General features: G+C 45.3%; 7 protein-coding genes across 7 annotated transcripts; 3 read left to right on the forward strand and 4 right to left on the reverse strand.

Moving 5' to 3' along the window:
- Positions 1–7,908: 7,908 nt before the first annotated feature.
- Positions 7,909–70,974, forward strand: LOC128303035 (AT-rich interactive domain-containing protein 1B). The gene is made up of 5 exons (XM_053039890.1): positions 7,909–8,016; positions 26,084–26,129; positions 27,974–28,100; positions 69,452–69,567; positions 69,665–70,974. Coding segments are annotated over exons 1-5 (1,386 nt in total). The 5' UTR covers positions 7,909–8,014; the 3' UTR covers positions 70,760–70,974.
- A 36,833-nt stretch (positions 70,975–107,807) lies between these two features.
- LOC128303280 (1-phosphatidylinositol 4,5-bisphosphate phosphodiesterase gamma-1) lies at positions 107,808–112,899 on the reverse strand. Its single transcript, XM_053040184.1, has 10 exons — positions 112,600–112,899; positions 112,298–112,499; positions 111,717–112,231; positions 110,953–111,656; positions 110,241–110,631; positions 109,988–110,169; positions 109,735–109,918; positions 109,369–109,669; positions 108,519–109,286; positions 107,808–108,439 (listed from the first exon to the last, which is right to left on the reverse strand). Exons 1-10 carry the CDS (start codon positions 112,759–112,761, stop codon positions 108,168–108,170), a joined length of 3,681 nt encoding a protein of 1,226 aa, XP_052896144.1. The 5' UTR covers positions 112,762–112,899; the 3' UTR covers positions 107,808–108,167.
- Positions 112,900–113,342: 443 nt separating this feature from the next.
- Positions 113,343–114,594, forward strand: LOC128309779 (grpE protein homolog, mitochondrial). Its single transcript, XM_053046247.1, has 4 exons — positions 113,343–113,512; positions 113,630–113,852; positions 113,943–114,104; positions 114,184–114,594. The coding sequence occupies exons 1-4, from the start codon at positions 113,430–113,432 to the stop codon at positions 114,445–114,447; spliced, it is 732 nt and encodes a 243-aa protein (XP_052902207.1). The 5' UTR covers positions 113,343–113,429; the 3' UTR covers positions 114,448–114,594.
- On the reverse strand, positions 114,594–118,185 carry LOC128309778 (putative pre-mRNA-splicing factor ATP-dependent RNA helicase PRP1). Its single transcript, XM_053046246.1, has 7 exons — positions 117,745–118,185; positions 116,320–117,632; positions 115,984–116,247; positions 115,788–115,910; positions 115,378–115,568; positions 115,145–115,307; positions 114,594–115,049 (listed from the first exon to the last, which is right to left on the reverse strand). Exons 1-7 carry the CDS (start codon positions 117,792–117,794, stop codon positions 114,922–114,924), a joined length of 2,232 nt encoding a protein of 743 aa, XP_052902206.1. The 5' UTR covers positions 117,795–118,185; the 3' UTR covers positions 114,594–114,921.
- Positions 118,186–118,479: 294 nt separating this feature from the next.
- LOC128309949 (39S ribosomal protein L14, mitochondrial) lies at positions 118,480–119,057 on the forward strand. The gene has a single exon (XM_053046462.1). The coding sequence runs from the start codon at positions 118,555–118,557 to the stop codon at positions 119,008–119,010; it is 456 nt and encodes a 151-aa protein (XP_052902422.1). The 5' UTR covers positions 118,480–118,554; the 3' UTR covers positions 119,011–119,057.
- Positions 118,989–121,243, reverse strand: LOC128309948 (probable ATP-dependent RNA helicase DDX56). The gene is made up of 6 exons (XM_053046461.1): positions 121,152–121,243; positions 120,335–121,083; positions 120,004–120,103; positions 119,591–119,931; positions 119,387–119,528; positions 118,989–119,311 (listed from the first exon to the last, which is right to left on the reverse strand). Exons 1-6 carry the CDS (start codon positions 121,212–121,214, stop codon positions 119,048–119,050), a joined length of 1,659 nt encoding a protein of 552 aa, XP_052902421.1. The 5' UTR covers positions 121,215–121,243; the 3' UTR covers positions 118,989–119,047.
- A 2,413-nt stretch (positions 121,244–123,656) lies between these two features.
- On the reverse strand, positions 123,657–126,922 carry LOC128298483 (uncharacterized). The gene is made up of 4 exons (XM_053034232.1): positions 126,912–126,922; positions 124,862–125,015; positions 123,913–124,049; positions 123,657–123,840 (listed from the first exon to the last, which is right to left on the reverse strand). The coding sequence occupies exons 1-4, from the start codon at positions 126,920–126,922 to the stop codon at positions 123,657–123,659; spliced, it is 486 nt and encodes a 161-aa protein (XP_052890192.1).
- Between the last annotated feature and the right edge of the window lie 16,949 nt (positions 126,923–143,871).

The raw sequence follows: 143,871 nt of genomic DNA on the forward strand, positions 1-143,871 counted from the left end.
TGGGAAAAGGGAGGATTGAGCATCCTGTTTCCCGATGCGTGTGCGGTGCGCGAAGACGAGCGAAAGCGTAGCGCAGCAGTGCTTGCACCGAAAGTTTGTGGCGTGGTTCTTTCGCATAAAAAAAGGTAGCAAACCGCGCATAGAAGATGCTGTTTATTTGTTTATGATACTTCGGCAGAAGTGTTGCGGTTTTGCTTTGCAGATGGAACGCAATATGTGCGACACAACAGCAGCAACAAAAAAAAAACACCCCGTAAAGAAAACAAACCAAACAACGACGCACCAAAATGCATTGTGTGTGTGTGGTTGGGGAAGTCCTGGAAACTGGAACTGAACGTGCACCCGGGAAGGGTGAATATTGACGCCAAAGATGGTGTTCCTGTTTTTCCACCGCGAAGAATTGGGAAGAAAGGTTGTGTAGAAATGCTTCTGAGTGAGATCTGTCTCTGTCTTTCTCTCTCGATCTCGCTCTCGCTCTCGTTCTTGCTTTTGTAATGTTCCGCAAATGGTTTGGCGGAAACCTCAGGAAAAGCAGCAGTAGGCTGTGGGTGGCTGGGACGTTACGTTTACGTAGTACGTTTAGTTTTGCTTTCACCCGCCCGTCTCGTACGTTTTCTTCCTTGCAGTTGGGGGTGGGGGGTGGTTTTTTTTTGCATAATTTGATGTCGCATCATATTTCTTCCGTTGGCGGTTTTGGTGCCGTTGTCGCCTGGTCGCCACACCATGCGAGCGGCTTCGTTGCGAAAATAAACCCCCACAGCCGATACTGAAACTCTGTCCCGAAGGCTTCGGAGCCTTCGCCCACAGCACAACAAAGTCAGCTCGAGCTTCGAGCGTCGTTTTGGCACAACGGCACGAACCGTGCTGGGGAGGGGGAGGGTTAGAACTTGAAGAAAGTGGCGAAAAAAGAAGGGGGAAAAAATAAACCAGACTCCGTTTCACCAGCAAATATCGCGGTACGGTACACCAAATATATAAAAGTGAATTGAAATAACAAGGCAACCCGCCGTTCTCGCCATAAGCGCAACGGATGCTTATGATGTATGGAGCATTCTCCTAATGCAATTCCATTCAATGAATTTCGCCCAAGAATGTTCTGTCCCAACAACTCCCCCGCCTCGTCCTCGAACCTCCAGGGAGGTTGCGGGGGAGGCCATCGGGTGGGGAGGTTGCGGGTGTTCTTGTCGTCCAGACTTTCTGGCGGACAATGCCGTTGGCGTTGGGATGTGTGTACGTGCGTGGCTTTTTGGTTGAGGTTGAAATTTTTTTCGTGCAAAACAAAAAAAAGGAAGGAATTCCGCACATTCCGAAACATACTTGATGCCTGCCTCCCCGGTAACCGTAACTGAAGCTCATTGCCGCGACCTACTTGCTGCTTGCTAGATGTGTCTCGCCGTAAGGACAGATGTCCCCATCTTGAGCTGCCCCGGTGTCAATGGGTGGAACATTTTGGCAAATTGAAACACTCACTTCAGTTCCGACGCCCTCCCAACGGGACCATAAACTATCTCGTGAAGGATAAATAAATAAAACACCGGAGCCTTGGGGCACGGGGAGGAAGGGGTGGTATCATCCTTCCCGAGGCCATCATCATCGACCATCGTTGGTGGCCCAACTCGGTATCGGTTCTAAGCACCGCCAACCAAACGGCCGATGGCAAATAGATGAACTGCAAGTAAATGGGACGAGCCCATCACGAGTGCTCCAGCGTACTTGAGTGCGCCCGGCCCGGATGCCGTCATGGCAATAATTGTGAATGACCGTCGGTGCGAATCAAACTCCCATCCCGTGGACGTGATTTCATTGATTTGTTCACAGTTTCGGCACACGATTTGCGTGTCCGGGATGGCTTGCAAGTGAGATCATGCACGTTGTGGCGGCACTCAGGCTGCCCGCGAATACCTGACCCTGTACTAATTGCCCGGCAATCGCGGTTGTCCTTTTGCTCCGGTACGCCTCTGTTTACTGTGAATCATTGTTGACCGAATCCATTATATTTAATAATTTCTGTCCTGCGCCGCTGCTACGCTTTGAAGCTCTAGTGTCGGAAACCGAATGTTTGCACGTGTGCGAAGTACGAAATTGATTGCCATGAACTCCCGGATTTTCGGTGCATCATTATCAAGCGTTAAGCCAACAGGATTTCCTTCAAACAGGGTGTGTCGTTTTGTTTTGGTTTTTTTCTCATTCAATTCAAATATTTACTGTTTACTGTACTGTAGTTACCACCAAAGGCGCGTGGAATCGTATCATTTTCTGTCTTGTCCAGTATGTTAATGAGAGGTAGTGGTGGTTGCTCATTACAGGGTGTTCAAAAAATTAAAAAAAACATTCAAAATACGATTAAAAAATGGAGATTTTTTTAATGATTTGATATTGGAAGATATGTTAATAAAGAACTTATACAACATATCAGAATAAGTCCGTGCGTTGCACTACTTTACGAACTTCATACACTGCTCGAGTTTTGGACTTAGGAAGATTTAGAGAATTATCGCCCTGAACTAGTCCAAATCGGTGACGTTGCATTCGTTGAGAATCGGCCTCATACTGCACCAACCAACAAGTGAACAGCATTCAAAACAGGGAAGCAGGCAATCCACAAACTTTTGCTCCAGGAAGTTGGTTAAATCGTTCCAAAATCAGGTTTGAACCAGACTGAATGGTACATCGTCCTTCTGGAGCACGAAGTGCTTAACTTCGCGGAACTTTCAATGGATAGAGGCAACAACCGACACCAAAAACTAGGTGTTAAATTTTATTGTTGCCTTTTTAAAGAACACCAATTAGAGTTTCCAGTTTTTTTGATACCGGTCCGTGAACTCATCTCGGACGATGCATTTCGGGAGCGTGGGATGTTTATATATGATACAGGAATACTGTTCCATGTTGGACTCATGGCACTTGGTCATGTTGCACATCATGAGGTTTGCTGCAGCACGAGCCGTTTTCTTGTTTAAACTTGCAACAGTAAATGAAAAAAAATGTATATAATAAAGTAAAAATGTTGTCTTCGACATCTTGTCACTTATGTTAATTGCTAATGGTGTCATTAAAATGCAGTTTTACTGTCATCTATTTTTTCCATTTTATCTTATCATTTTTCTTTGTTTTGTTTCTTTATTAGTTATTTTCAATGAAATAATATGGTTTTTATAACCATAATGAAAAACTTAGAGTTTTTTTGTACTAATTTATAACAACCAGGCAACGTATTGCAAATTTATTGAGTGATTTATGTAATGGTTGTTGAAGTATAAAAAGCGCATCTGTAAAATGCTCAGTGGGATTCTTATTATTCCCTTAACCTCCAATAATGCGTTGTAAGTCTAATAATATATGCATTGTGTTGTGTTCAATATTTTATTAAAAACGGTTTAATTAATTACACTTCAATAACTGTACGTTATCCTTTTGGTGATGAAACACAACCCAGTGGTTCGATTTGCTGGGAAAGTTGCGTCTATTTTGTGCGACACTGTGCAAGGGGGTGCAAATCTGTACGAAGTTGCTTCGTATCGGCTTCGGAACTGATGGAGCAGGAACGCTGAACGATGCAACATAGATGCATCTCACTCCTACTGCCGGACTGCTTTACTGCGCGGTGTGACAGCTTGAACATTGTGCGCACTCTTCGCTCCAACAGCAACATCCTTGGACAGGGGTGAGAAACTTTACATAATATACATCCTCCAATTACTAAATTTTACGAAATCCTTATTTCGTATCCATATTTCGTTGGTAATAATAAATTTAGGGAAAAAGTATTCAGCATGAAGTACGAACAAAATCTTAAAAATCATTTCAGGACGTCCGATAGGGATATATCGAATCGCAAAGGATATTTTACACTCTTATTATGCAAAGAAAGTTGATATTTTTGCACGTTCATTAAGTTATTCTTTCGAAATTCCATGATTTCACAGTTTAAGCTCATTGCTAATTATAAAATTATAGCAACATTCACTCCAACGCGTTCCGTAGCTTGCCTATCTCTGCATCTGTCAACTTCGGGCGTTCGTGCGCTTCGGGTGCGGCGTCTCGCTCGCACACTGTCTCGCTTTCCTTCGCACCACGCCGTTCTCCGGTGTGTGGCCATGGCATGTTTGCCGTGCGTTTCAAATCGCGTTCAAATCTTCCGACCGACGGTTTGTGCTGGTTCCGCCGCTGCGCTCGGTAGGGTGACGGTGTTTTTCCGCGATCGCGCAATCCATTGCCTCGCAAAGAGCAAGGACGCATTTACCAAGAACGCGTGCCCGTGCGTGTGGTTTTTTTTATCGTTGTTTTTTTTTTGGAAACGGAAAGGATGTGTTGTGCTACCCGTGGCAGGTTAGCCGTGTGAAGCGTGTGCCAATCGGCGAAGCACAAGTGGTGGGCAAACTGCAGTGTAAGGAATCTCGCTGGTTTTGCCGAAAACCTCCCCAACTGGAAGTGGTAGCTTGAACGTACAAGCAAAGAGACAAACCCCGTACAGCGATGCGGTCGCGTACGAGGGTGAAAATTAATAAGAGGCCGGTTTTGGTGGTACTTCTAGCATATCCAGCAAAGTGTATCCGTGCGTATGCGGTGGTGTTTTTCAAGAAATTAAAACTAAAAATAGAGTTTAGAGCAATTTGAACCTTCGGAAAAAAAGGAAATACTTCCCATCAAAGCAATCCTTCGCCTAACCACAGCGAAAAGGAAATTGCCTCCTTGGATGACTTGCGTACCGGTAGTACAGAGTCGGAAGAGTTTACAATACGCACTATTCCTCGGTGCCGACGCTGGCGAGGACATCACGCCGACGTCTTCCTTGAAATATTTTTTCCCCCTTTAAAGACGTACCAGAGGGGGAATCCAGTGTGTGTGTGTGCTCGTTTAAGCATCTTCAAATCCTTCTCATGTTCGAATGCTACCAGGAACGTTTTTTTTCGCGCTGCTCCAGGATATATGTGCGGTATAACCAAACTCCACCAAGCCGCCGGGGTCGGAATGCTTTTTGGACGGTTTTCTTGCGTGATTTGTGGGGCAGAAGGGGGGGAGGTTGGCAATACACACACACACACAATCCATCCCACAGTAAGCAACCCTTGGCGACAGCATGAGAAGAAGAAATGTTATAGAAGTGCCCAGTGTGAATAACCGAGAGAAAGGAGGAAAGTATTGAAGACGAACGCGAATGCGAAATATACCAAAAAAAAAACAAAAACGCAGCAACGCATGTTATTTTGTGTGTGCACGTGTGTGTGTGCGCGTTTTGCTCGACTTTTTACCTGGAATTTCGCGGCATCGCGGCGTGGTGGCACATTCTTTTTTGCCTACCCCCGTCTAGTTTGTTTGTTTGTTGCTTTTGAAAGGGGTGTTGTGTGTGTGTGTGTGTGAGTGTGTGGTTTTTTTTTTGGTTTTATGTGTTGCACTTTTGTGGCCGGTGGATGTGGGGGGATGCCCCAAAATCGATTTGCGAGACACACTCTAGGGGTTGCTGTGTGTGTCCGGTGTTTTATGATGATTGGCCGTCTTCCGTTTTGCGTTGCACTCGCGTTGATTGACCGTTTTTTTTGTTTTGGATGTTGATGAGTGTTTAGTTTAACGATTTTTGTGCCGTTGTGAAGTCCGTTTTTTTTTCTTCCCTGCATTGGCAATTGGTGAGGATCGGAATAGAGTTTTTCAGTGTGGAATGCTCTTTTTAATAGGTCGTGTCATGTGTTGCTGTGATGCAATTTTGTTTTTTTTTGGTGAAATGTTGTTGACGTTTACGTTCTGCTTGTGTTGGTGTGCTTGCACTTTTCACGTGAAGAAAACAATTGCATCCTTAGCGTTAACAAATCGAACGTTTAATGCACGTTTCCAGCTCATAGTGCACAAAGCGACGGTTAAGCGGCGACACGACGAGCTGCACCGGGACACACGGCCAAGGGCCGGAATCCTGTTTGTTCGTCGTTCTATGACCCCTTTTTTACCGTCCTGTACAAACAAGGATGCTGGGAACGGGCACAGTTGACGGCGATGACAGCTCGTACAGTTCACACATACACACACAGACACACACAGGTGTGTGAGGTGAGTCCTCGCACGGTGGGATCGGATGTTCCCCCGAGTTTAATGCGCCGTTCGCAGTTTGATGTACTGGCCCCGGTACTCTGGTGGTGGGTTCAGGGTTCAGCAAACCTCCCGGCCCCGAAAAGGACACACGAACCACACACACATTCGAACGCGGATCCAATAGAACAGGAAGCTCCTCCGCGTGGAATGACCCCTTTTTTTCCACGTACCCATATGATTGCTGTTTTTTTCTCGTGCTGTTGCCCTTTTCTTTCCGCTGCCGACGCAAAGGAAAGCGTTAAGAAAAATATAATCAGAAAAAGGGGAAATCAAACGAGCTCGAGATGTAAATTCAGGAGAGAAATGCTGGTGCCGAATCCTTGGCTTACACCGAACCGAGCCAGGATTAAGGAAGGGAACAAAAGTACGACATTTGCGAGCAAGTGTGCGTGCGTCTGGTGATGCTGGTTTATATAACCGTTGGTGCATACAGTCGCTACACGAAAAAAAAGGACACCCGTGTATGTACGCAAATGCCACGTGTGAAAGTATCCTGATTGTGTGAGTGTCTCCCTCTCTCATTATCCCCTTTTCTCTGGCTCGCTCTCTCTCTCGTTCTCTGTGCGATTGTGTCATGTGTTTGTTTTTTGTCTTGTTCCGTTCGTGCCGTTTCTAAATAGTGGAGCCGAGATTTTGGTTTCCCCCAAAAAAAACCCCGCTTTCCACGCGTGACAGACAGAGTATTTCCCGCGCGTACCAACACCAACTGCCCCATCAAAACCGCCACCAAATCAATCCTCGTCCCGGGCTCTTGTAGCTCGTTATGCCAGCGCGGATTGAATTATACAACAACTGCAATTGATTTATCGATTTGTGGCTGTGTGGCTTGTGTGTGTATGTTGCCTGTTATTTATTTCGTATTGCTCCATTTCCAATTTCGTTTTCCTTGTGCAGTTACGTCAGCCTTTGTTTTTTTTCGCCTGCCCGGCGGGAGAGGGGAACGGGAATTATTAGGCAAAAGGATTCAATTTGCCGGTTAAAAATTTAAAAACATACTTTTACCAAAACCACCGAACGAGTGAGTGTGTGTATAGTGATCAGTGGTTGTTTTTTAAGTAAAAAGAAAGAGTTAAAAAAAAAACGGTGTGAAAAGTGAAAATTGGTGTATGCAAGATTGATAAAATTCAGCGCAAAGAAAAATAGTGTTGCCGAAAGGATGCAAATAAAAAGGCAAACGTGAAAAAAACAACACCGCCCAAGGCGAGCAAAAAGAAATGTTCCAAATTGTGTGAAGCAGTGTTATGAAAATGTGCTCAACTTGACAAAATTGTGCCCCCCAGCGATAAGAATCGTTGTGGCTGAGTCCGCCGTGACCCAAATTAAATAGTCCCGAGTGTCCTTTCCGGCCCGTGTGTGTGTGTGTGACCATCAAACGCCCGTGAGGGCGCAAACAAAGTGAAGAGGCAAAACACGCCCGAGTGTCCTTTTCCATTCTGCCCCGTGTGGTGGGGTATCAACTCATTCATGACGGTGTGCGCCTGTTGCTTGACATAAAACACGGGCGGTGTGTGTGTTACGGTAGTGTTTGTGAGTGGAAGTGTGTTTGTGTGTGCGTTTAGAATATATCCGTTTTTTTTTCGGTCTCAAAATCCAACGACTCCCCGATGCTGATGATATCCACGTGTTAATGTAATCCTGCGCCCGTGTGTGCGCGTGCCCGCGTGTGTCACCGTGCCCACCAGCGGGAAAGCGGTGGGGGTGGGTGGTGTTCCGTGTGCAATGTGGTGTGGCAGGTGTAACGCGATTTCACAATCGAACGAGGATCGCGGACGCTTGCCGTCTACACGGTCTGCTACAGTGCGTTCCTCGCCCGCGGTCCTATGCAACGGCCTGACGAATGCAACCTGCGCGCCCCGCCACCCAGTATTGCACTATTGAAGAAACAAACACAAAACCCACAAGAAAAAAAGTACAATGAGGCCAAATAAATACGATGTAAGTATTTCACAGAGAGAAAAAAAACCTCCCACCCCACATGTCTGGTGGAAGGGTTCAAACGAAAAAAAAATGTGTGTTGAGGTTTGCCTATATCTTTGTATGTGTGGGAACGGTGTTTAAACCCCGTAGTACAACCAATTATATACGTCCATAAGAAGCATAATCGACGGGAGCATTGGTGATTTGTAACACTCGTCACGCGTCACTGCGGATTCACTTCAGATGTGATGCATTTCTAGCATTCTTCTATGCAGCTCGGAGAATTGTTTTATCACTACTGCTTGGAGGATGGAAATGCATCACATACGATCACGTTTTCATGCCACCTCTATTTGTCATCGTTTGATCGAGCTAGAAGTGTAGCTAAACCGGACAAAAGATGAATAAACATCTAAGAGCGCTCAGAACGATCAAGCCATCTTGCTTTAGATCTAGTATTTAATTTGGGAGACACTTCCTTTTCTGAAACGTGAGAAGACTCCTGAAAGGTTCGAGTTGCTATTTGGCTCTCCGTCGTCCAAGAGAAAGAGGGAGAGAGTTTCTCAATCTAGCGAAAGTCCTAGCCCTAGTTGTCGTCGAAGTCTGGATCCGACAGATATGTGATAAAGAAACGATATTTATCTATTGATATTTGGTAGGATCCGTTGACATAGACATTAGGATCTTCAATTCTGGTACTTATTACTCTGATCTGAGATGTTGGAATTGACGAGATCTAATTCTTGTAGTACTGAATATATACTTCAGGAGCGTTAGAGATTCGAGACGTCTGACAGTCTCGTTTTGCTATATGTCATTCCGTAATATAGGAGAGAAGTCCGAAGGACTGTGTCGCAGTTGACGTCGATGTTTGAATCTCATAGATGCGATACTCGTCTATTACTCTATTAGTGGCCGTTTACAGATACTTTAGAATTTACTGATCTGGAACGCAATGTCATAATCCCAGGAATTAAGACTCTTTTAAACTACTGAATGTATCAAAGGGCCTTAGAAAGTTACGAATTGCTAACTGAACCAGTATTTACCATAGAATCTTTTAAGCTGATGTGATATTAATTTATATGAGAGCTGTGGATCAGTTTTGTACGTACACTTCAATGTGTACACTTTTTCGAATGATTTGTATCTCAAAAGATTTCAAAGATATGATCTTTCTCTTCTCGAATTAATAATGTTCGAAATAGGACTTCCAGAATCGGGCAATCACTTGCATCCAACATCGGGGGTCTCATGAAGCCTCATACTCCATGTGGGATCATAGAAGATCCAAATCGTGGAATCCGATGCCATATTCACATACCTATTAGTTCATGTGTCCTTGAATGCTATATATGTTTCGTAAAATGTTAAATTATTAGAATTCCATCCTCCATCCTAAGACTTCTCCAGATATCTTCATAATCAAAACCTCAAAGCTCCTAAAACGCAAAGCTTCAAGACTGAAGAAATCTTGAGGAGCGTCTGGTCGTGAAGAATTTCCCGAGCTCATCCGTGTCCCACATACTCTGCCATTAAGATTGTAATTAACGGGTGTAAAAAAAACACATCATTCTATAGAAAATGTCGTCATCACCTGTCCTTTTGCCACCGTGTACCATTGCTAACCTTCAGGCATGAAGGCTATATTTGTTCGTCATGTGGTTTTGATTCTATCAATATACGCAAACGTTTATTTTTGGCCACACATTCAAGAATAAATCGTTCGCCGCGAGACATTTTTATTTTTGCTAACGACATTTGCAAATTGCAACTGACATACCGTGCTTGCGGGCCACCGTCCTATCTCTCGCTCAAGATTGATCGAATTGTTGTGGTACTAGCGCACCGCTTGTGGAGCGTGTTTAATTCCGCCCCAAATGGCAGCCAAATTCGGCGCTAAGTGGTCCACCACGGGAAAGCCACCGGATTGTTCAAACCATCAAGCACACCGAGTGGACCCCTATGGGGGGGTGTAGGCGAGAAAATGTCACCGATTATACCGACCACAGACACACGATAATCGTTCCGGTCTGCAAGGAAGGGCACTGCGGCAAGCACTCTCCCAGGGTGGTCTATTTGTCTATGACCATTTCTTCGCCTCCCTCTCCAAGACCTTTTTGGCATTTGCGCTATTCTTGCCCTGGGAGGCCTCCCAAGGCGTTCTCGCACATCGACGGACGTGTAGGTTTGCCCTTCATATTTATTGCATTTGGATTTTATTGGACAGATGCTTTTATTATTATTTGATGATGATCATCACATCACAAGGCGCTGGTTGATTCCATTTGCCTTCTGTTTTTTTTTTTTCGTTGTTGCTGTCGTTGTCTTTGCTGTGGTCGATGTGGTTGGCGAGGAGAAGGAGCGGTGTGGTAGCGAAAAGAAAATCAAATACAGACAAATTTATGTTGCTGTGCCAGCTCGCTCGATCTCGCAGCACGGCAACATCTTGCCCACCCCGCGTGGTGCCATATCGACCCTTATTGTTTGCCGTCATAGCACCGTGGCAGCGGGACAGTGCTGCGATTGATTGATTTGATTTATTCGAGACATTATAACCTCTAGCATTGATATCCATTTGCTCTCCACTCTTTGCTCGTACCCGCGTCCCCCGCGACCGCGACCGCAAACGATGTTTCAAGGAGGTTGCGAAAAGGCAAAATCTGTGGCAAGGAAAGGAACAATTGTTCGATGTTATTACCAAGTTAAAATATTTCGACATACGATATCATCGCAGCCGAAACTGCTGCTGCTGATTTGTGTTTTCTTTTGAAGGTTTTTTTAGTCCGTAAGTCACCGACCGTATGGGGTTTTGTAGATCGCAAATGGAGGAATAGAATAAATCACAACCGCGTTCAACATTACCACCGGAAAGCGTTAACGTTTAACGCCAGTGAAGGCCATCGCGCCGTGAGTTACGAGCCCGATCTAGCGTTCTAGCGGTCATTTGACCTCATTTTGCCACCAATTCTGTGCGGCAATAAATGTCTAACGAAAGTAAGGGAGGGAGCGGAAGTCAGAAATCTGTTAAAATCGGGTTATTGGACAGAAATCATGTTTATGGTGAGGAAATAGAAATTCTGGTTCACTTCCTGTCAACCGCTTGGCTCAATGGTTGTGAGCAGCGTTACGAATTTAGTTTTTGACGTATGGATTTAACTCACAATCAATGATTTTTTGGAAGTCCCACCAAAATTAGAGTTGTGCAACAAGAACTATTTCAGTATCGCAAAATTACCGATAAAATTCAAAGTTTTTACGTAAATTCAATAACTGTGAGTTTATGTGATCATTAAAATAAAAAGCAGTACATTTCGCTAAATATTGTGTACAAATACAACTGTATGAATGAACGACAACAAATCGTGACTTAGAGACAAAAATTGATGCCTACTGTTAAAAATTGGTGATCACGAGACAAAAATTGATACTCACTGTCAAAAAATTGGTGATCACGAGACAAAAATTGATACTCACTGTCAAAAAACGGTGATCACGAGACAAAAAATGATACTCACTGTCAAAAATTGGTGACTACGAGACTAAAAATTAGCGACAACGACTGTAAGTGAACGAATGAACTTCGTTCGTCAAATTATGTTGCTGCAGTTCGCGACTAATCCTTAGGTTGAACTAATTTTATAGAAGGACCAGAATTCACCTGGAATTGTGAGTTAAATATAAAAGCACGCACGTTAAGCGACTTGAAACTGCCCGTAACGCAGGTTGAACGACAAATTACGCAGGTTGAACGGAATGTAACGTAGATGGAGCGATCAGGAACGGCAGGTTAAAGAACTACCCGTCGAATGTAGAAGCATTTGAGGACCATCCAGAAACGATAGATTGAGCGAACTATATGAACGAGTTGAAGTATTAGAGACAGAGACAAAAGAGCGAATGAACTGTACCGTTCGTTCAGTTCTTTACAAAGAGCGATCCATTCCTACACAGAGTGCACAGTAGGGTCCTTCTATGTCTAGCTTTTAGACTACAATTATTGGGATTATTTCAGTTCTCTTCAGTATATGTACTCAGATCTTCTCGAGATCCCTACCGATCATCCTACCAACAGTGAATTTCGTTCCCCTCAACCCAATATTCTTCTATTTCTTAACTCTGCGAGGTAATCCTCCGGTGTGACTGAGGAATCCAGCTTCCTCCTGGGCCTTTCCTAGTTACTCCGCAGTTTTGAGCAGACTCAAACTATCTCTTATTTACAATAGGCCCGCCAGATAATGGCCCGATATGCCCTCTCAACCCCACATTGACTACCGTTTTTGCGACACATTGAGGTCCATCGAAGGTTTACTTATTTCGTCTTAAATTACGTTCTCGTCTACGCCCGCATGTAGTGCGCAGAAAAAAACCACCACCCGCGACAAGTAATTACAGCACGGCGTGTTCCGCAAACCGTGTGCCCAGCGGTTACACTCACTCTTTGCCGTTCCAAAGTGCGTAAAATGATTGGCACTAATAGATAATTTGAAGCCCAGAGCAGAGCAGACGTCCCATCAACCGTCCCGGCGTCCAGCAGTTGGTTCCGGTTGTAATTTTATGCTTTTACGCCCTTTTGTTATACGAGCTCTTCCCTGAGCTAGATAAGGAAATCTAACGCGGGAACACGCGGGAAAGTGCGTAGCCCGTAGTTGTTGTTGGGCAGGTGGTGGTTCCGTGGAGCCGTAAAGCTTGTGGCGCTAGTGTTGTGGCCGCGAGGTGGGTGAGGCGGCACCCGTCCGTTCCTCGAGTGGCGTTTCGGTGGATAAGAGTGCGCGCTGCCAGATAAGATCGTCATCGTAATGAGGCGCGTCTAAATCGAACCAACCAACCAAGTCCCGCACACGCGGTTGTAATCTGATTTACTTTGTCGTAGCAGTGAGAAGCTTTCAATCCAGCATTATCCAGCACACATTTGTTTGCAAAATCTCCGTACCACGTCAAACCTTCCGGGTTGTTCCTTGGCGGAGGTTCAGCAAACAAACAATCGTCCACGTCCGTCCATTTGAAATGCTGCGCCACAACCCATTCATCACCACGAGCACGAGATTTGATGAACAAACGCGCGCGTGGCCACCTTCACCCTCTAAATCTCGGCTCCCGTTCACAAAACTTCGTTGCGCCTCTCCAACCTCCAACCCTGGCCCTTTGCCCTTTTTGGCCCCCAGTTTTTTTTGTGTCTGCGTCCGTAAATCAACTTCCTCTTCCGGTGCAGCATAACGACGACGGGCCTCGACCTCGTCTCGCGTCCATAGGTGTGAGTGCAGTGTCCGGTCGGGGTCCCCCTCCGGGGACCACCACACGGGGATGAGACGTAACAATTGCAGTATTCTAGTTGGCCCGTCAGAGCAGCTCAGTTTCTATGCTCTTTTTTATCGTACACTCTCAATCAGCCGTGCCGCAATTGTTCAACTCCCGTGCCGTGCATTTTTCCATCATCACCATCATCATCTGTCCGTCCGTCCGTGCATCAATCCTTAACCTTTCCAAACAACTGCTCGAGCGCTCACTGTGACATTGATTGTTTGAAGCTTTTGCTTACCTTTCCCCGTCCCGATGTTGCACCCGATGATCGAGAATTCACACTCAGGCGGCCATCTTGTGGAATTATGTGGGCCACACGATGGTAACTCGTTGCCCCCACTCCACTGCGCCTGAGTTAGCAGCTGCGTCTTTCGGCTGGGTCCCCGTGCGTGACTCATCCGGACGCGTTGCAGAAGAAAAATTGCATTGTGTTTAGCGTGCGCGCGAGAGTGCGTTCGCCACGATCGCGCGGCGTCAATCGGCGCCATTCGGCGATCGGATTCCTTTTTGTTTGAGGCCGTTTGGCGACACGACGGATTGTGAACGGCTTCCGATGGGTTTTCCTTTCCCCACCCGTGTGGAGATGAACATGCATGAACATGAGCTCCTAACCATCACCCCCCCCCTCTCCCCTCCCTCACCTCTTCCCCTCTGGGTTGGTGGTTTCCGACTTTTGCGGCCAAACATAGGAAGTTAGTAGCGTTTTGGCAAGTCAACCGCAATGTTGCGGCGTTTGTGGGCTGCGTTGTTGTGCTTTATCGCGTGAAGAGTGTGCAGAGTGTGTGTCCTCGCCCCGGTGTTGCTGGTGGAGCGTGGACGATGGAGCTGCGGTTGGACGTCCTAACCGATCGTGCCGATGATCGATCTGGCAATGGGCGACCGCGTTCGACTTCCCGAAGGTACGTTGTTGGGTTCTGGCAGTTCCTCGTGGCATAATGTTCTGTTCAAACTGGTGGCCACATTGTCAAATTGCTCTCCCTTTCACTTTGCCACCCCCTTTTGGATTTATGGGTTCCAGTAGCGCATGCCAGGCTGGGGCACCACCACCGGGTATTACGTCGGGACGCAGACGTGAGCAGAACGTAAACAACTGTTGGCCACTACTACTCCTCCCGGAGCACTCGTAATGAAGCAGCTCTGCGGTTGTTGTGTTGTGCCGTGGTGCCCAAAGGGTTCGCGAGTTCTCGAGTGGCTGACACTACCAACGAACGCACCGGAATGCTTCTTGAGTGGGTGCAACAACCGTTGCGCGCCGTGTGTGTCCTAATTTTGGGGTTTGATAGGGCCCCTGGGGTGTGTGTATTTTTTTTTATCAGGAAAGGCACACACTATTCTTACGACAGAGTGTGTGCGTTTTGGAGTATCTGCTGCACACAGTGGAGTCGCGGGGCCAGTTCTCTCTCGCTGCGCCGCAAAACGGGCGGGGAGGGTTTCTTCTTATCGACACGATTTGTCACACGGGCGTGCAGCGTGTGCAGGTGTTGGTGGGATTTGTGTGTTGTGTATTGATTGTTTTTACTTCACATCTTACCCCCCTCTCCCCCCCTTTCCCCCACACCTTCTGGGTGTGTTTGGATGGTGAAGTGTGTGCCGCCTGCGATGGTTGAGATAAGAAGCTGGGTGGTGAACTAATTCGTCTCGATGGGGGTAAGTTGTAAAGCGAAAAGAAAAGAGAAAAGAAAAAACCGACCCCGGGGTTGTTGTTGATTCTTGCAACAGTTTAAGGGGGGGAGGGAGTCAAGTCAAACAAAACACGCGCGGACGCGTGTTAAGTGAAACCTTACAAAAATTGCTCTGCCTGCTCCAAACTATTAGAAATTATTTTACGAACACAAAAAGAAAACCATCTTGGGCGAGACCTTTCGATTTGGCGCTTGGAGGAGACGTGCGCCAGCAGTTGCCACGGACCGGTCAGTTGTCAACCGGACTGATATTGCGCCTCGAATTGATCTTTTTACGATCACATTCTTGTGCCACCACTATCATCGGCCGAGTATAAAGCAGTGCGTTTGTTGTCAAGAATGGAAACGTGTGGGAAATTTTCTATTGCACTAATTTATCTACTTACTTGCAATATATTTGCTGTGGGACAGCACTCGTTTTCCGCAAACGAGCTGTATTGGTTTAGTGTCAACTAATAATAGCTCCCTCCCTTGTGGGTTCTAACGCAAAAACATCTTTAACGTGTATTAGTCCTCTCAATCGTGCCGGTTTTAAACCGGAGGAATGTTGGGCAATAATACTGCTTTTTTTTCTACTACTTCGTCTGCTTTTTTGTTTCGTTGCAATGTGCAAAATTGCAGTTTGAGTGAATGCCACGGGAGACAGGAGTTCTTCCCTGCCGAGACCGATGTCGCGCCAGTAGGCACAAAATCCACTGACCAGCCAACGAACCGGAACAATCGTGTGTTGCTCCCCCCCCGAGGAGATTGAGGGTGAATGCAAAAAAAAAAAAATAACAACGGCATCATGAAACAACGAAACTGATGCACACGCGGACAGTCACTGTTCATCGAGTGAGGCGCCTTGGTGTTAATTTATTGATATGTGAATAATTTACTAATACATTCCATCGACTGGCGCGGCATGGGCGCGCGCACGAGTGATGGGGGGGGGGGGGGGGGGGGGGGTTTAGGAACGAAAGGCGACGATGCTGATGATGATGGACACTAAACGTCTCGGGCTCTTAAAAGCCCTGAGATATGTGACGCCTCGGCAGGCACGGCACGGTAAAACGGAGAACGGGATTTAATGATGAACTTCTAGTAGCTTTGGTGACTCAGCGGCCAATTGCGGCACGTATGAAATTCCTTGCATCCCTTTTCATGACGTCACCGGTTAGAGGATTTTTTGTTTCGATTATTTCCATCCTCTTTCACAGATGGCGTAGATGAAATATATTATTTTTGTTTACATTAAATGTGCCACTACATTAACATTATTGACAATGCATTTTCTGGTATTATCTTGAGAGCACTGGGTTGGTTTATGTCGTTAACAATTTAAAATGGGAAGTCTTGAGTTTAAAGCTACACTAAAGTTCCCAATTATACAATATTCGAACCCGGACGGCTACGCTACAAAGTAACGAAATCAGCGTGCTAAAAAAAACGTTTTCTTATTAGAACGAGCCTTAAAAATCCATGAATATTCATCCATTGAAGATGTGCTACAAAAACAAACAAACAATGTGATAGTGTGGGGCTTGCTTTTTTCCGTTCGCTTTTCATTTTCACGCGCGCAAACCAGCAGATCCAGCACGAAGAAGAAGGTGATCCATAACCGAGCGCACAGTTCATCAAGCGAGATAATCAGTTTGTTTATAGCGGAGTGTTTTTTGTTACACTTAACCTCCTCTTATAACCTGTCTGCTGGTGGGGTGGAACACCTTTTTGCCTTACTACTACGGCAAGGAAGTGATTTCACACGCCCGTTTGTGCCTTATCAGATTTTCACCCCCCAACCCCCACCATCCCTTCCTTTTCCTTCTTGTGACTGATGTTAATTGGTTTGTGCTTTGAGATGTATCAAGATCAAACGTAGAAATATGTGTTTCAGATGTACAAACAAAACTGGACGTGTTGGATGAAAAAAAGGATCGAAATGTGAATATGTTTACGAAACAAACAAAAAAGAAACAATCGGCTTAGAGGCTTTGTTTTACAAACATCCTAGTGGGGGGCTGGGTCTGCAGCAGCATCGTGGAATAGGACTCTTATCCGAAGGATAGTATAGGAGATCGAACATCCGGTGAATAAGGTTTCGATCTATGGCTAATATATTGCCCAATGAGAAGTGAGAAGTAGCAATTCTTTGGATTCTTCTATGGTGTAGATTGTGGTCGACGTTGCGCGCCTTGAATATTTCAAGATTAACCATTTGTATTAAATTAACCCTCAAAAGGTTCATGGAGCTCTGGAGATTTATTAATTTCTGACTTTCCCAGAGAATCTTGAGAGCTCCGTCCGTCTTACTAGATATTCGGAGGTATTCAGAGTCAGAACAACATGAGAGTCTATTGAATCTATTGAAGTCTATTCATCGAACTCTCAACAACATTCAAGAACTTCTGAGGATACAAAAAATTCTAACGAATTCCTCAGTAATATCATGTAATAGTAAGAAATTCGCGTATCTTCCTATTAGAAATTAAGAGTTTGAAGAATGCAAGAGTCTATCAAAGTGTAAATCAACTCTCAAAAAAAAAAATCCCCTAAATCTTGGAAGATGCATAATTTTGTTTATTTCCAAAAGTTTATCAATAATATGCGTGTAACGTTGACATATTCGCGATTCTTCGTATTAGGCATTCAAAGGTATTTCGAGTTATCAAAAAACACAATAGTTTTTTTTTGTTTGCATCCAAAAGGATCCAAAAGGATAGCGATTAATTTGCATGTCGATTAAAAGTAGCTCCCGAGTTCCGTCCTGTTTAAGATATACTTAAGCACACATACAGCATTCCAAAGGTGCGTCCGTTGTCTGCTGTTGTCATGTGAAACGTTGCAGATTCTGACGACGTAAAATTTGTGCACACGTCTAAAAGTATCATTGCATCGCGGCAACATTTGCATAGCAGCAGCTAGTTGGAAAGAAAAAAGCCAAATCGAAGCATTTACCGGCGGGGAAGAAATGGCTAGACGATATACACATAAATGGACGCAACGCGAGATAAGCAAATTGTGGAGCTAATTTACGAAATAAAAACCGGACGACGCTTTTGATTTCAGTTTCCGTCAGCTGGTCGAGGCACAATGTTGGTTTTTTTTCTTCCTGGCGGCGTTTTCGCAAACTCATCAAATCATTAGATAAGCGGGATGCGCTAATGAGCGTTTGATATCGTAAATTTCGGAACGGACGGGAAGCAGACGGGATGTTAAATGTGCGATTGTAATGGTGGGACAAAGAATGGAATATTTTTCCCAAGAGGAAAGAATTGATTCATACCAAAAGGAATATATACAAACTTGAAGCAAGTAATATATTGAAGAAACTTATAATAATGTTTAATGTCTACTCAAACGTCTATATTTGTTGTCTTTCCGCAATTGAGGTACGATTGACAAACAATAATGTTGCCTAAAGTAGAGATTACTTATTGTGACTTATTGAGGTTTGGATAGTATTCTATTGAATATCGCATCAATATTGTTGTTTAAAATATAATTTAATTAAAGGTTATGTTAGAAAGAGTATTTTAAGAGTGAAATATCATCCAATAAAGTAATAGATCCAGATTTGCCGATTATTACGCGGTAATTATGCGACCGTTTTCGACATTAGTGCATTAGCATACCTATCAAGACCAGAATATCAAATTGTGGCGTTATTCGGGATGGAACCTTTTTTTCCTCCTTTCCCATGCTCTCTTTGCCAAAAACCACTGACCACACGTTCGAGGTGTTATTGTGTAAGAAAAAAAAGAAGAAGAAGGAAAACTAAAAGCATAAGCGAGATCTACTTAAAGAGCGTAAAAAGCTGATATTGAAGGCATAAACCCCATCGGGACAAATCTCCAGTGACGCTTTTTTTTTTGCTACGCGTGGTGAAATATTTGCATACCACCCGCACGACGAAGTGCGCTCGTAGGGGGGTGTAAAGCCTGTTGGAATTTGATCGCAGTGAGCGAGCGCAGAAAAATAAACACAAACGCAACCTGTGCCCCGGTGGTGTATCTCGTTGCGTGCGCATGATCGGGGGTGAGCCCAAGCGTTGCGGCGATCGACATTGAGACATTAGGCCGAGAAGGTGACAGATAATCGTAGGGGTGGCTGTTGGGGGGTGGCGATGGAATCTGAGGGGGAGCTGGGGGAGAGTCGTTCGCGGTTTCTCCCTGCTGCTGCCGATCGTGTTGCAACCGGCCGGTAGGTAGCACGGACCACCAACCGTGTCGTTGATTAGTCGCCGAGTTTTAATGCACCCACTAAGGCTCCATCGACACCCCCCGGGGGCAGCAGCTCGAACGATGGGGATGTGTGGGGTATAGGACAGTGGCACGTACCGAAATTGTTTGTTTTGACAGGCTTTATGATTTGCCGAACATTTGCATCAATATGGATGGGTTGGGGTAACAAGCTGGAGCGCTAACCTTTCAGAAGCTGCATGAGATCGTCCATGATCACACGATCTCACGCGTCTTCCGCGAGCGACTCGTCGAACGTCAGCTTTTATTGAAATCGTTTCTTAATGTTGTGCCTCTGCACGACACGCTGGCTGATGTGTAGCTTCAAGCGAGACCTGCTGATATGTCTGCTATATCAGCAAATATTTTTCAACATTAATTCCGATATTGGAACGTCGTGATTGCAGGGAAAAAACTTTAAAACGATAATTGGGGACAGTCATTCAATTAATTCAGTTCTGGTTATATTAGAGAATGATAATAAAAATACTTAAAATAAACAACTTGAAGAATATTTGAAGTTCATCGGAGCTAACTACTCTAGTACTCCTATACGTCTTACAGCAGACCCAAGATATCCACGAGGAATTCCCCTGTGTAATGAAAACTATCGTCAGAATATTTGAAGCCCACCTGAGCTTATTTAAATAATGAACTTCTCTAGTACTTCTATTCGTATGACAGCAGACCCAAGATATCCACGAGACCCAAGAATTCCCCCTTGTATTGAAAACTATTGTCAGAATATTTGAAACTCACCTGAGCTAATTTAAATGCTGAACTTCTCTAATACCCTTATACCCTGCTACAGTAGTAGACCCAAGAATTCCCCCTTGTATTGAAAACTATTGTCAGAATATTTGAAACTCACCTGAGCTAATTTAAATGCTGAACTTCTCTAATACCCTTATACCCTGCTACAGTAGTAATCTACCAAGATATCAATGAGGAATTCTCCTGTGTAATGAGGTTTGTAACGCGTCATTGCCAGTGCTTTACACTTGAGATTAGAACCGAAGCATTTTGCCAGCGGCGTAGATTGGAGGCAATGTTCTAATGGGGGAGGCAAACAACCCGTAAGTGTTTTATGCTTCGCGGGCTTATTTTTAAACGAGCCTGGATAAGGGTTCACCTCAAGGGTAGAAGGGAAGATATAGCGACGCAATGGCAATGTTCTGCGTTAAAGCGTTTAGTGTGGTAAACAGCGGGTGGAAATAGGATCATAACTCCTCAACATTTCCGATACACACTGATAAAATAGTGCTGATAAAAAGAGTACAACAGAGAGGGTACAAAAAAAATAGCAACAGCAACTAAAGTCAACGCCACCGCTCGCTCGTTGAGGCATTAGGTTGAGGTTGAGGTCCCCGTACCCAGACGGGCACCACCGGGCACTCGCCACAGAACGCTTGGTTGCGTGCAAAATCCATTTCGGTCGTACGATGGCACGATACCAACGCGCCTACCGGGTTTTGTACACCACCGATAAGGCTCCTTTAAGTGGAGAAATAAAAAAAACACCATCCGACCTGTGGCAAAGGAACGCATCGAATTGCTCGCCCGCGTGTCCCGATTGTACGAACGCTCGCTCGCGCGTACAACCTTGCGCACCCCAAAGGGGGTGGTGCTAAAGCAATTGCCTATCCACGGTAAACACCATCAGATATTAATAATTGGAAGTTCCCCACCCTGGCGATACCAGGGTTGCCTGGCACACATCCTGGCACACTGGTCGTCACCCAGTGTCCTGTTGGTGGGTGGGGAGAGGGGCAAGGGTAAGGGAGGAGGGATAATCAGAAGCGGAGGGGGTACTGATTCGAGCGCCAGCAATTGAAGCACACCCGGTAGCCTCATCAGTCGATGATGATGATGATGATGGTGATGGTGATGATCACGGATGACGGGGACCGACTGTTGGGTGATGCTGTGGAATTGGAAGTGACTTCAGCCCAGGGAGAAGGTTTTTGCCCCGCCACTGTCGACGGGTGGTCCTGCTCGTTTGGGGCGGAAATTAACTTGCGCTTTTGAGCGGTAGCACCAGCACAGGCGAACAAGCAAAACGAAATAAGCGACTATACCACACGTACTTACCGGTGATGCCCGTTCGCCACTCGCCACTTTGCGCACACAAACACACATGGCGCATGTTGTAGCACCTTGGGAGCACGCAGGAGTCACCCATCCCACAGGGTGCCCTCTCGACGGGGGTTTAATTAACGGCGGCAGTGTAAACGATAAGTGCACAGTACGGGCGGCTCCTGGCACCGTGGCCCAGTCTCCCCTTTCCCCACCCAGCCACCGGCCACGATGGGGCCCCGTTTCCCGGTTGGAATGGATGGCGTGGACACAACAACACGACATTGTAAACTGACTTTTATCAGTAGTAAATTAATAATTTTCCAGCGAAAACGATTGGGCATTACTACTACTACCACTACTACCACCACTGGGCCATTACACTATTAGTGTGGCTACTATCGCTGACGCCGTGCTTAGTCGCAAACAACTTTGGTCAGCGCGCAAGCGTTTAACAGTGCCCTACCGGCTATAATCAGCAGATTAGAAAGTTCTTTTGCCGGTTATCTGTACATGAGTGGTGTTTGTTTGTGTCTAAGATATCTCGGAGGTTTTACACTCACACACACCGGTTGTAAAGTAATTTGAAATTAACCATTTAGAGCAAATTTTATTATTATTGCGATTAAAATAATTTTTTTAAAAATGAATTTGAGTTATTTTTGGTACCGAAATAGGCAAATTATTTCTACCAAAATAGGCAAATAAATTATTGTCCTCAATTGTAGGAATCGAGAGCTCATTCGTTTACACTTTTCCGTGAGTGAACAGTCAGGCCGGATTATACTTCCAAGTTACAGATTCGATTCCCATATTGTAATGTATTCAACCCTCATTCCCTTATCGTAATGTATTCAGCTTGAATTTTATGCCCATAAACTTGTTGAGTTTATAGCAAAAACCCCGTGGCATTTTCCTGATGGGGCTATTCACATATTTCAGCTTAATCCATTTCCAGCATTGGGGGGATGATTATCATTCGTTCGCGCCTTCCTTAAATTTATTCTCGCTTAAACGACCAGGCTAATTAATTAATTGGTTAATAAGCAAACAAACGAATAAACAATAGCTTTCGTACTTATCGTTTGCAGGGTTTTAAGACCATTTTTACTTCCACAGTTTAAGGGTCTCTGGATGAACTTGAAAGTCGTTTTGAATATTAAAATTAAGCTGTTTATAGCTGGCTTTTTTACTGTTTTACTCTGGTTGTTTCTGTGGTTGTGTTTTAATCGCTTCATTAGCGTTTATTTTATTTTCGTCTAATAGGTCATTTAAATGTGAAGTTGTACAGTTCATTTTGGGATTTAAGAGCCTATGAATGTAATATTTCTGTTAAATACTGATGCTTCCCGTCACAAAATCCGTTCAGCACTGTGTGCACGCTCCACTTGAACGATTGCTCGGTTTGAATCGGTTCGGTTCGGTTTGATTTAGCCTGCCTAGATGCAAACGGTGCAAGCGGCTACCTGTTGTTCCCACCACCGCGGCAGTCGACACATACTCAACGAGTGTCCGTGCAGGCTCGCCACCATACCGGATTGATTGGTCGCAACCGTCAACCGATCAACTTGACTTCCATTTAAGCCCCCCAACTCAACCGTTGGCGGGACGGCGGGGAAGAGTGCGCCGGTATCCACTTTTTTCAACCTGACACCCGGGCATTCTCCACACACCGCCCGCACATGGTGGCATGGTGCCGACATTCTTGAGTGACTCCGACCGGTGACAATCGGGTTTTGCTCGGCACGGTATGGCACGGTGTGCGGTGAATTGGGTCTGTTTTACGACAGACGGTTTGGAGATGCGGAATTGTCACGGGATGGAACATTCTTCTGCGGATCAGGCAGCAGCTGCAGTAGCCGCTTCTTATCTATACGCTCATGGGAGACGCACGGTGGAGTGTTATGGAGCTTTAGTTATATCATCCTGAAAATGGGCATAAACCCATCGAACCGGGACGCGTTGCTTCCTGTACTCCGTTATCGCGTGTTTGTCAACGCTTTTTTCTTTCCCCCTCTCTCTCCTCCTTTCTTCAAGGACTCCCCCCTTGACAGGGACCTTGGAAGGCCGCCCGGGCGGTACGATTCCGAAGTACCGAGGCAATGCTAATTTAATTAAACTTTAGCCACAGTGATGCACATGCGTTCACGATCTCATCTCAAAAAGGGCCAACGCCACACGTCGGGGCGATACCACGGGTCAATTGGCTTCCCGCTGGTGTTATGGCAAATGTTTACTGTTCAAAGCGAAGGATCTACCTGGGCCCCCACCAAATGGCCCAACCAGTCCGCTCGTTTGCCATTTGTGGCGAGTGACAGTCGTTTGTTCCCGCTGCCCTTTTTCGGCAGTCGGCCACCGGACAGGCTTGACTGCAACCGAGCTGACTGCCTGCGTGTTGTCGCAGCCGCCCCGGGGACGCGTGCAATCACAATCAGCAATGATTGGCCTGCGGAAGAAGGGATCGTTCGCTTTGCTTCTTACACTCTCGGTTGTTGTGCGGCTGTTTTTTATTTTTTACAACTCAATTAATCCGGCTCCGAGACCGCGGGACAGCTGTGCACAACAGCACTGCACGGTGAACTGATTTGCGTGCCGTTGCCAGCTAATAAACGTAGCGGATTGATACTTTCATGGACTGTACCCGATTATGATGGAGCGACTGGGGAGTTTAATTAAGCGAACAGAGAAGGAAAATAATAAAGTGATTTTTTTCCATATTCATAAGATCGAGTTGTATAAAAGCTTTTAATTACTTGTTATTTTACACTCTAAAACCCATGCACCAGTTGCTTATCAATCCACATCTCGCTCTCCCTGAAGACCAGCATACGTTCGATATCGGTACCAATTATGGTACGCAAGCATTACCGATGATGGACCCGTTAGCAGTGGTCCGTTTTTCAGGTCATGCGAACGATCGTGCAGTGAGGATATGACACTTTGGCGAGGGTGCGAGTTCAATTAATTATCTCGTAACGAGTGCATTCTGCCAGTTGACGCTGGTCTCAGGGCGATGATGCTGCTGCGTGTGTATCTTTGCCATGCATCGTTTTCGTTAACATTATTGGGTGGGCGGGAATAAAAGAAATGCTAATTAGTTTCGCATATTTTGGCAATGTTTAATCAATACCGAAAACGAAAGCCCCCAAGGCGTGGGAATTGAATTGGTACATGTCCACTGGTACGATGCGAAAAAAATTGGCAAGATTGTCCCGCGGTGTTAACGTGAGCGAGGAAAAATAATTTACAAATGCTAATCAAGACATTAATGCTCGCTGCAATGTTTTGTTGTTGTCGTTCTTTTTACCCTTTCTGTTAGTGATGGGAAATGAGGAACGAACCTGGTGGAACGGTTTCGCACCTTACCTTCTAATTATCGCTCCTTAGAACGACTCTTGAAATATCGCTCCTTGTAATGACGCTCCAAATATCGCTTCTTAGATCGACTCTCCAAATATCGCTCCTTGGAACGATTTTCCAAATATCGCTCCTTTTAACGACTTTTGAAATATCGCTCCTTGGAACGACGATCCAAATATCGCTCTTTGGAACGACGCTCTAAATATCGCTCCTTGGAATGACTCTCCAAATATCGCTCCTGTGAACGACACTCCAAATATCGCTCCTTGGATCTAATCTCCAAATCTCGCTCCTTGGAACGACTCTCCAAACATCGCTCCTTAGAACGAGTCTTGAAATATCGCTCCTTGGAATGACGCTCCAAATATCGCTTCTTAGATCGACTCTCCAAATATCGCTCCTTGGAACGATTTTCCAAATATCGCTCCTTTTAACGACTTTTGAAATATCGCTCCTTGGAACGACGATCCAAATATCGCTCTTTGGAACGACGCTCTAAATATCGCTCCTTGGAATGACTCTCCAAATATCGCTCCTGTGAACGACACTCCAAATATCGCTCCTTGGATCTAATCTCCAAATATCGCTCCTTGGATCGACTCTCCAAACATCGCTCCTTGGAACGACGTTCCAAAAATCATTCCTTGGAATGGCGCTCTAAATATCGCTCCTTGGAACGACTCTCCAAAAATCATTCCTTGGAATGGCGCTCTAAATATCGCTCCTTGGAACGACTCTCCAAATATCGCTCCTTGGAATGATTCTCCACATATCGCTCCTTGGAATGACTCTCCAAATACAACTCCTTGGAACGACTCTCCAAATATCGCTCCTTGGAATGACTCTCCAAACATCGCTCCTTGGAACGACGTTCCAAAAATCATTCCTTGGAACGACGCTCTAAATATCGCTCCTTGGAACGACTCTCCAAACATCGCTCCTTTGAACGACGTTCCAAATATCGCTCCTTGGAACAACGCTCCAAATATCGCTCTTTGGAACGACTTTCCAAATATTGCTCCCTGGATCGACTCTCGAAATATCGCTCCTTGGAACATTCATAATATTTCTCAACGCTTGTGGGGGGAAATTATTTTCGTGTGCCTAACTCGCTGTACGGCAAAAAAAACCTGTTGGAACAGGTCCGCTCCTTTAAAGGAGTGAACGGATTCGAACCGCTCCGTTTTTTTTCGGAACATATCACATCACTACTTTCAACTACTTTACGTCTTATGACCCAAACAATCATTTTCCGAGTCTCAATCTCTTCACTCCGCGCTACCCCGAAACGTCCTTCGTGTCCAATTCCGTGGCAGGACATCAAGGCGGCGACCATTTTTAAGTGGTGTTGTGCGGCTGCGATTATAATGGAAAAGTGAGCATCATTATACTAATTTCAGATCTTTTTTTCCTTTCTTTTTCTTCCCTTCTCTTCTACAACGGCAGGGTATCACAGCTAACCGTCTATGCCAAGATTTTGTGCCTCCTGATGGTAAGTAATGCATGACGAAGAAACGAACTACAACAATGCAATCGAGAGGAAAACTGATAGCGAAATTAAAATACCTCTTCAACCGGGCGGGGGACCCTCGTCGTGCGGCCTGACTGACTGACTGACTGACTGACGCCTGCTTCTCCTTAATCGCCCTACATTGTGACACACATTAAGCACAGCACCGAAATGACCAATCAACGTGCCACCGGTGTGCCACCTGTGTAAGCCATCGGGAAAAGCCTTCCGCGACCTTTTCCAACCTTGATGGGAGGAGGTTGGTTTTTTTCTTCTCTCTCCTCATGTCAGAATGGCAGATTGAAGCGCTGCATTAGTCCTCTGCGCCTCCGTTTAAACAACCTTCTGGTGGAATGTGTATCGGAAACAATCACACCTTCTTCACCTGTCGTTGGCGTCGCGGCACCATAATAAGGCGTCGTCATCCTGTCTCATTCAATATTGCCATTCAGCACGTTTGGACAGTTTGGAGGCTTGCATGGAGGCACAGCACACAATGTGTGTCTCCCCGCTTGACAGAGTGTCACTCGCCGTTCCGACAAGATGCTTTTTGTGTGTTGTTCGCTGTTTTTGTCGCCGTAATTTGGGCGTAATTTGGCGTGTTGTGGCGTGCGGACCTGGGAGCTCTATCTTCGCATTGCACCAACACCACGCACCACCGGGTTGGGCAAACAATACACTCCACCTACGCGTGTCCATCGCGCATCGTGCATTGGTAACGCTGTTCCGATCGCCACTGCTGTGAACCTGCTCCGCGCCTGAACTGATAACAAACGTTCACAATCAGAGCTTTGGGAGCGCGTGCTACATTAGTGGAAGAAAAGCGGCTGGGGGCATAATGGGAAAGAGCTATCAGCTCTCCACTCCACCGTCCGGTACCACGGTTCGCTTTCCATCCATCGGGATTGATTGCTGATGTTGATCGAACGTCTATCTATCGACCTAACCTAACCTATTTCCTTTCGTCACTCGACTCCATTTACTGAAATAGATACCTACGATAGCTACTGACGCTAGACTTCTAACCATTCTACACACAAGGGGTCTCGAGGGGTTTGTTTGTTTCCCAATTTCACCCAGTCCCAAGCACGGTGTAAACCAGCCTGAACCGATTATGGTAGCAGCGTTGTGTGATGAACTGTCAACTGAGCTAAAGAACGAGCTGCCTACTTGGTTGTTGTCGAAGGTTTTTTGATGTGCTGTTTTCATTACGTCTGAGAATTTCCACCTCTCCCAGACAAGTTCCCGATCGCGTCCATCCTCGTCTCACTATTTGCTGCTTTCATCATCCAACTATCTGAACGTCTGACACTGGACGATCAAACACTCGTTAGAGCAGCCGTGTAGTATACTTGCCCCGATTTTTTCCCCTCTGATACACCCTGTAACGTGTGACACAGGTGTTGACACACGCAAACCGTGACAGATAGTCAATTGTCATTGCATGGTAATTGATCGAAGGGCATTGGTGTTATTTTCAATGTTCAAACCTTTTGAAGCTATTCTTGCCAGTGTTTGTCGTCCATTAGCTCTAAACGCTAGTTGCACGATCGAAGTACGAAGTTTAGGTGATTATTGGATCCAAATAGTTTGAATGTAAGTTTAATTTTTCATCACCTACCCAGACATCAGTGACAGGACGGCATCACGGCGACATACACTCGGTGAAAGCAATTAAGAAATGCGGTTCTTTCGCCGTGTTCGTTTTCCAATAAACTGACAAAAGCTGACAGCCGACCAGCCGTTAGTCTGTTTTGGCCATTGTCAAACAATTTGGACGAGTGCTGCTCCAGTGCTAATAACATTCTTCTTTCGCCCTTTTGCAGACATTATTCAGTGCAGGAGCATCAACCGGGAACGACATCTATCTGCAATCAGCGTGCAATTACAAGTTTCTACGTGCCAAAAACGGTTCCGTGTTTGCCGACGACAACTTGGAGAATGGTCTACCACGTAAGTTACAAAATTTGATTGTTGTTGCTGGGGGGAATGTTGGTTGAAAGAATGGGATTTGTTTTGAAGTTTTATATCAAACACAGCTTAATCTTATATTGAATTAATTAACCTAATGCCCTGATGTATTGCCAGATAAATCTTATCATGTTGCCAACTTCGGAACTCCTTCGCATTTCTCCGATTCTTTGTCATTAGCTACTCTCCTTGTTGCGAATTCTTCAAAGTAAATCGCAGGAAATGAAAACCAAAATCAAAAATCTTAAATCAGAGCTCTCCGCGAGCATAAAACTTAACGAAACCAAAAATTTATTGCTCGCAAACCAACCCCCCTTCCTCTCCCGTTCGTGGTGTATTTTATGGCCGCGCTGTAAAACCACGAAAATCATCACGAATTGATCACCCATTGAAATCTCGCACAATATTGGGGCGCTGTTTGCAACCCTGAGCACAGCTGATTCTGGTACCGAAGACCCACAGAGATATTCGTTCAAACTTACCGCTCGTAAAGAACTGCGCCACTCGTAAAACAGCGAGGTTGCAACCCATGGCTGACGGGCAGAGAAATTCCAGGGATTTCCAATTTTGTACCGATCGCCGTGCTTTTGGATTTCCACTTTGAAGTCCTTCCAACCGCTGGTTGGTTGCTTTTAATTATCCCCGGTGATGTGTAACTGGTACGTGCTGTTTTTACGCTCTTGCTTTATATCGTGCCGTCGTGGGACGTAATTGAGTGAAAAAAAGAAACAGGGCGAAATTATAATCTCACGCGTCAGGATCGTCAGACATTTTGGAAACAGATCTTACCAGAGCTGGGCTGCTTGGGGTGAAGAGCCTTACTGCTTGGTGAAGGTGAAAGAATGAAGCCAAGCAACGAAGAACCATTTTAAAAAAGCGCTATTTTGGATGATGTTTTCCACCTTTCTCACCTCTCCGTGGCAGCTATATCCTGGAATTAGCACATGTCTGTCGTGTGGTGCCGTGCGTGCACAGATCCATTTCCTCCCGACTCCGGGGCTCCGGCTGTTTGTTTGTGTTGTCCTGATTGCGCATTTTGGTGCAGCAATCGGCGCAGCGGTCGGCCTTACGATATCGGTGCTATTATTATCGAAAATTGATTTCTGTTCCGAGCGTGGCTGGTTGAGAGATTATAGGCGTTCGCCCTTTGGGGCTGTGATTTCGTGCCCATTTATTCATCATCTCCGGCGGTCCCCGATACCCCTGGGCCCCGGAACCTCGTGCGGAGATACGGGAACACGCGATTAGGATGTTTAGCGCAAGGACGCAGAGGGAAATGGTGCGTTCGCGCTAATGCCGGAACGGAAGAAAATCCATCAAATTTGATCTTCTTTTTTTGTAGCTTTTTGATGATGTCCACCACCAAAAACCCGTGCCCGAATAGAGTCTTTCTTTTTCCCCCTCGTCGAAAAGATTGGTGTTGTGGGGGGGTCGTTGGGCAGATAGAAGTAAAGCGATTAACACACCTCAAATCCCCCGCATATGGTCTCATCCTTCCGGATCCGTTCCTTCGTTTTTTTCTTTCTCCCCGTTGGTGGCGGCTTCCACCACACGGTGTCGTCCCGCATTATGAACCTTTTGTGCCCTTTTCGGGGCACCGTACAGCGTGTGGCGGGCAATAGGATTTCCTTTGAAAGCGGGTAATATCGTGGCATTAGGGAAGGCTTTGAGTGAGCTTTTCGCTCCGTTCCGGGTTGTTCGGGTTTTTCCCTATTTGATGCGGTGACACTTTGCACAGTTGTCACACCTTTTCAAACGGCCATCCGATGGGCACACAGCCTCTATTCCACCCACCATGCATTACAGACATGCATTGAGTTGTTTCTAAGCCGTCTTTTATTGGCAGTCATTGGCGATTAGTGCGGAGGATTTTTGTATGAGAAGCTTAGCCGATTGTTGGGCTGACCACAAAGAGCGCTCCTTGGGCAGAGGAAAGTATTAAATGCCTATTTGGCCATCATTCAATGGTGGAAAGGTTTTTCTTTCGGCTAAATATCCCACGAAAGACGAAGAGGTGACTTGAGGGTTTGATTGGATGTCAGTTAGGGGTTTTGTTTTTTTTGGTGCAGGGTTTTGCGTGGTGAGTCACAAATTATGCTGTGAGTGAGCGGATATTTAATGTCAAAGCTTGAATACTACTGTCTGATAAATAAAAATGTGTAATTATTACAACAAATTCTTCATGAGTGAAACCCTTTGATGAAGATGATTGCTCAATGACGGATGATGTGATACGGTTTGAGAAAGGTTAGGAAATTCCTGGCAATTAGTGAAGAATGCCGATACAATAGTTGAGGTGTACGAACCGAGAATAAATGAGGAATGTTATGATGTTGTCCACAAAACGATACACCCAAGTGGTAGCGGCAGTGTCTGTTGTTGTTGTTGTTATTGAATGGCAATAAAAATAAGCAAAATACGCGCGGTCCCCTTGAACAAAAAAAAAACACATAAAAACGAAGGTGGAAAAGTTAATAGCGAAAAACGGCACGTTCAATAAAAACAAAACCGAGAACAACCCGATAGAAAGAAGGGAAAGGGAAGAAAGAATGCATATTGCCCAGAAAACACAAGGAAAAAAAAGCGTGCTAGAGCTTAAAAGAGGCAGAACGGAAAAGATTAAAAGCTAAACGGAGCACACACGATAAAAAGGAAGCCGATAAGACGGGAAAACTATCGTGAAAGAGAAGCAAAAACAAAAAAAAACGATGGAAGAGCAGAGAAAGAACACAACGAAAACTGCTTACAAAACAAAAGTGGGAAAAATGCGCAAGTGCACAAGTGACGGACGTGTAAGAAAAGCGAAAAAAAGAGAGAAAGAGAGAGAAAGAGAAAAAACACGATACCAAAACGAGAGAAGAAAAAAAGGGGAAGCAAATGCTGAAAAATGGTGAAACCACCGCGTGGAAGTGGGAAAAGTGGCCAAGCATGGGAAATGGGAAATGGGTAGCGGAGGGCCAATTTCTTGCCAGTCGGTTTTTTTTTCTTGCCGCGCCACCCCGTAGGTGTGCGCGATGCCGGTGTTAAAAAGAATTAAGTTATTTTGGGCCCCTCTTGTGCTGTTGTTGATGCTTCCTTTACTTTTAAAGTGAGGAAAATAACACCCATAAACATTTAACGATTGCTTTTTATTTTCGCCTTATTGTTGCGCTTGTTCTCCGGTGCGCTCGGGTCACGGGCATACACAGAGATACAGGTATATTGGCATCTATCTCTCGGGGCGGGTGCTTTTCAATCTGCTCTCGAGCGCTCGGGAGCTTTTTCCCTCCCAGGGTGGTGAAGGAGCTTGATCCTTGATGGGAAGAAGAGGGGGAAGGAGGGGAGTGTAGTGGTGGTAGTAGTGGAGGGGAGTGTAGAAGCTGAAGCTGAAGAGGAGCTGCATCGATGGGTGGTGTGCTTGTCTTTGGAGCGGTGCATTGTTGCGATTGTGTTGTTGTGCCTCTTGACATTGGGTGTACCGTTCGTGCGGTGGTTGAAGCATATATTGGTCTCTGAAGTGCCTCCTTCGGGCGCGGCAGGAAAACCAATCATACAACATAAGATGCAGCTCGCACTACGATGACGCGTACTCCTCCGGTGCGTGCAGGATTGCGTGTTTTTGTGTTCCTGCACGTGGTAAGTTCCGTTTCGGTGTGTGTTTGTGTGTGTTCCCTGTGCCCATTGCATTTGTTGCGTGTACAAATGAAGGCAGCTCAAGGCGACCACACACTCCATCCTCCGTTCTTTTTTTTCGTTGGGGGATGCATTTAATTAAAAAAAAACACATACAATAATAATAAACGCTTCCCGTGTGGATTTTGCCACAAAACACGCACATACACACGGCACGCATTGCTTTTCTTTCGCCTGCGCTGAATGTCCTTTACCGCGCCCTTTACCACCCGCTACCAAAGGGGTGGTCTCTTTCCCACGGTGAGCTGTCTTCATTGACGCGTTGATTAGTTTTGGGCAATTTGGAGGCAAAGAAAAGCAAAAGACCTCCCCGTACCACGGAGGTGTCTTGCTTCCTGTGGACGGCTCGAGTTCTAGATTGACGTAGGGTTTTTTTACGCTGCAGCCCATCATGCCCATCATGGGGATGACTTTATTAGATGCAGTTTTTAAGAGGGCTTCAAGCACAGCCTAGCGCATTGTTCCTGTGCCACTCGTCTTGTGGGGTTGCATGCAATTTACGCGCTACAACTTAACGGCTCAATTCAGTGGGTCATCGAGTCACTATCGAGTGTTAGCAATTATAAAGCTTAAAAAATAATTAAATTCTTCTGCGTACGGCTGCTGTGCATTGTTCTGAAGGATGCTGTATAAGGGTACGTTAAGGGGGAGAGGAATCCTTACACGCAGAAGGAGCGTTAAAACCTTCCAAACAAAAAGGAAATAAGCGATGGAATATATGGCGTTGGTCGCACAGTTCCACTTAACGCTCGTGAGGTGATTCTGTGGCTTTAAAGAAGCGAGCCAAACCTAATACCCGGCGTGTTCTTAAATTTAAAGCTCAGGCTCGCGTCAGCCAGGAACAGTATGGTAAGCTCTTGCATGGTCCGAAAAGTGGAAAGCAACAGACCCAGACCAAACACCGATCCCAGAGATGATCCCAGTTTACGATCGTATGGCGCCAAATGAAATACGAAACCCAATCATAAACTGCCGATCGAAAAATTGGATAACCGATCGATCGAATCTGGCGGTGAGGAAGAAGAACAAAAAACAAGCGCGAGGGTAGAGCGAGGCGATACATGCAGTTAGGAATATGGAAGTTCCGAAGCCCGGCCAGACGTACCAAGTGGGAACATATTTTCGATTTCAGGGGCACGATCATCAAAAAGAGCAAGATCGGAATGATATTTTATCACTGATCCATTTATCATGGGCGACCTTTTACATGCAATGCTATTAGTTATTCCACATTACATCGGTGCGGTTTTTTTTCTGCTTTTTCGGTGTGTTTTGTGTGTGAACGGTGAGCTTTTTTTGAGGAGGTCTTCGATTGTAATACATTATTTTTTTCATGAAGAAAGTTTAAGTTAATCATTGTTTTTTTGATATTTTACTTAATAATATTTAAATGTTGATTGTTTAATGTATTCCAGCACACATAACTGGAGGATTTATATAACAGACACTCATTTAAGATCTAAAATGATCTGCAATTATCGGTTTGAACCTGAGAACAAGGAATAGTTTAGTGATTTCTTAATGACTGGTAGTAATAAGTGTAAAATTATTATATACTTATAGCACCGTCGAAATGAGACCCTTAGTGTGATAAAAATTATAGCACTTTCGAAAGCATTAAAATATAGTTTATGGCATGGTAAAACAGTTTATGGGATAATTGCCAGGGCTGACAGGGCAGAACATTAATTTAAACGATTTTATTGATACTTTATTAGTATAGCGTTACCAAACCAATGCTAAATAATATTTGCTCGTTAATGGTGTCCAACATGTCCTTGTCGCGTTGGGCGAATAAAATGATCTAATGATGCCCCCCCAAAATATGTCCACCATTTCCGGCATATTTAGCAAACGTGCCTGCCACGGCATTCAAACCGATCGCACGTTTGCTGGTCGTGTGTGAATTTATTGAAATGCATGAATTATAGTGGCTCCTCCATTCGGCGGTATTAATATCAACTTCATTGAAGACGACAACACCATTTAAGGGGAGGCGCAGAGAGAGAGAGAGAGAGAGATAGATAGAGTGAGAAAGCAACACACATTTATAGCACGATCACTCATCGTCCTGGGTATGTCGTGTTTTTTTCCTTCTTCAAAGGACGTATCAGATAACATGTTCGTCTGTCGGCATAATTGCGTGTTGTAGAACCATCCCCTGCACCCTCAGCGAAGTGGCAGAGGCTGGAGCGGTAGACCGAGAGAGAGCCCGCACATCAATGAATGATTTTTATGTTTCCATCTGTGCCAATTAGCTTAAGCTAATACTTTACACCACACAGCGCTCCCTGACACACTTTGCGTTGCTTTTTTTTTGCTCGCAATCTGTATGCTTTTTTTCCCCCGCGTGGCTGTCATCAGCAGCAGCCTTTTGTCTTACGCCTTTTTACTGCTTTTATGTTGTCACGATGCCGTGATCGTGGTCAATGGTCATCCTTCGTGCCGGTCATTCGTTGGAAGTGCGTTTTTTGTTGTTGCTTTCCTTGTCTCCTGCCGCCACCTTCCTGGTAGCTGTTTCACGAAGCGAGCTGGGCGGTTTTTGGCATTTGCGTCTGTTCAAATTAATTAATCGAGTCTTCAAGGAAAACGTTTACAGAAGCAAAAAAAAAATGACACGCATACTTGATTGTCACTTCGGCGCTGCTGCTACCGTAGCCGGAGAGGCCCTTGTACTTGTCACGGTGGGTGTCTGTTCGGGGCCTGTACGTGCTTTGAATTGTTAATTTCATTTAGTTTTCGGCAGCTTCTTGTGTGCGCTTGGGGAATGAGGTTATGTTCAGGGAGAGGAGGGCGAGTCCACATCATCGTTGTCAAATTCGTTTGTTGCGGGTTCGTCACTTTGTGCGCTGGCTTTATTTATTTTCCACTGGTTTAGCTTACCCGTAAATATATCTCTATGCACGATACGGTGTTTTCCTTTGACCACCCTTCCCACCACCGTGGCAGGATGAAAAATGGCGGCAACTGGTTTGCTGTCATGTTAAACACATGTAGATGCGCAGTTGTGTACTACTATCTCGCGATCGGTTGTTTGCCACCGTAAAACCCACCGATGGTTCGCTACCGAAAAATTAACGTAATAAAAACACACATCCAGCGCCAAAGCGAAACGAGTTGAATAACAAAACAAAAAAAAGTTTACGTCAATTGTGGCATCGATGTCCCTCCAAAAACGAAGGGGGAGCGATTCCTGGCGCGGAGTGTGGCAAAAGCGATAAGTCAATATTTTACCTCGCGAGACACTACGCGTGGTAACGTGAGACGCGCGGTGCCGGCCGGGATGCTTAAGCACACGGATTTCGTTGTGCATTTCGCGCTTGCAGAGATGAATGGTTATGGGCCCGTTATTGGCTGGTGGCATCAAATTCCCGAAACCCCCTCGGGGGGGAGGGTTGCTGCGACTGCCGCAAAAGCAAATCAAAAATGCCTTCATCAAGCTCTCCTACCTGATGTCAAAATAACTTCAAGATTTTCATATATTTTAAAGGCCTTTTTTGCTGCTGCTGCTGCTGCTGCTTCAGGAACGCTGGTGACAAGTGTCTGGTTAAGGGGTTCTTTTTTTTTGTTGTGCGTAGGTTGTCTCTCTGATCCTGTCGTCTCAATGTCCCAACATTTCAATATCAGTGAATGTGAGTGAACGAGCGAGACACCCGAAAACAAAAGCAAGAGCAAAAACTCCCCAAAAAAAACCTGAAGAATTCTTCACATCCCGATACGTGACGGCAGCGAAGAACATCGATACATCAAATTCTATAAATTCCAGTAGAACATTCCTGACCCACCGCGTTGCGCTTCATGCGCCAACTCTCGTGCTTGATTTCATTCGCTGACGGCAGCCCCCGGAAAGTGCTTTGCGATGCGAATTCTTCCCCTGTCTGGCTGCCACAATATTTTTGGTGAATAATAAATAATGATCACCATCAGTTGGCGCGGACGACTTCGTCAATGATCGTGCTGCTGATCGTGGATACGTGACGGCAGCAGCAGGTATGCAGGGCGCAACAATGTAGGTATTGCGTCAGTTATGTGCCAGCACGCGGTACGAGTAGGGTGGTCTATACGAGCGTTAGGTAGCTGGAACTCCGGGCCAGCTGGATGAGACATCAGCTGCTCCGGGAACACTGGACATTTCGCAATATAAACTGCAACAATAAGGCTTGATCTTTGATTTGTAGCTTCAGACTCTGCCACCGAGCTCACGTGGAGATAGTTTTTCCGTTTTTACTTTCTCCAAGGATTTCCTTTTTACAATACGTTACCATAATTTCTTTCTACTTTCTACGCACGCGCCCATTGTGGCCATCTTCCTTTCGAACGTACCTCTGGTCCAGATGACACTTTCCATTATTTCTCTCCTCACACGTCAGCTAATAATGTGGAAACAGCGCCCAGGAGAAAAGGGCTTCACAAGGTTACGGGCGGGTTCGACATTGATTGCCTCACCTGGTAGAGGCCGTGCTGGGTCGGAACTTAAAAGCGACGCTCGGGACATCGTTTCCGTTAGCCTTCGGGGCGAGTGAGACAATGTCCCAAAAGCAAAAGGTGGAAAATCAATCGCATCAGGGGACGACGGGAATGGAAAATAAGTTCGACACAATGTCTTAGAACAATAACGATCGCTCCGTCTGTCCGTTCACCGCGGCCAATCGGTGCGGTGTGACACGCAACCTCTCTCTGCCACGGGGGGTAGAATGCGGTTGCCTGGGGGGGGGGGGGGGGGGGAGGTGGAGATCCGTGTATAGGCGGACGGACAAAGAACAGTTACGGTGAAGAATAATCTACAGCAATGCCCACTCAGAACGCAACTTTAATAGGAACCTGACCCAAAGATCAGCAGGAGACAATGTTTCGTCCAATTCTACCAATTACCGATGTCCAGGGTCCACCTTTCCTGAAGGGTCCGTTGCAGCCAGAGCAGCCAGCACACACATCCATTGATCGGGGCAGGGATGGAGATGGATGCACATGCATTCCTGGTGTGCTTTCTCCTTCCCCGTTACACCCTGCCCCCTGCGTGTGGGGGTTTTGTTTTTGCTCTCTTCCGCACCTGCTTCTCCGGCACCGGTCCAATGGGCCGTCGGTATGTGCGCACCGGGAGAAAGTTGTCAACCGCCAGGCCAAGCAGATCAATGCGTGAAGGTGTTTTTTCGGGGCTGTTCGTTCATGGTTACAACTTTGAAATGCATCCACAGAAGAAGAAAAAAAACGGTTCCCAGGTACGAGGGCCTCGGCCTGCATGTCCAGCAAAGGGCGTTTATCCCAAAAAAAATAAAATCAATGTGTGGGCGAACGAGATGACACATGCATGAGATGGGAGTGTAAGCTGCGAAGGGAAAGATGAGTGAAAGGCAAACCGAGTAGGTGTGCACATTGTTTCCGTATTAGTGAGTTGTGTTTTAGCCACACTTCCAGGCCAGCAGCTCGGCTGTTCCGCTGGCGGCTCGCGAGCAACAAACGTATAATGCCCTTACGGACGACGGAAACAACGTGTACGAAGATCCGAAATGCACTCTCCCAAGGGGATTTCCGCATCAAGGCTGTTGTGTGTATACTCCGGGGTCCCGGGACTGAGATAAACACCGATGTTTATAGTGCCCTAGCGAGGACATGCCAGCTAGAAATTCAACCGACCCCATCCAAACCATCGCCGCCGCGGCAAATGTCAAAGAAGATGTCAGCGTCATCGTCGGGAAAGGGAGGATGGTTTCTTTTTTATTTTTGCGGAGATTAATGCCCGATGATAAATTGATGGCAAATTGACTTTCAAAGTCTGACAAACGGGAGGCAGTCGAAGAAGCAGTCGGAGAAGAAGGAGTCCGATTTGTACCTACCTGGAGTGAATCCGACTCCGGCAACTAATCCGACGTGTCGAAGGGCATCCAGAAGCGAGCCGGTGCGTGTGCAAGAACGCAGTGGAATAGGTTCCTCGCCCCGGGTAAATGGATTAAGATGCCGACTGGATGTAATGAGGGCTGCCGCGCTATCTGCAAGTGCCGCTGTCAGGTTTTTATGTTGGAACATCGAGATATCACCCGCGTTGGGCATGAGCATTGACTTAACAACAAAAAAAAAATACAGATCGTGCATCGTAGTTGAAGTGCAGTTTTACCGATGTTTGCTACCGGCTTTGCGATGACTAAAGGATAGCACTGCTTCAAGTACGTGAGAGTTGTTTATAGCAGCAGCGTGTACGGATGAAGAACACGTTCTTGCTGAGGAGTTTTGATCGGTTGGATTTGAGTTGGACAGAATGTTGTGCTGCATAACTTGTTGCATGTTTTGCATGATGAATGCACGATAACAACAATTAATGAATACAAATATTTTTTATTTGCCAAAGAGCTTATTTCTTGAGGAAACTTTCTTGGGGGGAAGATATACGGCTGGCAACTCCAACAGGGTCATGATTTTTCTGAGCAAAACAACTTCAAAACTTGGATTGTGAGAGGTCTGATAAAAAAATATGTCTAAATTGTAAAAAAGTAATATGTGATGAAAGAAGATATTAAAACCTGGTGCTTGAGTACAACTTCAAAGGCTACTAGGTCTGCCCAGCAGTAGTTGTCAGTATTCAACCAAAGAGAATAAGCTTATTTCAAGTATTAATTAATAGGCGCAGGGCCACGAGAGCTGACAAAATGCTGACAAATTTATGAAAACGTCACTTTCTGTGAGCTTTCCTCAAATGTCATTTTGTAGAAAATCCACGACAAAAAGTTGACATAATGCTGACGAAGTTTTTCGCCGCTTGCTAATTAAGGCATTATGTTAATATTATTTTTTATCGGAAAATTATAGTTTATTTTGCATTTAATGTACATAAGCTTGATTTTTGAATGAACTATAAGTTATATTTTATCATTAATCCTCAAATCTCTTAATATTTACTAAAAAATAAAAATATGAAATCAGTTATTTTTTTGGTAACAACTGTCGAAAGCTGCTTAGATCATCTGAATATTCTTGTCAATTTGCTTTGTCAAAGAGTACAATTGTGTGCGCGGCAACGATATAGTGATTTTTTGCAATTGACAAGCTGATTTTGTTACTTGACAAATTTGTCAGCATTTTGTGAACTTTCGTGGCCCTGCACCTAAAGGAGTGAAGAACACCTATGGAAAAGCCTGTAAGTTCACGGTGTTTTGAGGAATTCTGATGTCCAGGATTGAGTAACTTCGTTGTCTGTTGCTTAATTAATTAAAAAAAATAGATCAAATATTCTTAAGACACTGAGCTTTAAGATACTGGAAAAAAGCATCACGCACTGTCTGTATCTCCTCAAATAGCGAATCATTTAAACCAACAAACCTTAAGCACCTTTTACGATTCTTAATCAATATCACTTAACAGATCGACTCGAATGACTGGGAACTGTATGAAAAATTATCCTCACTTGATGTTGACGTGCGGTTCCACTGTGCCGCTGCCAGTGTGAGCGTACCTTTCCGTGCGTACAGTGATCGATCTTGCAAAAGGTTCAAAACCTCACGACCAACCTTGAAGCACATCCCCGGTGCAGATAGAGTACTATCTAGTGCACCAGCATCAACACCAGCAGCAGCAGCAGCAGCAGCAGCCAGGACATTAAAAGGTCCGGGAATACGGCACAGAGCACACATATCCCATTCATTCTCCTAATGAGCTCACCAGTGGGAAGCCAATTTGTTGTTTGCCCGTGTTCTTCCGCCCGCGTGCTGCTGCCGCCGAGAAAATCGTTGGAAAACCCAATGTCCTGGTCCAATGGAACAAGAACGTAAAAAAAAGGGTCGTCGCTCAATTCTCGCCGCCACCGAACAGCGGTGGCCATCGGCGGTTCGACAATTTGTGCACTGCCACGAGGGGTTTTGTCCCACCGGGATCTGCATCAGTTTTTCGGTGTTTCAGGGGCTTATCTATACACTACGCTAAAATTCCTCGAATATGTGAGGAAAAACAACACAACACAATAAGAACAAAAGCACATTTTCCTTCATTAGGGCCCAAATCATTAACACATGGTCGTCGTCCCTTCACTTTTGTGCCGTTGGGATATTCGTGTGTGTGTGTGTGTTTGTATGCTTTTACCTTTTGCTCTTCCATCCCCTATCGGTGTGCGTCGGACCGAACACGCACTATCATCACCACCCGTTGACGGAAGCGGATTTCGAAACGGATTTCACCTTCCAACGCCAGCAGCTGCCAATTGTGGGGGATGATGACAATTGTGCTGCAATTAGTACCGGCGCAGGGAATGATGTATTGTTTTATTTATCGGGGCTTCCATGAAATGCCGCCGGTGCTGCCGCTGTGGCAGGGTTTGTATGGGTTTGGGCAGTTGCCTCATTCCCGGGCAGGGTGTTCTGGAAGATTTATTTCCATCTTTGATCATCGATTGCGATACGGCGCTTCGATCGGTGTCCGATTGCGTTCGGTTTATAATTAAGTCAAGGATGATTATGGAAACATATGTTTGGCCACCAATAAATTACCCATTGTTCGTGGTAGACAAACAGAGCACCCGATTATCGGAGATAGTTTTCCCGAACGTGTGGAACGAAGCTATTATATCATCGTATGACATTGCTTACAACACGGGACGACTCATGTCGAATATTGTATTTTATATTATAATTTATTCACAACCTACCTGCTTAATATTGTATGGTTTAATTAAAAAGAAAGGGTTCGCCAAACAGCAAGGGAAATTCAGTTGCTAATTAAATTTGGATATAAATTTTCATTAAACTTTAAAAACACTTTTCTTCTTTTCCCTCCTTTCTTTACCCCGGTTTTAACAGAGAAAACCTGTTTTGAAGGTTCTATGCGTAAGGATATGTGACCATTGTTTAAATTTTCAACCTCTAACAAATGTTGTTTTTTCACTTCAAATATGGCTAAACTGACGTCATTTTAAGGAAAAATATTAAAGTATTGCGCAATACAAGGGAGCTTCAGGGAATATTTACCACCCGCCCCCTCACAAAAAAAGCAAACATCAGATCTAGTTTATCGTATGCAAATTGGATTTTAAACGCCACCCAAGCGGTTGCACCAATGTTTTCCCACCTACTCGCTTTCCCTTTCACACGCCCTTCCGGTCCGGTGTCCCGCTGGGTGTTTGGGTGGAAAATTTGATGTACAGTGACGAAAGCCGGTGTTGTTGGGTTTTTTTTTGTTTGCTTCTCCCCCCCCCCCCATTCCACCCCAAAAATGTTAGAAACATCGCACATGGTCCCGGTACCGGGCGGAAATTACGTTTCCCGTTCCGGGAAATGAGTGAAAATATCAAACTAACGGTTTGCAGCGATTGCGCTTCTCGCTTTCTCGTCAACGGTTCATTTGTTTGCTCACCGGATGGGGGCACAGGGTGGGTGTGCGTGTGTATCTGTAAGCGACAAAGCGCTTATCACGATTGGGAAGTGTTTTTTTTTGGTGTTGTGCCGATTTGAAACGGTCAGCTTTTTCCGGTTTTTCCTTCCCATTTTCCCTCCGGTCGGGGAACACAGGCGCTAACGCTAGGTGAGCCATAATGCCCATGCCGATATACTGGCAACTTGGTTGCAAAATAAAGCTGTTGCGGTAATCGCGTCCCACAGGAAGATGGGACAATTTGCAAAAATTGAAAAATAATCACCCCGCGATCGCTGGTCGAATACGGCGCCGTTCCCTGGGCACGTGCACGCGCACACGAAGGCAAAAAGGCAGCGTTTAAAGAGGCGTTACTGTCCAGCCAACGGTCAGTGATTTTAATTAACAGTACCGTCCATTCGTGCCGGGGGTGAAAAAATAAAATAAATATATTTAATGCAACCATAACCGGAGAATCCCCAGGTCAGGTCATCATTTCTCTGCTGGTGCAGCAAATTGTGCGAAGAGAAAGTGAAATAAAGTAGCAAAATCCGTACGGCACAACTGCCGCCTTTAGCATATGGGATGGAAGCGCAAACCGAGCGTCGCAAGATCTCGCCCGGTGACATGTTCCAGTAAATGATGTCTACGTCGGGTGAGAGGTGCTAATGGGGGTCGCAATGGGGGTTCTTTTTAGTGTGTGGTGGATGGGTAACATTTCAAAAAAGGTCAAACCCCGCAAGGGTTAGAAGTTTAATGGTTCTTTAACTGGGGTGCTAATAAAATTTTATTCGTTACTGATTTTAGATATTTGTCTTTGCCTTGTTTTGTTATGGTCTCGAGTCTTTTTGCCTTGAATTAGGACGTACCCAATTATACAGGGTTTGCAAATGGAAGTGCTATAATCCCATTCATTTCTAGATTATTTTCAAATTGAACTTGAATATTTTGAGTTAGATGAGGAACAATTTCTAATTTCTGGAAATTGTTTAAAATGAAGTCTTTAGATGCTGAAGATAGAAGGCTATCGATATAAGAATATACAGACAGTCCCTGATATGCGCTATAATAGCGAACCGCTATAAACCAGAAAAAAACCGTGTAAGTCGTATCTTGGTGCAATTTCGTTTATACTTCAATGTGACAGTCAACACAAAGGTTTCATGTGACACCGACACATTTGGTTTTAATATCCTAATCATTTAATTTAAACCTTTTTGTCTGCTTTTATGTTAACAGGCCTTACTGCATTAATTTCTTGGAGAATTTTCATGAAAATGACATCTGTTTTGTTTTATTTTATTTTATACCAAAAATTTAGAAAGTTTTAATAGAGAATCCAGAGAATTCAGAAATTATCCTTTTGAACACAAAAATCCTGTATTTGATCTAAATGTTTATATGGTTATATGTAAGTCTCCAAACGTCAAAATGTGCGCTAAAAAACTGATTGACGGTATCATAGACCCCAATGTCGGAAAGCTTGTTAAGTGTGTGATTAAAGAAAGCTTTATAGAAAGGTCCAAAAGTTGGTCCAAATGCAGTACATCAACATCAATAAAGTCTTCTCCTGTTTGAAAACAATCTAAAATGACTAATCCTTTGCCACTTAAACTCAAAAACCTTTCAACATACAATCTTTTCGAGAATTAAGCTACGATAAGCTGCCGCAAAAAAACCCATGGGGCCATAATCTTTCCATCTGCCGTTCCAATCTCTACGTAACGGTATGAACTTTCGCCTTGGTTATGTTGACATTGCCATTCAAAAACTGCATGCCATAATGTCATGTCCCGCAATGTGGGTTACTGCATTTCAATACAGGCCCCCTCATTATATCACAAGAATAACTGCTGAAATGCTTATCAACAGACCGACTGGAACCAGCTTGCTTTTCTTTACTGCGCATCACATACTTAAGCGCATGTTTTCAAGCTCTGGCGCGACAGAGTGTACAAATTCAATTTACACCGCACAGTGGCTACCGTTCGCAATTAAAATGGAGGGTAGAGAGTAACAACAGAAAAAAAATCGCCACCATTCCATCGAACGGGCACACTGCCTGTGGTGGAGCAAGGCAGGCGGGGCGCACTGTTTGCATTGGGATTTTGTGTCAATTTCATTGAGGAAAAATTGACACCACTTAAAACCGAAATGTGACCTCGCACGCCAAAGCAACGTGGCCGTACGTAAGGGGAGGAATGTGCAAAGCGTTCCAAGGCTGGTGGAACCTGACGCGCGTTGCGAGTGGCGGTAGGGCCGGTGTTGGCAGTGAAATAAACTCAAATGACTTTCTAGTCGTCGCGACGCCCATTACCGCGTTGCAATGATGATCGAACGTTCGTAAATACCGCCCCATTGGAGTGTGATGTACCCGGGGAGCGCTTGCAGAAACGCGCCAGCGTTGCATTTTTTTTAGCGCACGAGCGCGAGCAGCGTTTAACGCCCGAGAGGAGCAAATGTCAAATTGCTATTGATCTTTTAGCATCTTTGCCTTTCCAAGTGTACGAACAACAGGTGTGCGCACAAAGACGGTTACTGTACGGCGGGCTTTTCGCCCCCCCCGGGGCAAAGGAAACACTACACTCACGCGGGTTTGCACACCACACACCACCTAATGACTTATTTCCACGCAGAAGCGTGCGATGGGTGGAAAGTGTTTTGTTTGTATCTGTTCTGTTAGTTTTCTCATGGCATAAACACAACCAACAAAGTGTCGTCGAGTACTGAGCAGGAAATGCACGGGGCTGTTAGATTTTCGCATTCCGAGATGCTATAAAATAAGTGTTTCTGCTAATTTATAGTATAGTATGCACCGCAGTTATTAGTGTTATTTGTTGGCCATAAGGTCAATGTCGTTTGAGTGATCTAGAAATAGTACAGGCAGTCCCCGAGATATGCGGATTTGGAGATACGCGATTTTTTGGAAATTTGACAGATAAGCTTTTTTATAGCACAAAAATTAATCAAAAAGGTAAAAACTTCGCCGAAAATATCTTTTTTGTCATATGAAACATATGTTTTTAACTTATTTTAATGTAATCTTTCTAAAAATCGCCTGATTCGCTAATAAATCAATTGCAAAGCAGGTAGTCGACCCGCTGACTTTGAAGTATAAACGAAATTGCACCAGGACTCGACTTACGCGGATTTTTCCCGGATTATAGCGATCCGCTATAATAGCGCTTGTACTGCCTGTACACAAAAAATAAAATTAACGTATAAACTTTTCACACAAAGGCCTTTCTATATGATCCTTTTTTGCGCAGGCAATCACACAGAATGAATTATAGCAACAAATGAACTGTATTTATTATAGGATGGATTAGTACATCGTGCAATCAAACTAATGATCACATTCATTCTAAATACCCCGAGGAAAGGAAGCTTCGCATACACCGTCTTTAAACCGTAATGGAACAATACTTATGTCACGTTTAATATCTATTAACTTATCAATCACTCCCGTTTGCTGGACGGGAGCGTTAAAAGCGTGCATTCTTTACACGGTGCATTTAGTGTTTTCCCCTTTCGCGATCACCACCATCACCATCGATCAACGGAGCCCCTGTTGCACACTCGGTTTCTCCATTGGACGACGGTGCCACCTAATGAGCGGGCACAGGTTGAAACGCTGTGCGGCCATACGGGTTGCTGTGTGCGCCCGGTCGAGGTGAGCACCGTGCTATTTAGCAATGTCTAAATTTCAACCACCCGTTCATTCGGAACGCCGATCGGTGTGGCGAAAAATCAATTTTGTTTTACTTTTTAACGGTCGCCGTAAAGTGCGCGGAATCATTGACAGTACGCGCGAGATAGGCACTCGCGGTGCACGATGAGGAGTGAGGAGAGTGCAGGAGGCGCATTTGCTAATGTTAGTTTGAAGGTTTTTTTCTTCCCCCTTCTGCGAGTGACGAATGTGAATGGGGTGTGAATGTTGACAGTAATTATTAATTTCATTAAATAGGCATAAAATTAACGAGGAGGGACATTTCTCAATCCAAACGCTTTTTTTTGTTAGAGGGCATCGCGTTTGGTGATTGCAAACATCTTAGCGTTCCCTGTGCGTCGCAGACCAATTAATTCGAGTGTGAGTTTTTCGAGATGAAGACATTGGAAAATGTACACCGTAAACAAAACGGCAAAACTAATTAAGTGCATTAGAGTCGCGTGAAGTTGAAGTTGCTACCCGGTTCGGAACTCGTATCGAATGCGAGGTCCGAGGTCACAGATATCATAATGCAAGACGTAAACACAAGTGATGAAATGCTTGCTGTGTGCCTGTGATTCGAAAGGAAAGCCTCAACTCGAACGCCAACCCTGCGAGCAGCAGCTCCAGATAAAGAGGTTTAAAATGTTTTGCGGGAAAATGGAGCCTCAGTAGGAGAAGAAGAGGAAAAAAGGAAGAAGTACGCATAACAAAACAAAAGCAGGAGGAATGGGCCTAGAAACGTGCGCGTTGGCAGAGGCAGCAGCAAATGGCGACCGCATCATCAACATCCTCATCATCATCGTCGTCGTCGTCAGCAGCATAAAAGAAGCGTTTGAAGCTCCACGGCAGCAGCAGCAGCAGCAACCACAGCAGCCAGCGCAGCAACAACAACTGCACAAAGAATGTGAAATGTAAATAACACCATATCGCACACAGGGTGCCGTCGTGGTGGTGGTGGTGGTGGTGGTGGTGAACAAAACAACGCGAAGCGCAACGATTGGAAGAAGCGAGAGAGCCGCGGTGAAAACGCCAACATTTTAGTGGTGCTGTTTTTTTGAAGGCTCGAGTGAAGGAAGGCCCCGCCGTCTATTGAACAGTCTTTAGTCTACACGTCCACAAGATGTCCCGGCCGTGTCGTCCCCTTGTCGGTGCAGGTCTTCTTCAGTTGCATTGCTGTTGGGTTTTGGGTTTAGCGTCAGCATATTTCAGGCCCTGCCGTAACATGAGCCGCGGATAGAAAAAACGGTTCAAAGCAATGTTCAATTCGCGTACCATTGCCCTTGATTCCTTGCTTTGGATACTTCCGAGGTGATATCATTACAATTGCGTCCGATGGAACTACCCTCAACTTCCTGTTCTAGCAAATTCTCAGCAAGTGCTCAGCAAGTGCTCAGGAACTCCAGGGCGATCCATTAGCGGAACGTTCATCGTCTCAAAGCTTTGCTTTATTTCTTCACTCCCGTGTGTTGGGGTCTGTTCTCGGCGTCTCGGCCTTATTAACACTTGAACCACCGCAAGCCCAACATGCGGTTGGGTGGCTTCATCATCTTGCTGCAGCCGCTTGCACATTTAATAGCCCAGAGTCCGAGAGTCCGAGACAACAAAATGTGCCCAGCATTGGTAGGAAGAAGGCGCTTTCATGATGCCACCTTGCTATGTTTGCATGCTGCTTCTTCTACAAGGAACCCCACACACAGACTTCGCTATTAGTGCCATTACATCTCGAGCAGAGGAAAGTTTTGATGTCTGCTGGCACTCACTTGAAAGTTACACAGCGCGCCCTTTTGTGTTCTTCAGCCACCCCAAGCCCTGCCGGTGTTTGATTTTCTCTTTCTGTACCGTGCTGCCTGTACCATTGCGTGTGACTCTTGCGGTGTTAGTTGCCTAGTGCCGTCCGTGTTTGTGTCCTTTAACCTTTTTACCACCCCGTTTCCCAGCTGCCCGCCCCTAAAGCGTCTCTTGCGCCCTTTTGCAGTGCAGTTGTACCTAGTGATGTGATCCTCTTGATGTGTTTTAGCATTCCGAACGTTATTCTTCGAACTTCTTCGGGGCTGGGAAAGTTAAGATAAGGTTGTTGGTGTGCTTTTTTTTTGCATTGCTACTCATACTCATTGCATACAGAAAACTACCTCCAACTGAGACATCAGCCGGTGCTTCTGACGTGTGTCCTTGCGCTCCTCGTCTGCAGAAAAGGGCAGAAAAATGGCCGGGGACCATCATTTATTTGTCTTCCTTTAAGTGTTACAACCGTGCTCCGTATCACTGCGCCGTTCTCCTTAGCGTCCTTTGTTTTTTTTCTTCTTCTGCTGCTGCTGACCGAATGCCCTTCGAGAGTTGCCTTTTGCTCCGACAGTCTTGAGAAATGAGAGTCTTGCATTTTAAACATTTCTGTACGTGTTGTTTTTGTTGTGTGCTCCGGGGCCGTACCTTTTGTCTATTGACGTTTGAGCACAAAATCTAACCAAATTACGCCTTAGGTATCTTTCGGGTCTCTCGGAAGTGCTGTGCATGTGTGGCCCCGTTCTTTTTTTTGGTTTTTGGGTTTTGCCTTTCCACCAGCAGCCTACACACGCAACGGGAGTGTGAATTTTTCGCCTGCCAGCCCTACATTTCGCCCGGTTACGTTTGGCTTCTCAGCGAAGGAGGGAGGCTCCCGGTGTGTAGGAGTGTGTAAACACATATTTGGCACTTGTCCCGAAGTGCCTAGACCCAGCGTCCGTCGGCGCAACCCTCGATAATGATGTATTGCCGCGTTGTTTTTTTTTCCTTCCCCCTCGGAGCCGTTGGGTAAAAAATGTCTGCGTTACGTCGATCGGTCGTCGGCTCACCCACAACCCTGTGTGGGGTTTTTGGGATGTTCGTTCGTTCGTTAGGGGTCTTCCAAAGATAATATTTACCTACGGTAAATGACGCTGATGGAATCCTCGTTGGAAGTTACCGTGGTCCCGGGTCGCAAGCATTCCGCGTACCTTCCGAGGTGTTGTTTTTGGGTTTTTGCCGTCAAATCTCACTCTCCTCCTCGAGCCAGTGTTCCGAGAAGGAGTGCGCAAAAATCCTTACACGGTCTAGTGAGGAGTGCTATAAAACCAAACACGAGACAAAGCAGAGGAGAGCAAAAACAAAAAAAGAAACAAAAGGGAAATCAAATGCAGCCAAATAGCAAGTCGAGGCTAAGGCTCACAATGGCTGAAGGTGTGCGCAAGGGCGTCATCTTCCGACCTGGCGTAACAAATAGGGCGGAAGAGTAAGGTGTCTCGCCGCGCGCTCATTAGGATCGCTTTCGACGCATGAAGGGAATGCGTTGTGTGACGTGTTTCTTTCCGCACAATGTGCTGTATTTGCCATCAATTATGACGGTGGATAAAATTGTTTGTCCAAGCATATCCGGGGGAGGGTAATGGCGAATATTTGGATCTAATTTGGCGATGTTTAATGCTGATCAAACATGTTTAACGATAATTTAAAACATGTTCACGATCTTCCGAGCTTGCCATCCAGCTCCAAATGAATTTCTTTCCACCTTTGTCTGACATCCGCTTGCAGAAACACACCCTCCATTGACGCATCGTAAGCATTCGTCGTGGGTTGTTCGAAAGCGCTAAACAGCAGTTGCGTCTCGCTGCACACCACGGTATCATTACCATTCTCCCGCACAAATCCTCCGCTTGTTGGCCGGTCGGCATATCGGGATAAGTCACAAAGTGTGCCAAAAAATAAGGGCGAAGAAGTAAGCCTGAAAAGCCTCCCTTCTTAACGGTGGGAATCTCCTCGTCCTCCAAATCCGGGCCATGTAACCTTCCCTATTTGATCCGTTTGCTGTGCCACAGATTTGCGTCACGACATATGAATTTTCCCGCTTATAATCGAAATATGAACTTCCCAACACTTCGAGCTCGGGAGGTTGGACGGGATCGTACAGAGACAGCGCCATGGACGGTTGGTGTGTAAAATACGAATGCGGATTATTACGATTGAATATGCCTTCCAGGTGTGTTAACGTGTGTTACGCTAGCGATTACCGTGTGGAGAATTGGGCATGGAAAGGTTGGGTGTGAGTGTTATAAAAAAGGCGCGAGGTTGAATAAAGCGAGATCAATAACAGCGGGGCGAGAAAAGGGCCCAGAGAGAATCCCATTCAGAATGTGTTCTTCCCGTTAAAGGCGAAAGGTGCACGTCGCGGGGTCGCGTCAGTAGCATGTCAAGAAGCGCAAGATGTTTGACTCTGCTGGACTCTTTCTCTCCCTTCCTTTGGTGCCCTTGGTCCCTTCAAGTGGAGTATATTATTGCGCTGCCTTTTTTATTATTATTAATCTCCCTGTTACGTCCCGCACTTTCTTCCCCATCGCCCTGGAGTCTGGATCTTTGCCTCGGCACTGGAAAGAATTGTTAGCTGGCCCTTGCCAACCGGCCCCCTTTTGATAACGATCGCTTCGGTCGTACTTCCGCCTACGATTTCTCACACTCCCGCGGTGTGAGCGAGGTGTTACGTGCAGCTCTGTTTAAGAAAAAAAAAGAGTTCTCACCTCTTTTCAAGCCCTATCCGCGTGTCCAAAATGGTAGTTCCCGCCCCACGACCCGTGTGATGCATGTAAATCGCCGCCACCTCCTTGATGCCGTGCGTTCGGAATGCACACCCCCGAACCTCGAACATCCCCGGCACTACACCGTGTCCGTGTATGGTTGCAGGTGCCAATCATTGGAAATTGAAAATTAAAGAAACAATCCGCTGTTGATGCTCAAACGATGTTGGGTAGCGTTCGTGTGCGCGCACGACCTCAGCGGTGGGCTGCGGCCATCGCTGCTGCGATCGATCAGGATTTCGTGCAGTTGGTAGTGGAAGTGAGATCATGTTACACTCCGGCGTAGTGAGGGGGGGGAGGGGAGGACACCGTGAGCTCGTTTGTGATCATGAAATGAATAATAATAAAATGTTTCAATGTAGGGGTGTGTATGCAGAGCGGTATATCGTATCAAAGTGGTTAGCAATTGAATTAATTACCATCGAACTTTACTACTGGCACAGTCTTTAGTTTATGCTTCCAAGTTCATTTAGTAAATCTTTAGTACATGTCCTTAATATTCTAATTTATACCATTTAGCATGGCCGATTATCCGGTTTGTTGATAGTATCTGCTATAATTTCTGCTATAAAAAATGTGTTGCTAAATACAGGAAGTCCCCAAGGTACGCGGTTCCTCTTATACGCGGATTCGGAGATCCGCGGTTTTTGGAAATTTGACAGATGAGCTAGTTTATAGCACAAAACCTAATCAAAAAGGTGAAAATTGGTCGAAAATATCTTTTATGGCATATAAAACATTTCTTTCTAACTTATTTAAATTTGATCATTCTAAAAATCGCCTGTTTCGCTGAATAAATTAAGTACAGAGAAGGAAGTCGACCCGCTGACTTTGAAGTATAAACGCTTACGCCTTACGCGGATTTTTCCCAGTTTATAGTGGTCCGCTATAATAGCGCATCTCGGGGACTGCCTGTAAATGTCCCTAATACTCTAATTGATACCATTTAGCATTTCCGATTATTCGGTTTGTTGATAGTATCTGCTATAATTTCTGCTATAAAATCAAAATGTGTTGCTAAATACTCCTTAAACAGCCTTCGTTACTATAAAGGCACGATCAGTTATGGTTCACCTGTGTGTTTCTTTAAATTAAATAACAACAAGAAGCAATTACTGCATAAGCACCAAGGGGGGGGGGGGGGGGGGGTGAAAAAATAAAACCCTATTTCTAATCACCATCACGATTTATTCTGATTGAGCAATCTGAAACGGGGTACAACAAACATTCGATACGGTCACCGCTTGCAACACTGCACTGCACTGCCACGGTGCGTTAAGTGTATCCGGATCTTTAGCTGATAAGAGGGGCGTATCGTGGCGCTCGTGCACCCTCCACGGGGTTTGGGCCGGGGCTTTTTTTTTCTCACCCAAATGCGTCCAAGTACCCACACACACACACACACACACACATACACACGTGTGTGAACGGGTGTATAGAAGATTCCATCGAAATCTTCAGCGCGGTACCGGCGCGGTTAACGCCTATTCGGTGCAACTACTGCGCAGGCTTGCATCGTACAGTTTCGACTCCACTTAGAGGTTCTCTATGGCTTCATGGGGTCGCACCAGGGTAACGTATGATTAATTTTGCCCCGGGTGGATCGGCGTCCAGTGGTCGCACGAGACACCCCCTTCCGTCCCCTCTCCACCCCTCGGGGTCCCTCTTCCCGGAGCTCCCGGGCCAGGAGGGAGCAACGCAAACGTGTGGAAAGGTAGACAAGAACTCTATCCGACTCGAATCTCCTGACCCGAAAGTCCGACCGGTCCGACGGTTATTGATCCAAGCGGCACGAGGGTAGGAGAGCACCCTTTTCGGGGGGAGGGGTTCGGCAGTGATCGGTCTTCAGCAGCAGCAGCAGCAGCAGCAGACCGGTGTGTCTCGATGCCGGAATGCGTGTGTTGTCCGACCCCGAGACACTTGTGAGGCGTTTTCGAACGGTTTTCCAACAATTCCGGCCTCTTCGGCACACTTGGTCCCCGCGCACTCCTCGTTGCTTTCTCTCTCTCTCTCTCTTTCTCTCTCTCCAGGTTCTCCTGAGGCGCGTATTACTGTTCTTTACGTTTTTTCCCTTTTTTCCCCCTTTTAGGCTTCCTCTGTTTGTTCTTCCACATATATTATGATGCGTGGAGGGAAACTGGCAGCAGTTGAAGTAGATTTGGATGTTGGTCCGAAGGCGAGAAGGAGGAGAATATTGAATGGGTGGAGGGGAAGGGGGGGAAGGGTACGTGTTGTGTCCGATCAGCTCTGAAGGGGTGTGTGAAGGTGGTGGACGGGTGATGGTGTGTTTGGCCGGGAGCTCCATCCCAAACAGGTGATAATGAAATTACCACACAAAAACCTGAGCGCGGACAGGCGCTGCCAGGACAGGGGCCCGCGGGTGCCTGATCGTAGAGAGTAGTCGCCGCCGCCGTCGTACAGCGCACACAAGATCGATGACGGGACGATGGGCGAAGTATGGCGCACACCGTCGGATATTCGGGGCGTCGGTCGGTCACACGGTGTCCGGTCACACGTAAATACCATCGATTTATAAATACATATACACAGAGATAGAGAACGAAAGAGAAAGAGAGAGAGAGATAGACCGGTACATGCACATATATGAGCCACATCAAACACACGGCCACATCAGAGCGCTCGTGTGCTACCCTATCCGAGAGCTATACAGGGATGGCATCGATTTGGGCGACCACGATCTGGTGGGATCTTTGAAATTCCTGAAATATCTCTGAAACTGAAATGGTCATCTTTCATACAGAACCAGCAACAACTTACTTACTTATTTGCGTTTTGCTAGCGGAGGGAGCGAAAAGCTGGAAGTGTGTTGGGCCAATTGGTTGGTGCCACAGAGTTGAATGGTGCTGGGAAGAACGCTGTGCTGCGCCCCCGGAGGAGAGAGAGAACTATGGCCAATGCGTGTGTGGTGACCCAACCGGACCGGTTTTATTACATTTCGACCGCCCGTTCAACCTGCTGCTGGCCGATAGCTGGGATATCAGCGTCTGCTCTTCTATTTCCATTTATCACACCTCCTGGCCCCTAGCGCAGGTGGGTAGTTCTGCTGGTTCTTCGGACGGCAACATCGTCTAACCAAGCATCCAACCTGCGGGACTTGCCTGCGACACACACCGGTGCTACTGGCTGGCAGACCTCTAGTGGACGAACTCCATTATCCGACTGCTAGAACTCCATCGAGCCACCTGCCGGCTGAGTGGTTGTGCTAGGGTCGCCTAAACGGGTGGCTGTATGCAGTCGGACCGTTTTGTGTTAATCAAGTCCACGATGGACTTGTGGACCTCAATTTGGGAATTCTACGCCATCCAACTCCCCAGACCGCACTCGGAAGTTATGCGTGGCTGTCATAAACCATTTTGGCAGTTTGTTATTTGGGATGCAGCAATATACTACGGTTTGATCATTAATGGGGATAGATTTGTCTTTCGTTTAGCTGCCGTTGATTGTTTCCTCCCCACTTGTTTGCCTTCCAAAGGGTTGTCATCGCGTTTAACAAATTAACAATGCAATTATCGAGAGTTCGTTCCGAAAGCGCTCTTCCAGCTCAAGTCATCGGTCGCATCGGATGATCGAATCGACAAATTAGTCATAATCATCGGCTCATTTAGCGGGCAGATATGCCGGGACGGGGGTTGAAAAACAACGACCAAGGATGGTTCCGTGTTGTGGCCAACGTTCTCACACATAAGCCGGCCGGCCGGCCGGGGGAAACACGAATATTGTGTGAAAATTCACAGACAATAAATGATTGACGAGTGGAGCTTTTTTATTATTACTATTATATCCTACTTACTAGGTTGCGTCCATCTCTCGGGGTTTGGTGTTGGTGGTTTACGAGGGGGGGTGAGTTTACCACTGCGCGATCTTCGTCCGGTGCGACACACCCCGGTTTGTTTTCGTTGTTTCATATGCGCACGGAATGGAATTTAGTGCCACGGCGGGTGTGAAGTATGCGAGATATTTATGATCATTTAACCAGCTAACGAACATATTTGCCCCCTATTACAATGTAGAATGAAAGAATCCCTTTTTCTCACACACACACAGAGAGAGATCCCTTCAACAAGCACACATCACGTGTGTTTGGAGTGTTTTGGGATCGTTAAACCAGGCCGAAAAATACCGACACGGATCAGGATTAGGGGCATCTCTCCAGGGAAGGTGTTTCCAACTTCAACTGCCCACTCGATCACGTGCATCCGTGCAAAAGGCGACGAAACGGCCACAAAGGACACCTTTTTTGGTTGTTGTTGTTTTGGCACATCGACCGTGTTCAATGGGTGCGCAGGAAGGATTAGCATCGCCGCCGCCGCTCGTGAAAGTGTCGTTAAGCCATTCGGTCGGCCTTTTCGAGATCGAACCAAACAACAAACGTGGTCCCTTTTTTTTTTGTGTAAGCAAATCAGCTTGGAAAGGATCGCATTTTGGGTATCCTTGTTTTATGCTTCCCAACCGGAAAGAGACCTCCCCGGAGGTTGGGATTGTGCTATAATAGTTGTCGCATTGATTGTCCCCTCGGGGAGAGCGTAATTTGGTCGGGATCATTCTTCCCATTCATTGACTCAATGGGATTTATTTTAATACAAATTGTCAACGATAGAGGAAGAAAAAGGGCCATTTAACTTCCTCCCATCGTACGGAGCAGTGGAGGATCGTAAAAGTGTCATATACGGCTAGGATTTAATTTTTTTTTGCTTCACCCGTTTTGATAAATTCATTTCTTCATATTGTCCCTGGTAGAACACAACAAAAGACCATCTAAATCATCAGTGTTTCAGCAGCAGCAGCCAACAGTGCTCTATTGTTCGAGTTCCCTCCTGACAGTTGGAGTTTCGTCGCTATTTTATGGCCTCACGTCCATGCGAGCAGTGATGGAGTGGTCTCGTCTTGCAGTTGCGGGCTAGTTGAGCGGACACAAATTATGGAAAACTCATAAACACCCGCCCAGCAGACGGATCGTGTGCCAGAAATGCAAAGAAAAGCATAAATTCCCCCACCGATGCACTCGGCATCATCCTTGGGGCTTCTGGTAATATTTTGCCCTTTTTTTTTGTTGGTACTGTCGCTACCACAAATAGCTTATCCCCATTTGAATGAAAAATAGTAATAATACAAAAAAAACATTCCATTACCTTGGAGGGTAGTCAGGACTTGAGGGGGGACACTCATGGTCGCAGACAGACGGAAATGAGAGAATCACCGCTGGTGGTCACTTCGACAACCGTTTCCATGATTTATGCTGCAGTCCAACACACAAACACAAACACAGAGAGAGAATTTCGCACTACTCGCTAGAAACAACGGATGGCCCATTTGGGCTGCCAGCTTTTGTTCTTCGGCGATTCGATCCGATTATTTACAAACCATTGACCGTCGGCGGCGGGGCGGTGACGCTGACCCGCGCCCGGAATGATTCATTCCGGCGTTTGCTTTTTGCTGGGGAGGATTTTTCTTTCCCGTGACAGATCGGCCGTGTGCTTTTTTTTGCCTCCCCTCTTGTTGCCCCATCCTAGAGTGTCGTGAAGGGGGACAACACACTGACCATCGCCACCGTCTATGAGAAGTCCTTGGCAGTGGTGCCCGTGGACTGGAGACTTGGGACCTCAAAGTGTGCGCAATAAATAAAAACACTTCCCTCTTCTCCACGGCTCGACGTACTTTAGGGGGTTATTTTAGCCGTTTTAAATATGTCTGTGGTGGTGGTGTCCTTCGGGGAGCGTCTCGGGCACAGTTTGTTAAATGCGAAGCGAACAGAATTCCCAACCCATGTGCTGGCGCATAAATATGATCGAAGGTTTTCGTTTTCTGCTAGCAGCGCTAGTTGTTATTCTCCTCCATTGAGCTGGTGGTGTGGATCGCGTGTTTTTCGTTGCTTTTGGTAGGAGGGCATAAGGGATTAAGGGAAGCAAACATTTGCTCTGGTAATGGTTTCGGTGTGATTTGGCTGTTTTGAAGGACATTCGCTCTCTGTGTGTATGTTATTATGTGTCCCAGACGCATCCCCATCGCGCTAAAGTATGTTTCTTGTTCATCCATAAACATTTTGCAAAGCACATGAAATATGTATGATCTGTTGTTTCGGTTCCATTCCGCCCGGTTCCATTCGCCCTCCGGAGCAGGCGGATTTCTTTTATGTGTGTGTGTCATTCAACTATGAACTCTCTTGGTGAGTTCCCGTGTGGTCCCTTGGCTTCGGTTCGATATGCTTTCGGAAAACAATTTTCTTCGCCATAAAATGAATTCGATCACTGTGTTCAGCACCATCGTTTTAACAATTTTCCAGCCCCGGCCACATCTACGGGGGTGGCCAAAAAAGAAAGAAAGAAAAAGGATTCTAGGCGTTACACACGGACAATCACAAACCCACCGGAGAAGATCCCTTTGGAGTTCGAACACAGTTTTATGGGTTCTTTTGGGGCCATTCTTTCTCCAGCACAACTCCATCCGAATGGCGGACCGAATGGCACGGAGCGGTGCCCCATTCGCTGCGAATCTTCACGATGAATTGAGCCACGCTGGGCGTTCCAGACGGTGCGATGTGTTAGGGAAGTTTAGCATTCGATTAAAAGTCCATTGGTTTCGCTAATTTGACATGCTTTTACAGTCACACTTTGGTCGGTTGGAGATACCAAAGAGATACCCGGGCCCTCCCCCCCCCTGGAATCGATAAACGATTCTGAAAGGCGCTTCGGCAAGCTGGCTGGATTGGAAAGTACCGCCGTGTGCAAGAACGGCTGGATTCCGTTGCCAAATGGAAGGGATGGAGAAAAAGAACGGGAGGCACACCACCGCCCGTATCGATCTGTACACATTGTGCGGCAGATCGTCTGAAGTGTGTACCATAAAGTAAAACAAATTATATTCTGCCTCATAAACGGCATCAATTTTCCGACACGCCTTCGACACTGCACACGCACGCACGTACGCCATACAAAACGCAATAAGCGACATGAATTATTATGTCGCAAAGTGTGCGCTGTCCTCTCGGTTTCGTTGCTGTTTTGTTGCACATCTTCGCTTATCCGTTTAGTTTTATCGGCTGTTATTTTTGTTTTTGTTGTGCTGTCGTAGCTTGCTTTTTCTCTCAATTTGCATTATTGGATTGCAATTCTGTCTGCGCAGTGCCACAGTGCCTCATTTAGTGTGTCTTTTCTTTATCGCAAACTTTATGACATCCTTGCGTGCATTGTAATCTCTGTACCACAGCATCTTGCTACCAAGGGGCTAGCCAAAATGGCTCGCTGCTTGAAATATGGCAATGGTGTGAAGGAAAAGCTTAAGCAGTGCCATTTTTATGCATTCTGCATTAGCTTTTGTTGATGAATTTTAGTGCCCTTTTACTGTAACTCATAATATTTTCTGTGATTTAATCATGCCGTTCGTCGCTTGCTACTGTGCAAGTCTTTCGGTTTTGTTTGTATTTTATAGCAAACTTAAGATATTCTTTATCGTTCTTCATAACTTACCTGCAAATTTGTTCTTAATTTATACTTTATTTTATATTTACATTTATATTATTTTATGAAAAATATAAATGTAAAATGTAAATTTATTTTTACATTTATATTATTGTTTTGTTAGACTTATGACGACAACATCACCATAATATTTATCAAGGCATACCCTCCTTGACTTTTTCCTTATCCCGGACATGATCAGTTTTACAAACAAAATTTATAAGATATTTTTATGTGAAGAAAAGCTAAAAATGTTCATAAGATTTTTTCAACTAAACTTATCAAGATTTTCGGCGGGTTGATTATGAGATTCTAAAGTTGCTATAATTATCTTGATGTTGTAACCGTTTATCTTTGCAATCAAGGTTTATAGCAGGCATTCTAAATGGCGCTAAAACATGTGCTAATAATTAGTCATACTCGCAGCACTTGATGCGTTAATCATAAAATCATAAAAGGTACCGCACTGGACCGCAATCAAATGCATTAAAAAAAGTCGATCAAAGAAAGCAGATTTGGCAGCACTTTATGGCACCTTCTTCCCCACACGCTGAAGTGCACACGCATTATATCAGGTGGAGCAAGACCGTGTGAGATTGCCAATATCGTTTGAAACGGAAGGAAGGGCACAACAACAACAACAACAAAAAAGAGGAGCAGCAGCAGCACACACAGAGAAAACCCGCGATAGAGGGCGCGAGACCTGACCTACACGATTGAGATTGTGCGCCCGTTCGCGGAATCACGGTGGACACGAATCGGTCGAACGGAGGTGCTTAATTGGATAAAATCTTCAAAACTATTTCCTTCTGCGCTAGAGTGATCGGTGTGCCGCGTTTGCTTGCTGTTTGCTGCCCCGTGTGTGCAAGCAGATCGTGTGTGTGTGATCGCCTTGTACCGAGATAAAACCAGACAAAACAGACGATTAATGTTGGCTTAAAGATCGCAAACGATCGATAATCCTTGATCGCCGTGCACCGAGCATGGCGGCGCAATAGGGCGGAGCGGGATGGAAACGGTGGGAATGGCAGCTGCAGCAGCTTGCCCGTGTAATGGTGGGAAAAAGAGCACAGCAAGCATTAGCAACAACGCACATCTCGGCAGAAACAGCACTCACAAAACGGGGTGCACAGCATCTTATCAACGGCGGGCGGGATGGAGTCGGTGCCGGTCGGTGAGTGTGAAGGTGCAACAGAATATTGGAGGGCCGTACCGTACTGGTCCTTCCTTTTGGGGTTGACTGGTAAGCTTCACTTTTTTTTTCTGCTGATCGTTATGCTCAATCTGCTCTTCTTTGCTAAATATGTGCGACTAAACGTCGATGGGTTGCGACGATAGCGGCGGTGTATCGGTTGTGTTGCTCACATGTAATATTTCCCATTACACATGCGATCTGTTTGTGATGTTTTATTGCAAGAACTTTGCAGATTTTAAATGAGTAAATTATGAGATTTAAGTAAAGTTTTTAATACATATCTACCTTCCGATCAACCCTTAAATTTATCCTATTTTCTTGTCCGTTTGGGGGCAACCAATATCGCAAAGGATATTCCTTATGGGTAGATGAGCGATATGCATCAGTTGCGATCTGCTGGATCCGATGCAAAAAAGATGCATATCCCTCCATTTCTTGGATCTCCCCAGCGCGCGCATCTCGCACCGGCAGAAAGCGGATCAACAGCGCGCAACGGTTGTTGTCCGTGCCCGTACCCGGTGTGTTCCGACGGGGCAAATTTCCACCCTACATTTCCACGAACGGCGCAGACTGTGTCTCGTGTATAAAGGCATTTTTAGATTTTAGTACCGAGATACGATCTCGAAATCGGCCGAATGTGTGGCAGCAAACCGTTCCACTAAACGAGGGACCCATCGTCATGTCTTGTGCACACACGCACCCCTCCAGGGAGTCGGATGGCGGGCTTTAGCTCATGTCGCTGCTTATTATGGAAATTGGATGGCAGATAGCGCATCGATTTGGGTTTGAATTTTGTAAAAGCCGATTTTAGACGACAGCGGTAAGACAGCGTATCGGGGCCAGGATGAGCCGCGCGCGCGTTTGTTTAGGAGAAGAATGAACGGTCTCCTGATGAACCCGCGCCACCGACGAACACTTGATTTGTGGGCGATCGAGATGGAGATAGTGATCGTTCGAGCTAGGCATATTAAATTTGTCATCTATTGGAGGGGAGGGAGAAATGCAACAGACTAAGACGTATCATTGCACACTTGGTTATTATGCTCGTAAATTCTCCTTTTCTTACATTACAACACAAAAAAATGGGTTACTGTTTTGCATAACAAATCCCCTTCGAGGATATCCTCTTGCATAAGCTAAGTATTATTGTTAGAGCAGCAGGAAGCATTATTGATTGATTTTACGGTAAAATATAAATTGTTCCAACATAAAAGACGTTAGTTGCAGAACACTTGATAAAGGTTCGTCGCTTGTTCGGTTTTCTTGTCGTTGAAGTCTTTTGATGCTGACTTGGGTATTTTAATCGTAATTGACAGTTCTTCACAACAATTCACAACAACAACTCTTGATTATCATTATTTTACGTACTTTTATTGTTTTACTAGCAGAGAGTATTATTTTATCCTTAAAAGGTGTGAATTTACAGCTTTTACTTAACATTATTATTGTCCGCAACTGCTGCTGCTGGTTCGTCGCTTGTTCGTTTTCTTGCCGTTGAAGTCTTTTTTATAGTTGATCTTAAATTTTCAACATTTTCACCTCTCGATTGTGGTTATTTCATGTATGTTTTATTGTTTCAGTAGCAGAGAGAACAATTTAAGAGTCGCACCTAAAAAACATAAATTTTACAGCACTTTAAACAACACTATTACTGTCCAAAACTAATGCTGACTGGTGTCGTTTGATCATGTGCATGCAATTAGTTATCCACCAAAAAAAAAAAAAACTCCGTTCGTTCGTCAATAATATTAAATCGTTTGCCATAACATTTTACTGCCCGTGCCTAAAGCCATGACCGCCCGAAGACACCCTTCCTGATGAAGGCGTCAAATAATGCGGAGAAATCAATCAACACGCCACGGGATGGAGATAAAAATAAATTAAGTCCCTCTGCGCGGGTTTGATTGGCAACACCGATTTCGTCGCACCGGCACCGTTTTGCGATTGCTCGCTGCGATTGCACGTACACCGACCCAACCATTAAAGCCATCATTTTACCAATCATTCAGCGGAATCGTTTCTTACTTAGCGCTTTGCTGATTGCACCGTTGGATGCGGTGAGCGGATGAGGCCTGTTTTATTATTTACGATAGCTCCCGGTGTGTGCCCGGTTTGGTCAACGCCAGCGCGGGATACTTTCTCATCTTTCATCACGTGTACACGATGGCATAATAACATAATAACATGGCCACTGTGGCAGGTGGTTTCGGAAGCGGCCCTGCACTCGTGTCTGTTTTTTTTTGCGGTTGTCGTTGCCGCTTTGGTGAAGACATTGATGTTAAGTGATACGTCGATGATGGTTTTTGCTCCGGTACTCCTTTCCATACAGCACACGGACACGGACACTTTATTCCCTTCCTCCCCCGGAAAGGTGTACGGAAATAAAAGTTAAACACGTGTGACAATGGTTGGGATTGTGATTGGCAAACGGCGGTCATTCCGCGGTGAGCATTTTGAATGCGCTGTTTGACACTTGCTGCTCAGCGCTCGGTACTCGGGTCGGTCTGCGTCTCTAATGGAATGGCGTGCGGCGTAATGAGCAACCGGAACGCTTCCCGCTTTTGTCGCCAACTGTCGACAAATGGCAAACGCGGTCAACAGTCAATCCGGCCTGCGGTGATGCGCGCAAAAAAGGAACGGTATCGTTTTACCATCGCGCGGTGTTTCGCACTCGCCATAGGGTTGGCAGGTTGTAACAGGTAGTTCTGCCTGGTGCCGGACGGGAGCGCACACACATCATTGCGCTTCGTACGTGCAGTTTGGTTGCAGTTTGTACCACCTCGGATCGGTCGACGGTGGGGTTTTGTGTTACAACGGCCCATTCACCCGTTCCGTTTGCGAGCGCCGATAAATCTTTCACTTAGCACACATTACACCTCATCCCATCTAATTGTACGATATCGGATTGCAGCTGCAGGCGGCGAAGACGATCGATTACAGGTCTCCCTCTCAAACGGTTGTTTTATTTCGTGTTGCTAATGTATGTATGTGTGCGATTTTGCTTTTTTTTAGTTTGTTGCACTGTTTCACCCTTCCACCCCCTCCTTTAACCACCACTCCACTCTCCTCCTCCGGCTCGTATCCTTCGATACAGTGGCAAATTCGCCGTTCTCGACAACTTTCCTTTCGAAGGTGAACGGATTTTTGCGTGCGCTTGCATTTGCTCGAATTACCGAAAGCCTCAAGGCCCCCACCGGTACCGGAGGCCCGGGCTGGGAGTTTGGAAAATCGGACAGCTGGGAATGGCTGGCTTGTTGCGGGTTTTCGGTGTCCGTTCTCCCTCCGTAGTAAGCCGTCGGGATGGGAACGTGACGAGGAGAGGGCGACGAGTGGCTAGGTGGTAACATGCAACCAGGTGAAACTGCTTGCCTTCAACAGACGATACAATCCCCGTGTGTGTTCGCATTAGCTTTCCTCACACATCTAACGTACGACGAGAAGAAGCAGCAGCAAAGCTCCTCACACCAACGGGGGTAAAAAGGTGAAGAAAGTAAAAATTGCATTGCATACTTTTTCCCCCCTTTTTTGCCTACTCACTTTATGCTGTTATGTTAAGGCTTAGTCCCTTTTACATGGGCCTGGGATTTTTCCCTCAAGATTTATTGGCGAAAACTGTGTTACCGATGCAGGAACATTACTCGAATAACACTTCCTAACACGCATATATCATTCGGCAACACCGAGGACACGGGACGCGCGAAGGGCAGTGAAGCCAATAAATGTTATTATGAAACATTATTTAAATCTGCCTTAATAGCGCGTGTGTGTGGCTAGCTTTCATTATTGGTCATGAATAATTTGTTTCATCCCGTCCCCCCCCCCCCTCTCTGTGGGACGATGAAAATTGTTGCACATATGCTGGGGTGAAAATGTGGGGGTTTGTTTGAAAAATTGCCCAATTTAAAGTAAATTTGTTTTATGTTATGCACCGCACCCCCCGTATGTGCACAGTGGCTAAGCCGCAAATGGGATAGTAATTGAAATGCGGCGGTGTTTGGATGATGCGGATTACAAATTACAGTGAAACATATTGGGAATTTTCGTGGAAAACAGTAGAAAAATGGGAGGGAACTTGTATGCTGTTTTGTGGCTCGTTAAGGGTGGATTGATTTATTTCTTTCCTTTAATCCATTTTCACGAAAATGATGTAGTCGGCATTTGTTTTTTGAGATATATAAATCAATGCACAGCCTAATAATGAAATTAAAATGCAAATAGCAAACTGTTTTCCATGCGAGTACGCGTATTGTTCATTATTCTAACTGAACTTGAAGAATGAACTTTATGAACTGTAAGCATGAGTAAGCTTTCAGATCAAAGTACTGCCTATTCAGATTTTTGAAATAGTTATCCTTTAAAAAATCACGATACAATTTTAGGCGCCTGTCATCACTTCGTAGCTTATTAAAACCCCGGATGGAACTTCAAAGCTGTTTAAGAATGCAATGGACTGGATGGTGCATTAAATGAATTAAAGGCAAAGAAATTGAATAATATGCAAATAATTTGTCATAATTAGATCGCCCTGGTGGCACTGAATGGGGTTCCAACATTCCACCGTACATGAGTTTCTAGAGAAAAAGTTGCTTAAAAGCTTGTACATGATAACATTTATCGGGACAACATAAAGTCCTGGTGGGACAGTCGTCTTAATCGTACGTGTTTCACAATCTCGCTGAAGCTGATATGCAGATACAACTGCACCACTTCCGAACTCGTTTCCCGCGTGCGGTCACACACGCGGGTAAAGATGTTGCTACATCCGGTCAATTTAATCCGCCGCAACCGGGCGTGCGGAGAGCGAGGAAGATTACTCACCAGGATTCTCCGGGGACGCGTCATCAGTGGGTCGCAATTAACCGGTCATCTCCAATTCGCGGGAAGATTAATGGCGCCAAACGTTACCCCACCGCCAAACGGTCGGCGCCTTATGGTGGCTAAGAAATGAGGTGACATTCTCTGCGGCGTTGGCCGTTTGATCATTGGCCCGAGTGTGTTCGGGTTCAGCGCAGCGATCCTCGTAGACCGTTGGATGGTGCAATCGGCACCTACTTAGCAGCTACCGCATTCTGTGGAAGCTCGCGATTCAGAAGCGGAATCGTGTAATGAAGAATCGCAAAGGGTGTGGAACGGAACCCGCATCGAATTCAATTCGATGGGACCGACCCCGGGGTTCGGAACGAGTTCCGAACTAATTGCTGCCACTATCCATTACATTTTTCATGGCCCCCCGTCAATGCCGGCCGGGATCTTAGAGCTGGATTCCTTGAGATCGTCGCACAGTTTTGCCATCGTGATCCATTCTGTGTGTATTTTTTTCAGTCAAATGGAATCAAATGACTAGAAATTATAGCCGATGCAAGGGATGCCGCATACGCGAGCCGCCAAAGGATGTGATCTAGTATTTTGTCACATGATTTCCACTCCGCTCGCGGATGGGTTTTCTGCACCCGGTTCCAACTACGGGGAAGGAAATGAATTAATCACACCGCAAACTAGCCGGCTCGCGATCATTTAGCACACGGACGACGTGCACGGGGTTGGATTGTGACCGGCATAATGAACGATCGCTGGCACGCGGGACAGCGTCACAGCGTGGGAGAGAACAGGCGTAAAAGCGACCGAAAAAAAAGGTTCCCAAATTCTGCAAAAACACACCAAGAACATGCGCCGTTATTTCTCACTTTCCATTTCGTTCGTTCCGGTTTCATCTCAATTTTCTCCCCCACCGGCTCCACGCGAATGCTGGCGATGGCGCACACACCCTATGTGGTCCACATTTGTCGCCATAAATTTAATCGACCGGAGCTGGGGTTTTTTTTGGTGCGTGTGCCCTTCTTTGGTTGTTGTTTTGTTGCCGACGTCCATTGTTTTTTGGGGGCTCTCGCGGTCTTTCCTTTTGCTGCACCACTGCTGTGCTCCCTTGCTGATCGGGAGATGTATTAAATTTATAACCTCAAATGGCATATTTTGTGTGCTGATTATATCTCTCTACCTGCATTCGTATGCCATGGTAAATTTGGTGATTTATTTAGCAGGCGTTCGGTGTGTTTTTTTTTCTTATTTAAATCGAGCCACCTCTCGGGACACGGTGTGGTGACATTCGAGCCTTAGCCTTCATTCGAGAGGGTGTGTGCGCGTGCGCACACTCTTCCACCTTCGGCGCAGTCGATCGCGGCACTTTTTGTGCGTATTGTTCGGGGGCTCATGGTGTTGAAGGAGCGTTACTGCTTATCTGCTTTGGCCGATCATACCCCCGATCATACGGCGCATGGCTGTGGGAATATGTTTTTTCGGTACTGCTCCACGTGCTGCTTGTGGTGCCCTGAGAAGAAGGGGTGTTTTTCTTTCTCCCCCCTAGTTCACCAAGCAATCCTAACAATCGAACAATGAACACAAAAACCGATCACCAACCGGGCGCGGCAAAACCGTCGTACGATGCGGGAGATTCAACCGCAAGATGGGGACAGAAAAAAAAACGTAACAACAACGATGAATTAATAAATTATCGCGTAAAATATGGCGCTCTCGGGGTATTTGGTGGGGGCGCAGTTGTATTTCGTGTGGATGATTTTGCTGTTGTTGAATGCATGGTAAAAAGTGTATTCGGTATATGCAACCACACCACAGCTGGATGTAACAGCGCTGAAGCAGACCCGGGGATTCGAGATTATCCTGCAGCAAGACAAAAAGTCCCACGGTGCGTCTTTCGATCATTTGTGAGATTTTTTGGGGTACATTTTATTACACAATACTCGATCGGTTTCAGACGGTGTACGGAAAATAATAATGAAAATTAAATTGTGTAAATACAGGGGTTTTCGGATGATCGCAACAAATTCTCAAACCATTATCTTAGTGACATGGATTGGGGGGTTAGATAATATTTTAAGGGATCGACAGACGACTCGAAGTTAATGGTAATGACACTATTAATGTTGTGAAGGTTAATTCATTAAATTCAAATATTTATTCAAATACATTAATATGAATCAGATTCTCCCAGTACTAGACGTTATTATAATCAAGACATTGACATTTCAAAATTCACCGATGGGATTTAATAATAGTATTTCTGGTTATTTGACAAATAGTTGAACCTTTATGTTCTGGTTATTTGACAAATTATTGGACCATCTTGACTTTAACGTTAACAGAGTAGCATTTATGTAACGAGGACGTGTGATACCGTTTGAACTCTAAATAGTCGCCACTAGTCTAAATAGTCTAGTCGCTTAAAGCTAAGTTGTTAACAAAACCATGGTTTGATCGGACGGAAACTGTTGGCAACAAGTTATCAGATTATCCGACAGTCCGACACAGGATTAATATAGCCGAACAGCTGTATAGCTGTAGAGTCTCACTCAATAAACCAACAACCGAACAGGACAGAATGGTGCGACCGTTTGATAACCTGTAAGGAAGCTCTGCAAATCCATCTCCTGCCATTAAATTATTAGAGTGTATGACTTAAGTAAGACAGTTAATGTTTTTCAGAAAGCACCCGCTAAACAATCAAGTAAATACTGTTCGGTAATTTTATACCATATTTTATCATGCTGGAATCCTTCAAGGATTTCCTTAAAAATGTCGTACCAAGTATGCATCAATTGCTTCAATTGATGTAGAAATCTGATCGTTTGGAATTAAAAGCTAGCTTATAACGCTTAACGAAAGTCTAGCTGGACTTGAAGGTTATTATGGACAGCCTCCAAATGTCATACATACATGCATCGAAAAACTTGCAGAACGATTGAGAACTTTATCAAATTGAACCGAGAAACCCTGCAATTTAATCCTGTGGCTCTTCTATCCTGTCAATCACAGGAAAATTTGGTGAGTTTTCCATCCCATCTGGACAGTCTCTTGGCCGTCTTGTACCGTCCGAACATCACGACAACACGCAAAACGGACGGAGGGCGCCAAGATGCCATTAGAGGTGCCACACAATTACACACACCGCGCTCCGTGCCACCGTCAATAGAATGTGCGCCATTTAATTGCACTTTCCGGCATGCAGTCGCATGCAATCGATCTCGATACCCGCATCGCGGCAACCAACCAACCAGCCTGCGCGGTTGGGAGCAATTTTCTACCATTATTAATGCACAAACTCGCACGGGGCGCCTGGGTGGGGGGTGAGATCTTTTTGCCTATTTGCCTTTAGTTTTTCTCGCACTCGAGCACTTTTGCACCGCCGCGCCGTCTCGTCTCACCACATCGGGCGTAATGGAGTTGGGGGGGGAGCTAATGATACGCATTTGTGTTTGGTCACTGTTGATAAATGTCTTTCCGTGGCGCTCTTCGTGATTCTACCCTAATGATCTTGTTGTTGTTTTCCGTCCGATTGCGCGAATGTGATTAATTGCGGTTCAAATATGCGCCCCGTTTTTTGTTTGTTGATCACTTTTTACACGCTTGTTCGGGCGATAAAGGTACAGTTTATAAAAATCTAACTTCCCAACACGCTGCTCTTCAATGGTGCCATTAACACCTGTTTTTTGCATCAAATATCCAGCTTGTCGTAAAGATATATCTGCGAATTACATTTTTACAGCCGATCGGTATCTCAACGCTTAGGTCGTTCCCGTATCTTATCGCACATCATTCGCGCTTTACGACGCAACAAACCAAAACAAAAAAAAGAAAGAAACAATCTCATCCTTTCGCGGTCGGCAGATAAAAATAAACATTTAGCAAAAGCAATAGCGCGTTATCATAGATTTGTTATCTGGAAGTTATCCACAAACTGTTGCTTCTTTCCCGATGGTGTGTGTATGAATTAACCTATATATCCTGCACCAGCGACGACTCCATTCTCCAAACTCGCTTGAAAATCGCTTCAACACCAAACAGCGCCACCATAACTATCGATGTGCTCCCATTGATGGGTTGTTGTGTTTTTTTGTTGCTGCCTTTCTGTTTGCTGCCCTTTCATGGCAGCTTGGTTCGTTCCTAAGCCATGCCGAAGGAACGAAGGAAGGCAACGCGACATTGGGGATCGGGAAGCGTGCGCAGTGAGGAGTTTCTTCTCTCCATTAACTGCAAATCGATTTGTGGACATCAATTTCCAGCCAAATAGCCTCATGAACACATTACATACACTTGGCCCGCGCACTACCCGACCGTCCATCGTCCATTTTCGTCCCCATCGTCCAACGTAATCGCAATCCGAACCGCCTGTTCGGGATCGGTTCACGCGGGGTTCTCGCACCGGCGTTTGGAATCGTCCGGCGTGATCTTTCTTTTGCTTCCCCCTCCACCACCCCGGAACATCCCCCTCATCCCCTCTGCTCGACGCTTGTTTTTTAAGTGATGTCGATTAGCTGCAATTAAAGTGGCTCCTTGCTGTCGTCCGACTTTGGCCGGGCTCGACCGCGCAACCGCGAAATCGAACCACCGGCACCGGCCCGTGCGGTTCTCGGCCGGCGATGGAATGACGGGGAATTACCTGAATTATTACACCCCTCACTTTCCTGCGCAACCGCTCTGGCCCACTGGCCCCACACCTGCCGCGCACCGCCATCGACTTCGTGCGGGGTGCGTACGACGCTGCTGCCGCTGAAGGATTGTCGCATTGCGTAAACAATTGCGCAAACGAAAAGCCGCGGGTACGGTGGATGAGGTGAGCGCCGAGAGAGACACAAACCACACCTCGCGCCGAGAAGTGTGCGCATGGTGCCGCACCGAGCGGTTGCAATTCCGCGTCAAGATGCCGCGACGGCGGAGTACTGCGGCCATTCGAAGGGAAAATCAAAGCGTTAGATAATTTCTGTGTTTGTTGCGGTGACCGTTCCCCCACCCCCCGCCCTTTTTGCTGCTGCTTTTGTTTCGTATATCGCTTCGTTCTGTTGTTAGCTGGCGCGCTGCCGAGGTAATTCACCTGCCTTCGGACCAAGGATCTCGCGACAGTCGGTGGTCGGCGGTGGCTGACCGTTTACTCCCCGTGCGGTTTACTACGAAACGCGCATGAGACAATGTTTAATGAAGTGGTAGTGAGATTCCGGACGTTTAGGAGCATTATCTTACCGCACATCCGGTGCTAATTGAATTCCGAAGTGGCGGTACACATGAATTGTGGCAGCAGTGTGAGAAAACATTGCGTTGTAGTATCTAGCGGGAGGGGTGATATTTCTATCCGTTTCGATAAGACTGGTGGATACTTGAAATTGGTTTTACTTTTTTTAAATAAGAGTTCGATCCCCCTTTGGAAACGTTAGCAAACAGTGCTGTAACTTCATATAAAAATATGAGGATTGTAAACAGGATCGAGGAGATTTTGATAACAGATGGCGCTGCTTGTTTACTTCTCTAGTAACGCTGTCATTTTGAAGTGTCATTATACGCCTTTTTCATTTGTTTGAAGTTGAAAGCAAAATTGATTCTTTGCTTTGATTGAAACCCTAAAAAATGTTTTCTATTGAAACAGTTAAGAATTCTTGCTAGGGGATTTAAAGGAAAGGTAAAAAGTCACCGAATTTCATTGTAAGTCTATGGTGTTCATTGTGAACTAGATGAACATACGCATCAGAAGTTATTAATAGGAACAACTGATCTCGAGCACTACTGACTCTTTTAAAATGGAGACTTATAAGGCAAGGCTTGAACCAGGAATAATAAAAATACACTTATAATCACTTAATTATCCTAAGTGTACTCAATATATTGAGATCTCAAATGTCAAAAGAAGTCAAAAGAACATCAATTCTTCGGTTTATAAAGGATAAATTTTCCAACGGCACAATATTTGGAGGGATATTGCAACCAACTGGTGATGAAAAGTGGATACATCAGGATGATTCAAAACATTGGATAATGGATAGATATGTCGTCCATGTCACGTGATCGAGAAGTCATCGGGTGTATTTGGTGGGACCCGCTGGCTGTAATATATTGTGAGCTACTAAAACTGATCTTAGAGCTAGTTGACCAAGCCCATTGAAGAATACCTTGGAACTCTTTCAAGAATTCAAGAATTACTCAGAACCTCAAGAATTGAGCGATTTAATGCATGTGTATTGAGATAATCGTAAGCGATTTTAAGGTAAAGATGGCCTTTAACTTTTTACCAGTGCTTTCCGATAAAGATCCCAAATAACAAATGACAAAATAATATCGCCACAAAAGGTTGTCAGGACAGATTATCTCAGTGCTCCGAAAATTGGAGACGGATAAATCAGTGCTTCAGATAATCAGATAATCGTATCAAAGTTTTAATCAGTCCTGGGTAGCTTCGGACTGAAACTAACTGACCGTAAGCCTAGCAATGACGACCCAAGATCAAGCGATCTTGTTAAGTTTATTTGACTTAGACATGGCATTCAATTTTTTTAAAACTTATTCGTTGTTTTTTTACCTTTTATTTGCAGAGATTTTCAGCCTCAATGCCACGAGAACACGCGACAATCGGGTTGCCGTAACGATATACTCCAAAGAGACAGACTCGTACATCTGCTTCGACAAAAACTGGCGCATCAAGACCATGGTGAGTAAGGATGGACGGATGTGAAGGTAGTCCCGCTAGGGGTGGTTTATAACAAATTCCCGGTTTTTCCTCCCCTGATTACTCCCTCTCTCAGCAGCGTGGAAAAGCCAATGTGTCCAAACGACGGTGCATGTTTTTCGAAAACATCGACGCGTCGGGCGCCATCCGCTATCGTTCGGTCGTCAACCAGAACCACTCCTTAGGCTTCCAGCGGAACGGTAAGCCGATCGGAGGCAAGCGGGCCGGTGGGAAGATGGGACCGGGTGGCGGCGGCGGTGTGGGCCGGAAAAAGCCGATCGACGAGAAGTGTTACACGTTCAATCCAACGAGCGCACACGGGTCGAATGAGGTGCAGCATCAGCATCAGCTAAACCATCCGCAAAGGCACGAAGCGAAAGCGACCCGGCCGCACCAGCAGCAACCTAATCAGCCGCCCCGTCAGCGTCACCATCGGCAGCAGGAGGCGCGTAAGGATGGGTCGGCGGGCGAATCGAACGGTGGCAACTCGCTGCTAACGTCGAGCTATTCGGCCAGCGCACCGAGCGACCAGCGACAGGCGCCCCAGTCGCCCAATCCACACCGGCACAAACACGGTACCGCCCAAGGCCGACATGGCCGCAAGGTACAGCTCAACCCAGGCCCAGCAGCAGCAGCCGGACACCCGAATCTCGAGAGCGGCTACACCGGAGCGACCACGCTTCCCGTCGCCGTCACCCTATCCTCCCTGGCGTACGGTAGCGGCGCGAATGCGAATGGCGGCGATCTGGGCGGCGATGGGCGCATCGTTGGACCCGCCTACGGTAAAGGTACCCACCGGCGCAGCCATCTTAACTCTTACACACCACCCCTCGCCGGGGACACCTTGCCATCTCTGCCGCTGCCCGTCTCCTCACTGTCTTCTGCCATCGTTACGAAGCTGCCGCCAAAGTCAACCGCCCACACCGGCCCACATCCCGGTGCACGGCCCGGGCTCGTCGGTTTGCTCGAGGCCGGCGCGTACCGGAAGGATCGTCGCCAAACCGTGGCGGCCGGCGGTGGATCACTGGCCCCGGAGACCACCAACGGTGGTCGCGTTGGTAGCGGCAAACGGAAGTCGGCGAGCAGCAGCAATGGTACCGGGGCGGCCAGCGGGCGAAACGCTTCCAGCAAAGCAAGCGCCATGCCGGGACGTGACAAACGGGCGTCGGGTTGACGACGTGTCGGGTTGTTGAGACGCACCAGGCCACTCCACCATCCACCATCGATTTCGTTTTTCACTATTCAGTAGTTCTCACGGTCGGTATTAATGGTTTATCTTATGCGTGAAGTTTGCTGTAATTTGGAAGATGAAAACAGATTTGAAAAAAAAAAAACTGAAGAAAATGGCTAGCATACGAATTAATTTCGTCTATCCTCCCCCCTACAAAAGAGAGGCAAAAGGAAAGGTAGAACGAAGGTAGAAGGACAGATAGAAGGATCAGTCAAACGTGAAAGGGGGTTTTGGGGTTGGGGAGGAGGAGGTGTTTGTGTAAAAGGAAAGAGCGAACAGCGAGGTTAGCTTATTACTATCTTATTATATTATTAATATTATTATTATGATTATTAATATTATTATTATTATTACTATTACGTCAAGGTATGCTAAGGTATGATAATATATACATATATACATATACACCATGCATGTAATATTATAGTTGTGACGTTCCGGGTTAAGCCTTCCTCTTTAGTGTGTATGAGTGTGTGTAAATGTATCATTTATTAGGACCCCCAAAACGGGTAGGGGCTTTCTTTGTGTTTGTTTAAGCAGTGAGGTGTATTTTTTTAAATATAGAAACAGCAGGACATTGTGCGGTAAAATGGATGGTTTAGATGCAAGATGTGCGAGTATATAAGCAACAAAAAATAAGACACACACACCCATAGCAATAGACACAACAGCAGACATGATATGGAGCGCAAAAACACAACCAAATCCAAAGGAAAATGGACAAAACGTGGCCACAGAACAGCAGCAAAAAAAAAAAGAAAGAAGCTTGTCGGCAGTAGTTAGAGAACGTTTTCTAATTTAACGCAACGTGGCGGCTGAACGTGACGAATGGCGTGACATTTGCCCACCTTTTAGTAGTAAGAAAGGTAGAAATCAATTATTTGGTACGTTTTCTTCCAACGTTTCCTGTTTAGCTGTCGAAAAACAGTCGAAACAGCGCATTCTTCCAGTTCCCGAACTCTTTCTTTGTTTTGCGCCGGTAAAGCCTCTCTATTTATCCCCGTGTTTTTTTTTGTGTTAAGTGCTATTTTTTGTATGTTAAAACAAATTTTTAAAATCTGCAGTCTGGCAAACGTTTTCGTTTTTGCTTTGGTTCCACTAATCTAAACACTAATTTTCCACCATCAAACAAGCTGCCAGTCGCCGGAATTTTTATTGGCAGTTAAAGTTGAATTTCTGCCATTTTGCAAATGCGCACAACAACAATTGCGTTGCGAGGCTTCGTGTGCGGGGTTTGTTTTTCTTCCTTTAGTTTCATTAATAATACATTGTGCCATTAGGAAGCAGGAGATAAGCAAAACAAAACACAAAAACGAAGAAAAAGAAAGGGAAAACAAAACTGCATTTGGAATTGTGTTTCTTTTTGTGTGCCATCTACAGAGTGACAATAGAATGTGTGTGAAAGGAGAGAGAGAGAGAATAAAAAACAAATTAAAGAAAGCAAACAAGCAGTTATTGCGATAGGAGAAATAGTAAACAAAGCGTAGTACCGAATGGAACGGGTGGCAGAATGCAGTAAACGAAAAATTAGTAACAGTTTCCAGTGTGGCAAAAATTAATAGAAAGGTGTTAGCAGTAGAGCGTAGTACCGATATGCTACCAATGCTGAAGCGCGCGCGCGCCAACCGATTGATTAATAAGCGAACGACAAAACAATACAAAACAAAAACAAAAATACGCAAGAATGATAAGGAGTTCATGAAAATAACAAACAAAATTGTGCCTTTTCTTGGTCCTTTCCACGAGCCTTTCAAAATAAGCAGCAGCAGCAGCATGTTTGCCAATTTCAAGCAAAACGTCTAAACAAACATACACTCAACAATCATGATAATAATAATAATGAAAAAAAAAAGTACAGATACGCTAGGTATAGGGGAGAGGGGGTCCGCTAGTTTGCGTACCGACTGGAAAAACCATTTCGATGGCACATTAAGAAGGGCGCTTCATTTGCAAATCGTACAACTTGATCCACTCCGCCAACCGATCCTCAGACTGTGCCCCACAAAACTACCGCTTCGCCACTCTAGCAAACAGAAGGAAAACAGGAACAGCAGGTATATAGAATAAGCACTCAAAAGAAGCCGGAAAAAACTCGTCAAAAACCATTGAAAAAGCCCCGCGAATGTTTGGTGCCGTGGTGTTAGTTCACTGCGCACACGTATTTAGGGCTAGGCTTCGGGTCGACGGGCGGTTGCAATCGATGACGATGTCTAAACAATAGTATCAGTATTACATTCTAACCACCATATTACACCATACGCATTACATAGAGACAGTGAAAGGAGGGGGGGGGGGAACTTATAGCAAAAAAAAACCGTGTAACATGTCCATGCCCGGCAACAATAATTTTTGCAAGTGATATATGTATTAGTGTAGAGACAGGAAACAATAAGCACAACCCGGATTTAAACCGGAGCAGCCGCTACTTCTTTGCGTATGGTTTTGTCCAACCCGCACCACCGCGTCCACCTTCCTGTTCCTGCTACGTCACAGAAATTTTAAGTAGTGTTGGGGGTCACGAGCGAACGAGTTGCCTCAATTGTTCCGCTCACTTTATTGTGTGTGTGCGCGCTCGCACGTAAAGTGAGAGGTAGCTCCTTGAAGAGCGAAATTTCGCCCCGCCAGGGGAGCGAATCCTTTTGTTTTGGCAATAGCTTTTCAAAGTCCTTACAAAGTTAACGATGCCCACTAATGGACATTCTAAACCTAGATTCTATTCATACAATTCACTAAATTACGCGCAGTTACTTTGCTTTACAACAAAGCTCATGACTCATTCGCTCTGCCGAGCGCATCACACAATCGCTCCGTACTGAGCGAAATTTCGCCCTTTTTAGTGCACATCGCCCAGCCGTCCTATTACGCCGAGCGCCCGCTGTGCGGCGAGCTACCTCGAATCGGTGTGCGAGAGCAGCTCGCTCCGCTCTGTTAAAAGAGCTACCGTGACTACTCAAACCACTAATCCCGCGTTCCGTGTGTTTTTTCCCCCCTGTGCGAGTTGTTGCCATTTCGAATATATGCGTGCGTGAGTGCCTCTAGTTCTCAGCGGGTGTTTTTAGTATTTGTTAGCGAGTGCCGCAGTGAAGCCGTAACAAACAGTGTTTAGAGATGTATCGTAGCAATCGAAGTAGGCACACAAGAAAGAAGGAATGGAATAGGAAGAAGAAAATCACATAAACACAAACACACACATTTCTAATTTAGAAGTGTGTGAGTGTGTGTTTGTCACACTACTCACTAGTGCGTGTTGACTGCAGTTTGTGGTGCAATACATGTGTTACCACTACCAACAAACCTGAAAACACACTGTGTGCAATTGTTTTTGAAGGGAGGGGGGAAGGTTGCTTTTGGGCATTGGTTAGAGATTTGTACCCACACACTAATACTAGCAGAGAGGGAGTGAGAGAAAGAGAGCAGCAGCACGTAGTAGCTGATGAGTTTTCTTTTTTTTTTTGTCGAGAATATGAACCTCCAGTATTTAATGGTCAAGATAGTGTAAGGGTTGTTTCTTTTTTGTTTGTGTTTCGCATTTCGCTAATCCGATGCAATGTGTTAGAAGAATCCGAGCAAATAGGGAAGTAAAGAAGGCGAAGCGATTCGAAGGCAAACAAATTTAAAAAATGATTCTCAAAAAGAAGGAATCAAACCAATAGAGCAAGTAAATGCGAATGAAAGGAAATAGTGAAGTCAATGTTGTAAAACAAAACCCAAAACACAAAACAGCAGCAGTAAATTGCAGGATGAAAGCAAAGAAGACAAACATTGTTTTGCTAATGTCACTTAGGAACAAAAACTAATAATAAAGAAAGAAGGTAAAGGAGGGGGAAAAATAAGCAACAAAAGACACATACAAACAGACACACACACACACACACACACATACATGCACAATGAAACCAAAAAGGACATCTTTCATTCGACTGGATGTAGTGCGGCAACCGTGTGACACACTTGTTGTGTGTATTAGAAAGATTACTCGCTGTCTCTTGGCAATTGCACAACACAATTAAATTATGTGTGAAAACCAGAACAAGATGCAATAAAAAAAGCATACATACAAATATCTTTACCACACCACTATACACCGTAATACACCTACCTACTCATGATACCCACCCACCCCAGAAGCAGGAGAGAAGTGAAACATAGCGCAAACCAGCGCCAAATGTTTTCATGTGCGCGCATTATTTGCAAAACCTAATTAAAAGTAACACAACAACAAAACAAAAAAAAAACAAAACAACAAGCAAATTTAAAGTTATTATAAAACAGATCCAACCACTATATTAGAAAACCAAGCGAGCGTAAACATTTAAACTATTTGAGCAGGCGCGAAAGCAAACGAAGAAAATCAATCTCATATGAAATGGTAAAATGGCAGCTACTGTTAGCTACAGCGCACCATCACAAACACATGCACCCACATACACACACACACACATACATATATAGCAAAGAAGATAAGCAACAAGAACAAAAAAACCCTCGTTTAAATACCGATACTTACTAAATGCGCATGTTCAAGAATCTCGAAATTAATGTAACCTTCCGAAACATTAGCAAAACCGCGCCATTAGGAACAGAACACAGAATGGAGAACAACAACAACAAAAAGAAAAGCAAAAATGCAACAAAATCAAACAATAACACACAAAAACAAACAAAATGGCAAAAACATGAGAAGATACAAGTCGGATCAACACAGGCGCACACAGCAAACGAAAAGAAAAAAAACCTCCCCAAAAACACAAGCAGGCGTGAATAAAAAGAAGCAGAAGAAGAAGAAAAGGAAAAACAAAACATGGAAGTGAGGAAGAGAGAAGTAAAAAAAACGCTTACGCTATGAATTAAAGAGAAACAATAAAACGCCAACGTTAATGAACATTCCAATTATAACCACCGAGCATTTCCGATTTCAAAATCAAACATGAAAAGAACCAAACAGCAAGCGACACAATTGGGTTCTTTTCTTTGTTTCTTTCTGTGTTGTTTGTTGTTGTTGTTGAATGGGGTTTGGTGTTTGGGAGGGAGGGCCGTCAGTGGGGGGGTGAATTGGTTTGGGTTTGTTGAAGGAACTTATCAATCGCGGGGGGAGCTTTTTTTGTTTGACCATGTTGCCATGTTTGAGTGTCCCGTTAAGGGTTTTTTATTATGATTTATTACGATCTTTCCCTTTTCGTTTCCAAAATTGCACAAAAGTGTTAAATTTCCGTTCATTTTCAACTTCAACTTCAAACTTGTCTATATTTAGTTCTTCATTATTGCTTTTCCCAATCTTGATTCCACCCCTCTTGCACTCTTCATCTTCGCCAACCAAATCCCTCTTTAGTCAACATGCATAATATGTATTATTTAAACACGTTTTGTTTTAAAACTTTTGTCACAATCTGCCACTGGATAAGGCTGAAGATGATCCTTATTAATGGCAATACTTAATTGCAATACGCTTTATTGTTTTCCTGTACCATCATTTCGCACAACAACAAAAACACACAAACAAACCGCTAAAATTCATAACTAGGGCTACAGGCATTACGAAAGGATAGCGATAGTAATAAAACGAAGAAGAAACCATTACCACAACAAACAAAACAAACAGTGCGCTTGCAAACTATTCACTTGCCGGAAAGGAAAGAACAAAACTATGTAACAAGGAGGAAATATTTGAGTGCAACACTGCTTCCATTTGCTTTGAGAAAAACTTAAGCACAACTTTGTGTTGCTTTTTTTTGTTCAAAAACTTCAGTTAACCATCCATTCTTCATTCCGTACAAAGCAATGCACGCAGACAGAAGTTTCTTTTTTTCGCACTTCCATAGACAAATCATTTTTACAATGAAACAAACCATTTGCTGCCGTATAACCGTATCCCCATTTCGAATCGAACTTAGAACGAATCGAATCGAATAGAACCGAACATGAATATCCCCTGGAATGCGTTTATTTATTGCTGTAATTGAGTCGTTTTTGCGTTCGGAACAAAAACCACTCTTATTTAAATAATAAACTATCTCTACCAGACAATAATCGTTCATTGTCAACAGCAACCGAATGTGTTTGTATTTTTTTTATATTTTTGTGTGTGTGTAAAATTTAAACCACTATGAGGGGTTAATAATCGAAAGAAATGAATGTATCAAAAAATAGATCAACCGTTGTGACGTATATGAAATGATGATTTAACAAAAAACAAAAACAATACACAATTTTGTCAATTAGCAGCATCCAATTAATGCAATTCAAAACAGTCCGCATAATCAAGAGATAACCGCAAGTGCAGTGCACATGCATCGACAAAAAACATCTCCCATGGGAGATAAGAAAGTTTAGTACAAAAAAAAACCTGCCATGTCATTGATCACTGTTGTTAATTGTCCTTTTTTTGGCACTGGCAATAATGTTTGGCTTGAAGCGCACCGATTGTTGTATGGGGCTTGTTTTTATGCTTTGTTCCATGTCAACTCCACTCTACCGAACCGGGTGAATGATCGAACTTTGCTCCATTTCAACTGTTCATCGATGGATGAAATAATCAGTGCAGCTGCAATGCAGTGCACTGTATTGTATTCGCAGTAAGAGAGGAAAAAGTAGCAACAATATTACAATACATTGGGAGTAGTTTTACCTTCCGTGAAAAAATATTTGTGCTAGTGCTCCGCTTTAGAATAACGACACGACAGACAAAGGATTTCAACGAGTGAAAAGAGAGGAAAGAGTTGAATAACGCACGGTCAAGTGGGTCCTGTTTTAGGAAATCTACGTATCCAAAGCACTGATTCTACAATTTTTCTCTTTAAAAAAAGCATGAAACACGATAAATTTTACCATTTGCATCGGAACTGTTTGGCGAAATTATAACACACTAGTGATGAGAAGTTGGAGGTGGATCGGTTGATCCGATCCGATCCCGGCTTAAGAAATCTTATCCAATCCTATAATATGGGCTCGTACATCGTTCGCGATTGGTTCGACATACTTTGGTTATCATTATGCGAGTACACATGCACGGAACCCTCCTTTAATGGTTTGATGGTACCAAAAGAAAAATCGCACACACATGGTCATTAAGGAGAAATGTTCCAGTTTGGTAGAGGGAAGGAGAGTGGGAAGATGCGTTGGATGCTCTCCTGGTATCAGAGCTTGACAAACTGGTCATTTTTGGCGAGTTTTCTGCCTCGAAAAACACGGAAAAAGCATCCTCCTGCGTTGGATGCTCTCCTGGTATCAGAGCTTGACAAACTGGCCATTTTTGGCGAGTTTTCTGCTTCGATTGACACGGAAAAAGCATCCTCCTGCGTTGGATGTTCTCCTGGTATAAGGAGCTTGACAAACTGGTCATTTTTGGCGAGTTTTCTGTCTCGATCGACACGGAAAAAGCATCCTCCTGCGTTGGATGCTCTCCTGGTATCAGAGCTTGACAAACTGATCGTTTTTTGGGGAGTTTTCTGCCTCGAAAAACACGGAAAATGCATCCTCCTGCGTTGGATGCTCTCCTGGTATCAGAGCTTGACAAACTGGTCATTTTTGGCGAGTTTTCTGTCTCGATCGTCACGGAAAAAGCATCCTCCTGCGTTGGATGCTCTCCTGGTATCAGAGCTTGACAAACTGGTAATTTTTGGCGAGTTTTCTATCTCAATTGACACGGAAAAAGCATCCTCCTGCGTTGGATGCTCTCCTGGTATCAGAGCTTGACAAACTGGTCATTTTTGGCGAGTTTTCTGTCTCGATCGACACGAAAAAAGCATCCTCCTGCGTTGGATGTTCTCCTGGTATCAGAGCTTGACAAACTGGTAATTTTTGGCGAGTTTTCTATCTCAATTGACACGGAAAAAGCATCCTCCTGCGTTGGATGCTCTCCTGGTATCAGAGCTTGACAAACTGGTCATTTTTGGCGAGTTTTCTGCCTCGAAAAACACGGAAAAAGCATCCTCCTGCGTTGGATACTCTCCTGGTATCAGAGCTTGACAAACTGGTCATTTTTGGCGAGTTTTCTGCCTCGATCGACACGGAAAAAGCATCCTCCTGCGTTGGATGCTCTCCTGGTATCAGAGCTTGACAAACTGGTCATTTTTGGCGAGTTTTCTATCTCAATTGACACGGAAAAAGCATCCTCCTGCGTTGGATGCTCTCCTGGTATCAGAGCTTGACAAACTGGTCATTTTTGGCGAGTTTTCTGCCTCGATCGACACGGAAAAAGCATCCTCCTGCGTTGGATGCTCTCCTGGTATCAGAGCTTGACAAACTGGTCATTTTTGGCGAGTTTTCTGCCTCGATCGACACGGAAAAAGCATCCTCCTGCGTTGGATGCTCTCCTGGTATCAGAGCTTGACAAACTGGTCATTTTTGGCGAGTTTTCTGCCTCGATCGACACGGAAAAAGCATCCTCCTGCGTTGGATGCTCTCCTGGTATCAGAGCTTGACAAACTGGTCATTTTTGGCGAGTTTTCTGTCTCGATCGACACGGAAAAAACATCCTCCTGCGTTGGATGCTCTCCTGGTATCAGAGCTTGACAAACTGGTCATTTTTGGCGAGTTTTCTGTCTCGATCGACACGGAAAAAGCATCCTCCTGCGTTGGATGCTCTCCTGGTATCAGAGCTTGACAAACTGGTCATTTTTGGCGAGTTTTCTGTCTCAATTGACACGGAAAAAGCATCCTCCTGCGTTGGATGCTCTCCTGGTATCAGAGCTTGACAAACTGGTCATTTTTGGCGAGTTTTCTGTCTCAATTGACACGGAAAAAGCATCCTCCTGCGTTGGATACTCTCCTGGTATCAGAGCTTGACAAACTGGTCATTTTTGGCGAGTTTTCTGTCTCAATTGACACGGAAAAAGCATCCTCCTGCGTTGGATGCTATCCTGGTATCAGAGCTTGACAAACTGGTCATTTTTTGGCGAGTTTTCTGTCTCGATCGACACGGAAAAAGCATCCTCCTGCGTTGGATGCTCTCCTGGTATCAGAGCTTGACAAACTGATCGTTTTTTGGGGAGTTTTCTGCCTCGAAAAACACGGAAAATGCATCCTCCTGCGTTGGATGCTCTCCTGGTATCAGAGCTTGACAAACTGGTCATTTTTTGGCGAGTTTTCTGTCTCGATTGACACGGAAAAAGCATCCTCCTGCGTTGGATGCTCTCCTGGTATCAGAGCTTGACAAACTGGCCATTTTTTTTTCGAGTTTTCTGTCTCGATCGACACGGAAAAAGCATCCTCCTGCGTTGGATGCTCTCCTGGTATCAGAGCTTGACAAACTGGTCATTTTTGGCGAGTTTTCTGTCTCGATCGACACGGAAAAAGCATCCTCCTGCGTTGGATGCTCTCCTGGTATCAGAGCTTGACAAACTGATCGTTTTTTGGGGAGTTTTCTGCCTCGAAGAACACGGAAAAAGCATCCTCCTGCGTTGGATGTTCTCCTGGTATCAGAGCTTGACAAACTGGTCATTTTTTGGCGAGTTTTCTGTCTCGATCGACACGGAAAAAGCATCCTCCTGCGTTGGATGCTCTCCTGGTATCAGAGCTTGACAAACTGATCGTTTTTTGGGGAGTTTTCTGCCTCGAAAAACACGGAAAATGCATCCTCCTGCGTTGGATGCTCTCCTGGTATCAGAGCTTGACAAACTGGTCATTTTTGGCGAGTTTTCTGTCTCAATTGACACGGAAAAAGCATCCTCTTGCGTTGGATGCTATCCTGGTATCAGAGCTTGACAAACTGGTCATTTTTGGCGAGTTTTCTGTCTCAATTGACACGGAAAAAGCATCCTCCTGCGTTGGATACTCTCCTGGTATCAGAGCTTGACAAACTGGTCATTTTTGGCGAGTTTTCTGTCTCGATTGACACGGAAAAAGCATCCTCTTGCGTTGGATGCTATCCTGGTATCAGAGCTTGACAAACTGGTCATTTTTGGCGAGTTTTCTGTCTCAATTGACACGGAAAAAGCATCCTCCTGCGTTGGATACTCTCCTGGTATCAGAGCTTGACAAACTGGTCATTTTTGGCGAGTTTTCTGTCTCGATCGACACGGAAAAAGCATCCTCCTGCGTTGGATGCTCTCCTGGTATCAGAGCTTGACAAACTGATCGTTTTTTGGGGAGTTTTCTGCCTCGATCGACACGGAAAAAGCATCCTCCTGCGTTGGATGCTCTCCTGGTATCAGAGCTTGACAAACTGGTCATTTTTTGGCGAGTTTTCTGTCTCGATCGACACGGAAAAAGCATCCTCCTGCGTTGGATGCTCTCCTGGTATCAGAGCTTGACAAACTGGTCATTTTTGGCGAGTTTTCTGTCTCGATCGACACGGAAAAAGCATCCTCCTGCGTTGGATGCTCTCCTGGTATCAGAGCTTGACAAACTGATCGTTTTTGGGGAGTTTTCTGCCTCGAAAAACACGGAAAAAGCATCCTCCTGCGTTGGATGCTCTCCTGGTATCAGAGCTTGACAAACTGGTCATTTTTGGCGAGTTTTCTGTCTCGATTGACACGGAAAAAGCATCCTCCTGCGTTGGATGCTCTCCTGGTATCAGAGCTTGACAAACTGGTCATTTTTGGCGAGTTTTCTGTCTCGATCGACACGGAAAAAGCATCCTCCTGCGTTGGATGTTCTCCTGGTATCAGAGCTTGACAAACTGGTCATTTTTGGCGAGTTTTCTGTCTCAATCGACACGGAAAAAGCATCCTCCTGCGTTGGATGCTCTCCTGGTATCAGAGCTTGACAAACTGGTCATTTTTGGCGAGTTTTCTGCCTCGATCGACACGGAAAATGCATCCTCCTGCGTTGGATGCTCTCCTGGTATCAGAGCTTGACAAACTGGTCATTTTTGGCGAGTTTTCTGTCTCGATCGACACGGAAAAAGCATCCTCTTGCGTTGGATGCTCTCCTGGTATCAGAGCTTGACAAACTGGTCATTTTTGGCGAGTTTTCTGCCTCGATCGACACGGAAAATGCATCCTCCTGCGTTGGATGCTCTCCTGGTATCAGAGCTTGACAAACTGGTCATTTTTGGCGAGTTTTCTGTCTCGATCGACACGGAAAAAGCATCCTCCTGCGTTGGATACTCTCCTGGTATCAGAGCTTGACAAACTGGTCATTTTTGGCGAATTTTCTGCCTCGATCGACACGGAAAAAGCATCCTCCTGCGTTGGATGCTCTCCTGGTATCAGAGCTTGACAAACTGGTCATTTTTGGCGAGTTTTCTGTCTCGATCGACACGGAAAAAACATCCTCCTGCGTTGTATGCTCTCCTGGTATCAGAGCTTGACAAACTGGTCATTTTTGGCGAGTTTTCTGTCTCGATCGACACGGAAAAAGCATCCTCCTGCGTTGGATGCTCTCCTGGTATCAGAGCTTGACAAACTGGTCATTTTTGGCGAGTTTTCTGTCTCGATCGACACGGAAAAAGCATCCTCCTGCGTTGGATGCTCTCCTGGTATCAGAGCTTGACAAACTGGTCATTTTTGGCGAGTTTTCTGTCTCGATCGACACGGAAAAAGCATCCTCCTGCGTTGGATGCTCTCCTGGTATCAGAGCTTGACAAACTGGTCATTTTTGGCGAGTTTTCTGTCTCGATCGACACGGAAAAAGCATCCTCCTGCGTTGGATGCTCTCCTGGTATCAGAGCTTGACAAACTGGTCATTTTTGGCGAGTTTTCTGTCTCGATCGACACGGAAAAAGCATCCTCCTGCGTTGGATGCTCTCCTGGTATTAGAGCTTGACAAACTGGTCATTTTTGGCGAGTTTTCTGTCTCGATCGACACGGAAAAAGCATCCTCCTGCGTTGGATGCTCTCCTGGTATCAGAGCTTGACAAACTGGTCATTTTTGGCGAGTTTTCTGCCTCGATCGACACGGAAAAAGCATCCTCCTGCGTTGGATGCTCTCCTGGTATCAGAGCTTGACAAACTGGTCATTTTTGGCGAGTTTTCTGTCTCGATCGACACGGAAAAAACATCCTCCTGCGTTGTATGCTCTCCTGGTATCAGAGCTTGACAAACTGGTCATTTTTGGCGAGTTTTCTGTCTCGATCGACACGGAAAAAACATCCTCCTGCGTTGTATGCTCTCCTGGTATCAGAGCTTGACAAACTGGTCATTTTTGGCGAGTTTTCTGTCTCGATCGACACGGAAAAAGCATCCTCCTGCGTTGGATGCTCTCCTGGTATCAGAGCTTGACAAACTGGTCATTTTTGGCGAGTTTTCTGTCTCGATCGACACGGAAAAAGCATCCTCCTGCGTTGGATGCTCTCCTGGTATCAGAGCTTGACAAACTGGTCATTTTTGGCGAGTTTTCTGTCTCGATCGACACGGAAAAAGCATCCTCTTGCGTTGGATGCTCTCCTGGTATCAGAGCTTGACAAACTGGTCATTTTTGGCGAGTTTTCTGTCTCGATCGACACGGAAAAAGCATCCTCTTGCGTTGGATGCTCTCCTGGTATCAGAGCTTGACAAACTGGTCATTTTTGGCGAGTTTTCTGCCTCGATCGACACGGAAAAAGCATCCTCCTGCGTTGGATGCTCTCCTGGTATCAGAGCTTGACAAACTGGTCATTTTTGGCGAGTTTTCTGTCTCGATCGACACGGAAAAAACATCCTCCTGCGTTGTATGCTCTCCTGGTATCAGAGCTTGACAAACTGGTCATTTTTGGCGAGTTTTCTGTCTCGATCGACACGGAAAAAGCATCCTCCTGCGTTGGATGCTCTCCTGGTATCAGAGCTTGACAAACTGGTCATTTTTGGCGAGTTTTCTGTCTCAATTGACACGGAAAAAGCATCCTCCTGCGTTGGATGCTCTCCTGGTCTCAGAGCTTGACAAACTGGTCATTTTTGGCGAGTTTTCTGTCTCAATTGACACGGAAAAAGCATCCTCCTGCGTTGGATACTCTCCTGGTATCAGAGCTTGACAAACTGGTCATTTTTGGCGAGTTTTCTGTCTCGATCGACACGGAAAAAAGCATCCTCCTGCGTTGGATGCTCTCTTGGTATCAGAGCTTGACAAACTGATCGTTTTTTGGGGAGTTTTCTGCCTCGAAAAACACGGAAAATGCATCCTCCTGCGTTGGATGCTCTCCTGGTATCAGAGCTTGACAAACTGGTCATTTTTTGGCGAGTTTTCTGTCTCGATCGACACGGGAAAAGCATCCTCCTGCGTTGGATGCTCTCCTGGTATCAGATCTTGACAAACTGGTCATTTTTGGCGAGTTTTCTGTCTCGATCGACACGGAAAAAGCATCCTCCTGCGTTGGATGCTCTCCTGGTATCAGAGCTTGACAAACTGGTCATTTTTGGCGAGTTTTCTGTCTCGATCGACACGGAAAAAGCATCCTCCTGCGTTGGATGCTCTCCTGGTATCAGAGCTTGACAAACTGATCGTTTTTTGGGGAGTTTTCTGCCTCGAAAAACACGGAAAATGCATCCTCCTGCGTTGGATGCTCTCCTGGTATCAGAGCTTGACAAACTGGTCATTTTTTGGCGAGTTTTCTGTCTCGATCGACACGGAAAAAGCATCCTCCTGCGTTGGATGCTCTCCTGGTATCAGAGCTTGACAAACTGGCCATTTTTTTTTCGAGTTTTCTGTCTCGATCGACACGGAAAAAGCATCCTCCTGCGTTGGATGCTCTCCTGGTATCAGAGCTTGACAAACTGGTCATTTTTGGCGAGTTTTCTGTCTCGATCGACACGGAAAAAACATCCTCCTGCGTTGTATGCTCTCCTGGTATCAGAGCTTGACAAACTGGTCATTTTTGGCGAGTTTTCTGTCTCGATCGACACGGAAAAAGCATCCTCCTGCGTTGGATGCTCTCCTGGTATCAGAGCTTGACAAACTGATCGTTTTTTGGGGAGTTTTCTGCCTCGAAAAACACGGAAAAAGCATCCTCCTGCGTTGGATGCTCTCCTGGTATCAGAGCTTGACAAACTGGTCATTTTTTGGCGAGTTTTCTGTCTCGATCGACACGGAAAAAGCATCCTCCTGCGTTGGATGCTCTCCTGGTATCAGAGCTTGACAAACTGATCGTTTTTTGGGGAGTTTTCTGCCTCGAAAAACACGGAAAATGCATCCTCCTGCGTTGGATGCTCTCCTGGTATCAGAGCTTGACAAACTGGTCATTTTTGGCGAGTTTTCTGTCTCAATTGACACGGAAAAAAGCATCCTCTTGCGTTGGATGCTATCCTGGTATCAGAGCTTGACAAACTGGTCATTTTTGGCGAGTTTTCTGTCTCAATTGACACGGAAAAAGCATCCTCCTGCGTTGGATACTCTCCTGGTATCAGAGCTTGACAAACTGGTCATTTTTTGGCGAGTTTTCTGTCTCGATTGACACGGAAAAAGCATCCTCTTGCGTTGGATGCTATCCTGGTATCAGAGCTTGACAAACTGGTCATTTTTGGCGAGTTTTCTGTCTCAATTGACACGGAAAAAGCATCCTCCTGCGTTGGATGCTCTCCTGGTATCAGAGCTTGACAAACTGGTCATTTTTTGGCGAGTTTTCTGTCTCGATCGACACGGAAAAAGCATCCTCCTGCGTTGGATGCTCTCCTGGTATCAGAGCTTGACAAACTGATCGTTTTTTGGCGAGTTTTCTGCCTCGATCGACACGGAAAAAGCATCCTCCTGCGTTGGATGCTCTCCTGGTATCAGAGCTTGACAAACTGGTCATTTTTGGCGAGTTTTCTGTCTCGATCGACACGGAAAAAGCATCCTCCTGCGTTGGATGCTCTCCTGGTATCAGAGCTTGACAAACTGGTCATTTTTGGCGAGTTTTCTGTCTCGATCGACACGGAAAAAGCATCCTCCTGCGTTGGATGCTCTCCTGGTATCAGAGCTTGACAAACTGATCGTTTTTGGGGAGTTTTCTGCCTCGAAAAACACGGAAAAAGCATCCTCCTGCGTTGGATGCTCTCCTGGTATCAGAGCTTGACAAACTGGTCATTTTTGGCGAGTTTTCTGTCTCGATTGACACGGAAAAAGCATCCTCCTGCGTTGGATGCTCTCCTGGTATCAGAGCTTGACAAACTGGTCATTTTTGGCGAGTTTTCTGTCTCGATCGACACGGAAAAAGCATCCTCCTGCGTTGGATGTTCTCCTGGTATCAGAGCTTGACAAACTGGTCATTTTTGGCGAGTTTTCTGTCTCAATCGACACGGAAAAAGCATCCTCCTGCGTTGGATGCTCTCCTGGTATCAGAGCTTGACAAACTGGTCATTTTTGGCGAGTTTTCTGCCTCGATCGACACGGAAAATGCATCCTCCTGCGTTGGATGCTCTCCTGGTATCAGAGCTTGACAAACTGGTCATTTTTGGCGAGTTTTCTGTCTCGATCGACACGGAAAAAGCATCCTCCTGCGTTGGATGCTCTCCTGGTATCAGAGCTTGACAAACTGGTCATTTTTGGCGAGTTTTCTGCCTCGATCGACACGGAAAATGCATCCTCCTGCGTTGGATGCTCTCCTGGTATCAGAGCTTGACAAACTGGTCATTTTTGGCGAGTTTTCTGTCTCGATCGACACGGAAAAAGCATCCTCCTGCGTTGGATGCTCTCCTGGTATCAGAGCTTGACAAACTGGTCATTTTTGGCGAATTTTCTGCCTCGATCGACACGGAAAAAGCATCCTCCTGCGTTGGATGCTCTCCTGGTATCAGAGCTTGACAAACTGGTCATTTTTGGCGAGTTTTCTGTCTCGATCGACACGGAAAAAACATCCTCCTGCGTTGTATGCTCTCCTGGTATCAGAGCTTGACAAACTGGTCATTTTTGGCGAGTTTTCTGTCTCGATCGACACGGAAAAAGCATCCTCCTGCGTTGGATGCTCTCCTGGTATCAGAGCTTGACAAACTGATCGTTTTTTGGCGAGTTTTCTGTCTCGATCGACACGGAAAAAGCATCCTCCTGCGTTGGATGCTCTCCTGGTATCAGAGCTTGACAAACTGGTCATTTTTGGCGAGTTTTCTGTCTCGATCGACACGGAAAAAGCATCCTCCTGCGTTGGATGCTCTCCTGGTATCAGAGCTTGACAAACTGGTCATTTTTGGCGAGTTTTCTGTCTCGATCGACACGGAAAAAGCATCCTCCTGCGTTGGATGCTCTCCTGGTATCAGAGCTTGACAAACTGGTCATTTTTGGCGAGTTTTCTGTCTCGATCGACACGGAAAAAGCATCCTCCTGCGTTGGATGCTCTCCTGGTATCAGAGCTTGACAAACTGGTCATTTTTGGCGAGTTTTCTGTCTCGATCGACACGGAAAAAGCATCCTCCTGCGTTGGATGCTCTCCTGGTATCAGAGCTTGACAAACTGGTCATTTTTGGCGAGTTTTCTGCCTCGATCGACACGGAAAAAGCATCCTCCTGCGTTGGATGCTCTCCTGGTATCAGAGCTTGACAAACTGGTCATTTTTGGCGAGTTTTCTGTCTCGATCGACACGGAAAAAACATCCTCCTGCGTTGTATGCTCTCCTGGTATCAGAGCTTGACAAACTGGTCATTTTTGGCGAGTTTTCTGTCTCGATCGACACGGAAAAAACATCCTCCTGCGTTGTATGCTCTCCTGGTATCAGAGCTTGACAAACTGGTCATTTTTGGCGAGTTTTCTGTCTCGATCGACACGGAAAAAGCATCCTCCTGCGTTGGATGCTCTCCTGGTATCAGAGCTTGACAAACTGGTCATTTTTGGCGAGTTTTCTGTCTCGATCGACACGGAAAAAGCATCCTCCTGCGTTGGATGCTCTCCTGGTATCAGAGCTTGACAAACTGGTCATTTTTGGCGAGTTTTCTGTCTCGATCGACACGGAAAAAGCATCCTCTTGCGTTGGATGCTCTCCTGGTATCAGAGCTTGACAAACTGGTCATTTTTGGCGAGTTTTCTGTCTCGATCGACACGGAAAAAGCATCCTCTTGCGTTGGATGCTCTCCTGGTATCAGAGCTTGACAAACTGGTCATTTTTGGCGAGTTTTCTGTCTCGATCGACACGGAAAAAGCATCCTCCTGCGTTGGATGCTCTCCTGGTATCAGAGCTTGACAAACTGGTCATTTTTGGCGAGTTTTCTGTCTCGATCGACACGGAAAAAGCATCCTCCTGCGTTGGATGCTCTCCTGGTATCAGAGCTTGACAAACTGGTCATTTTTGGCGAGTTTTCTGTCTCGATCGACACGGAAAAAGCATCCTCCTGCGTTGGATGCTCTCCTGGTATCAGAGCTTGACAAACTGGTCATTTTTGGCGAGTTTTCTGTCTCAATTGACACGGAAAAAGCATCCTCCTGCGTTGGATGCTCTCCTGGTATCAGAGCTTGACAAACTGGTCATTTTTGGCGAGTTTTCTGTCTCAATTGCCACGGAAAAAGCATCCTCCTGCGTTGGATACTCTCCTGGTATCAGAGCTTGACAAACTGGTCATTTTTTGGCGAGTTTTCTGTCTCGATCGACACGGAAAAAGCATCCTCCTGCGTTGGATGCTCTCCTGGTATCAGAGCTTGACAAACTGATCGTTTTTTGGGGAGTTTTCTGCCTCGAAAAACACGGAAAATGCATCCTCCTGCGTTGGATGCTCTCCTGGTATCAGAGCTTGACAAACTGGTCATTTTTGGCGAGTTTTCTGTCTCGATCGACACGGAAAAAGCATCCTCCTGCGTTGGATGCTCTCCTGGTATCAGAGCTTGACAAACTGGCCATTTTTTTTTCGAGTTTTCTGTCTCGATCGACACGGAAAAAGCATCCTCCTGCGTTGGATGCTCTCCTGGTATCAGAGCTTGACAAACTGGTCATTTTTTGGCGAGTTTTCTGTCTCGATCGACACGAAAAAAGCATCCTCCTGCGTTGGATGCTCTCCTGGTATCAGAGCTTGACAAACTGGTCATTTTTGGCGAGTTTTCTGTCTCGAAAAACACGGAAAATGCATCCTCCTGCGTTGGATGCTCTCCTGGTATCAGAGCTTGACAAACTGGTCATTTTTTGGCGAGTTTTCTGTCTCGATTGACACGGAAAAAGCATCCTCCTGCGTTGGATGCTCTCCTGGTATCAGAGCTTGACAAACTGGCCATTTTTTTTTCGAGTTTTCTGTCTCGATCGACACGGAAAAAGCATCCTCCTGCGTTGGATGCTCTCCTGGTATCAGAGCTTGACAAACTGGTCATTTTTGGCGAGTTTTCTGTCTCGATCGACACGGAAAAAGCATCCTCCTGCGTTGGATGCTCTCCTGGTATCAGAGCTTGACAAACTGATCGTTTTTTGGGGAGTTTTCTGCCTCGAAAAACACGGAAAAAGCATCCTCCTGCGTTGGATGCTCTCCTGGTATCAGAGCTTGACAAACTGGTCATTTTTTGGCGAGTTTTCTGTCTCGATCGACACGGAAAAAGCATCCTCCTGCGTTGGATGCTCTCCTGGTATCAGAGCTTGACAAACTGATCGTTTTTTGGGGAGTTTTCTGCCTCGAAAAACACGGAAAAAGCATCCTCCTGCGTTGGATGCTCTCCTGGTATCAGAGCTTGACAAACTGGTCATTTTTGGCGAGTTTTCTGTCTCAATTGACACGGAAAAAGCATCCTCTTGCGTTGGATGCTATCCTGGTATTAGAGCTTGACAAACTGGTCATTTTTGGCGAGTTTTCTGTCTCAATTGACACGGAAAAAGCATCCTCCTGCGTTGGATACTCTCCTGGTATCAGAGCTTGACAAACTGGTCATTTTTTGGCGAGTTTTCTGTCTCGATTGACACGGAAAAAGCATCCTCTTGCGTTGGATGCTATCCTGGTATCAGAGCTTGACAAATTGGTCATTTTTGGCGAGTTTTCTGTCTCAATTGACACGGAAAAAGCATCCTCCTGCGTTGGATACTCTCCTGGTATCAGAGCTTGACAAATTGGTCATTTTTGGCGAGTTTTCTGTCTCGATCGACACGGAAAAAGCATCCTCCTGCGTTGGATGCTCTCCTGGTATCAGAGCTTGACAAACTGATCGTTTTTTGGGGAGTTTTCTGCCTCGAAAAACACGGAAAATGCATCCTCCTGCGTTGGATGCTCTCCTGGTATCAGAGCTTGACAAACTGGTCATTTTTTGGCGAGTTTTCTGTCTCGATCGACACGGAAAAAGCATCCTCCTGCGTTGGATGCTCTCCTGGTATCAGAGCTTGACAAACTGGTCATTTTTGGCGAGTTTTCTGTCTCGATCGACACGGAAAAAGCATCCTCCTGCGTTGGATGCTCTCCTGGTATCAGAGCTTGACAAACTGATCGTTTTTGGGGAGTTTTCTGCCTCGAAAAACACGGAAAAAGCATCCTCCTGCGTTGGATGCTCTCCTGGTATCAGAGCTTGACAAACTGGTCAGTTTTGGCGAGTTTTCTGTCTCGATTGACACGGAAAAAGCATCCTCCTGCGTTGGATGCTCTCCTGGTATCAGAGCTTGACAAACTGGTCATTTTTGGCGAGTTTTCTGTCTCGATCGACACGGAAAAAGCATCCTCCTGCGTTGGATGTTCTCCTGGTATCAGAGCTTGACAAACTGGTCATTTTTGGCGAGTTTTCTGTCTCAATCGACACGGAAAAAGCATCCTCCTGCGTTGGATGCTCTCCTGGTATCAGAGCTTGACAAACTGGTCATTTTTGGCGAGTTTTCTGCCTCGATCGACACGGAAAATGCATCCTCCTGCGTTGGATGCTCTCCTGGTATCAGAGCTTGACAAACTGGTCATTTTTGGCGAGTTTTCTGTCTCGATCGACACGGAAAAAGCATCCTCCTGCGTTGGATGCTCTCCTGGTATCAGAGCTTGACAAACTGGTCATTTTTGGCGAGTTTTCTGCCTCGATCGACACGGAAAAAGCATCCTCCTGCGTTGGATGCTCTCCTGGTATCAGAGCTTGACAAACTGGTCATTTTTGGCGAGTTTTCTGTCTCGATCGACACGGAAAAAGCATCCTCCTGCGTTGGATGCTCTCCTGGTATCAGAGCTTGACAAACTGGTCATTTTTGGCGAATTTTCTGCCTCGATCGACACGGAAAAAGCATCCTCCTGCGTTGGATGCTCTCCTGGTATCAGAGCTTGACAAACTGGTCATTTTTGGCGAGTTTTCTGTCTCGATCGACACGGAAAAAACATCCTCCTGCGTTGTATGCTCTCCTGGTATCAGAGCTTGACAAACTGGTCATTTTTGGCGAGTTTTCTGTCTCGATCGACACGGAAAAAGCATCCTCCTGCGTTGGATGCTCTCCTGGTATCAGAGCTTGACAAACTGGTCATTTTTGGCGAGTTTTCTGTCTCGATCGACACGGAAAAAGCATCCTCCTGCGTTGGATGCTCTCCTGGTATCAGAGCTTGACAAACTGGTCATTTTTAGGCGAATTTTCTGTCTCGATCGACACGGAAAAAGCATCCTCCTGCGTTGGATGCTCTCCTGGTATCAGAGCTTGACAAACTGGTCATTTTTGGCGAGTTTTCTGTCTCGATCGACACGGAAAAAGCATCCTCCTGCGTTGGATGCTCTCCTGGTATCAGAGCTTGACAAACTGGTCATTTTTGGCGAGTTTTCTGTCTCGATCGACACGGAAAAAGCATCCTCCTGCGTTGGATGCTCTCCTGGTATCAGAGCTTGACAAACTGGTCATTTTTGGCGAGTTTTCTGTCTCGATCGACACGGAAAAAGCATCCTCCTGCGTTGGATGCTCTCCTGGTATCAGAGCTTGACAAACTGGTCATTTTTGGCGAGTTTTCTGCCTCGATTGACACGGAAAAAGCATCCTCCTGCGTTGGATGCTCTCCTGGTATCAGAGCTTGACAAACTGGTCATTTTTGGCGAGTTTTCTGTCTCGATCGACACGGAAAAAACATCCTCCTGCGTTGTATGCTCTCCTGGTATCAGAGCTTGACAAACTGGTCATTTTTGGCGAGTTTTCTGTCTCGATCGACACGGAAAAAACATCCTCCTGCGTTGTATGCTCTCCTGGTATCAGAGCTTGACAAACTGGTCATTTTTGGCGAGTTTTCTGTCTCGATCGACACGGAAAAAGCATCCTCCTGCGTTGGATGCTCTCCTGGTATCAGAGCTTGACAAACTGGTCATTTTTGGCGAGTTTTCTGTCTCGATCGACACGGAAAAAGCATCCTCCTGCGTTGGATGCTCTCCTGGTATCAGAGCTTGACAAACTGGTCATTTTTGGCGAGTTTTCTGTCTCGATCGACACGGAAAAAGCATCCTCTTGCGTTGGATGCTCTCCTGGTATCAGAGCTTGACAAACTGGTCATTTTTGGCGAGTTTTCTGTCTCGATCGACACGGAAAAAGCATCCTCTTGCGTTGGATGCTCTCCTGGTATCAGAGCTTGACAAACTGGTCATTTTTGGCGAGTTTTCTGCCTCGATCGACACGGAAAAAGCATCCTCCTGCGTTGGATGCTCTCCTGGTATCAGAGCTTGACAAACTGGTCATTTTTGGCGAGTTTTCTGTCTCGATCGACACGGAAAAAACATCCTCCTGCGTTGTATGCTCTCCTGGTATCAGAGCTTGACAAACTGGTCATTTTTGGCGAGTTTTCTGTCTCGATCGACACGGAAAAAGCATCCTCCTGCGTTGGATGCTCTCCTGGTATCAGAGCTTGACAAACTGGTCATTTTTGGCGAGTTTTCTGTCTCAATTGACACGGAAAAAGCATCCTCCTGCGTTGGATGCTCTCCTGGTATCAGAGCTTGACAAACTGGTCATTTTTGGCGAGTTTTCTGTCTCAATTGACACGGAAAAAGCATCCTCCTGCGTTGGATACTCTCCTGGTATCAGAGCTTGACAAACTGGTCATTTTTTGGCGAGTTTTCTGTCTCGATCGACACGGAAAAAGCATCCTCCTGCGTTGGATGCTCTCCTGGTATCAGAGCTTGACAAACTGATCGTTTTTTGGGGAGTTTTCTGCCTCGAAAAACACGGAAAATGCATCCTCCTGCGTTGGATGCTCTCCTGGTATCAGAGCTTGACAAACTGGTCATTTTTTGGCGAGTTTTCTGTCTCGATCGACACGGAAAAAGCATCCTCCTGCGTTGGATGCTCTCCTGGTATCAGAGCTTGACAAACTGGCCATTTTTTTTTCGAGTTTTCTGTCTCGATCGACACGGAAAAAGCATCCTCCTGCGTTGGATGCTCTCCTGGTATCAGAGCTTGACAAACTGGTCATTTTTGGCGAGTTTTCTGTCTCGATCGACACGAAAAAAGCATCCTCCTGCGTTGGATGCTCTCCTGGTATCAGAGCTTGACAAACTGGTCATTTTTGGCGAGTTTTCTGTCTCGATTGACACGGAAAAAGCATCCTCCTGCGTTGGATGCTCTCCTGGTATCAGAGCTTGACAAACTGGTCATTTTTGGCGAGTTTTCTGTCTCGATCGACACGGAAAAAGCATCCTCCTGCGTTGGATGCTCTCCTGGTATCAGAGCTTGACAAACTGGTCATTTTTGGCGAGTTTTCTGCCTCGATCGACACGGAAAAAGCATCCTCCTGCGTTGGATGCTCTCCTGGTATCAGAGCTTGACAAACTGGTCATTTTTGGCAAGTTTTCTGTCTCGATCGACACGGAAAAAACATCCTCCCGCGTTGTATGCTCTCCTGGTATCAGAGCTTGACAAACTGGTCATTTTTGGCGAGTTTTCTGTCTCGATCGACACGGAAAAAGCATCCTCCTGCGTTGGATGCTCTCCTGGTATCAGAGCTTGACAAACTGGTCATTTTTGGCGAGTTTTCTGTCTCGATCGACACGGAAAAAGCATCCTCCTGCGTTGGATGCTCTCCTGGTATCAGAGCTTGACAAACTGGTCATTTTTGGCGAGTTTTCTGTCTCGATCGACACGGAAAAAGCATCCTCTTGCGTTGTATGCTCTCCTGGTATCAGAGCTTGACAAACTGGTCATTTTTGGCGAGTTTTCTGCCTCGATCGACACGGAAAAAGCATCCTCCTGCGTTGGATGCTCTCCTGGTATCAGAGCTTGACAAACTGGTCATTTTTGGCGAGTTTTCTGCCTCGAAAAACACGGAAAAAGCATCCTCCTGCGTTGGATGCTCTCCTGGCAGCGGCGGATCAAACGGTAGGCGGAGTAGGCGGTCGCCTAGGTCCTCGCCTTGTTGGGGTCCCCAAACAACTTGTGCCGATTGTGCGATTTTTGGAAATTTAGCGGGAGAGTTAATTTATAGCACAAAATCTAATTAAAAAGGTAGAAAATTGATCGAAAATATCCTTAGATTTTTTATTTCCTTGGTTAGATAATTTTTTTTTACTAGCTAATCGGCCCGGTTACAGGGCTATGCAACGGAATTTTGTTGTGTACGCAAACTCAAAAATGTGTAAAAAAGAGGTTTTCTTCCCAATTGGAGGAAGTTGTTAATTTTATTTTATTTACTTTAATAAATTATCAAATTTCTCACCTCGGGCCCCTTTGGCTCTCATAAAAAACTATTTGGCAAAGCATATTCCAAGTCACATTGAGCTTTTGTTGTTTTTATTGGTTTTAACAGACCTTGAGCCTTGATGACTTCGTTCTTCTCTTAGTCTGATATAGCCATTCCTCTGATCTGGACATCTAGCGTCGTGGTTTAGATATTTGATCTTTGTGGTTGATAACAGGTGGGCTGATAATTGTTTGGCCTATGACAGTAAAACATTTTTTTTGCCAAACTATTTTTTTGTATTCAACATACGTCCCTTCAAGGCCGATACACCGATTTTGGCGGTCTTTACATTTTTCGATACTCTTTTTGTAGTAGTATTTGTCCTTTGGATCTGAGAATTGGAGATAGCCACTGGGAGCCAGATCTATGAAATACGGTGGGTGGCGATTTCGTGGCCTAATTCATGAATTTTTGCCATTGTTTTCACTGATTGAACTGATTGCGTTGTCTTGTTGAAACAAAACTTTTTTTTCTTCAAATGTGGCCGTTTTTTGGCGATTTCGTCTTTCAAACGCTCCAATAACTTGATATAATAGTCGCTATTAATGGTCTTTCCTTTCTCAAGATAGTCGATGAAGATCATTCCTTGCGAATCCCAAAAAACTGAGGCCATAACCTTACCAACTGATTGTTGCGTTTTGTCCCCCGCTTTGGAGCAGGTTCATCGCGTCCTGTCCACTCGGATGACTGTCTGAAGGACTTTGGAGTGAAGTGGAGAAGCCAACACTCATCCACAGTATCATACTGACGAAAAAACTCGGATTTATTTCGCTCAAACAGCTCCAAACACTGCTCCGAATCATCAAATCGTTGTTGTTTTAGGTCAAATGTGAGCCCACGCGGCAGCCATTTTGCAAAAAGGTTTCTCATATCCAAATACTTTTGAACGATATGTCCAATACGTTCCTTATACATCTTTAGGGTGTCAGCTATCTCGATCAACTTTACATTACAGTTGCTTTTAATAATTTTGTGGATTTTTTTTAATGTATTTGTCTGTAACCACCTCTTTTGGGCGTCCACTGTGTTCACCATCTTCAGTGCTCATTTTACCAGTTTTAATTTTAGTATACCAATATTTTATAGTTGATTTTGGTGGAGAATTGTCCAAAAACTCTTTATCAAGGCAATTTTTGGCTTCTACTGTATTTTTACCCTTCAAAAAGCAATATTTTATCATCACGCGAAATTCCTTCTTTTCCATGATTACTCAAAACACAAAAGTTGCGTCACACAAAATGCTCTAGCTCATTAGGCTATGGCCCGAGTGCTGTCAAATTTGGACAGGATTCGTTTGAAGGTTTGTACAAATTAAATATGATATGGATAAAAATCTTCTAGCGCGACAAATGTGTTAGGCCAAACAATTATCAGCTCACCTATTAAGTTCCGAACCTTGGTCAGTTATCACATATGAAATTATACTACACGTCCTGTTTGCGTTCAGCTCCCATATGCAACATATAATTTTAACATGAGTATTCCAAATTACACTAAAGCACTTCTTAATATTTTTGCGTCAGATCCCCAGTTGCATTTATGCTTTTCGTAGGCATCGCACATAATTTCGTCGAAAGTCGACGTCGACGTCACAATTAGATAAAAGCAACTGATTGGATGTATCTAAGGTTAAGTAGCCATCCACATTCAGGTACCACAGATTTCCCAAGTTTTTTTTTCTAACTTTTTCCTCCCAGACAGTAGATTTGAGTCATGTCTTTCCAGTAACAGACACATACATGTTTAAATTTCATATGATGCCATTTAATCAGATGTAGCGGCGCCAGTCTTCTTTAGACAGCGACAAAAATTGCAGCGAATCAAGCAGTAAACAACTTTAAAATATTTATAAGCTACTGTAAAGCATGGTATTATTTTAGAAAATAATGCTGCTATTTTCGTGGATTCAACGACCATATCTAGTCTTCCTTGATTTGTATTAATCAGGATAATGAGTCGCTCACTTGGCACTTGGAAGCGTTGGAGCGGCCCGGTAGTTTAATGGTAGCGACGCCGGTCTTCACGCGATCGGACCTGACCAAAATCCCATCCGGGTCAATTACCCGTACTCAGTCCTGATTTTACGAAGTCACCCGTCACTTCCGGGTTTACTTTACCCGTCAGTCTTGACTATCCAGTTTCGGGTAAATAAAGATACAGAAAGCCAGAAATGGCAGGTTCAGACCTCTTAGAAGAAGTGAGTGCTGCGTACGGGGGTACGGCTCGAATAGGTCGTTTAAGAAACCGTTCACAATGTATCACCGACCAAAATTAAAATCTTTTTGAAATTCTTGTAAAGGGTCCGACTGAAAATGCAAGAAAACGCGCGAATACCCAAGGACAACACATAAAAAAAATCACAAATTGCGCGTCTGTGGATAAGTGTAAAAACCATTTGCTAAAACCATAGTATACATGGAAAAATAAATTGTTGGCGAGAGGATCATGGAAGGCGTTGCATGAAAGGAGTTAAAAGAAGAGATGTGAATTCAAAAATGCTCCACACAAAAAAATTATCCATGGATGTGGGAAATAATGTTACCATGGAAACGTTATGCGTCGCCTCCAACTAAAATTTGTATAGCGATTTGATTAGCTATATCGGCCCGGTTACACGGCTACGCAAGAGAAGTATGCAGGGTACTTAAACTCCTTCTTCTTTATCGGCACGACATCGTGCGTGCTGAAAGTCGACTCTTTTTTGCATTGAAAACTCAGTTTGTTTAATAAAAATTAGTCCAGAAATTCCTGGATTTCATGACCCACGGATAACCGACCTAAAATTGCATCAAACTTAATACGCGAAAATCAAGCGAACGATCGAAATTCACATTAATATGTGCAGGGCCACGAGAGTTGACAAATTTGTCCAATGACCAAATAAACTGGTCAACTGTGAAAACCACTATACCGTTGCTGCGCACACAATTGTTCTCAGATTTCCGATATCAGAAGAGCATGTTTTTCAAGAGGTGACATCTGCAGCTTGAGACAAATTTGCCCATCACAATTGCTATTGCATACTATCAAACACGTGAGAACGATCGCTAATAAGTAATATCAATTAATCGGAGAGCATCCTTCATCTCGCTCAAACTCTCCGTCGGCTGGTACGAAATTCCATACAAAACCAGCTGTTTTCCGATTTCCGATACCAGCAAAGCATCCACGGAAGAGGTAGCGCCTTGTACAGCAATTTTGGTCGAAAACCGCCGAAAGGTATGCAATATTTAAACACTAACTTTCCCGTTGGTCGAGTCAAATTTTGCAGCAATTTATTTCTCAAAAACCGCCTAAAGGTATGCAATGTTTAAACACTAACTTTCCCGTTGGTCGTGAAAAATTTCTTAGAAAACTACCAGTTTTCGAATGTATAGTACCAGGAGAGCATCCACGGAAGAGGTAGCACCTGGTAATTTTGCCCGCCTAAAGGTATGCAATGTTTATACACTAAATTTGCAACCAACTTGCAATGCGCCGTAAGGTATGCAATGTTTAAACACTAACTTGTCATACAAACCAGCTGTTTTGAGATTTCCGATACCAGGAGAGCATGTCTCTCAAGAGGTAACATCTTCCATCCCCCTCCCCCCCTTCCCCCTTCGAAATGGCGCGCAAGATGGCGGCCAGGATGGCGGCCAAGATGGCGGACAAGATGGCGAACAATATGGCGGACACAAGATGGTGGACAAGATGGTGGCCAAGATGGCGGACACAAGATGGCGGACACAAGATGGCGGCCAAGATGGCGGCCAAGATGGCGGCCAAGATGGCGGACAAGATGGCGGCCAAGATAGCGGACAAGATGGCGGCCAAGATGGCGGACAAGATGGCGGACACAAGATGGCGGCCAAGATGGCGGCCAAGATGGCGGCCAAGATGGCGGACAAGATGGCGGACAAGATGGTGGACAAGATGGCGGACACAAGATGGCGAACAAGTTGAAGGACAAGATGGCGGACACAAGATGGCGGACAGGATGGCGGCCAAGATGGAGGACAAGATGGCAACCAAGATGGCGGCCAGATGGCGGACAAGATGGCGGACAAGATGGCGGACAAGATGGCGGACAAGATGGCGGACAAGATGGCGGCGAAGATGGCGGAAAAGATGGCGGACAAGATGGCGGACAAGATGGCGGACAAGATGGCGGCCAAGATGGCGGTTAAGATGGCGACCAAGATGGCGGACAAGATGGCGGACAAGATGGCGGACACAAGATGGCGGACAAGATGGCGGACAAGATGGCGACCAAGATGGCGGACACAAGATGGCGACCAAGATGGCGGACACAAGATGGCGGACAAGATGGCGACGAAAATGACGGACAAGATGGCGGCCAAGATGGCGGACAAGATGGCGGCCAAGATGGCGGCCAAGATGGCGGACAAGATGGCGACCAAGATGGCGGCCAAGATGGCGGACAAGATGGCGGACAAGATGGCGGACAAGATGGCGGACAAGATGGCGGCGAAGATGGCGGAAAAGATGGCGGACAAGATGGCGGCCAAGATGGCGGACAAGATGGCGGCCAAGATGGCGGCCAAGATGACGGACAAGATGGCGGCCAAGATGGCGGCCAAGATGGCGGCCAAGAAGACGGACAAGATGGCGGCCCAGATGGCGGACAAGATGGCGGACACAAGATGGCGGCCAAGATGGCGGCCAAGATGGCGGAAAAGATGGCGGACAAGATGGCGGACAAGATGGCGGACAAGATGGCGGCCAAGATGGCGGACAAGATGGCGGCCAAGATGGCGGACAAGATGGCGGCCAAGATGGCGGTTAAGATGGCGACCAAGATGGCGGACAAGATGGCGGACAAGATGGCGGACAAGATGGCGGACACAAGATGGCGGACAAGATGGCGGCCAAGATGGCGGCCAAGATGGCGGCCAAGATGGCGGACAAGATGGCGGACACAAGATGGCGGACAAAATGGCGGACAAGATGGCGGACAAGATGGCGGACAAGATGGCGGACAAGATGGCGGACAAGATGGCGGACACAAGATGGCGGACAAGATGGCGGACACAAGATGGCGGACAAGATGGCGGCCAAGATGGCGGACAAGGTGGCGGACACAAGATGGCGGACAAGATGGCGGACACAAGATGGCGGACAAGATGGCGGACAAGATGGCGAACAATATGGCGGACAAGATGGTGGACAAGTTGGCGACCAAGATGGCGGACAAGATGGCGGACAAGATGGTGGACAAGATGGCGGCCAAGATGGCGGACAAGATGGCGGACAAGATGGCGGCCAAGATGGCGGACAAGATGGCGGACACAAGATGGCGGACAAAATGGCGGACAAGATGGCGGACAAGATGGCGGACAAGATGGCGGCCAAGATGGCGGACAAAATGGCGGACAAGATGGTGGACAAGATGGCGACCAAGATGGCGGACAAGATGGCGGACAAGATGGCGGCCAAGATGGCGGACAAGATGGCGGACACAAGATGGCGGACAAAATGGCGGACAAGATGGCGGACAAGATGGCGGACAAGATGGCGGCCAAGATGGCGGACAAGATGGCGGACAAGATGGTGGACAAGATGGCGGCCAAGATGGCGGACAAGATGGCGGACAAGATGGCGGACGCAAGATGGCGGACACAAGATGGCGGACAAGATGGCGGCCAAGATGGCGAACAAGATGGCGGACAAGATGGCGGACACAAGATGGCGGACAAGATGGCGGACACAAGATGGCAGACAAGATGGCGGACAAGATGGCGGTCAAGATGGCGGACAAGATGGCGGCCAAGATGGCGGACAAGATGGCGGACACAAGATGGCGGCCAAGATGGCGGACAAGATGACGGACAAGATGGCGGCCAAGATGGCGGCCAAGATGGCGGACAAGATGGTGGACAAGATGGCGGCCAAGATGGCGGCCAAGATGGCGGACAAGATGGCGGCCAAGATGGCGGACAAGATGGCGGACAAGGTGGCGGACACAAGATGGCGGACAAGATGGCGGCCAAGATGGCGGACAAGATGGCGGCCAAGATGGCGGACAAGATGGCGGACACAAGATGGCGGACAAAATGGCGGACAAGATGGCGGACAAAATGGCGGACAAGATGGCGGACAAGATGGCGGACAAGATGGCGGACAAGATGGCGGACACAAGATGGCGGACAAAATGGCGGACAAGATGGCGGACAAGATGGCGGACAAGATGGCGGACAAGATGGCGGACACGATGGCGACCAAGATGACGGACAAGATGGCGGTCAGGATGGCGGACAAGATGGCGGACAAGATGGCGGACAAGATGGCGGACAAGATGGTGGACAAGTTGGCGACCAAGATGGCGGACAAGATGGCGGACAAGATGGTGGACAAGATGGCGGCCAAGATGGCGGACAAGATGGCGGACAAGATGGCGGCCAAGATGGCGGACAAGATGGCGGACACAAGATGGCGGACAAAATGGCGGCCAAGATGGCGGACAAGATGGCGGACAAGATGGCGGACAAAATGGCGGACAAGATGGTGGACAAGTTGGCGACCAAGATGGCGGACAAGATGGCGGACAAGATGGCGGACAAGATGGCGGCCAAGATGGCGGACAAGATGGCGGACACAAGATGGCGGACAAAATGGCGGACAAGATGGCGGACAAGATGGCGGACAAGATGGCGGCCAAGATGGCGGACAAGATGGCGGACAAGATGGTGGACAAGATGGCGGCCAAGATGACGGACAAGATGGCGGACAAGATGGCGGACGCAAGATGGCGGACACAAGATGGCGGACAAGATGGCGGCCAAGATGGCGAACAAGATGGCGGACAAGATGGCGGACACAAGATGGCGGACAAGATGGCGGACACAAGATGGCAGACAAGATGGCGGACAAGATGGCGGTCAAGATGGCGGACACAAGATGGCGGCCAAGATGGCGGACAAGATGGCGGACACAAGATGGCGGACAAGATGGCGGCCAAGATGGCGGACAAGATGGCGGCCAAGATGGCGGACAAGATGGCGGACAAGATGGCGGCCAAAATGGCGGTTAAGATGGCGACCAAGATGGCGGACAAGATGGCGGCCAAGAAGACGGACAAGATGGCGGCCCAGATGGCGGACAAGATGGCGGACACAAGATGGCGGCCAAGATGGCGGCCAAGATGGCGGACAATATGGCGGACAAGATGGTGGACAAGTTGGCGACCAAGATGGCGGACAAGATGGCGGACAAGATGGCGGACAAGATGGCGGCCAAGATGGCGGACAAGATGGCGGCCAAGATGGCGGACAAGATGGCGGACACAAGATGGCGGACAAGATGGCGGACAAGATGGCGGCCAAGATGGCGGACAAGATGGCGGACAAGATGGCGGACACAAGATGGCGGACAAGATGGCGGCCAAGATGGCGGACAAGATGGCGGCCAAGATGGCGGACAAGATGGCGGACAAGATGGCGGCCAAAATGGCGGTTAAGATGGCGACCAAGATGGCGGACAAGATGGCGGACAAGATGGCGGACACAAGATGGCGGACAAGATGGCGGACAAGATGGCGGCCAAGATGGCGGCCAAGATGGCGGACAAGATGGCGGACACAAGATGGCGGCCAAGATGGCGGACAAGATGGCGGACAAGATGGCGGACAAGATGGCGGACGAGATGGCGGCCAAGATGGCGAACAAGATGGCGGACAAGATGGCGGACACAAGATGGCGGACAAGATGGCGGACACAAGATGGCAGACAAGATGGCGGACAAGATGGCGGTCAAGATGGCGGACACAAGATGGCGGCCAAGATGGCGGACAAGATGGCGGACACAAGATGGCGGACAAGATGGCGGCCAAGATGGCGGACAAGATGGCGGCCAAGATGGAGGACAAGATGGCGGACAAGATGGCGGCCAAAATGGCGGTTAAGATGGCGACCAAGATGGCGGACAAGATGGCGGCCAAGAAGACGGACAAGATGGCGGCCCAGATGGCGGACAAGATGGCGGACACAAGATGGCGGACAAGATGGCGGCCAAGATGGCGGACAAGATGGCGGCCAAGATGGCGGACAAGATGGCGGACAAGATGGCGGCCAAAATGGCGGTTAAGATGGCGACCAAGATGGCGGACAAGATGGCGGACAAGATGGCGGACACAAGATGGCGGACAAGATGGCGGACAAGATGGCGGACAAGATGGCTTACACAAGATGGCGGACAAGATGGCGGACAAGATGGCGGACAAGATGGCGGCCAAGATGGCGGACACAAGATGGCGGACAAGATGGCGGACAAGATGGCGGACAAGATGGCGGACACAAGATGGCGGACACAAGATGGCGGACAAGATGGCGGACAAGATGGCGGACACAAGATGGCGGCGAAGATGGCGGAAAAGATGGCGGACAAGATGGCGGCCAAGATGGCGGACAAGATGGCGGCCAAGATGGCGGCCAAGATGACGGACAAGATGGCGGCCAAGATGGCGGCCAAGATGGCGGCCAAGAAGACGGACAAGATGGCGGCCCAAATGGCGGACAAGATGGCGGACACAAGATGGCGGCCAAGATGGCGGCCAAGATGGCGGAAAAGATGGCGGACAAGATGGCGGACAAGATGGCGGACAAGATGGCGGCCAAGATGGCGGACAAGATGGCGGCCAAGATGGCGGACAAGATGGCGGCCAAGATGGCGGTTAAGATGGCGACCAAGATGGCGGACAAGATGGCGGACAAGATGGCGGACACAAGATGGCGGACAAGATGGCGGACAAGATGGCGGCCAAGATGGCGGCCAAGATGGCGGACAAGATGGCGGACACAAGATGGCGGACGAAATGGCGGACAAGATGGCGGACAAGATGGCGGACAAGATGGTGGACAAGATGGCGGACAAGATGGCGGACACAAGATGGCGGCCAAGATGGCGGACAAGATGGCGGACAAGATGGCGGACAAGATGGCGGACACGATGGCGACCAAGATGACGGACAAGATGGCGGTCAAGATGGCGGACAAGATGGCGAACAATATGGCGGACAAGATGGTGGACAAGTTGGCGACCAAGATGGCGGACAAGATGGCGGACAAGATGGTGGACAAGATGGCGGCCAAGATGGCGGACAAGATGGCGGACAAGATGGCGGACAAGATGGCGGACAAAATGGCGGACAAGATGGCGGACAAGATGGCGGACAAGATGGCGGCCAAGATGGCGGACAATATGGCGGACAAGATGGTGGACAAGTTGGCGACCAAGATGGCGGACAAGATGGCGGACAAGATGGCGGACAAGATGGCGGCCAAGATGGCGGACAAGATGGCGGACACAAGATGGCGGACAAAATGGCGGACAAGATGGCGGACAAGATGGCGGACAAGATGGCGGCCAAGATGGCGGACAAGATGGCGGACAAGATGGTGGACAAGATGGCGGCCAAGATGGCGGACAAGATGGCGGACAAGATGGCGGACACAAGATGGCGGACACAAGATGGCGGACAAGATGGCGGCCAAGATGGCGAACAAGATGGCGGACAAGATGGCGGACACAAGATGGCGGACAAGATGGCGGACACAAGATGGCAGACAAGATGGCGGACAAGATGGCGGACACAAGATGGCGGACAAGATGGCGACCAAGATGGCGGACAAGATGGCGGCCAAGATGGCGGACACAAGATGGCGGCCAAGATGGCGGACAAGATGGCGGACACAAGATGGCGGACAAGATGGCGGCCAAGATGGCGGACAAGATGGCGGCCAAGATGGCGGACAAGATGGCGGACAAGATGGCGGCCAAAATGGCGGTTAAGATGGCGACCAAGATGGCGGACAAGATGGCGGCCAAGATGGCGGACACAAGATGGCGGACAAGATGGCGGACAAGATGGCGGACACAAGATGGCGGACACAAGATGGCGGACAAGATGGCGGACACAAGATGGCGGACAAGTTGAAGGACAAGATGGCGGACACAAGATGGCGGCCAAGATGGCGGCCAAGATGGCGGACAAGATGGCGACCAAGATGGCGGCCAAGATGGCGGACAAGATGGCGGCCAAGATGGCGGACAAGATGGCGGACAAGATGGCGGCCAAGATGGCGGACAAGATGGCGGACAAGATGGCGGCGAAGATGGCGGCCAAGATGGCGACCAAGATGGCGGACAAGATGGCGGCCAAGATGGCGGACACAAGATGGCGGACAAGATGGCGGCCAAGATGGCAAACAAGATGGCGGCCAAGATGGCGGACAAGATGGCGGACACAAGATGGCGGCCAAGATGGCGGCCAAGATGGCGGCCAAGATGGCGGACAAGATAGCGGACAAGATGGCGGACAAGATGGCGGACAAGATGGCGGCCAAAATGGTGGCCAAGATGGCGGCCAAGATGGCGGACAAGATGGCGGACAAGATGGCGGCCAAGATAGCGGACAAGATGGCGACCAAGATGGCGGACACAAGATGGCGGACAAGATGGCGGACAAGATGGCGGACACGATGGCGACCAAAATGACGGACAAGATGGCGGCCAAGATGGTGGACAAGATGGCGCCCAAGATGGCGGACAAGATGGCGGACAAGATGGCGGCCAAGATGGCGGACAAGATGGCGGCCAAGATGGCGGCCAAGATGACGGACAAGATGGCGGACAAGATGGCGGACAAGATAGCGGACAAGATGGCGGACAAGATGGCGGACACAAGATGGCGGCCAAGATGGCGGCCAAGATGGCGGAAAAGATGGCGGACAAGATGGCGGACAAGATGGTGGACAAAATGGCGGACACAAGATGGCGGACAAGATGGTGGACAAGATGGCGGACACAAAGCTGGCGACCAAGATGGCGGACAAGATGGCGGACACAAGATGGCGGCCAAGATGGCGGCCAAGATGGCGGAAAAGATGGCGGACAAGATGGCGGACAAGATGGCGGACAAGATGGCGGACAAGATGGCGACCAAGATGGCGGACACAAGATAGCGGACAAGATGGCGGACACAAGATGGCGGACAAGATGGCGGACAAGATGGCGGACACAAGATGGCGGCCAAGATGGCGGCCAAGATGGCGGACAAGATGGCGGACAAGATGGCGGACACAAGATGGCGGACAAGATGGCGGACAAGATGGCGGACACAAAGATGGCGGACAAGATGGCGGACAAGATGGCGGACACAAGATGGCGGACAAGATGGCGGACAAGATGGCGGACAATATGGCGGACAAGATGGCGGCCAAGATGGCGGACAAAATGGTGGATAAGATGGCGGACAAGATGGCGGACAAGATGGCGGACACGATGGCGACCAAAATGACGGACAAGATGGCGGCCAAGATGGCGGACAAGATGGCGGCCAAGATGGCGGCCAAGATGGCGGACAAGATGGCGGCCAAGATGGCGGACAAGATGGCGGACAAGATGGAGGCCAAGATGGTGAACAAGATGGCGGACAAGATGGCGGACACAAGATGGCGGACAAGATGGCGGACACAAGATGGCGGACAAGATGGCGGACACAAGATGGCGGACAAGATGGCGGACAAGATGGCGGCCAAGATGGCGGACACAAGATGGCGGCCAAGATGGCGGCCAAGATGGCGGACAAGATGGCGGCCAAGATGGCGGTTAAGATGGCGACCAAGATGGCGGACAAGATGGCGGCCAAGATGGCGGACAAGATGGCGGACACAAGATGGCGGACAAGATGGCGGACAAGATGGCGGACAAGATGGCGGCCAAGATGGCGGCCAAGATGGCGGACACAAGATGGCGGCCAAGATGGCAGACAAGATGGCGGACAAGATGGCGGACAAGATGGCGGACAAGATGGCGTTCAAGATGGCGGCCAAGATGGCGGCCAAGATGGCGACTTAGATGGCGGACAAGATGGCGGACACAAGATGGCGGACAAGATGGCGGACAAGATGGCGGCCAAGATGGCGGACAAGATGGTGGACAAGATGGTGTGGGTGGGTGGGTGGTGACCCGTGGGAGGTGGGTGGTGACCCGTGGGAGGTGGGTGGTGACCCGTTGGAGGTGAGTGGTGACCCGTGGGAGGTGGGTGGTGACACGTGGGAGTACCCGTGGGTGGTGACACGTGGGAGGTGGGTGGTGACCCGTGGGAGGTGGGTGGTGACACGTAGGAGGTGGGTGGTGACCCGTGGGAGGTGGGTGGTGACTCGTGGTGGGTGGGTGGTGACCCGTGGGAGGTGATTCGTGGTTGGTGGGTGGTGACACTTGGGAGGTGGGTGATGACACGTGGAAGGTGGTTGGTGACACGTGGGAGGTGGGTGGTGACCCGTGGGAGGTGGGTGGGGGCCCGTGCGAGGTGGATGGTGACCCGTGGGAGGTGGGTGGATGCTTGTTGGAGGTGGGAAGTGACACGTGGGTGGTAGGAGGTGACACGTGGGAGGAAGGTGGTGACATGTGGGAGGATGGTGGTGACACGAGGGGGGAGGTGACACGAGGTAGGAGATGACTGCTAATTGACGGCTAATAGACGGCTTTCGGCGGTTTTCGACCAAAATTGCTGTACAAGGTGCTACTTCTTCCATGGATGCTCTCCTGGTACTATACACTCGGAAACTGGAGTTTTCACGACCTACGGGAAAGTTAGTGTTTAAACATTGCATACCTTTCGGCGGTTTTCGAGCAAAATTGCTGTACTAGGTGCTACCTCTTCCGTGGATGCTTTCCTGGTATCGGAAATCTGAAAACAGCTGGTTTGTATGGAATTTCGTACCAGCAGACAGAAAGTTTAAGCGAAATGAAGGATGCTCTCCGTTTCATCCATCTTCCTTACACGCTGGAGGTGTCACCTCTTGAAAAACATGCTCTCCTGGTATCGAAAATCAGAAAACAGCTGCTTTGTATGGAATTTCATACCAGCCGATGGAGAGTTTGAGCGAGATGAAGGATGCTTTCCGTTTCATCCATCTTCCTTACACTAGCGATCGCTCTCACGGGTTTGATAGTGTGCAATGTAATAGGGATCGGCAAATTTATTCCACGCTGCAGGTGTCACCTCTTGAAAAACATGCTGTCCTGATATCCGAAATCTGAAATCGGTTCGATTGTATGGAATTTCGTTTCCGCCGACGGGAAGGTTGAGTGATTGTGATCCCTAGTGATCCGGGATCACCGTTGCATGGAAAGCGACCCCTTATAAGGAAAAGTGCATCAACACCCCCTCCCCCACTCCACCCTTTAATTACACGTGTAAATTTAAACGAACCGATCCCAACTTTGGGATCATTTCCCATCATTAATACACACAGCTAATTTGCTATTGCACTGCTTTGCTTCAATCGAGCCGATCGTAGTTTATTGCTTTCATTGTACAATATAGAACCTATCTGTTACACCCTTTCCCGGGGGTCTGACCTCACCTTTGCCTAAACTCACTGGTTTTGCATCCGTCACCGTTACTGTGCCGCGTGCATTTGTGTAGTTAACCCTTGTGCACATTCGGGGTGTAGCAAAACACGATAAGAAGAAAGATGCTCTTCTGCCATTTGCCGATGTGCGCAAGTACCCGTTTTGTGTTTCCACATTTGTTCCTCGCGTGTTTATTGTTTACCATACGAACATTTTATGATCGTGATAATGTTCATTTTATGATAATGTTCATAAATGTGTGTGTGTGTGTGTTTCATTGTATATTGATACATATAATATAATAGTAGAGGCACATTAGATTGTTACGCGTTTCGCGCATTGTACACACAACACATGTGTTTCCTTTGATCCGATGTTCGTTCAATACTGTTACGTTGGATTAATATAATTAACATCCTACGCGCATAAGACACTTTCTGGGGCGACAAAAAGAAAGAGAGAGACAGGCAGAGAGGGTCACGTTACACCGCGACGTCCCTCTGCACGGTTTTGCATTAATGAACGATCGTAAATCGGAAATTTAACCATCGAACGAGCCCGTTGTTCGATCTGCTGATCGATGTGGCAGTTCACTAACACTTTTACATTAAAAAGCTCAAATTTGGCCGGAACGGCCGAATGCTGGTGTGTACCAGCAGGGTGGCCAACTCCAGCTCCTCACTGTACTTGTTGCGCAGTACCACACTACGATAGCCGGTGCGGATGGCACCGAGCGGAAATACGGCTTGTCCGATAAAGTTGGGCTCTCCGAACATGTCCTCGTCCTGCACCTCGAAGCGGATCATTGCGAAGTGCGGATTCGCTATCCGAAATTCGCAAATTTCGTTCCATATCGGGTTCAACCCATTATCCGCTGAAGAGTTAAAGAGAGAAAGATCGATAATGTTAAGTAGATTTCACAAAAAAACAACGCAAACCAAGAAAAACATTACCAATGGCTCTGGTACGATGCTTGATGCCACCGTCAAACGATGCGCCCAATATTTCCACCTCCACCAGTGGGCTGGTAATGTTACGGCTTACTTTGCACAAATTACGTCCACCAATGATGCGCACGTTCACGATCACTTCGTTCACCCCCACCAGTGTGTTCGGGTCGGTCGGATCAAACTCATCCCGGAACATAAACTCCGGCTTCAGCAAATAGCCACATCCACCATTGTCGCGAAACTTGGCCTGATTTAACTGCATCGGTTTGTCCGGCGTTTGAAAGTTTAGCGCAATCATCTGCGAACCACAGTTCCACAGTGCCGTCGGATGGTAGTTGGAAGAATCCAACCGTTGCCCTTTCGGATAGACCCGGCTCAGATGGTGCCGATGGTACCGTACAAACAGGGCCCGTGTTTCCGGCTGTAGGAAATATTTCTCTGCCTTCGTTTCGGGAAAGCTGGACATTTCGTAAAACACCCACGACGCGGGATGATGTTTGAACGGTACGCTTCGACAGTAGATGATGAGATCGGACATTTCCTTGGCAACGCGCGAATTGCGCTCCATCTTGCGGCGTTCGTTTTCCATGGCGCTTGCATTTTGCGCCGCCTCCTTAATGGCACACATCCAATCGTACGCCAGCTCTTTCGTCTGTACACCGACCTCGAACACGTTCTGCATGGTTGGATTTTGAATGCGCAGTATCCGCTCAATGTCCGGGTGGTTGCTGTGGGCCATCTCCACTACCGCACCGTGGACGTCCAGCGAACCTACCGGAACAGGGGTATATAAAAGGCAAACCTCGATGTAAAATGATACTCTGAAGCGAATCGAACCATTCCTATCCTATACCTTTCTGCAAACTACCCAACATGAGGGGTTCGTTGGCACTTTCATCTACCAACGTTCCATCGTCCATTGCGCTAAGTTCCTGCACGTAGTTGGCCGGGAAGTAGTGTTGCCGTTTGCCACCGTAATCACCCAACCACCAGTCATTGCCCTTCTTCGCTACGTTCGTGATGATGGCGTGCTTGCAAAAAGACAGCTCATCGTCGCGCTGTGCCTTATAGTCGTACAGTGCCTTCACTGTTACATTCTCATTGGTGACCGTAGCTGGGTCCATATAACCGTACGCACCACTTTCTTCTGGAACCTGTGAAAAACAAAACGGTTACATTTAAATCCCAAAAAATGGGTAAAGGCCCGCAAATTACTTACATCCATCGTATTGATACGGCGTATCATTTCGCGCGGGATAGGATACGTAAGCGTAACTTTCCGGTACAGGGGATGTTTGGAATAGAAATTTACCAAATCTACCAAACTTTCAAACTCCATGCCGCCCGTTTCATACAGGCGTCCTTCTACGCGTATGCGGCAATGCTTAAATTTACCGTGCGCCCTGAAAAAAAAGCAATTCGATTCTAGTATAAGCTCAGAAGAAGCCAACTTCAAACTGAAAAGCGCTTACCGGAACGAAATGACAAATGCTTTCGGTCCTTTCTCACTGGGCCGCACCAGAAAGGCACCGTCCTGTGGTATCTGATTGAGCACGATTTCTGACTGTTCGCGTGTGGTTGTATGATGGTACCATTCCTTCGTTTCGTGCTTGTTCGGCTGCGGAACCGGTTCCTTCAGTGTGATGTAAAATTCCTACAACAAAAAGTATACAGGTTTTGAATGCCGTGCCGTAGAAGCTGTATACAACCACGTTCGATACTTACCGCACTTCGGAGCGCATTCTGCCGGTAGTACATGATCAAGCTGTACAAACTTTCGAACAGTACGTTCTCCATCAGGTAGTACTTGGTGACACCTTTGTCCTGCTTGAGCTTGATGCGACAGTGGTTCGGTTTACCCTGGCGCCAGAAGGATAGACAGTAGTCCCCGACGAATGTGACACTCTCCCGCACCAGGAACGTACCATCGCCGAGGTGTGAAAATTGTTGCAACAGTTTTTCAGCCTCCTCCCGACCACCGGACAGCTTCCCGTGGAACCAATTCTCGCCAAAGTGTAGCTCATCGTTCGACAGCACTGCACCGTCCCGTGACTGACGGTTGACAAACCCATTCTCTTCGCGATCATCATCCCTACAGTCACTGTCGCGATCCGGGCTGGAAATGTGGAACAAGGAAATGAATGAAATCAATATATTATTCTTAAAACGTAGCGAGTTGCACCCATTTTCAACGATTTTGTTTTATCTCACACACCCACGTTCCTGAGTGATTGCTCAGCGTGTGAGTGAGGTGGGCCGTATGTTCAAATCAATTAATTTCTCTGCAATCACTAAGGAATGAATAAATTTAGTGTTTTGAATTATACTTTTGTGAAAGGCTTGTGAAATGAATTCGTTCGACTCGTTCACTCTAAGCTAGCTCACTAATAAAAGTTGTTTTTCTTATCAGTAGATCACATCATCGTTACTTCCTTACCGTTGACTATCCGTGTAGAAGAGCTTGTGTTGGGTCAGCACGAAAAAGTGAGCATTCCAACCCTTGTCGACCGGGTCCTCCAGATACAGTATACCATTCTTGACGGTATTCCGTATATCCAGCTCGCTCTCATCATTGGCACGCATCAGTATGGCCGATTCTTTGCCCGCCTCGTCCACCACAAGCATACCGTTTTCGGGCAGCTTTTTGTGCTTCAGGATTATTTTGCGCTTCAGCTGCTGCGGAGACGGTAGCTGTGTTTCCGCTTTGTCGATCGGTTGTGTCAGCAGCATCTCGCCAAACACCTCCTGCATCGCCTGTGCCATCCGACGTTGCTGTGTCAGGGAGCAGTTCTGCTCGATCGATAGTATCAGCGGATAGTCGGAGGTGATGAACGCGTGTTCCTTAATCGTTCGTATTACATCCATAAACTTGATGCGCGTTGTAAACGTGTGGCCGTGAAATATTAGCGGCATATTGTCCGGACCGTCCCAGCAATCCAGCTCAATACAACGGCATCCCATACGCAACGCACGGGCGTATGCTTCCACCGATGACTCGCTAGAAAATTGATCCCCCGTCAGGTAGGTGTTGTGTGACGACGAGATCCAGTAGTGGGAAAGCGGTTTGCTCATGTCCTGATACACCGTATCGCACCGCTTGTCCCAGATTTCGTTTTGGCGGGAGAATAAAAAGTCGATAAACTGAAATGAAACGTCGAGCATTAGCGGCGGAATCGCTAGCCATATCGGCCACTGTCTTACCTCGTGCAAACGCAGATAAGGTTCGCTCACGTCACGTGCCGGGTCTTGTATGTAATCGTTGATAAATTTCGCCACAGTTTCCTCACTGTGTCCCCCGTTGCTTTCGTCGTCTTGTTGCTCTTTGGTGAGGAACTTTCTAAACTCCTGCAGCGTGACCGTTTGGCCGTTCTGGCTGTACGTGGTCATGCGAACGCCGTCGAAATACTCCGGCAGCGCATTCGGCGGCAGTATCAAGCGCTGATACAGACGGGTAAAATCATCAAACCCTAGCTCGTTCCGGCGCCGGGTATCCACCTCGTGGAAGACTTCATTCAGCTTGGCGGTGGATATTTTACAGTTTATCTTGGGCAGAAAGGAACGAATATCCTTCAGGCTGGCGGTGCCGTTTGCTTCCATCAGGTAAAATTCCCGCCGAAGCCAGCGCTCAATCTGCAACCAGTACGGTGAGGTAAGAGTGTCTGAGATCAGATACTTCAGTCCTTTCATCCACATGTCGGCTTCTTTTTCGGAAAACGCTACAAAAGACGCGAAGAAAGCTAGTTAGGTAAGGGGACACTTCTAACGGATTGCCGCGTACGTACCCACGATCGATACGGTTCGCAGTTTAAAATCGTTCCCATGCAGGATGACGAAACATTTGCGTGGTTCGCTTTTCTTCGCCTCCTCGGGCCACTTTTCAAAGTCTTTCGACTTTTTGCCGGGGCGCATCTCCTTCACCTCACGCAATTCCAGCGATCCTTCGTAGTTGCTGCGCCCGTTCGTCTGTACCGAGGACCATATGATCTGCAAAGCAAACGGGAATCATGAAATTTTTTATTCCGATCCATCAACCTACCATATGGTTGCTGGTGCATTCCCATCATGTCTCCTGCCCCTGACCAACCTGCCGTGTTTCGCGGCGCAGCATTAGCGTTTTCTTTTCCGGCCGCTTGCGGGGATAAAACTTCTGGATCAGTGTGCCGCGTTCCAGCTGGCAAATTATTTGTTCCATCTCACCAAGCGCTGCCAGGCAGCTGGTGCCCGTTCCACCGATACTGAAACTCATCCTGACTGAGTCGTTGTTGCGGGGGATCCTATTTATCGTACGAGACTTATCAACGTGTGCCTACACTACGGAACGCGATCTTGGAAAACTCCGCATCCAAAAACAGCTGTGGTGGCACCCGCACGTCCCTTGCCTCCTTCCCTTCACACACCCTCTAGGGGCCCAACAATCCTGCTGTTGGGCCGCTGGTTGGGCCCAAAATGGGCCAATTCCCGTTCAAAATTACAACAGAAACGGAAAAGGCAAGGAAAAAGAAAGTTTCGTTTCTTTCTCCGGCAAGCAATAGTTAAGGCGAAAAAAGAATATAAACGTTGGTCGGAAGTGAAATGTCAAATGATTGGAGGGGTGGATAGTGGGAAACCAGCTGGACCATTCCGGGAGAATCTACAAAAACGTTATGCAACACGTTTTTTGGTCCTGTTTTACCGGAAAGTGTTTTGTGTGTACGAACACTGCCATGTTGCTAATGAAATAATTTATAAGCATTTTTTGCTAAAAAATTCCCAAATGCAGATGTCCCTCATACATGACGTTAGTTGGAATCTGTCAAACAAGCAGCGAGTGACATTTAGCAGATAAAAAATACGGCAACGATACGTGCATATTGTTGTGTTATTTTGGTGTGAAACAATCGAGTTTTTGGCGCATTTGATCTCGCCCAGTCCAAGATGTATCGTTCTAAAACTGCACTAAGTTTGATCCGGCAACTGGACCGATTAGTCTTATCTTCCAGCAACATCTCAGCGACACGGTAAGCGATTACACGCTTTACGGCAACCCGGTGAAATGAGATGATGTAACTCGGGCACCGCACGGGGCAATAGGCCGATCAATGCGCATCGTATTAATTACGCTTTTCTTCCACCAGCCACATGCAAACGATGAGTGTAACACACCCGTCGCACATTCAATATTCTTGGTCGATTCATTCCCATTATCCTGCTCATGGGATTCAAACTCGAGCCTTCAGTACCGAGAAAGATACAGCACGTGTCGAGGAACAGACCGAGAATGAAAAGAAGCTTACACATGAAATGGAAGAGATGCGTAAAGAGAACGCCGAACTAACAGAGAAACTTAAAACATACGATGTAAGTAGCGCGTTCTGTTTGTGCGAAAATTAAAAGACCACAAAGATATGGATACACTTCAATTACTAAGCGATACTTGCTTCGATACAGGATAAATACAAACGTGCTTTGGCGGAGAGTGAAAACATTCGCCGGCGGTTAACGAAACAAATCGACGATGCAAAACTATTTGGCATTCAAGGTTTCTGCAAAGACCTACTGGAGGTGGCAGATATTTTGGGCCATGCAACGGAAGCTGTCCCCAAGGATGAGGTATGCGGTCACTTATGTCACAAGTTGATTAAAATTGCACCACACTCATATATACAACTCTACCCCCTGGTTCGTTTAGATTTCAGATAAGAATCCCCATTTGAAGAATCTTTTCGAGGGACTTTCAATGACGCGGCAACAGCTCAACAGTGTGTTTAAACGGCACGGACTGGAATCGGTGAATCCGATGAATGAAAAGTTCAATCCCAATCTGCACGAAGCATTGTTCCAACAGGAAGTGGCGAATGTGGAACCCAATACAGTCGTGGTGGTCAGCAAAATCGGATACAAGCTGCATGACCGCTGCATACGTCCCGCACTTGTTGGTGTAACGAAGGGTTGATGGAGATCAATGGACGACACGTACAAGGAGCAGGAATGGCACTGAAGTCGTATGGGAAATGGTTATCGATTTAATGTCGTTCGTTGAAAAGACGCGCGTATAATTCCACAATAAAAACAAATCTAGCGTGTGTTTCAAATACACAATCCAACGTAATTAAATGTTTGTTTAAGTTGCCTAAACTTATCATTCTTTCTTCACGATTCTGGGAACGAGTCCGGGGCTTTTGCAGGTTTACGTATCTATAGCGATTTATTTTTACCAGCCATATATTTCCCACATAGGAAACGTAACCAATGAGCCGCCATTTCGTCTGGTTAAGTGTAAATGTTGTGTATGGGGAGTGGATTGTAGGCGGTCGACCAAAAAACAGGAATAAACTTAAAAGCAGATTATACTTTCTCCAAAAAACTCACACATGGATGCGCAACCTTACCTAGGATGTTTTAGGTATAAGTGCAAAAGGGCATGCTTTTAAAACCCTTGCTGGAACTGTTTCGAGTCCATGCGGGCCAGTATCAGCTCCAACTGACGCTTTGCCTCGCACAGTGGGAAATTATTCATATCGTAGTACTGTGGTGCAATCTGCAGCAACCATTCGGCTGAAAGGAAAGAAAATAATACGTTAGTAAGTAGGTAGGTTTTGTAGATCCGCCATTATGCTGCACAAGCAAAGAAACATCATTGGAAAACTTACGCTTAACATCAGTAACAGTTCTGATGTAGTTTTTCGTCGTGAGCACAAACTCATTGTAAATCACCCATTCCGGTTTGTGGTCGAGACAAGTGGACGGATGCAGCTGTACCACTTGGTTATCCTTTATCGTCTGATAATGCTTGGTACGTTCCAAATGAGCAACCTTTGGAAGAGAAAAGAACAACGAAACAATCAGCTGCATTTGAAAGGTAATGATCAAACGGGACAAGTACCTGCATGAAGAAGCCCTGCACCAATGCTTTGCGAATGTTAAAATAGTATTCCCGCGATGTAAAGTCCGTACTCGTCCGTTGCAGCTGGAAGCGATCCATGATACGGGCTAGCTGTTGTCGTACATTATCGGCCGATTTTAACGAACGATAGTTGATGAAGTTATCATAACACCATCCCTGATCTTCGTTGTCTAAAAATATAAAACAGAAGTGGATTTCGTTAGTATATACAGGTCCAAGGTAATATTGGGTAACTCAGCTCAGCTTTAATGAGCGTGATCATCAGCGATGGAGCTGAAACGAGCCCGCTGCACGATAAAGCTCGAACAAGCCCGATATAGATAACCTTTTTTCTAATCGTTCTAATGGCCTAACACTAATTCCCGTTCTACTATAACTAGCACACTTACTTTGCTTAAAAGCATGGTATACATTCAACAGCGTCAGATGGTCACCATCAACGTGTGCAAAACGCATCTTAGCATCATCGGCAGCTTTTTTCATTTCGTTCGGTCGCACGAAACACTGTGGAACTGCGGAGAAAAAAAAAACGAAGGAATAAGTGTGTTATTTGATTCCCATTATTTTGTCAATCGTGTCCCATACCTGACAACATTGCCGTGATGGACAAGATCTCATTGGAGCAGTTGTGCTGACAGCTTGCGATCAACATTTTCGCAAGCTGTGGATCGAGCGGAAATTCTGCCATCACCGCACCAAGATCTGTCAGATTGCCATCGTCATCCAGGGCGGCCAAATAGTTCAGCAGCTCTAGCGCACGCATCAACGTTTCCGGTGCAGGCGGGTCCATAAAATCAAAGTGGACCAAATCATCAATTCCCAGCTTCTTCAACTGCAACACCACCGTACCTAAGAAGAGATTACCAAATTATTTGCATGAGATTAGCACAACATTACAGGCAAAGGTATTTCGCTGCTTACCCAAATTAGAACGCAAAATTTCCGGATATGTATTATCCTGCATCTCCGTTTTGTAGGCCTTCTCCGTGTACAGGCGGAAACATTTGCCGGGCCGTGTACGACCGGCACGACCGGCACGTTGCTGAGCCGACGCTTTACTGATGGGCGAAACGAGCAGGCTCTCAACGCGAATGCGCGGATTGTATACCTTCTGTTTGCTGAAGCCCGGATCAATCACAAACACAACGCCATCGATGGTAAGCGAAGTTTCCGCAATGTTCGTCGATATAACGACCTTCCGCCCGATGGCACCATTCTGACGTTTCGGTGGTGCTGGTTCGAAAATTTTCTGCTGCATTTGTGGTGGCAGCGTAGAGTACAGCGGAATACACTTAAGCTCACCCACATCCGGTCCCAGATTGTCAATTTCGCGCTTAACACGTTTGCAAGCTTCTTCAATCTCTTCCTGTCCGGTTAGGAACATCAAGATGTCACCCTCGATCTCTTCGCACATGTGAATTTGAATGACGGTACGGATGGCTGCTTCCAGATAGTCACGTTCCGGTTCCGGGGTGTAGAAAATCTCTACCGGATGCGTACGACCAGGTACGTTCATCAGCGGCGCATTGTCGAAATACTGCTGGAACTTTCCCGCGTCCAGTGTAGCCGACATCACGACCAGCTTCAAATCCTTGCGCTGCCGAATCACTTCCTTCAGCACGCCCATCAACAAATCCGTCGCCAACGTCCGTTCGTGAGCTTCGTCGAGCAGTATGACTTGGTACGCTTCCAGCATCGGATCACTCATGCCCTCCCGCAACAACATACCGTCCGTCATGTACTTCAGCAGCGTACGGGGACTGGAGCAGTCCTCGAAACGAATGCTGTACCCCACCTCCTGCCCCAGCACGACGTCCATTTCCTCCGATACACGCTGAGCCACCGACATGGCAGCTACTCGACGGGGCTGGGTACACGCGACTCCCTTCGAGCTCGTCTGCAGTGCGTACTCCACACACCACTGAGGTATTTGGGTTGTTTTGCCGGATCCGGTTTCGCCGACCAGCACGATACACTGATGCTCCGATAGCAGCCGCATGAAATCTGTCTTGTACTCGAACACGGGCAAGGTGATGCGTTTTTTGTACAGATTGTAATAATTCTGACTGTAGGCAACTCCGTTCAGCGGGTTCTTTCCTCCCGACTCATTGCCAGCCGCCCCTACTACCGCTCCCGCTTTTGATCCAGAACTGCTACCCCCGGACGTTGAGCTGCCGGAATCGAGTTTGGATGAGCTTGCACCGGCCGCACCCTCTGCAGCAGCCTTCTCCTCGCTGCAATCAATCAAGCACGATTAGACAGAGTAAATAGAGTAATATACCCGCTTAACTACTGTTGACGCCATATTTACGGCAACAGAAAAATGTGCCCTGCAAGGCTACTTACCGTCGTCTCTTGATGAATGGGTCCATCACTTCAATACGCCGCTTAGACATATTGCACTCTATTTATGTTGCCAGCAATAACAATACGTAATTGCTATGCGAAAATTATTCTTTCCCGAGCCTGTGCACGTTTTCAACCCGGCTTTTTTCGTTTTCTAGCCCTGTTTACGCGACAGCCACTTCCTCCGCTACAGCGTGGGAAAAACGAAATGTCTTCCTTTTCTTCTTCGCTATTCCACCACACTGTTTGATACGGTGCTTCCTGCAAAGCAGCTCAATCACAAGAAATTACATGCACAGAGAATACACCGAGTTGTCGAAGCACTACAGCACATGGTAAAGTATGCTTTTACAACTTAATTTAACAATGATAACCTTCGGAAACTTTAATAAAGTCGGCAAACAATTGCAGCCACACTATTGATCTCGGGTTGCATGCTTTTATTCCCGAAAAATGGCGTTCGGAAACGTCAAACGCGGTGCTATTCAGCGCTTCAGCACACACAAGGTTGACCGATAATACTTCAATGAGGTGTTACCAACATTCAGCATGGACGAAATGTAAAAGAGCTCAAAATTCCTTTGCAAAACAACATAGGAACTATTTTTGCGGCATTATGTTAATTTGTTACTAAGATCCAAACTGATTTTCATTCACCATACACATTTTGCCGGTTTGTATTCGTGCACCTTGCGCTGTACACACCTTGCAGCATGTGCTTCGCGTTGACAACCGAGTGAACCTAAACAAAGTGTTTCTTTGGCCGGTTACGCAAAACCTCGCGCGGAAGGCCTGATTTTCTTCTGCAAAATGCTGCGGAATTCGTTCGGTGTTCTGTACCAATCCACCACCTTGGCACGTACAATTCACACTACAGCCGCGTGTAATGAAATTCGAAAATTAGCTCGACTCCGCGTAGTCGACAACAGTGAAATCGGCAAACGTGCGATGGCCGAGGGCAAACCACCGAAGTGTATACACGTTTATAATAAACAAAGCGTCGGTCGGATTGGCGACAAGGTGCTGGTTGCGATCAAGGGCCAGAAAAAGAAGGGCATTCTGGTGGGATGTAAACAGTTTCAGAAGCCGAAAATTCCTAAGTTCGACAGTAACAATTTGGTGCTCATCGACGACAATGGTACACCGCTGGGGACGCGCATCCACGTGCCCATTCCGACCATCCTACGTACCATCTTGAAGGAGAAAACTCAGGCAAAAGGAGCAGACTACACAAAATTGCTCGGCATAGCAAGTAGATTTGTTTAATAAACCAGAACGGTGTTGTATAACAGGATTACAGTGTTTACATTCTTGACTTCTTCGTGTAATCGATCCCGTCCACCAGCAGTGGATTGTCTTCGGCCTTGGATTGCCTTTTCTTGGCCAGGGCATGTCTCTCCAGCAGCTTCTTCTTCCGTTTTGCGTTCATAATGTCAACCATCGGTTTCAGGGCCTCGGGGACAAGATATTCCGGTACGTCTCCCATGTGTTCTTGTACTTGAACCGTGTGCAGTTGTCGGTCGTGTCGCAGCGTTTGCAAATCTCGTGGATTTTCCTCGAAGAACGACTGCGAAAGAGCATTGAAACAGAATCACATTAAAAAGGCGCTTGGGTTTCTCTTTTATCTTGCGGTCTTATTTACCTTAAGCTTTTCTGAATTAAAAATTTCCATTTTTAACTCTTTCACACGAGCTTCTCTGATCGAAAGCTTTGTAATTGCACGCCATGCATCCTTGGCGCGGTATCTGAATGCTTCCACTTCTTCAAAATTGAAATTGAAATCCCTGCAAAGAGAAAGACTGATGTAACGATTTGCAGGAATAGCATCTTCCAGCCGGAAACTTACTTCATTGTAAATTCCGCATCACCGGCCAAGGTTTGAAGAAATTCTTCGACCCTTTTCTTCACTTCCATCTCATTGGCACTGACGAACGAGAGTACGCTTCCATTGTTCTTTCCGCGTGCCGTGCGACCAGCACGGTGAATGTACGAGTTGATATCGGAGGGAAAATCAAAGTTCACCACACACGATACGCACTGGAAGTCGATCCCGCGGGAAACGCTGGACTCTGATTCGGTTTGCTGAAGTATTTGCTTTGTGGAAGGTTTTTTAGCATTCTTCTTCTTGACCAGCTTTGGGTCGTCCGTCATTTGTTCATCGGAAGCGATTATCGTATCATAGATGCCCTGTGGAAGTAAAGTTGTTTTGGATACATAACAAAGTGATTGTCATAACATTTCTAATTGATTCCTACCTACCTGATTGAATTGGTTTACTGTGTGGCACCGGATTTTTATGGGCAGTTCTGAATTCAAAATGCACGAACGAATGCCAAACTGTTCAAGGAATAGCTTTAATCTGTAATAAAGAAACAATTATTACTATTAGCTAAATTGCCATTGCGATGGAATCGCTTTCTTTCCGACATATGCTTCAGAGAGAAGATTAGACCAGCTTTCATGCGACTGCCAATGAATAGTAACGAAATTGAACTCGTTTCCCGTTCAATGCGGTCTCCAGTTGGAAAAGGATTTCATCAAGAGTAATGCTCGATTCGAAGTGATGCTGATTGGCATCTGGTTTGCTTACCTGTAACATTGGTCCACTGATTTCACGAAAACAATGCACTTCCCCTGAATCAGCTTCAACTTCAGCACGGTGTACAGTATCGCTGCCTTGTCCATCTCTTCCGCTTCGATTTGATAGTGCGACAACTGACTGCCGACCGCCAGATGAGGCTCCTCCAGTTTCAGTATTACTGGGTTGTGAAGAATCATCTTCTTCAGCGCAATCACATCATTTTCCAACGTAGCCGAACAGAGTACCGACTGATGGACGGGTGGGAAATGTTTCAACACTTCCTTCAAATCCTTTTCAAACCCAAACGAAAACATAAGATCGGCCTCATCGATCGTCACACAGCGCAGACTTTCACGAACGTTCAGCGTGCCGTCCGCGAGCACGGCACGTAAGCGAGCCGGCGTCGATACAACAATATCCGGACGCTCAGAAAGCAGATGACGGTGGGTAGCTTTTTCTTCCTTCGATGAAAGATCTACTACCCGTATGACCGGCCCGCACGAGTACGTTAGGTTGGTAAACACTTTGGATATTTGGTAGCAAAGGTCCTGGCTGGGAGCCATCACTAGTACGGACGTTTCACGAACCGCTGCCTCTCTTTTATACCGCAGAACGTTCTGTATGATTGGAATGGCAAATGCGGCCGTCTTTCCTGACCCGGTACGGGCACGTATTAGCACATCTTTTCCTTCCAGCAGGAACGGTATGGCCTTCTCCTGCACCAGTGTGGGAGAGATCCATCCCAACCGAGCTATATCCTGAACAGATGGGTAGAATGATTAACATTTAAAGGGTTTATAGCTGCGGTAGTGTTAATAATATTTACCCGCAACAGCCGATCGTCTAGCTCTAGCTCGTGAAAATTCAGTCCTGCTTCTGGTTCGCCCATGTTTGAATGTACCTGTTTGTATATTTTAATTTACGTAGCGCGTGCTTCGCTACTGACAGGTCAAATGGCAGCTCCTGTCACACAAGGTGTGTATACAGGAGATGGTCTTTATTTGAATTATTTTTACTAGAGCCGTCCATCGGCGCTACAAACTTTCCATCAAGCTGGTACGAAATTCCATACAAACCACCAGTTTTCAGATTCCCGATACCAGGAGAGCATCAACGGAAGAGCACCTAGTACAGCAATTTAGCTCGAAACCGCCGAAAGGTATGCAATGTTTAAACACTAACTTTCCCGTTGGTCGAGGAAAATTTCTTCGAAAACCACCAGTTTTCGAATGTATACTACCAGGAGAGCATCCACGGAAGAGGTAGCACCTAGTACAGCAATATTGCTCGAAAACCACCGCAAAATTGCTTCGAAAACTACCAGTTTCCGAATGCATAGTATCAGGAGAGCATCCACGGAAGAGGTAACTCCTGGTACTGCGCCGTAAGGTATGCAATGTTTATACACTAACTTTGCAACCAACTTGCAATGCGCCGTAAGGTATGCAATGTTTAAACACTAACTTTCCATACAAACCAGCTGTTTTGAGATTTCCGATACCAGGAGAGCATGTCTCTCAAGAGGTGACCCTCAGACACTCAGGCACTCAGTCACTCAGTCACTCATGAGTGCCAGTCACTCATGAGTGACCGGCACTCATGAGTGACTGGCACTCATGAGTGACCGGCACTCATGAGTGACCGGCACTCATGAGTGACCGGCACTCATGAGTGACCGGCACTCATGAGTGACTGGCACTCATGAGTGACTGAGTGACTGAGTGACTGAGTGCCTGAGTGTTTGAGGGTCACCTCTTGAGAGACATGCTCTCCTGGTATCGGAAATCTCAAAACAGCTGGTTTGTATGGAAAGTTAGTGTTTAAACATTGCATACCTTACGGCGCATTGCAAGTTGGTTGCAAAGTTAGTGTATAAATATTGCATACCTTACGGCGCAGTACCAGGAGCTACCTCTTCCGAGGATGCTCTCCTGGAACTATGCATTCGGAAACTGGTAGTTTTCGAAGCAGTTTTTCGGTGGTTTTCGAGCAATATTGCCGGCTAGGTGCTACTTCTTCCGTGGATGCTCTCCTGGTACTTTACATTCGAAAACTTGTAGTTTTCGAAGAAATTTTCCTCGACCAACGGAAAAGTTAGTGTTTAAACATTGCATACCTTTCGGCGGTTTTTGAGCAAAATTGCTGTACAAGTTGCTAACTCTTCCGTGGATGCTTTCCTGGTGTCGGGAATCTGAAAACAGCTGGTTTGTATGGAATTTCGTACCAGCCGACGGAAAGTTTGAGTGAAATGAAGGATGCTTTCCGTTTCATCCATCTTCCTTGCGCAAATGTCTTTAAAATTTGCTCGATAAAACATTTTTAGACAAGCTTAAAACTGGGGATTTAATCCGATAGTTTCGTTTTAAATACTGAGTGCTATTGACCAGAGTGTTGAAGTGTTGAAAAACAAGCTTATTTAGGTAAAGATTTCGATGAATGTAGGAGATCGCAATACATTAAAACTCTTTCATTTTGTTGTCTTTTGTTTTTTGGGATAATTACAATTGCAATGAATAACTTAACCTGTATTAAGCATTTTCCATTCCTGCTTAGAAATTAAACTTGATTATCAAATGTGATAATCTGAATCTGTTTGAATATGGTGGAAGAACATAGACATGCAGATTTACGCCTGCAGGTTAGGCAATGCGCATCACACATCACTCGGGACTTGATGTATTTAAAAAAAGCAGGATAATTTTTGAAAGCTTGATTCTGGACTATTAACAGCTGGCAGTACAACAATGGTACATTGAACTTCATTTTAGTTGTTCATTCCACTGTTGTTCTTTGAACCGTTCTTATTCCATTCGAAGGACATGCGTGAAGGTAACCTGATACTTTTGTTCCTCCTCAAAGTACGGCGTTAGACGATGAGTAGTCTCGGAAGTGTTTTGACGCTGGTGTAAAACAAAAGCGGCTGAAAAGGTTAACCCCGCAGGAGGCATAATGTGCGATAACAAGTATGTCAAAATATGGCGTTGATGAATAAAGGTAACGAGGTCAGTGGTGTTAAAAGCGCTAAAAGCGCAAAAAGATCCTGAATATTTCCTAGCGGGTTGAAAAATGTGTGTTCTGGTGGGTTTTGTCGCATATGGTGGAGACTCAAGAAACAACATATAGATACGGCATTAATAGTTTATTTTTACTTATTATTTTATTAACCAAATTGATTAGATTTCTCGTCAGTGTTTCGATTTCTCTTTGCTATCTCTGCATTCTACATACCACACAATATAGCCCTTTCCTTGTATATAGTTAATTAATCGTGTTTAATCGCTACATCATACTTTACGGAACTAAGTTAACCGCCGGCTATGGCTAAGTAATCTCATTCGTTGCCAAACAGGCTCATAAACCTTAGCATTGTTCGGGCGGAATACAAACAAAGCGGATAGCGACGGTAGCATTTCTTGTAGTTTTCCTTCAAATTCAGGTTATCGTTGTATTTCAACCCATGCTCGAAGGATTCCTTCAGCGGTCGAGGGATTGTTTTGCTGTTCTCAACGCTGAAGCTAAAAGATATGGAAGTGATGTTAATAACAACAAAAAATGGCAACTTCATCTCTTATAACTAGTTTACGTACGCCATAAAGTCATAAATTATCTTTGCTTGCTCATCCTGCAGTTCGGCACCGGCGGCCAGTTGGCAGATGAGGGAAAATGCACACTTGAGCGGATCGGTTTGGAGCATTTTGTTCCAGTTGATTTTTGCCTCAAACTCCTAGTTGTGTGGGGAGTAGAAAGTAAAAACATTTTGACATGAAATAACGTCTAAGAACAGTATTTTTGGTGATAGACTTTTATGGTGAAGATGACGTTGTTTTTTACCTTTACCATGTATATTTAATTACACCCATATCCTTATCACAGTAGGCATATGTAAATGGAAAATTCAATCCATCGCTCCTCCTACTTTTTCCCAAGAAGCAGAAATCGTGACACGCGCATGGCAAGCCGTCCGAAGGCTGGATCTGCTTCGGAAAAACACCCCACACACCCTTTACATTCGATTATGGCTGACTTTTGAGCGCGTATGGCGCAGCTGCTTTTCCGTTTCGAAGCGCTCAGTTCCCATTGGAAAATACATAACACACAATAACCTAATGGCGGTTACACGGGCTCTGTTTTGTAAGCCATTATTTCTTCCCGGGACCTACATTTCCCTTTTGACCGGAGGGGAGGAAGAAAGCGAGTGAACAGGACACACCGCGCACACCTCGAAATGTGCATTAACTGGATAACTATCCGTGTTCTTATGTTGCAAAATATTAGTTCGCATCCGCGCCGGGATGATAGCCTTAAAAGGATTGCAAAGTGTGAAGCATTGCACTAAATAAATGGGTTTTCCCTGAAGCATTGCTCCTTTTTTCGCTTTTTCCGTTCCGATCTAAGTAGACGTCAAATGACCAAAGGCATTTTTCCACATTGCAACCATTATAGTTAATGCGTGTTTCACTTGTGCGGTGCTTTGGCTAGAAGAAAAGAGGCAAAAAGGATCCCTGGATGGAAGAATGGTTTTCCAATTTCACTTACCAGTAGTGCAGCGGTTCGATTGAAGGATAACGATGGGCCAAGATCTCGTTTCCCGGAGCTCATGAATAGTGGTTTCGATAGTTTCATGAAGTCCTGTGCCAACAGATGTAACGTGTAAAGGGATCCCAGCGTTACTATTCCAAGTATAATCAATCTGCGATGGGAGATAAGGAAAGATGGACAGTCATTTAAAATAAAAAACGATTGAGAAATGAATGATGACGTGTTTGCAACATTGTTCCGTCGGCAGAATTTTATTTAAAATTCTTATTTATCAACCTCAATTCTCGATTCAATTGACTTTTTTGTTTTCTTAATCTGTCTTAATCTTTAAATGGGTTTTCTCCTGATGATAAGTAATAAATATTTCTCTTTGATTGTCAAGTAAATACTGTAAAACTTATATAAAAGCGTTAAGTCTTTAAGCCTTAAAGCTTCCTTTAGTTGTTTTTATTCATTCTATTGGAAAACAAGATAACGATTGGAACGATGTTTAAAAATAGATATTGAAAAATATTTAATTAAAATTAATTAAAAATGAGAACTCATAACATTCCTGAAGATAATAGCGATATCCAGATTTCAATCCTTTACAATGGAATACTTTAAACCAATAAAAAAATTTGTTTTATTGTGTACAAATATGAAAAAGGATTATCGAAAGTGATAAGTCGTTCAAGGTAAAAACCAGTCGTTAAAAGCGACATTAGATTAGATTTAGGTTGGATTAGATGCGGTCAAGCAGGCTGTTTTAGGCATCTTGTGGTTGTTGTGCCGAAGAAGCGACATAATAAGAGCGTAAAATTACTGCAAACTGTTGCAGAATAAGAACAGTTTCAAAGAATAGCAAATTTGTTTAATTTTGAAATTGTCACCCATGGAACAAAAGCTAATAGGTAAAGATTATTTTAATAAGAATCTCGTCATTATAAGCATAAATTTGCTACCCATTCTACGAAGAACCAAAACAAATCAAAACCAGATCTATTCAATGTTCATATGAAATATTATTAATATTGCATATACTGATTTGAAAGCTTTATTGAAAATTGATATGGCTGAAAGGTCTACAAATCCAATAGAAAATTGATAGCTATTTGTTTGAATAGTACAAATAACACATGAAGGATAAAGTATATAACTTTCATCATGTAACGGTATGCAACATGCAAATAGCCAAGAGTCTGCACGTGACCCTTTTGATGACATTCTGTGCTACTCTACGGACGCTATAGATTTGATATACTTGAAGTTAAAATATGATCAATAACTTTTTTCTTAAATTTTGAATTGCCTTCCTGTGATTGTATGCAAGATTTTGTAACAAATTAGAAAAAAGGTAGATGAAATATTTAACCATAATAACGTCCAACTAGAATGAACTATTTTTGAGTTATCACGAGAGTCACGCAGAGTCACGAACTTCAGGTAATGTTTGCGATAAAGTACACTCTTTACAGTTTTGTAAGCTTTTACCAATATTGTTTAGTTGCAAAAAATTTAATACAAGAGGGCCTTAATTATATGCGAACATTCAGATGTAGTAGTCTCAAGAGTTTAATGCAAAAATTTATCATTTTTGTCAATGCGTTATCCGTTCGACACTCGAAGTTTGATAGTCTTCTCTGGTGTACGTCTTCAGGTTTTCCAAATTCAGAAGTCTTCAGATTGATTGAACCTCGTCTGGTTCTATACAAGTAAAGTGGCAATAATGTTTTCACAGTAGTTTGAGTATCTGCGTATAGTTTTTTTACATCAGTAACAATTGTCCAAACTTCGTCTAATTTAGCTCCATAATTAAATAAGGACCTTAACGAGCCTCTGATGGTTTGGAACATCAATAACTCTTATCACCATTTCAATTTCATCTTTCAATGTTACGCTTCGATAAGGATTTACTACTTCTATACACAAGGAGTATGGCTCCTAGCATAGCTTTAATTTTTCTGTTTAGACAACAATATTGGACGAATATCTTCGTTCGGGTCTTATATCTTCTTATCGTATACTAATATTCAACATTTATTTTACAAAACCCACATAAACCTACCTCCATCCCATTGTAACTGTGGCGTGCTACGGTTCTACGGTCAATCACTATTTACATAACACTTTGCGAAAGACACCCAACAGCCCAATATGGGAGTTTCTGCTCACTAAATGTTATCACCGTTCGCACACGTTCCCACTGCGTTCAGGCTTAGCTTTTTCACACACAAACCATCGCACTGCTATCGATCGGTGTTTCACTTTTCCACTGCTTTTTTTTCCACCCTCAAACATCAATCAACACCCAAAGATCCTCCGAGATCGCGATCTGCGGTTGCGTTGCGTTTTGCGCGCACTGTGCGGATCCTCCATTCAGCTGGACTGGGGTTACGCGACTGGTAAGTGAGTTGGGCAGCAACACTTTCTTCGATTGCGCGGACACACGAACCAACCGAACGGCGGACAGCATCGTTTTGCGCGAACCGAAAACGAAAGTGTGCGCAATCCGAAGCGGTTCTTTTCGGTGTCGGTTCGAGCGCCACCGCAGCTTTGCGCTTGGAGGGGAACTATGCTCGCCGTACACGCACGTTGCCATGGTGTACATGGTGCATGCCTTCACCGCAAGCTAAAAGGATCGCCGGTCCGAACAACAAAAAAAAAATGATAGAAAATAGTCATGCGTGCGTGCTCGAAGAAATCCAAGATCATCGACTGATCACCGAGCGGGACACACTTGCGTGAAGCCGGCACACACTCTGCCGGATTACGTTTCAATTGCAAACGCATTAGAAGACGCATGTCGCGATAGCACAGCCCGAGATTCGTGAGAGCTCGAACCCGAAACCGGCCGTCTCAACGACTTTTTCCGGGTCTCAGGTGCGTTTGAGCACTTGCGTCTGTTTTTTGCGTCATGAAGCTGTACGACGGGAATTACGCCCGTGGTTTAAGGTTGGTCTTCTTCAGGTTTTTGCCCGGGCAGCATGCTGAACCGTCTCTAATCGTCTTGCCGCCACAACACGCGCGTGTAGGGCATCGTAGACGTCTGCAGACAGGAGATAAATATGCCCGGAAGAACGGCGCACGGCTGTCGTGACGAGGGAACACGTGTGTGATTATTTTGTTTTTTTAAATTCCGGTGTTAATTGAATTAATTTGTTTGCTCATTTTCTCTTTTAAGCTTCTGTTTATTATGAACAGAGATGGGCCTACATCTAGTTTTCCATTTAAACATATTTTTTTTTGGTTGAACCTCACCTGTTTATACTTCACCCTGTTGTAGTGGTTGTTTTGTGACAGTTTTAGGCCTACTTGATCCGTCACTAATCACAAACCATAGTAGGCGCTTGACGATCCCCAATACAGCGTGAGCGTGGATTGACTGGTTTTGTGATGCGCGTCCCAGTTGCCATCATCCGAAACGTGTTTGCTCTCAAACGCCGTTTCCCAGTGCGCGTAGTGGCAAGCGGTGTAATGTTGACATTTCTTCAACTTCAATGCTGCTTTTTCCGAATGGGGAGACAAACGAATTCCGAAACCCTTCCCTATCCCCTTTGGCCCCGCGCTGCCTAACATTGCACATGAAGTTGTTACTACGCGTCCAACATACGTTAGGGAATACTTTCTCCCGAAACAGCGAACCCCAAGCGCAAAGTGGTCCGTTTAGTGGGTCTTGGGTTTTGTCGGTCAGGTACCGGTCGCTCGACGCCCGGAGTATGTGCCATCTTTGGGTTCGGGTCTATTACGTAATGGATATATCGCCAGCACTATCGGTACCCAATAGGTAGGTAACCCTTTGAACAATTGTCCAACAGTTTAACCCAACGGGTAAGCTGAAACTGGCCCAGCTGTTGAGCGGGCAATGCTTCTTCGCTTTATCGTCATTAGGAGGATTTTACATCGACGATCGTGCATCTTTTCCAACCAAAGCAGGTTTTTTTGCGTCGGTGGTTCGCTTTTGTACGGAGGAGAGCTGAAATGAAAGCCAACGGGGTTTTGCCGCATCGCGGGATGTGTCATATGGCGTTTTGCGGGTTTTCGTTATGAAATTAATGATGCTGCAGTTATATACATTTTTTAAAAATGAAAAGCGAAGAAGCGATCTGTTGTGTACATGTGGATGCATCTGTTGGATAGTTAACCATAAGCAATAATTCCTGCAATTTTAAGGCGTTAAAGATGATTTATTTTGATTAATTATTGCCAGTAATCTTGAGTACTTTTTTTTAGGAACAATTTACGTAACCGTCAGTAGGGTGTAAATAAACGGAAGATTTAAGGATTTCACCTTGTCCTTTTTAAGTTGATGTTGAGTCATTATTTATGTTATTTCTTCAGAGCACGCAGAGAACATACATGGAATTTGGTTGTGAATTTCGAAACATTGTATAAATGTTCAGGCAGTGTAGGAACCATTGCGATATAAGAGTGATAATTGCCTTGACCTAACCCAATTGATGACTGCGCCTTGAAAGAATAAGCCTGAAATTATGCATTAATCATTAATCATTAATCATTAATCAGGGAATTTTTGGAACCTGAGACGAGAAGTTTTCCCCGGAAAAGTGCCTTTTATACGGTACGGTCTTTTCCCGAGTTACATAAGTAATGCGTGGCAGAACAATTCGCATAACTCTAATATTCGCATAACTTGAATTCTCTTGACAATATCGTTTATATTTAGTATTCAGAGATCAATTTATCGATTTGTTTCGTGGTTTTCTTTTGATGACTAAAGTAAATTTTCACCAAAATAATGTTTCTTGTATAAGAATGTAACGTAATTTTGGGAAAATTTGAAATTTGACAAATAGAAAAATTCAATTCTACATACAAAATTACACGAACTGTCAATGTTTTGGGATTCGCTTATCTCGAGTGTCGCGTAACTCTGACTATAACGATTTTTTCGTATGTCTGTCGGAAAAGTGTCTGACATCTTCATGTTTCACTAAAAATGATCTATCCATTGCTAATGAAATTTCTTATCAGACATGTTTTGCTTGTACAGAACACTAGACTACCGGGCTGTTCTTCATATAAAAAATGAGACCGTTCTTGTTCTTTCGGGCAACAATGTTGAGGTGATCATTTTGAATATTTCTTCAGACATTGCCCGAGTGGATGTGGGGGAAATTTTCACTTTAAATTTGGGCTTTTTGATATCTCTGGATCTGACTAGTTTTTTTACAGCTTGTGGAACATGGTTCGTCTGGGTCAAATGAGATGTTTGCCAATACTTAAATCACCGTCCATTAGAACATAAATCTTTTATGATATAGAATTACATGATTGAATTTAGCTACGAACCATCCAGGAGTTCCGAGTTGCTTGTGTATAAAAGTTAAAGATTTTATTTTAATCATCTAATGATTAATTTGGTTTACTAGCCTGTTACTACTAAAGACGTCTAACTGTGAAATCTCGATTCTTATTGAAAGTTTTTCTTTCATTTTGAAGCAATGCAAAAGTTAAGCCATACTTCGATCTTACTGGATATTACTGGAACTGCTGGTCAGCCAAACAATGTGCCATCGAAACGGAAACGGGAATTTTTCTGATAGTGTAATAGAGTAATAGCAAAAAGTGTAGAGCCACCTAGCTTACCATTCTCACTTATATTTTAACAATTTTGGTAGGAAAAGGGCAAGTATTATCATGTTGCAGAATCACTGGTAAGCCGGTTGTTTTTCGGTTAATGATTAATTGAATGTCATTAGTCACTTTCGATAGCATTCTCAAATGCCTGTTTCGTTCGATTTCAACCACGCTTAACCTTTTTATAATGATGCGTTACCATGAAATCGTCGCATTTGCCGGCTTTCTTATTCTAAAATATTAATATTTATATAAAGTGTTAGCCTTTCTGTCTTATGTATCAAACCTTTTACAACAACCTTAAAGTGTGTGAATTGCATACTTTTAGGGTGTTTATGAATCATAACCGACGACGACGAGGGTAATAGATTCGGCAAAGAATTATCAAATTTACCTTTTGATGTACTAAAATAAAGAAATTCACAAACTTTCATTTCGGAATAATATCTTTTCGATTTATACATACAAATTTAGGTTGTTCCAAGTAGATATTTAATGAAAAGAGTAAACAATCTTCGCAATGGCAGGAGTGCGTATCGTCCTTAAACAATGCATCTTCCCAATATTGCCTTCCAATAGATAATTAAATATTCCATGGATCAAACGAATGCTCAAGATGCTTCTTGTCAGATGAATGCCATCGAATACCAACGAGCCAAACTAGCCCGCCACCTTTGCTGCTCTAATTCACAATGGTGTCAAAAGGTTCCATTTGAGTGGAATTTTCGAATTGAATAATGATCATTATGAGAAGTAGCATCACGTGTATGCAATAGGAATGGATTATTATACTTTTACCACAAATGGAGGACCGTTTTTGTTTGCTAGCTGTCTTCGGTAGGTTCACCAGACAACCAAACGATGGGTGGAAAGCAGAAAGTGTTAACGACACCCGAAATGGTGACCCGCACCAGGCATCACCTTCCAGCATCACCTTGCGGGGCCGTACTTTGCGGTTCCGTCACTAAACCGACGCTCATTTGCATCGTATAGTGAGTGATTTTGTGCATCCAGTTCAATTATGCTGACGAAATGCTTTCCCTGTGATCTTCCAGCTCGATTGCTCGATCGGTAGAGGTCGACGGGTTGCAGGCAGGTTGGATATTCCCGTAACCTCAAGCAACCTCATTATAACCGTTAATGGTGCTTACCGCATTAGGTAGAATTTCTGTTTTATCCAGCACTTCGTTTTTTCCCCCGCCTTATCGTCTATTTCTTTCCAGGCCCCAACAAAATGTGCCAAAACCGGCCAAACCGTAGGTGAACGCGTTTGATAAGGGCGTGCAAGCAGAAAATGAAAAAAAAATGGTGGATGTCGATGTTGAATAATTTATGTGAAACGAGTGAAATGTAGTTGCTTTTCTGCCATGTGTCCCCCCAGGATGGTTGTCTCACTGGCGCCCCACATAAAAAACGGATAATCTTTCACACCACAGTGGATGGAGCAGACAGTGATGGACAAGTGATTGGCGCAAAAAAATGTTTTTATTTCCCTATTTACACTTTGGTGGATATTTAAAAAATATCTAAATTTCAATCATAACATAACCATTAGTCTGAAGATCGGTTTAAATCTGATGGCTTGCCTATCATATCTTGAATATTGTTTAAAAGACTTGAGTAAGCAAAATCATCAAACAGTATGCTCACAATATAGTTTTTTGATAATGTTTTGTTATAACTATTGAAAAGATCGACTTTAAAACAAGAAACCATATCTTGGATCGTACAAACTTGTGGACCTATATTCAGTTTAATACAGCGGCGGATCAAACGGTAGGCGGAGTAGGCGGTCGCCTAGGGCCTCGCCGTGTTGGGGGCCCCAATAAATTTGTGCCTATTGTTTGATTTTTGAAAATTTTATAACAAAGTTAAATTATAACTACAAAAATTAATTTACAAGGTAGAAAATTGATCAAAAATATCTTCCTTGGTTATATAAAACATTTTTTTCTATGTGATAAATTAAATGCAGAGAAGAATATCGACTTTGTGACTTTAAAGTATAAACAAAATTGCACCAGGACCAGGACACTAATTTTCCCGTTGGTCGTGAAAAATTTCTTCGAAAACTACCAGTTTCCGATTTCCGATACCACGAGAGCATGCACGGAAGAGGTAGCTCCTGGTACTGCGCCGTAAGGTATGCAATGTTTATACACTAACTTTGCAACCAACTTGCAACGCAATGCGCCGTAAGGTATGCAATGTTTATACACTAACCTTGCAACCAACTTGCAATGCAAGTTTGATGCATGCAAGAAACTTGCAGCAAGATGGCGCCCAACATCGTACTTGCATGCAAGCTTGTATGCAAACTTGCATGCAAGTTTTTGCAAGCAATTTCTTGCATGAAAACTTGCATGCAAGTTTGCATGCAAGTTTGTATGCAAGTTTGCATGCAAGAACTTGCATGCAAGAACTTGCATGCAAGAACTTGCATGCAAACTTGCATGCAAACTTGCATACAAGAACTTGCATGCAAACTTGCATACAAGAACTTGCATGCAAACTTGCATGCAAACTTGCATACAAACTTGCATGCAAACTTGCATGCAAGTTTGCATGCAAGAATTTGCTTGCAAGAACTTGCATGCAAGTTTGCATGCAAGCTTGCATGCAAGTTTGTTGCATGCAAGTACGAAGTTGGGCGCCATCTTGCGCGCCATCTTGCTGCAAGTTTCTTGCATGCACCAAACTTGCATTGCAAGTTGGTTGCAAGGTTAGTGTATAAGCATTGCATACCTTACGGCGCATTGCGTTGCAAGTTGGTTGCAAAGTTAGTGTATAAACATTGCATACCTTACGGCGCAGTACCAGGAGCTACCTCTTCCGTGCATGCTCTCCTGGTATTATACATTCGGAAACTGGTAGTTTTCGAAGAAATTTTTCTCGACCAACGGGAAAGTTAGTGTTTAAACATTGCATACCTTTCGGCGGTTTTCGAGCAAAATTGCTGTACTAGGTGCTACCTCTTCCGTGGATGCTCTCCTGGTATCGGCAATCTGAAAACAGCTGGTTTTGTATGGAATTTAGTACCAACCGACGGGAAGTTTGAGCGTGATGTAGGATGCTTTCCGTTTCATCCATCTGCCTTACACTAGCGATCGCTCTCACGAGTTTGATAGTATGCATTGCAATAGTGATGGGCAAACTTATTCCGCACTGCAGGTGCCACCTCTTGAAAAACATGTTTTTCTGGTATCGCAAATCTGAAAACAATTGTGTTGTTCATGGTCTTAAATATCAACATGAGTAAAACAGGTTTCTAAGAAATTTCTCTGATTGTTACCGAAGAAGTAAACCGATTGAAAACGGTACCTTGGGCGAAAAATCGTAGAAGGCGTTGGACTACTCAGGATTCGTAAATGTACGTGAGTCATAAAAAATGTGATCCAAGTAGTGGCGTTATCGTTCTCCTTAGCGCATACAAACTCTTATATATAGAGACTAGCTTACTAGGCCCGTTTACAGGGCTACGCAACAGAACTCTGAGATGTACGCAAGGGAGCTTTCTTTCCGAGACTTTGCTGGTGTTGTTACATCATGTTTGAAGTACATCTCCCTAACACCGATAATGCCGTAGCAAAATTACGGGCCCCCCTTGAAAAATTCCGCCCTGGACCTCCAAGGGGATTGATCCTCCACTGGTTTAATAAGCTGCAATATAAATGTCATAGGACAATGGGTTATCCTATTTGTTATATAAAATGACGTTAAACTAAAGAAATAGAATGCATGATATACTCCTAACTCTTCATAGTGTTCCGTGACTGTACCATTAGTAAATGTTGGATGTTAGACAAAACGCCATGAAAAATCTATACAAGTATGAATTCTTGGGTGGGAAGCGGACGAATTAGGGCGTTTCCTTTTCTCGATCTCTCCGCAAGTGTCCCTGCGGCCTTGGTTTGGTGGGCTCCCTGTAGATCGTGCTTTCATTCGAATGATGTCCCGACTCATGTCGAATCATTTCGCTTTGGATGGACATCTACAGCGTATTAATCTGGCAACGTCAAAGGTATGTGGCTGCGGTGTAGGATTTCACGATGTGGACCACCTTCTGTGGTCCTGCGTGGAGTTTGAAACCGCCAGACCTTCCTTGTTGGATGCGGCCGGGTTAATCGGAAGGCTCCCGGGTACTCCAATTCGCGACATTTTGGGGTGTAGGGACCTCAAGTTTATGAGGCTCATTTACTGCTTTGCGCGAGATAACGGACTTATCCTTTGATTCCTATCCTTAATTTCCATTGTTCCCATATCCCTTCGTAGTCCATCTTTTGTTTTTTGTTGTCTTTGTGGATAATTGTTTTATGTAGTGCCACTTTAAGCCGATGAGGAAACAGTCACCTCCAAGGACAACGCCAAAACCACTGAAAGGGAGGCAGACTTATTGGTGTATACTTGTAGTCCGTCTCTAACCCATCTGCTGTCTTGTTTTGTTCTAGTTCCGTTAAGGGTCGGCCAAAGTCGAACAGTGCCAAGTTGTTCCAGTGAAGAGTGGCGCAATCGCCCATCAGCCACACCACGTACAATAGATGCAACACATAAACCACTATGCATCACAACAACTAAAACAATAGCCCCGGATCAATACCATCACACAAAACAATAGGACAACAGACGTATCACATACAACAACGACAGACAAACCACATCGAAATACACCAACTACCATCACAACCGAGCAGGCCCGGGATAAGGTAAATCGCAAGGAGGAAATGCCTTGTGAGAAAAATTTGTTATTTTCATTCAACATAAGCGGTGTTGAAAATACGGCATTGCCGTCATAATGGAATTTAAATAAATAAATAAATGAATTCTTGGTAAAAACATGTTCGATAAACTATGAATTAATTGGAACTTGTCAATTTTTGCTGTTTGATACAGAACACGTGATTGTAACGACTCCTAAATCTTAGCTTTTTGACAAGATTATTAAACTCTTGTTCTCAACAGAAGATCTCCGGATTGGTGTTGAAAATAACTACGCATGGACTTGGAGAGATTCGTATAACGATTGAACTGAAGATCGATGTGTTGAAGACTTGGTAACCGTTTTTCAAAAGTTCTTATCACGAGGAGGTTTGAATAGGAAGCGAAATATCAGTTGACATCAACGATGTTATGATAGTTAGAGGACTTTAAATACTTTGACTCGATTCTTCGTATAAAAATCTTAGCGATATTTATCTTAGTGATCATACTTAACCTGAGCTCCACAAACTGCAACATATTTAGGACCCATGATATTCCTTTCGGCAACTATTGCTACCACAACTGTAGATGTCAACACGCACAGTCGCACATAGGTCGTCTGCTTGGTGTGCAGATTTCAAGGATTTACGGAGACGACAAACGGCTACGGACAGGAACGAGGGGTACAGCGAGACCAGCTATTAAGCAGCCAGCCAGCATTCAAATCTTTCATGTTTTCATCCCCGCTTACAAACGAAAGGTGGATAACAATCGGCGCAGAACCGAAGGGAGTTGGTGTTGGAACGGATTCTTATGAATATGGAGCCTGTTTCGTCCTTCTCGTCCCATTCCACGTCTCCACCTAGAGCCATTATGATGAATGCAAGTGGAAAAAAAAGGACGAAGGTGATGAGTATAATAGTAATAATAAGAATCCCATGCCGCATAAGGAGTTCTTCGGTTGCTCGGTGTAGAGGGATTGTTTGTCACCGACCAAGGGCCAACCTTGGTGTATTCCCATTACCATGCAAACGATGAACAGCTTCTGTGCCGCCTTCGCGCCAGTGGGGAAGTGTTAAAAAATGCCATAAAATTAATTACTGAATTTCACCATTAGAAGCATCGGTCTGCTACCTCCAGCTCCGATGTGTGACTGGATGTAGCGGAAAATTATGCACCGAAAAACTTCAGGAACTGCAGGAAAGCATTAATTCGAGCATCATCATTATTCCATTTGCGCTTGGACGCCCACCAGCAGGACCGTATTCGCACCATTCCCCAACAACCAGCAGCGTACCGTGGGACAAATGCATTAGAATCGGAAAGCAAAATTAACTCACACACGTTTGGTGTTCGTCGCAAGGTCCTACTGTACTGAGTTGGCGCTGGGTGCTGAAGACATCGTACGAAAAGGCCCCGAGGGAATGGATCTTTACGTGTGCATATTTGTACGGGAAGGAAAAGCGAGCACGTCGTATGGCAAACGGTGTCCTGATCTACACGCCCGGCTAGCGTGTGTGGCCGTGGTGGAGTGTTTAATTACGGGAAAGAAACTAAAAGTTATAATATCTCGTGCGGTACCATCGAGTTCGCTATTAGTGCGGTTGCTCATTTGGACCTGCAGCATCCAATTAGCGAAAGGACTAGGATGACTGCGGGCTGGCAAAATGGAAGGAAGAAACAAAAAACCACCATTCGCTTTCGCAATAGCAATTGCAAAGGATGGTAGCAGGATGTTTTGTTGACTGTAAATGGAGTAATGAGCGGTACCATGTTTGTAAGGTATATTTGTTTAATAATTATTCGGCTTTGTGCAATTATTCTCTTCTTATTTAATTTTGAGCGATAAATTATAACAAGCTCCATGAATTTTTGCTCCAAAACAAAGAGCAAGTATACAACATCTTGTTAAAATAGGAGTTAACACATAAATATGTCGTAGTTTCAGACTTTTTGAACAAATTACGCCAAATAGAAGAAAGGATGCTTGGTCTGGGTTTGAGACTACGAAACATGCCCTTTACACGAGATACTGAGTATTTGGCTGTGAGAAAGCTAGTCTTATATAAACCAACTGTAGTGATCCATCCTGAGACAAAAATAACAACAGTTTTTGTAACTAAATAAAGGAAATACATAGAATAACATTTCTGTATTTTCCCGTTTTCCCTTAGGTCAATTTGTTTAATAAAAAGATGGAATAGAGAAAATGTTATGTTGTGGAATAAGAAATCCTTTTCTCAATTATTTTTGACAAACTGTTGGGTCACGATTGTTATTTATCACAACCTACCGACTGGTCCTAATTCATCTAGTTAACAAGCATCCTTTTCTTGCAAACAAAACCTCATATTCTTATTAAATTCTTGAGTTAACCAACCCTACTTGAATCTGGAGATCCTTTTTTGTATCAGGATTTCTTATATGATTTTTTGTTGAACAATTTCTCGGGTGTTAAACGAAACTTTTGGCTAAAAATCACTAGAAACTTTACAAAACTCTAGCTTTAAAAGTTTGCTTAAATTCCGTGACAAAAACCCAACTCAGCGGTACATCAAGAGTGCTTTTGTTAATCATCAACAGATGGCGCTAACTCAGATTGCAGCGGAATAGTTTTTGTACAGCGGTACCGATATTAAATTTTCCTGGTTTCAAAGATTGGAAAACAACTAGTAATGTTTTCACATAGTTTCGCATAAACTCAACGTTTAAAGAAAGTTTTCCATGTTAACAGCTTTTTTTATAAAATCTTTTTGGCACTTATAGATCATGATGTAAATATTTTTAATGTTACAGCAATACAATTCATATAAATGTTACATCAGGGCATGTTTTGCAATGTTCAGTATGAAGTACAAGTACATTTCGGTCTTTACATGTTCAATCGATTAAAATTGTGTATTTTATATATTCATGAATCTTCTTACAAGAATAATAAATATATAAAAACAAATATTCGTCTTTGCAGAGAAATGGTGTCAGGCAGATGAAGATAGAGTTTAAATATGTTAACTCGGGATACTTAAAAATCAATTAACTGTATACTTAAAGATTCGTCTCATGTTTACTGATTGTTCATCCGTTTTTCTAATACTTGAAAATTCAAGCAATAGCAATTTCGTTAGCTTCACTTCGTTCGTTCGTTTGATACACTTTAGCGAACATTTAAATAACTAAACTAGCTATATCGGCCCGGTTACACGGCTACGCAAGAGAAGTATGCAGTGCACTCAAACTCCTTCTTCTTTATCGGCACGACAACCTCAGGATATTTAAGCCTACCATTTCTAGCTTTTTTACTTTATTTACCCGTAGGATAGTCAGTGCTGCGTACGGAAGTTTGGTGGTCCAGATGAAATTTTTCCGTTGTCCTGTCTTTTGCCGGTCTGGCTGTGCTACCAATAAACCATCTGGCCTCCACGTGAACTTCTAAATTCCATTTCACTTCAACCTATTCATGTAGTCGATTTTTTAAACGGGATTTTCGACCTCAAGGTTTTCATATTTCTTTGAGAAAAAAACTTGAGAAAAATTAGTGAGTGAGTTTCTTACGAAAGTTTGTATATAGAGATAAATTACAAACGATTGCACAATGGACAGACTTATCAAGGATTAAATGCCACAAAGCATTCAAGTATTTAATAGTAAATATATCATATAACATAAATCACAACACTAAACCAAAATGAGAAATATCAAAACGTACTTCAAAATTATTTAAAAACAATATTAATTTAAATGTTTTCCAAACAGAAAATTTGTATCTGATCTAAGGAATTACTCATTTCCAATCACGTCACATAAATTGACACTAAGATAATTTGACAATTAAACTAAGCGCCAAGAGCAAGTTTACGTTCGCCGGTCATTGAAACATAAGCCGGGTTCTAACAAATTGAGTGCCACGGACGGTGTTTTAATTAATTGTCGCTTTATTATCGATGAGAAGATAAACCGAAAACCGGTTTACTTGCTGCTGTCGTCTTTAATTACAGTCTTTGTGATCATATTTTCGTGGAATTAGGATGTTTCGTAAAGGAATTTAGTGTTAATAACTGTGTTGGGATCTTATTACAGAACTGCTTTGTAACTACAACGCCGTCGGTATTTTAAACTACCTCGATGGGAGTTTAAAACACTGAAATCATTTAATTACAAATTCAGATGTATAAAGCATAAATTATCGTTACTGAATTCCTAATGCACTCAATAATTAAAATTATTTTTAAAATAACATGCATACAGAACATATCGCCTAACAAATAGTGAATCTCCCATTTACTGGGTCTATGGAGTATCATGCTTTGTAGCAGATATTTCTTACGTATTTAATTTAACTAACCTAATGCAATCACCTAAACATGCTATCAAAGCAGTTGCAAAAGCTTCAAAAAATTATTATTCAAACAGCTTCTTCATGCAATTGTTGCACTTACTTTGATCTTGCACTCCAGCGCCATGATCAAAGGTCATCGCTAAAGCACAACCCATGTTCGGGGGACACTTACGTGTTAAACGTTCTGTGCCAAACGCAAGGTTCCAAGTGGTTCTTTTTTGTAAATTGTTTTGGGAGGTAGCAAACTAAGTGTCCGTACCGTACACCACCGACGTGTAATTTGTGCCGATCGGGTTATAAAGCTGTTAGCGGGATGGTACTTTTACTTGTATTTTATGCTGTTTACGAAGCATTATGCTGTTGAAGCGAGTTTTAATTATTCGCATCCGTTCGACAGCCTTTGATCGTCACAGAGCTGTCCGGGCGGGAGCGATTATCCTTGATCGTTTTATGCAACCAATGCGCAAAGGATGTAACTCAACCATACATTTGCTATGGAAATGTATAATACATTTTATTGCGTTACAAGCGTTTGGTTGACCAAGGAACGCCATTAAGGTTTAATGTTATTCATGGAATATAAATGTAATGCAAATAAAACAAAATGATGGCCCAATGGTGGTGTGCAAAGGAACGATTGGAATGGAATGGTATCATTTAATAAATAAATGGAATAAAGCGTAAAAGTGTTGAAGTTTGGAAATACTGATTGTAATCATGTTAACATCTTTCTCCGTCATAATTGCTTAAACATGTTTATCTAGTTGTAATAAAACAATTAAAACCTTAAGCTCCTTTAATGGTTTAATAAGTGATCCTGTACATTTGGTTATCATTTTTGAGATAGAAGAATGATAAAAATAAATTCATTTAAGGCACTGTAATTTGGATTTATTTACATTATATTTTTTATTTTCTTAAGCTTCACACACAAAAAACAAGACAGCAATGCCCGCATAGAAACGGAACTGCCATTCGTTCGACTAATATTACGCCTTCCTCCCGTTGCAAAATCGGGGGCAATAATGAGCGTCAAACAACAATATTCACAATAATGACGAATTTTATATCAAACACACTACTTTGACGATCGGTAAACATGCTAATGGCTTCTTTGCTTCCTTGCTTGCCGCCTAACTTTCCCATTCCGTTCCACTTTTACCGTACACCGTTCATAAGCGACTGAATCGAACTTTTAATGAATGGCCACCTTTCAATCACCTTTCGGTATCCCGTGGGCTTTTCCGGCGCATGAAGCGAAGGGTATTCAAATTTCGTTCTTATTCCTCGGTCACAGAAATGCCATATAAAGTATGCCTTTGCCGTCCGTTTTAGTCGACGGTGGTGTATCTGGGAGGTTTTTTTTCTTTCCTTTGCTACACTCGTTAGTGCTCGGGACGATATCCACGACATTCAAGTCGCAGTGCGCGAAAAATCAAACCAACTCGGGGTAAAAAAAGGTGAACAGGAGTGTTGAGCGAACAGAGAGAAATAATAAAAAAACAACATCCTCCCGTTTAGGAAAAGTCAGCTACATTTGCACATCAATGACAAACTAATTTCAGCTAGCATCTGGAGGTCTGTGGTGCTAAGGTTTTAGATGTTGCCCCGTTTCGGTTGTTGCCGATTGTTAGGAACGCTCGTACCGCTACCGGCCAAGAAGTGAAATGATCTTTGGCTCTCGGTGGCGCTTCGATGCCCGCATGTGTGCGGTGGTATTCGTGATTCTGATGAACCATAACGATCCGCCAAAACCGGGCGCTCATTAGCGCACGCAACCGAAACCATCGCTCCGGGTACGGTTTGGGGGCCTTTGGGAGTTTTCCGGGAAAATGGTAAGCCATCGTCGAAAAATTCTTGCCTAACGATCCGTGGTGATGTGTGCGATTTCATGGTACGAGGTGAAATTGGTGCGGGAATTTTATCCTGAAGTTTTCAAAATATTAGTTTGCTTATTAAATATTGAAGCTAGATTGGTGATGTTATAATATATCACATAGAACGTAGTAGAATATTTGTAATAAATTTATACTTTATAAATTTTCCATAAAACAAATGACGAAATGTGAAGAAAACAATACTAAACTTGTGTGATATTTAAGGTATTAGATATTAGACTTAATCAATTACGTAAAATTGCTTACAACTAGACTAACGTTTTAATTGATAATTATTATTATCTCGTCCATAACATTCAGAAGGTCGAAGATATCGTAAAGATTCCAAACTGATAAGCATTCAACTAATATCTTACATTTTTTAATTTAAACTACAAATACAGTCGATACACGAGATACGCGGTTAATGCGTTCCACTGAAATCCACATATCTCGAGTTTCCTCTAAAACATCGTTTATATGTCGTACTAAGGGATCGAATATGTTTTTTCACGTTATGAAGTCCATTCAAGATTGATTGTTATGCGTTTATTTTAAAAAATGACTGTAAAATGCTATGAAAATAGTTTTTTATAATAACCAAATGTAACTATTTTTTTTTATATTTGCAATTTAAAATTGAATTTTGCATACAAAACTCCGTAACATGTGAAATTTTTAAAAAGCATGTATCTCCGAATCCGCGTGTGTCAAGATCCGCGTTACTTGGGTATTTACTGTAACTGAAAATAATTTCAGTTTATTTTACAAGCAATACGTGTATTAATTTTTAATTTAATTAATTAACTTTAATTAATTTTAATTAATTACTTTTTTTATTTGAATTTAGGTTACCTAAATTGCCGATGCACAAAAATCGGCCCAGCTTTATCACCCTTTTTAGGTACTTCTTTTCTTTTTTAAATCATTGTCTTTGGAACCATTTGAACCAATGGAAGCTATTAACTCCGCACTTTGCCTCGGTTTATTCCAATGGATATAGTTTCCCATTACAAACAATTCTCGCTCACTTTAAGCTGAGCGTGTTTTCTCAATTTTAATACTTTTATATATAAGTAGTTAAAATTACTAAAATTGCACCACACACTCTCGGTTTCCTGGAATTCGAATGGGGCCTTAAATTAAGTAACTTAAAAACAATAAAATAAATAAACATTAAGAATTTCTTTAAGGTACACCCAGTATATTTTCAAATGTATTTTCGTTTAGCGCATCGGTTTGGACGGTTCAGCGTAAGTAAAGAAATGCTAATTTGAACATTGTTCTTACATTTAACTTCAAGGATTTAACTTTTAGTTTAAAATTCATATTGTTCAATTGATAATGCGATGAATTGAAACTTTTGCGGAAACAAACTGCATGTATTGTAAATGTAAATAAATGATTTACTTGTTGAATATTACCTCGTGTTTCCACCCCTATTTTTATAACCAGTTTTTAACCAATTTTTTAATTTTATAACCAGTTTTTGAAAGTTTTTTGCATCTTTTGAGATATTTTTTGTCTTTAAATTTTCAACCACTAACTTTAACCTGTTTTAATATTTAGAAAACATTGTTTACAGTGTACTATGATATCGTGGTTCTAAATATTACTTTAGTTTATTAACTACATTGGTCAACTATTAAAGTTTTATAGCATTTTAAGTGATGCATTTACATAGTATTCAATTTGTTAATGCTTTGATTAACTTTCCTTTACTCTTTTCCCTCTTTGGTAAGTAATGTGATACCCTTTTAGTAAAGTTATACAAAAAACCCCACAATACAGCACAATAAAATCGCAGATGTCATAACAGAGTAACGTTCCCCAGCTAAGTATCTTTTCAAACACGTTGCTTACTATCACTCATTCCCTTCTTTTCTAGCACTGTGCAGGAAGCATTGATTCAGGAAGCAAAAAGGAAGCGCAAAGGCAGAAAAAAGAGTACGTACGCCACATTATTCATTATGGCGCAAAAATTGCTTCCCTCATCGGGGCTGGAGGGAATCAGACCGACAATAATACACACCACCCAATATCAACGCTCGCTCGTTCGCGGGAAATCATTATTCCATTCCCTTTTTCCAAACCTTCCCTACTTAGGCATCACGACTGATTGCATATTCCGTCGCGATTTGCGAGAATGGCTGCCATGCCGCCGTATCCGCAAAACCGTGTACGATGTGTATGGGATTCTAATGATTATTAAAAATGCCATTAAGAGTGTGCAAAGCGGGAAGGCAACAGCCATAACAACAGCAGAATAAAAAAAGTAATAATAAACCGAATCAAAGCAACCCTCGCAGGCGGAAAAATCAGCCAATGGCGGCGAACGAAACGCGCGTTAACGAACGTGGCTGTGGCAATGGCTTCTGCGATGGCTATACACACACGGTTCTGATTTTCTAACTCTCCCCGCGCTGCTGTACGGTGACTTCTGATGGAAATCCTTTTGCTACATGCTTCCACCGTCACAATGGGGTTTTGGCACTATTCGGACACGGTGGTGTAGG

The sequence above is a fragment of the Anopheles moucheti genome, chromosome 2, assembly GCF_943734755.1.
Source record: "Anopheles moucheti chromosome 2, idAnoMoucSN_F20_07, whole genome shotgun sequence".
Lineage (NCBI taxonomy): Eukaryota > Metazoa > Arthropoda > Insecta > Diptera > Culicidae > Anopheles > Anopheles moucheti.

What these genes read in the sequence shown, in the direction of transcription:
- LOC128303035 (XM_053039890.1), top strand. An exon ending in CTTGGAGAATGGTCTACCAC is followed by an intron (nt 28,101 to 69,451) that starts GTAAGTTACAAA and finishes TTTTATTTGCAG; the next exon opens with AGATTTTCAGCCTCAATGCC. An exon ending in ACTGGCGCATCAAGACCATG is followed by an intron (nt 69,568 to 69,664) that starts GTGAGTAAGGAT and finishes CTCTCTCAGCAG; the next exon opens with CGTGGAAAAGCCAATGTGTC.
- LOC128303280 (XM_053040184.1), bottom strand. Translation starts at nt 112,761, where the DNA reads ATGAGTTTCAGTATCGGTGGAACGGGCACCAGCTGCCTGGCAGCGCTT. An exon ending in GCATTTGTCATTTCGTTCCG is followed by an intron (nt 109,919 to 109,987) that starts GTAAGCGCTTTT and finishes CTTTTTTTTCAG; the next exon opens with GGCGCACGGTAAATTTAAGC. An exon ending in GCATCGTACCAGAGCCATTG is followed by an intron (nt 108,440 to 108,518) that starts GTAATGTTTTTC and finishes TTAACTCTTCAG; the next exon opens with CGGATAATGGGTTGAACCCG.
- LOC128309949 (XM_053046462.1), top strand. Translation starts at nt 118,555, where the DNA reads ATGCTGCGGAATTCGTTCGGTGTTCTGTACCAATCCACCACCTTGGCA.
- LOC128298483 (XM_053034232.1), bottom strand. An exon ending in ATCGAACCGCTGCACTACTG is followed by an intron (nt 124,050 to 124,861) that starts GTAAGTGAAATT and finishes CCACACAACTAG; the next exon opens with GAGTTTGAGGCAAAAATCAA. An exon ending in ATAATTTATGACTTTATGGC is followed by an intron (nt 123,841 to 123,912) that starts GTACGTAAACTA and finishes CATATCTTTTAG; the next exon opens with CTTCAGCGTTGAGAACAGCA.
- LOC128309948 (XM_053046461.1), bottom strand. Translation starts at nt 121,214, where the DNA reads ATGGGCGAACCAGAAGCAGGACTGAATTTTCACGAGCTAGAGCTAGAC. An exon ending in CAGTAAACCAATTCAATCAG is followed by an intron (nt 119,932 to 120,003) that starts GTAGGTAGGAAT and finishes TTACTTCCACAG; the next exon opens with GGCATCTATGATACGATAAT. An exon ending in TTAATTCAGAAAAGCTTAAG is followed by an intron (nt 119,312 to 119,386) that starts GTAAATAAGACC and finishes GCTCTTTCGCAG; the next exon opens with TCGTTCTTCGAGGAAAATCC.
- LOC128309779 (XM_053046247.1), top strand. Translation starts at nt 113,430, where the DNA reads ATGTATCGTTCTAAAACTGCACTAAGTTTGATCCGGCAACTGGACCGA. An exon ending in AGAAACTTAAAACATACGAT is followed by an intron (nt 113,853 to 113,942) that starts GTAAGTAGCGCG and finishes GCTTCGATACAG; the next exon opens with GATAAATACAAACGTGCTTT. An exon ending in AAGCTGTCCCCAAGGATGAG is followed by an intron (nt 114,105 to 114,183) that starts GTATGCGGTCAC and finishes TGGTTCGTTTAG; the next exon opens with ATTTCAGATAAGAATCCCCA.
- LOC128309778 (XM_053046246.1), bottom strand. Translation starts at nt 117,794, where the DNA reads ATGTCTAAGCGGCGTATTGAAGTGATGGACCCATTCATCAAGAGACGA. An exon ending in CCATTCATCAAGAGACGACG is followed by an intron (nt 117,633 to 117,744) that starts GTAAGTAGCCTT and finishes GATTGATTGCAG; the next exon opens with CGAGGAGAAGGCTGCTGCAG. An exon ending in AACTGTTACTGATGTTAAGC is followed by an intron (nt 115,050 to 115,144) that starts GTAAGTTTTCCA and finishes CTTTCCTTTCAG; the next exon opens with CCGAATGGTTGCTGCAGATT.